We start from the raw sequence: 144,179 nt of genomic DNA, 5'->3' as shown, positions 1-144,179 counted from the left end.
GCAGAAGGGCAGCAGTCAAGTATAATATTCTTTCTATATTTGGAAGAAAGAATATTATGCGTGTACAAGCCTATTACCGTACCACTGATACCAGTCCTGAAAAGAACCTTTGTGGAACTAATAGTAACAGCAAGTCTTTAAAATTATCCTCACTGCCTGACACACTGCTTCCTGCCTGTCCCTATACAAATTGGCAAAAAAGAGTAGGCTGGAACGATTAGCTGGAACAGCTCTTTTGTGGACCTGATAGTAACAGCTAATGATGATGATGATGATGATGATGAAGAAAGACTAATCTGGCTGAGCTGTCCCTAAAATAGCAGCATACAGCGCTCTGTCCCTTTATCTAAACTGACAAAAGAAACTCAGGCTGCTGACCTAACACCTATACCAGTCCTGAAAAGAACTTTTGTGTACCAAATAGCTAGCGTTTTCTCTGTCCCTACTCCACACAGGATCCTTTCCCTACAGTGACAGAAGAAAGAATGTAAAATGGCCACCGGATCGGGTGTATTTATAGGTTAGGGGGAATGTCCAAGTGTCCATGAGCTGTCATGTCTCAATTGGTTGTCCTGTAACACATGATAAACGTGTCACGAAAGGTTAAAGTTCTTGTATACATTAAACACGTAAGTCCGCCGGGGCGAACGACGGAAAAAGGCGTTCGAACCCGCGGACGGCGAAAGTCGGAAATTCGCCGCGAAACGACCGCCGGGCGAACCGTTCGGCCATCACTAACCACTGACTGCAAGCTCTATTTAAAACGAGCAAGATAGCTAGCTATATAGATGGATATAGCGGTGTATACTGGGTTCAGAGCACGCAGACAGCACGCACAATCTCCTACCACTGACTGCAAGCTCTATTTAAAACGAGCAAGATAGTTAGCTATATAGGTGGATATAGCGGTGTATACTGGGTTCAGAGCACGCAGACAGCACGCACAATCTCCTACCACTGACTGCAAGCTCTATTTAAAACGAGCAAGATAGCTAGCTATATAGATGGATATAGCGGTGTATACTGGGTTCAGAGCACGCAGACAGCACGCACAATCTCCTACCACTGACTGCAAGCTCTATTTAAAACGAGCAAGATAGTTAGCTATATAGGTGGATATAGCGGTGTATACTGGGTTCAGAGCACGCAGACAGCACGCACAATCTCCTACCACTGACTGCAAGCTCTATTTAAAACGAGCAAGATAGCTAGCTATATAGATGGATATAGCGGTGTATACTGGGTTCAGAGCATGCAGACAGCAAGCACAATCTCCTACCACTGACTGCAAGCTCTATTTAAAACGAGCAAGATAGCTAGCTATATAGATGGATATAGCGGTGTATACTGGGTTCAGAGCATGCAGACAGCACGCACAATCTCCTACCACCGACTGCAAGCTCTATTTAAAACGAGCAAGATAGCTAGCTATATAGATGGATATAGCGGTGTATACTGGGTTCAGAGCACGCAGACAAAAACCACTACAGAAGAGCAAGAACGAAATATCGGCCGATAACGATCGGTGTATACTGTGTTGAAGGTACACAGAACACCTACTAACTCCTACAGATGCCAACACACTACACAAGGCCGCCGCGCTGGCAGCCTTTTATAGTGTGGGGCGTGTACTACACAGCCTGAGCTATGATTGGCCACAGGCATCCTGCCTGTGGCCAATCATGGCTCTCCTCGCTGCCGGCGCTGTGATTGGCCAAGCATGCGGGGTCACAGTGCATGCTTGGCCAGTCATGAGCCAGCAATGCACTGCGATGGCGCAGTGCATTGTGGGCCGTGAGTGCCACACGAATTTGGCGTGAACGGCCCATAATGTTCGGAATTCACCAAACGGGCGAACAGCTGATGTTCGAGTCGAACACAAAGCTCATCCCTAGTCCTTACTATGAAATTGCTAATTAGTTGTGCTTCCCCAGGCCAAAGTTTAATTCTTCCCCTGCTCTCAGCATGGTTGTCCCAGCTAGTGATGGACGAACTTCCGACGGGACGTTTCGCGAACGCGAAACGCGAACGGACACAAACGTTCGCGAAAACGACCGTTCGCCGCGGGCTCCATTGACTTCAATGGGAGGCGAATTTCGCAAACCTTTAGGTCGAATTTGCGGCCACGGGGTAATTATTAGGGGGTAGCACGTAGTCCCACCACCTGGACAATAGCATAATACATGTATGAGGTGAATTTGGGATCGATAACTACAAGCATTTTTTTTTTATTTGGGAAATTGTTCTGACAATTCAGGACTATGGAGCTAATGAAGGCAATGGAGGAGAGGGAAGGTCAGGGACCAGGGTAGGCAAACAAGAGGGTGCAGGAGATACAGAGCACTGACAGCAGCACCGTAATACAGAGCACTGACATCAGCACCGTGACATACAGCGCTGACAGCAGCTCCGTGACATACAGCGCTGACAGCAGCTCCGTGACATACAGCGCTGACAGCAGCTCCGTGACATACAGCGCTGACAGCAGCTCCGTGACATACAGCGCTGACAGCAGCTCCGTGACATACAGCGCTGACAGCAGCACCGTGACATACAGCGCTGACAGCAGCTCCGTGACATACAGCGCTGACAGCAGCTCCGTGACATACAGCGCTGACAGCAGCTCCGTGACATACAGCACTGACAGCAGCTCCGTGACATACAGCGCTGACAGCAGCTCCGTGACATACAGCGCTGACAGCAGCACCGTGACATACAGCGCTGACAGCAGCTCCGTGACATACAGCGCTGACAGCAGCTCCGTGACATACAGCGCTGACAGCAGCTCCGTGACATACAGCACTGACAGCAGCTCCGTGACATACAGCGCTGACAGCAGCTCCGTGACATACAGCGCTGACAGCAGCACCGTGACATACAGCGCTGACAGCAGCTCCGTGACATACAGCGCTGACAGCAGCTCCGTGACATACAGCGCTGACAGCAGCTCCGTGACATACAGCGCTGACAGCAGCTCCGTGACATACAGCGCTGACAGCAGCTCCGTGACATACAGCGCTGACAGCAGCTCCGTGACATACAGCGCTGACAGCAGCTCCGTGACATACAGCGCTGACAGCAGCTCCGTGACATACAGCGCTGACAGCAGCACCGTAAGCAGCCCCAGGAGGAAGTCAGCACAGCACAGGGATGGTGTGATCCCCTCATAATAAGAACCCCCAGGAGGAAGTCAGCACAGCACAGGGATGGTGGGAGCCCCTCATAATAAGAACCCCCAGGAGGAAGTCAGCACAGCACAGGGATGGTGGGAGCCCCTCATAATAAGAACACCCAGGAGGAAGTCAGCACAGCACAGGGATGGTGGGAACCCCTCATAATAAGCAGCCCCAGTAGAAATATGACACCGCTCAACCTCTTCAAAGAGGAGGGTAGGGGCATATAGTACGGTGTGCTTTTTTGGGTCAGGGAAGTGAGCCAAATGAATTAAGAAGGTCTGTGTGCTTGATTCCAAAAATTGTTTATAGACATATACATGGTCTACTGATCACATGTGTTGAATTCCTCCGAGATCCATGCCTCATTCATTTTTAGAAATGTGAGGTAGTTAACACTGTCGTGAGCTAGGCGAGTACGCTTATCGGTCACAATCCCCCCTGCTGCGCTGAACGTCCTTTCGGACAGGACACTGGATGAGGGGCAAGCCAACAGTTCGATTGCAAATTGGGCAAGCTCTGGCCAGAGGTCAAGCCTGCCCACCCAGTAGTCTAGGGGTTCATCACTCCTCAGAGCGTCCACATCGGCCGTTAACCCAATGTAGTCGGACACCTGACGGTCTAGGCGTTCCCTGATGCTGGATCCGGATGACACCTGTCGATGGGTCGGCTGAAAGAATGACCTCATATCCGAAGTCACCAACACATCTTCAAACCGGCCTCTTCTTGCAGGCGCTGTTGGATTGGTACCCGCAAATCCTTCTCTGGGAGTGGGAATTGCTCCTCTGCCAGCGCACGCAAAAGCAGAATGCAGCATTTCTCGAAGCAAGGCCTGGAAGTGCTGCATTCTGACAGCCCTCTGCGACGGCGGTAACATTTCCGCCATTTTGTGTTTGTACCGGGGATCTAAGTACGTTGCCACCCAGTACTGGTCCTTGACCCTCATGCTTTTTATACGGGGGTCCCTATTAAAACACTGGAGCATGAAGGCCCCCATTTGCACTCAAGCGGAAGGTATGTGGTGGTGGTGGTGTTGTTGGTGGTAGTGTCTTTGGGGGTGCACATAGCAGAGAGTGAAGAAGAGGGTGCAGATCGAGAGGATGAGGAGGGTGCAGAAGAATAAGGCTGAGTGAGCCACTCAACCAAGTCTGGTGCGTCCTTTAAAGTAATTGAACGCACCTTCTGCAACTTCCCACTTTGGCTCAAGGCTGTTGCTCCTGCCCTACCCCTACCACCCCTGCGGAAGGGCCTGCCTCTTCCTCTGCCTGTCATTTTTTAAATCACCCTGTGACAAAACTCTTAGTCCCTATACCGCTGAAGGACTGCTGCAGTATAGGGCAGCGGTCAGCAGTAGTGCACGTCAACCCTATGTATTGTGGACCGATAGCGGTCCTTACAGAACAGCAGACTGTAACGCACTCAGGCCTATGTACCGTAGCACCCTATACCAAGTTACCAGTCCTTATAAGAACTTTTGTGGACCAAGCAGGTTGTGTGTTAGTGTTTAGCAGACTGTGCGTCAGTCCCTATACCGCTGAAGGACTGCTGCAGTATAGGGCAGCGGTCAGCAGTAGTGCACGGCAACCCTATGTATTGTGGACCGATAGCGGTCCTTACAGAACAGCAGACTGTAACGCACTCAGGCCTATGTACCGTAGCACCCTATACCAAGTTACCAGTCCTTATAAGAACTTTTGTGGACCAAGCAGGTTGTGTGTTAGTGATTAGCAGACTGTACGTCAGTCCCTATACCAATGAAGGACTGCTGCAGTATAGGGCAGCGGTCAGCAGTAGTGCACGGCAACCCTATGTATTGTGGACCGATAGCGGTCCTTACAGAACAGCAGACTGTAACGCACTCAGGCCTATGTACCGTAGCACCCTATACCAAGTTACCAGTCCTTATAAGAACTTTTGTGGACCAAGCAGGTTGTGTGTTAGTGATTAGCAGACTGTACGTCAGTCCCTATACCAATGAAGGACTGCTGCAGTATAGGGCAGCGGTCAGCAGTAGTGCACGGCAACCCTATGTATTGTGGACCGATAGCGGTCCTTACAGAACAGCAGACTGTACTGCACTCAGGCCTATGTACCGTAGCACCCTATACCAAGTTACCAGTCCTTATAAGAACTTTTGTGGACCAAGCAGGTTGTGTATTAGTGTTTAGCAGACTGTGCGTCAGTCCCTATACCGCTGAAGGACTGCTGCAGTATAGGGCAGCGGTCAGCAGTAGTGCACGGCAACCCTATGTATTGTGGACCGATAGCGGTCCTTACAGAACAGCAGACTGTACTGCACTCAGGCCTATGTACCGTAGCACCCTATACCAAGTTACCAGTCCTTATAAGAACTTTTGTGGACCAAGCAGGTTGTGTGTTAGTGATTAGCAGACTGTACGTCAGTCCCTATACCAATGAAGGACTGCTGCAGTATAGGGCAGCGGTCAGCAGTAGTGCACGGCAACCCTATGTATTGTGGACCGATAGCGGTCCTTACAGAACAGCAGACTGTACTGCACTCAGGCCTATGTACCGTAGCACCCTATACCAAGTTACCAGTCCTTATAAGAACTTTTGTGGACCAAGCAGGTTGTGTGTTAGTGATTAGCAGACTGTACGTCAGTCCCTATACCAATGAAGGACTGCTGCAGTATAGGGCAGCGGTCAGCAGTAGTGCACGGCAACCCTATGTATTGTGGACCGATAGCGGTCCTTACAGAACAGCAGACTGTAACGCACTCAGGCCTATGTACCGTAGCACCCTATACCAAGTTACCAGTCCTTATAAGAACTTTTGTGGACCAAGCAGGTTGTGTGTTAGTGATTAGCAGACTGTACGTCAGTCCCTATACCAATGAAGGACTGCTGCAGTATAGGGCAGCGGTCAGCAGTAGTGCACGGCAACCCTATGTATTGTGGACCGATAGCGGTCCTTACAGAACAGCAGACTGTACTGCACTCAGGCCTATGTACCGTAGCACCCTATACCAAGTTACCAGTCCTTATAAGAACTTTTGTGGACCAAGCAGGTTGTGTGTTAGTGTTTAGCAGACTGTGCGTCAGTCCCTATACCGCTGAAGGACTGCTGCAGTATAGGGCAGCGGTCAGCAGTAGTGCACGGCAACCCTATGTATTGTGGACCGATAGCGGTCCTTACAGAACAGCAGACTGTAACGCACTCAGGCCTATGTACCGTAGCACCCTATACCAAGTTACCAGTCCTTATAAGAACTTTTGTGGACCAAGCAGGTTGTGTGTTAGTGATTAGCAGACTGTACGTCAGTCCCTATACCAATGAAGGACTGCTGCAGTATAGGGCAGCGGTCAGCAGTAGTGCACGGCAACCCTATGTATTGTGGACCGATAGCGGTCCTTACAGAACAGCAGACTGTAACGCACTCAGGCCTATGTACCGTAGCACCCTATACCAAGTTACCAGTCCTTATAAGAACTTTTGTGGACCAAGCAGGTTGTGTGTTAGTGATTAGCAGACTGTACGTCAGTCCCTATACCAATGAAGGACTGCTGCAGTATAGGGCAGCGGTCAGCAGTAGTGCACGGCAACCCTATGTATTGTGGACCGATAGCGGTCCTTACAGAACAGCAGACTGTAACGCACTCAGGCCTATGTACCGTAGCACCCTATACCAAGTTACCAGTCCTTATAAGAACTTTTGTGGACCAAGCAGGTTGTGTGTTAGTGATTAGCAGACTGTACGTCAGTCCCTATACCAATGAAGGACTGCTGCAGTATAGGGCAGCGGTCAGCAGTAGTGCACGGCAACCCTATGTATTGTGGACCGATAGCGGTCCTTACAGAACAGCAGACTGTACTGCACTCAGGCCTATGTACCGTAGCACCCTATACCAAGTTACCAGTCCTTATAAGAACTTTTGTGGACCAAGCAGGTTGTGTATTAGTGTTTAGCAGACTGTGCGTCAGTCCCTATACCGCTGAAGGACTGCTGCAGTATAGGGCAGCGGTCAGCAGTAGTGCACGGCAACCCTATGTATTGTGGACCGATAGCGGTCCTTACAGAACAGCAGACTGTAACGCACTCAGGCCTATGTACCGTAGCACCCTATACCAAGTTACCAGTCCTTATAAGAACTTTTGTGGACCAAGCAGGTTGTGTGTTAGTGATTAGCAGACTGTACGTCAGTCCCTATACCAATGAAGGACTGCTGCAGTATAGGGCAGCGGTCAGCAGTAGTGCACGGCAACCCTATGTATTGTGGACCGATAGCGGTCCTTACAGAACAGCAGACTGTAACGCACTCAGGCCTATGTACCGTAGCACCCTATACCAAGTTACCAGTCCTTATAAGAACTTTTGTGGACCAAGCAGGTTGTGTGTTAGTGATTAGCAGACTGTACGTCAGTCCCTATACCAATGAAGGACTGCTGCAGTATAGGGCAGCGGTCAGCAGTAGTGCACGGCAACCCTATGTATTGTGGACCGATAGCGGTCCTTACAGAACAGCAGACTGTAACGCACTCAGGCCTATGTACCGTAGCACCCTATACCAAGTTACCAGTCCTTATAAGAACTTTTGTGGACCAAGCAGGTTGTGTGTTAGTGATTAGCAGACTGTACGTCAGTCCCTATACCAATGAAGGACTGCTGCAGTATAGGGCAGCGGTCAGCAGTAGTGCACGGCAACCCTATGTATTGTGGACCGATAGCGGTCCTTACAGAACAGCAGACTGTACTGCACTCAGGCCTATGTACCGTAGCACCCTATACCAAGTTACCAGTCCTTATAAGAACTTTTGTGGACCAAGCAGGTTGTGTATTAGTGTTTAGCAGACTGTGCGTCAGTCCCTATACCGCTGAAGGACTGCTGCAGTATAGGGCAGCGGTCAGCAGTAGTGCACGGCAACCCTATGTATTGTGGACCGATAGCGGTCCTTACAGAACAGCAGACTGTACTGCACTCAGGCCTATGTACCGTAGCACCCTATACCAAGTTACCAGTCCTTATAAGAACTTTTGTGGACCAAGCAGGTTGTGTGTTAGTGATTAGCAGACTGTACGTCAGTCCCTATACCAATGAAGGACTGCTGCAGTATAGGGCAGCGGTCAGCAGTAGTGCACGGCAACCCTATGTATTGTGGACCGATAGCGGTCCTTACAGAACAGCAGACTGTACTGCACTCAGGCCTATGTACCGTAGCACCCTATACCAAGTTACCAGTCCTTATAAGAACTTTTGTGGACCAAGCAGGTTGTGTGTTAGTGATTAGCAGACTGTACGTCAGTCCCTATACCAATGAAGGACTGCTGCAGTATAGGGCAGCGGTCAGCAGTAGTGCACGGCAACCCTATGTATTGTGGACCGATAGCGGTCCTTACAGAACAGCAGACTGTAACGCACTCAGGCCTATGTACCGTAGCACCCTATACCAAGTTACCAGTCCTTATAAGAACTTTTGTGGACCAAGCAGGTTGTGTGTTAGTGATTAGCAGACTGTACGTCAGTCCCTATACCAATGAAGGACTGCTGCAGTATAGGGCAGCGGTCAGCAGTAGTGCACGGCAACCCTATGTATTGTGGACCGATAGCGGTCCTTACAGAACAGCAGACTGTACTGCACTCAGGCCTATGTACCGTAGCACCCTATACCAAGTTACCAGTCCTTATAAGAACTTTTGTGGACCAAGCAGGTTGTGTGTTAGTGTTTAGCAGACTGTGCGTCAGTCCCTATACCGCTGAAGGACTGCTGCAGTATAGGGCAGCGGTCAGCAGTAGTGCACGGCAACCCTATGTATTGTGGACCGATAGCGGTCCTTACAGAACAGCAGACTGTAACGCACTCAGGCCTATGTACCGTAGCACCCTATACCAAGTTACCAGTCCTTATAAGAACTTTTGTGGACCAAGCAGGTTGTGTGTTAGTGATTAGCAGACTGTACGTCAGTCCCTATACCAATGAAGGACTGCTGCAGTATAGGGCAGCGGTCAGCAGTAGTGCACGGCAACCCTATGTATTGTGGACCGATAGCGGTCCTTACAGAACAGCAGACTGTAACGCACTCAGGCCTATGTACCGTAGCACCCTATACCAAGTTACCAGTCCTTATAAGAACTTTTGTGGACCAAGCAGGTTGTGTGTTAGTGATTAGCAGACTGTACGTCAGTCCCTATACCAATGAAGGACTGCTGCAGTATAGGGCAGCGGTCAGCAGTAGTGCACGGCAACCCTATGTATTGTGGACCGATAGCGGTCCTTACAGAACAGCAGACTGTACTGCACTCAGGCCTATGTACCGTAGCACCCTATACCAAGTTACCAGTCCTTATAAGAACTTTTGTGGACCAAGCAGGTTGTGTATTAGTGTTTAGCAGACTGTGCGTCAGTCCCTATACCGCTGAAGGACTGCTGCAGTATAGGGCAGCGGTCAGCAGTAGTGCACGGCAACCCTATGTATTGTGGACCGATAGCGGTCCTTACAGAACAGCAGACTGTACTGCACTCAGGCCTATGTACCGTAGCACCCTATACCAAGTTACCAGTCCTTATAAGAACTTTTGTGGACCAAGCAGGTTGTGTGTTAGTGATTAGCAGACTGTACGTCAGTCCCTATACCAATGAAGGACTGCTGCAGTATAGGGCAGCGGTCAGCAGTAGTGCACGGCAACCCTATGTATTGTGGACCGATAGCGGTCCTTACAGAACAGCAGACTGTAACGCACTCAGGCCTATGTACCGTAGCACCCTATACCAAGTTACCAGTCCTTATAAGAACTTTTGTGGACCAAGCAGGTTGTGTATTAGTGTTTAGCAGACTGTGCGTCAGTCCCTATACCGCTGAAGGACTGCTGCAGTATAGGGCAGCGGTCAGCAGTAGTGCACGGCAACCCTATCTATTGTGGACCGATAGCGGTCCTTACAGAACAGCAGACTGTACCGCACCCAAGCCTATGTACCGTAGCACCCTAGACAGACCAAGTTACCAGTCCTGATAAAGAGCTTTGTGGAACAAGTGAGTTGTGAATGATTAGCAGACTGCAGCAGAAGGGCAGCAGTCAAGTATAATATTCTTTCTATATTTGGAAGAAAGAATATTATACGTGTACAAGCCTATTACCGTACCACTGATACCAGTCCTGAAAAGAACCTTTGTGGAACTAATAGTAACAGCAAGTCTTTAAAATTATCCTCACTGCCTGACACACTGCTTCCTGCCTGTCCCTATACAAATTGGCAAAAAAGAGTAGGCTGGAACGATTAGCTGGAACAGCTCTTTTGTGGACCTGATAGTAACAGCTAATGATGATGATGATGATGATGATGAAGAAAGACTAATCTGGCTGAGCTGTCCCTAAAATAGCAGCATACAGCGCTCTGTCCCTTTATCTAAACTGACAAAAGAAACTCAGGCTGCTGACCTAACACCTATACCAGTCCTGAAAAGAACTTTTGTGTACCAAATAGCTAGCGTTTTCTCTGTCCCTACTCCACACAGGATCCTTTCCCTACAGTGACAGAAGAAAGAATGTAAAATGGCCACCGGATCGGGTGTATTTATAGGTTAGGGGGAATGTCCAAGTGTCCATGAGCTGTCATGTCTCAATTGGTTGTCCTGTAACACATGATAAACGTGTCACGAAAGGTTAAAGTTCTTGTATACATTAAACACGTAAGTCCGCCGGGGCGAACGACGGAAAAAGGCGTTCGAACCCGCGGACGGCGAAAGTCGGAAATTCGCCGCGAAACGACCGCCGGGCGAACCGTTCGGCCATCACTAGTCCCAGCACCCTAAATACACTCATTAGATCATGGCATGCACCCTAATAACCTGAGTACACGATATATACAGCAAACTGCAGCATCTACCTGAAACAAACTCAGCATACTGCAGGCTAATCCCCAAATACAGAGTCTTAAAAAAGTATTTACATCCCTTGAAATTATCCACATGTTGTCATGTTACAACCAAAAACGTAAATGTATTTTAAAGTCCAGACCTAAATCCAATTGAGAATATGTGGCAAAGCTTGAAAATTTCTGTTCATAGAAGCTCTCCATTAGGGATGAGCCGAACACCCCCTCGGTTCGGTTCGCAGCAGAACCTGCGAACGGATCGAAAGTTTGCACGAACGTTAGAACCCCATTAATCACTTGACCACTGGGCACTCAAACACCCTTAATAACCAGACCAATTTTCAGCTGTTGGTGCTCGCACATTTTGAATGACAATTACTCAGTCATGCAACACTGTACCCATATGAATTTTTTTTTTCACACAAATAGAGCTTTCTTTTGGTGGTATTTAATCACCGCTGGGTTTTTTATTTTTTGTGGTATAAAAGAAAAAAGACCGAAAATTCTGTAAAAAAAAAGATTTTTTTTTTGTTTCTGTTATAAAATTTTGCAGATTAGTAATTTTTCTTCATAAATTTTGGTCAAAATTTATACTACTACACATCTTTGGTAAAATAAGTACAAATTGGTGGATATTATTTGGTTTTTGTGAAAGTTATAAAATCCACAAGCCATGGTGCCAATATCTGAAAATTGATCACACCCGAAGGACTGACGGCCTGATCTCATTTCTTGAGACCCTAACATGCCAGAAAAGTACAAATACCCCCCAAATTACCCCTTTTTGGAAAGAAGACATGTCAAGGTATTTAGTAAGAGGCATGGGGAGGTTTTTGAGGTTGTAATTTTTTCCTACAATTCTTGGCAAAATCAAGATTATTTTTATTTTATTTTTTTCACAAAATTTTCATATTATCAGGTTATTTCTCACACACAGCAGACTTTTACACAGCATGGCCACATACAGAGGCCAAAATGCAGGGAGCACCATCAGGCGTTCTGGAGCACCCAGGCCAATTCTGACATTTCTCTCCTACATGTAAAAATCATCATTTATTTGCTAGAAAATTACATAGAACCCCAAAACATTATATGTGTTTTTTTAGCAAAGACCCTAGAGAATACAATGGTGGTCGTTGCAACTTTTTATCACGCACTGTATTTGCGCAGCAATTTTTCGAACGTGTTTTTTTAAAAAAAAAACTGTTTTGTGCTTAAAAAAAAAAAAAAAACAGTAAAGTTAGCCCAATGTTTTTGCATAATGTGAAAAATGAAGTTATGCTGAGTAAATAGATATCTAACATGTCACCCTTTAAAATTGCACATGCTCGTGAAATGGCGCCAAACATCGCTACTTAAAAATCCCCATAGGCGACGGTTTAAATTTTTTTTTACTGGTTACATGTTTTGAATTACAGAGGAGGTCTAGGGCCAAAATGATTGCTCTCGCTCTAACGTTCACAGCAATACCTCACATGTGTGGTTTGAACATCGTTTTCATATGTGGGCGTTCGCTTCTGCATGCGAGCACATGGGGACAGGGGCACTTTAAAAAAAAAAATCTTTTTTATTGTTCATTTTACTTTATTTATTTTAGTTTGACATTTTTTCCCCAAAAATAAATTTTTTGATCACTTTTATTCCTATTACAAGGAATGTAAACATCCCTTGTAATAGGAATAGGCATGACATGTCCTCTTTACAGTGAAATATGGGGTCAATAAGACCCAATATCTCACCTCTAGGCTGGGAAGCCTGAAATAAAAAAAATAAAATAAATGGCAGGGTATTGCAGAGTATTGGCAGGGTATTGGATATTGCAGAGTATTGGCAGGGTATGGCAGAGTATTGGCAGGGTATTGCAGAGTATTGGAAGAGTATTGCAGAGTATTGGCAGGGTATGGCAGAGTATTGGCAGGGTATGGCAGAGTATTGATTACATTTCAGGTTAGAAATTTTCTAGAAGAGGTCTAGAGCACAAAGTAGGTTACATAGTTAGTTACATAGTTACATAGTTAGTCAGGTTGAAAAAAAGACACATGTCCATCAAGTTCAACCACAAAAAATAAAATAAAATAAATTTTTTTATAAATTAATAATAATATCATACAATCCCATATACCCAATCCTATACCTACAGTTGATCCAGAGGAAGGCAAAAAACCCCAGCAGAGCATGTTCCAATTTGCTAAAGCAGGGGAAAAAAATTCCTTCCTGATCCCCCGAGAGGCAATCGGATTTTCCCCGGATCAACTTTACCTATAAATGTTAGTACCCAGTTATATTATGTACACTTAGGAAATAATCTAGGCCCTTCTTAAAGCAATCCACTGAGCTTGCCAGAACCACCTCTGCAGGGAGTCTATTCCACATTTTCACAGCTCTTACTGTGAAGAAACCTTTCCGTATTTGGAGATGAAATCTCTTTTCCTCTAGACGTAAAGAGTGCCCCCTTGTCCTCTTTGTTGACTGTAAAGTGAATAACTCAACACCAAGTTCACTATATGGACCCCTTATATATTTGTACATGTTGATCATATCCCCCTTAATCTCCTCTTATCAAGAGAGAATGAATTCAGTTCCTCTAATCTTTCCTCATAGCTGAGTTCCTCCATGCCTCTTATTAGTTTGGTTGCCCTTCTCTGCACTATCTCTAGTTCCCCGATATCCTTTTTGAGAACTGGTGCCCAAAACTGAATGGCATATTCCAGATGAGGTCTTACTAATGATTTGAACAGGGGCAAAATGATATCTCTCTCTCTGGAGTCCATACCTCTCTTAATACAGGAAAGGACTTTGCTCGCTTTGGAAACCGCAGCTTGGCATTGCATGCTATTATTGAGCTTATGATCTACCAAAACCCCCAGATCCTTCTCCACTATGGATTCCCCCAGTTGTACTCCCCCTAGCATTTATGATGCATGCATATTCTTAGCCCCCAAGTGCATAACTTTACATTTATCAACATTAGACCTCATCTGCCACATAGTCGCCCAATTAGACAGAGCATTGAGGTTGGCTTGTAAATTGGAGACATCCTGTAAGGAGGTTATTCCTGTAAGGGGGTATACATCACTATCTCTCCAAGCATTCTGTCCAGATAATGTGCAGTTAATTTATGACCTTTCCGTTTAACCCTGTGTTACTCTATATACTGTACAAAATAAAATTCCCAATAAAGATGAGAACATGATGTTCACATTTGCATGGAAGCACAATTGAATGAATGCTGATTATTCACAGAATTACCGTATTTATGTTTATTGAGGATTGTTTTTTTGTTATGTACTAACAGTTAAGCTTCATACACACAATACGAAAAATTGGATGAAAAATAACACTTTTGAAGCGTTCGTGTATATGAGAAAAGGGTTATTCCTGCGCCTAATCAGGGAAGAATCCGATAATCGTACTGCTGCATACACTGAAATGGGGATGCTTGGGTCCCAGTAGCAGAGTAAAAAGGTAAAAAAGTAGTGATGCGCGGTACTATAATAGGGAGTTGGCCTAGGAGGCTTAATAAATTCTATAGGCACTAAGATTGTGCGTGATATATATATTCCCGTATACAGTAAGAAAAAGGTATATAAAAAGTTGTGCGTATTTTTATAAGGGGGTGGTGGACAACTCTCACCACTATATCATGATGGTATTCAAGATAGGAGACAAATGTAATGAATAAGAAAAAAAGAAAAAATTGCAATACTTGGAATAAGTAATCCCTAATGCGATTTTTTAACTGACAGAATCGCATAAAGTACCAGTGCTAGACAATAAATAGAATCATGAAAGTATCAACTACACCATAGATTAAATAAAACAATATATATAAAGCAGTCACAAAGAATAGTGAATCCCAGTGCGATTTGTTCAAGCTGACAAAATCGGATAAAGTGCCAGTGCTAAAGGTGAGAGGGTGTGTGGAATGTTCTGTTACACAATAAGGTAAATAGGATAATATGTATAAAACAATCACCAACTCAATAAAACGTATGTGCAAGAAATGGTGAGTTGTAGCTGCCAAAAGTCGCATAAAGTGCTAGTGTCACAGAAGTGGTAGAACACGGTCCGTGCGGGTGTTCTCTACCATACAATCATCAAAACAATATTCCTGCGACCGTGAACAGCTCAATAATTCAATTGTGCAAAAAATGACAGAAAATCAAAATAAACGCATAAGCAATATTGGTGTTAAGGGAGTAAAGAAAATCCCACAAACTAATCAAAAAACTGTGTACGATACCTACAAGAAATTATATAAAAAATAACAATAGCATATATCAGAGTGTGACCATTCTGCTTTGTGCGATAATCGGTGGCGATTATGTCAAAAGTCGCATATATCGACAAATCGCATATAACGTCCGTGTCTGTATATAAGTGCACAGAGCAATATAATCGGTGATGGTGGTGAAAGAGGTGAATATTTCCCACGTGGTCCTGTGTGGTTGGAGTATGGGTGTCCCCTTACCTTACAGCTGTAAGGTAACAGCATGTGATATGTATATCCTCAGAACTCCTGTACTTTATCCCTCGAGGTCTTGTCCCGATATTTACAGATCCTGGTATCCACGGATCCTGGCGTCTCCTGCCTATCACGCTGTGTTGGTCCCTTTAAGTATTTGCTCAGCAGCACTCAGCGTGGGGGGGGGGGTGTAGGTTTACCTCGGCAATTGGTGCATATGTAAGGGGTTAAAGAAATAAGGAGGAAGGGAGCCCCATAGTGTAGTAATTCTTAACACAAATGATTTATTACAGCAAAACAGTAATGTACTCACAAGCAGACAAGTTTCAAATGCAGTGTATAAACGAGCCTCGAGCTCGATTGCGTCACTTCTGGTAGCGTCCCGACGCGTGTTCGTCACGGTCACGTGACTTCATCAGGGGAACGTTCGTGTTCGTGTATATGAGCGTATCATTTTTTTGGTGGGGTAGTGGATCTTGGGTGGGAGTTCCCACACTTTTTTCCCCAGGAGTTGACCCCTGATTTTATATATACATTCACATCAGTCCCTGCCCTCATGGAGCTTACAATCTAAGGTCCCTAACTCGCATTCAAGCATGCAGACCTTTTCAGCATCAAGGGAGAGGAAAATCCTTGTTATGATTGTGTTGTAAGCCAATGATGGAGGTTAAGAGCTTTTGTCATGCTATCATAACATTCTTTACCAGGAGTAAATCCCACTTGATGTAGGTAGAAAAAAAACACTCAAAAAGAGTGTGTGTCCTCTATGGGACTTTCCATTGGGTTGCATGCACTCAATATTAGTACGAGAGTAAAGAACGAATTTCCTAAAAATATATATTTATTTATTGTTGAGAGCTATAAAATTACTAACTATGATATATACCAAAAACATCTAAAATGGATGCATATTGAGGATGTTGAAAATATATACGAGACATTAAAACAATTCTATCAGAAAATAATAATACACGATAGAAATAACCCAACGTTTTGAGGTGCTTTGGAAGTAAACCTCTTTTTCAGGGGTAGGGGGTTTAATCGCGTCAAAGTGTGTGTCTACAATAGAACAATAGAACAATAGAGCAAAAAAAAAAAAAAAAAAGAGAACAATATCTGTAAGTATGTACAGTGCAATAGGAAATCAAAATATTAACAGTGAACATGACCAACTTGATCAAATACACAATAACCATATTGAACAAAACATTACATATATAGGTACTGACCATGTATAGTATAGATAGACTCTCCAAGATATCTGTGGCATCCAGTGGGAGATGCCACAGCTCCACAGGGACCAGGAGATAACAGGGACAAAGAGAGGTGAAAATAAGGGGGGGGGGAGACCAAGAGGCAAAAGAAAGCCCCTGAGATCAACCCTAGGTCACCCAGATGGGCAGTGGGCCACAGCTGTCACAGCAGTTCCACAAAGGGCACCCCCAACAATGCACGTCCCACTCCATAAAGGGGGTAAACCAGGACCAAAAATAAAGGAAATGGTTCTCCTCCTCTTCTAAGTCACTAGAAGAAATATATAAAAAGGTTGCCATGTAACAAAATAAGCCTTCCGGGGACAAAAAAAAATTATATTCATGTGTCCAATAAAACTTGGTAAGTTAAATCAAAACATACCCTCAATCCTGACTCGCAGTGCATGTAACCACAGGTATAGAGCGACAAAAAGAGACCATGCTTGAGTGATTAGTCTGGGGGGTAGAATGAAGGTTATAATATAACCTCCTTCAGCTGTGTTAGGCCTCAGAAATCTGAAGAAATCAAACACAAAAGAGCAAAGTATTAGCTCTCCACATCAGTGCTGAGCTTATATAAAGATCATAATTCGGTCAAACAGTTTTATCAGCTAATGAACTTACCAAGCTGGATTCAGTGTCTCACACTACTCTGTGGTTTTCTGCAGGTAGGAGGAAGTGATTGCAAAGAACCTGTTTAAATACAAGTGTCATGCAGTAAAACGGTTCTGTGATAGGTCAGCTGTTATGTGAGGGAGATACGGCAAGAGACATGCTGGAATTGGCTGGATGCCCCTTGAGTGCAGTGGCACGCATGCAGTGAATCTCAGTACCTTCGTTGATGGGCACTTACACCCATATGTAATCAATCTCCCAAGTTATTTACGGGATACCCTGCATTTGTTGCAGGTTTTGGATGGCTTGTGTATTTCATTATATAGCTCCATACCTCATGATAAGGGCCTAACATGTATTAAACATGTTATCTCTCAGGATAATAGGTTTGACCAAAAAACTAGGGAATTCCTGCTGAGCTCCCTTGAATTTATTCTCCAACACAATCACTTTACTTTCAATGGTTCCCACTTCCTCCAGGTACAGGGTGTTTTGCGATGGGGACTTTGTGTGCCCCATCGTACGCCAATCAGTACCTGGGGGAGTGGGAATGAATGATTGGCCAATACGAGGTGATGGCTCCATTTTTGAGGAATATCAGTCTGTGGTATGGATTCAGGTCTGGTATGAATTTTAAGGGGAACCCCACGTCAAAATAAAAAAAATGGTGTGGGGGTCCCCCCAAAAATCCATACCAGACCCTTATCCGAGCATGCAACCTGGCAGGCCAAAGGAAAAGGGGGGGTGAGCGAGAGCCCCCCTCCTGAACTGTACCAGGCCACATGCCCTCAACATGGGGAGGTTGCTTTGGGATAGCCCCACAAAGCACTTGGCCCCAATGTTGATAGGGAGAAGGGCCCCATACCCACAACCCTTGCCCAGTGGTTGTGGGGGTCTGTGGGCATGGGGCTTATCGGAATCTGAAAGCTCCCTTTAACAAGGGGACCCCCAGATCCCACCCCTTATTTGAAATGGTAACGGTCATATTGCACCAATACCATTTCACAAAAAAGTGTAAAAAAAAAAGAAGAAAAACAAGACACACCCAGGGACAAGTCCTTTATTAAAATATAAAAAAATAAAAATGTCCCGCGAAGTCCATTCATCTTCTTCTATGGCTCTGCTGACAGACCGAAAATTAAAAAAAAATCTGCCACCGATCCGCCTCCATGGGAGGCTCCCACTGTCTGACGCTTCCTCGCAGGTGACAGTTCTTATATAATTGAGGGCGGGGCCACACATTGACATACCCAGGTGATGTCACTGTGTGGCCCCACCCTCAGTTATATAAGAACTGTCCCCTGCAAGGACACGTTAGATGGCAGGAGCCTCCCATGGAGGCAGATCGGTGGCATTTTTTTTTCTATTTTTCGGCCCGTCGACAGAGCCATAGAAGAATATGAATGGACTTCTTATGACATTTTTTGTTTAATTTAAAAAAAAAATGTCAATTGTTTTTTTATTGAAAAGATTTCCAAAGTACAAAACATAGTACAAAAGCATACAGATGAAGTAAAGAAGTATAAGAGTACACATTAAAGTCATAAATGTTAAAAAGGTATAACATTTGGGTTGCTAGGTTCATCATACATATTATACATCAATGGATGGTGAGGTGGTATTTCCACTCCCTCCAAAGTAGTTCAGTGCATTCTTATGAAAGAGTAAAAAATGGATTGGGAGGGGGGAATGGGGAAGGGGGGACAGGGTAGGGTGGTAGATGGATATAAACAAGTTTACATCATCATTACTTATGTAGATATACATATAACAAATCTGTAATCAAACTATTGCGTAACCCAAACTGAAATGTCCCAATGCCTATCAAGGAGAAGTCTTCTTCCATCTTTATTAACTATCATTGATTCAAAGGTAACTTTGTTCTGAAAAAGATTATAAAAGAGGGATATACCCTTGGGAGAAGTGGATGTCTCATTGTAAAATTACCACGCTGTATCTTGAATGGATATGTGATGGGTCTTTAGGGATTTCAGGAAGATGGTAAGTTGGATATATTTATAGTAGCCAGTTGGAGGTATTGCGTACTCTTTAGCTAATGTTTTGAATGTTTTAAGTGTATTGCTTGTATATAGGTCAGAGATATGAGAGATACCGTGATCTAGTCATTTTGAGTAATTTGAGTGTGGAATTACGTATTTTAAGATTTCTAATGGTAGATTTGGTGTGTATCTACCACAGGGTGGTCCTGGGGATACATCATAGAAAAACCCGTATGCCATGTCCTTTATGTAGTCTTTAAAAAAAAGGGGGAAAGGAGGGAGAGAAACACAAAAAAACCTCAACAAAAATTGTTGATTGTGTTGGACTTTTTAGGCATAAATATATATATATATATATATATATATATATATATATATATATATATATATATATATATATATATATAAAAAGGGGGGGGGGGGAAGAATTTTGAATAAAATTATTTAATTTTTTTAAAACAGAAAGAGAAAAAAAGATATATATATAAAACACACCAGGTCTTGATATTCCATATCCTGTCTAATCTGGTAAATTCTAACAATATCTATATGTGTTCCCATACATATCTAAACATATGAGCCTAAGAGAGACATTAACACTCAATATAAAGATTGATTAAAATAGACAGGATATTCATTGAAGAACCGGTCAAAGATATTCTGATGCTCTACATGTTTCGCGTTTAGTTATAACGCTTCCTCGGGAGCTTAACAATTTATTTCTTTGGGTAGCCCAAAGCAAAAAAAAAGAAGAAAACAAGGGAGAAGAAAAAGGTATCTCTATGCAGGTAGAGTAATTTATGGTATCAGCATCAGGCTGTTGCACGTAAAAGAACCCGCAGGTAGGCAAAGACCTCCAAGTGTTTATAATACATAACGACAGAGGAAGATGATATAGACCGTAATCTCCTCTTATTGCAATCAAAAAATCCCCAGATTTGCCTTTCCAGCGGGGTATGGTTGAAGTTATTCTGATGTTCTTGAGGTGAAAGGGAAACAGTGAGGCCCCTCAGTCACCTTCTTCCATCAAAGCATTGGGCCACTGTGATTTCTAATGGGATTGGTATGTTTGTGTTTGCGGAGGATGGTATGGTAAGTTTACAGAGGTCTCTTCATGCTAGCAGGGAAGTTTGTATAATAATGGAAAAGGGCGTAACGAGTATGGTTTCCAGACATCTAGTAGTAAAAGATGTCGTAGATTCAGGGTTGGGCTAACTGCCTGTTCTATGTCTCACCAAGGAATGTCTGACGGAGGTGAGAACCAATGTCTGAGTTGAGCAAGTAGAGCTGCCCGGTAGTAGTCTCTTATATCTATTAGTACCATTCCGCCTATTAATATGCTTAACTAGTAAGGTTTTGGAACACCTGGGTCTTTTGGTTCCCCAAATACAGTATATTGTTTAAGCAGGAGATTCAATGATTTGAGATGGGAGCTTTTAAGTGGGATGGGAAGAGTTCAAAATACATATAACATTTGGGGAAGAAGGAGTATTTTGAAGGATGCTAGGTGACCTGACCATGTTTGTTCTATTTTGCTTTGTTTCTTTAGTGAGCTTAGCAATTAAGGGGTTATAGTTGGCTTCTGCAAGTTTGTCAGGGTCAGCCGTGATTTGTAGACCTAAATAAGGAATACTAGTTGTACTCCAGGTGTACGGAAAGTCTTTCTGTAGTTGGACTTGAAGAGAAGTAGGGAGATTTAAGCCCAGTATTAGGGACCTTGTGAAGGTTACATTACGTTACTTTATAGTAGGATATTTGGCTAAATTTGAAGAGAATTTTGTGTGCTTGGTGTCTGGAAGTATGGGGTGAGGTAAGAAGGAGGATAATATCATCTGCAAAGAGGTTAATGTTGTGGGATTTACTTAATAAGGAGAAGCCTGGGGCTCCTGGGTGGGATATTTTTCAGCCAGTGGTTCTATAACAAGGTTAAATATTGAGGGGGAAAGGGGACATCCCTGCCTAGTGCCATTAGTGATGGAGAAGGGGCGGGATAGCATGTTGGAGGTGTAGACCTGTGCGCAGGGGGAAGAGTACAAAGCTAAGACAGCAGATAGGATGGGGCCAGAGAATCCAAATTTCCTTAGTGTATGAGTCATGTAACCCCAGTGGACCCTGTTGAATGCCTTCTCCGCATCCAAAAAAAGTAGCACAGAAGGCACCCGACAGGATCCAGCGTGTTGAATGATATTTATGACTCTTCTTGTGGCATCTGCTGCTTGCCTGCCCCTAGTAAAACCCACTTGGTCAGGCCCAATCAGGGTCAGCAATACTGATAGGAGTCTGTAGGATAAAATTTTTGCATACAATTTAACATCTGTATTTAATAGAGAGATAGGCCTAAAGTTAGCTGGAGTCTTACGATCTTTACCTGGTTTTGGTATAGTAACAACATACGCATTTAGCATTTCTGTGGGGAACGATGCAGAGGTCATCGCTTCAGACTATAATTCCTTCAATGGGGATAAAAGAGTTTCATGGAAGGTTTTGTAATATCCATTTGGCAAACCATCTGGGCCTGGGGACTTACCATTAGGAAGCATTAAAATTGCTCTTCCAGTCTCAGACTCAGTGATAGGTGAATTCAACATTTCAAGTTGTGTTTGGGGAATGGAGGGGAGTGAAAGGTCTGCTAGGTTGAGGAGTGCAAGGGTCGTCTTTTAGATTATAAAGAGAAGAATAGCAGTCAGCAAAAGTGTTGGCTATGTCTTTTGGGTTGTGTATTTTGCTGTTGTCTGAGGAACTGATTAAAAAAAAGGAATCTTTGAGTGCATTTTGCAGTCTTTTAGTCTTTGAGCTAGGAATTTACCAGCCTGATGAGTAATGATTTAGTTTGAGATGTAGAATATGCTTGTCATATTGTTCTAGGAGCAAAAGTCTAAGATCCGAACGCAACTCAGTTAATTTTTTTGCCATGAGGGGTTGTGCTAGATTTTTGTTTTGGGACTCTAAGAGTCGGATTTGTGATATTAGGGCATCTAATTTTTGTGTCCTCTGCCTCTTTAACCGCAAGCATAACTTTAAAAGAATGCCTCTAATATATGCCTTGTGGGCGCACCACATAGTCGAGGGTCTGGTTACTGAATGGGTATTGAGAGCAAAGTTTTCAGTTAGATGTTTATAACCATAACAGAAACTGGGGCGTGATCCGACCATGTTATATCGTGTTTGGCAGAGGAGGAGATTTTTTGTAGCAGATATCTATAAACCAAAATTAGATCTATACGAGAGTAAGAATTGTCTCTGGAAGAATGTAAGGTAAAGTCCAGGTTGTTGGAATGTTGACACCTCCAGACATCAAACAACTCTTCAGAGTGTAGCAGGTGTTGAATTGATGGTGGGGGGCGCTGTGCTTTGGAGGTGGTGTCCATTCTATAGTCCATTGTGAGATTGAAATCACTGCACATTATAACCACACCTTTTTTGAGTGAGCTAATCTTGCAGAGAAATTTTTCATGAAACTGAGCTTATGTTTGTTAGGTACGTAGAGATTTATTAACGTATAAAGATGATTGTTGAACTGTCGGACTATTATCAGGTAGTGACCCTCAGGGTCTGTGTGGGACTCCTGTAAGGAGAAGGCCACAGAGTCCCTGATGGCTATCACCACACCTTTTTGCTTTTTGGGAGATGAGGTATGAAATATGTGAGGGAATTTCTTATGATAGAAGGGAGGGGTAGCTGAGGATGACCAGTGTGATTCCTGCAGACACAAAACGTCTGAGTGAAGTTTGAGGGCTTCTTTCCATGTTGATGCCCTCTTGGCCAGATGATTTAGGCTGTGTACATTAAAGGAAGTTATTTTGATTGCCATTTAAGCTGTAAGACGTGAAGAGTACAGTACCTTAGGTGTCCAAGGAGTATCTCCAGAATTTCTAGTCGGCTGCTTGCGTTCGCTGGAAGAGAGTAGGTCAGCAGTTTGTGCTTGATCGTGCGATCCATCGAGGATGGGGAAGGGCGGGGTGTAACGGTGGGAAAAGTAAGAAGAAAATAGTCAACAAATAAACAGAAAAACTGGTTTGTTAAGAAAGTAGATTCCTTCTGGGATCTGGTGGCAGAAATACTGCACATAGTTTACAGAGGGGAGCTTTGTGGTTTGTGAGCTCCAAGCTATGCTAGGAAACTAGTAGTTTTAAATAGGTAGTTACATTCGAGGTGACTTGGTGTTGGATTTGTTAGCTTTCTTTTTGTGTGATACAACCTGCCATTCATCTTGTGTGTTCACCTTGGAAACGGTGGAGGTCTCATCAAGGGTGTGTTCAGGGTGGATGTCCCAAGCACGTAGAAAGGAGAGGCCTTCTTCTAGATTTGTAATCACCAATGATTTGCCCTCATAGGTGATTGTGAGTTTTGTTGGATAATCCCATCTGTATGCAATATTGTGATTACGCAGTGCCTTGGTCACAGTGATTAATGATTTGTGCTTTTGCATAGTGTAATGTGAGAGGTCTGAGAAAATCTGGATATTGGAGTAATTCTCAGGGGGTTGCAAATTTTTCCGGAAGGCTTACATAAATTGTTCTTTCACGTGAAAAAAGTGAACCCGCATCAGAACGTCTCTGGGGATGCTATCTGGGAATGTGGCTTGGTACAGTTCAGGAGGGGGACGCTCTCTCATCACCCTCTTTTCCTGGGGCTCACCAGGTTGCGTGCTCGGATAAGGGTCTGGTATGGATTTTTGGGGGGACCCCCACGCCATTTTTTTTTAAATTTTGGCGCGGGGTTCCCCTTAAATTCCATACCAGACCTGAAGGGTCTGGTAAGGATTTTGAGGGGGACCCTTATGCCCTTTATTAAAAAAAAATTGGCGCAGGGTTCCCCTTAATATCCATACCAGACCTGAAGGGCCTGGTATAGAATTTGGGGGGACCCCCACGCAATTTTTTAAAACTGTTTGGTTTGGGTTCCCCTTAATATTCATACCAGACCCTAAGGGTCTGCTAATGGACTGGGGGATCCCATGTCATTTTTTTCAATGACTTTTATCTGTATTGCCGGGACCGACAATTCATTATAGCTGCTAGTAGTTTAAAATTACTTTTTTTCCTTTAGAAATGTCATTATGTGCAGGGACTGTTCTAAACATGGGAAAATGTGCCACTTTACAGGCATACTATGGACACCCCCCAGGTACAAAATTTAAAGGAATATCTCACTTTTATTGTTTCACTTTAAGCATTATTAAAATCACTGCTCCAGAAAAAACTGCCATTTTTAAAACTTTCTTTTGCATTGATACATGTCCCCTGGGGCAGGACCAATGGTCCCAAACACGTTTTATGACAATGCCATGCATATAAGCCTTTAAAATTTGCACTTTTGATTTCTCCCATCGACTTTGTGTTCCATGGCTTTAGAATTTGCTGCGAATACCCCAAATTGTTTGCTATTCGGTGGACAGGCAAACCCCGATGTTCGAGTCAAACTTATGTTTGGCTCGAACATCAGTCTCATTCCTAATCTCAATATTTATTAGATAAATTGGCCTGTAATTTGTAACTTGGGATAACCGCTATGTGGGCTTCCAAAAGCTGGGAAGAGGGTTGCGGTACATTTTGGAAGGAGCAGAAGGTATACAGAAAACATGGTTTGAGGATGTCACTGAAAGTTTTACAGTATTGAAGAGGAATACCGCCAGGATCGGGAAACTTACCAAGGTTCATGTCTTTAAGGGTCTTATCAAATTTTGCCTCCAACAGGGGGGCTTCAATTTTGTGTGCTGTATCCCGTTTGAGAGAAGGAGGACCATGCTTCCTCAGAAAATCTTGAATAAGCAGGAGATATCCATTTAGTTCTTGTAGTTCATTAGAGACAGGGAATGTTGTAGGGAGTTATAATAAAGCTCAAATTGTTTAGCTAAGGCTTCATTAGAGGAATGTAATAGCCCCTGATGGTTTTTAATACAATTTTAAAACTGTAGCAAATATCTTTTTAGACTGTACTGTCTTTGCTAAACATTTACCAGATTAATTGCCATGTTCAAAGTATACTTTGTGATGAAGAATATATTGTTTTTTAGTTTTTTGTCAAGCTCGTCCAGAAGAAGAGTTCTCATATGGAGCAGTTCCTGATAGGTGGAGGTTGCTCTAGTAAATTTATGTGTTGTTTCAAGTGAACAAATGTGAGCAGTGAGGGAAGAGATCTTAGCTTGATGCATATTTTTTTAATTTAGATGCTGTCACTGAGAATTTTCCTCGAAGGACACATTCGTGAGCTTCCCACTGTGTGAGAGGTGAAATATCAGTTGTGTCGTTTAAAGAAAAATAATCTAGGATGGACTCAGTATAACGTTGTACTTCAGCTGGGTCTTTAAAAGGGATGTATTGAGTCTCCAGATTTTTGTCGTATTCATATTTTTCAGGGAATACTAGAGAAACAGTGATTGGATGGTCATCTGGAATTATCATGGGTTCGATTGTAGATTGTTGTAAAATAGAAAGATCAGCCTGAAATTAGAATATATAGTCAATTCTGGAGAATTTTTGATGGAGAGAAGAGAAATTTGTATAGTCTTTTTCTTGAGGTTTCAACGTATGCTAGGTATCATGTAGCATGAGACAGTGTAACTGCAGCCTAATTTGCCTGAGAGCCCTATATGAGGGAGATGAGGTTCCTGAAGAAGAGTCCAAGAGTGAATTCAGTGGGATATTAAAATTGCCGCATAAGATCAAGATGCCCACAGCAAAAGAAGATAATAATTCACCTGTCTGACAGAAGATGGAGACCTGTTTAGAGTTAGGGGCATAGATGATAGCAATTGTAATAGGACATGCACCAAGCCTACCCTTAAGGAAGATGTAACGCCCTTCCGGGTCAAGCAAAGTGTCAATTAATTAAAACAGGGTATTTTTAGAAATTAAGATGGAGACACCTTTTGTCTTGGAGTCTGCAGTCATAGCATGATAGGCATGCGGAAAATGCTGACTCTTGAATTTTGGAATGGTATGCAATTTAAAATGGGTTTCCTGGATAAAAACTATATTAGCTTTCAGTTTATGGAATTCTCTCAGGAATTGACAGTGTTTCTCTGCGGTGTTTAAATCTTTGCCATTGACTAAGGCTAGTTTTATAGTTGCTTTTGAACAGATGTGTTGTGAACCTGTGGTCAGGAGAATTAGATGAGGCAGAGGTTATATATACAGTTATAGTAAACTAGAGATGAAAAGAGGAAGCACAGAAAAGCAACTGGAGGCAAGAAAGGGGAGGAAGGGGAAGAAGAGGAGAGAAAAAAAAGGAGGAGAGGGGAAGAGAGAAGGAGGGAAAATATGACAGATCAGAGTGAAGGTAAAGGGAGGGGGATTCCTGGAGGTAGAGTTAGAACTGCTAGTCTACCTGTAAAAGAAAGAACAAAGGAGACTGGATATGTCAGCCGGGGTATAAAGTTCCACCGCTTTGTGGGTACGACGTCTGGCTGGGTCCAGGCAGGTAGCATCCTACACACAAGTGGGCAGAGCTTATAAAAAAAAAACATTGATTTTTGGGGGTTGGTTAAAGATATAGGGAAGAAAAGGGAGAAATCAGGGGAGGTGCATTTCTGCTATTATGAAATGTAATGCAGGGGAATAAAATAATTAACAAAACAATTGAGTGCCAAATGAGGAGTAACGTACAGATCTTACATCACAGACATGGATACAGCCTCCAGATCAAGTATAAGTTGACAGAGATATGAAGCGCACAGTATAAGGCCATAATACTTAGAACATTGTTTAACTGAGTCAGAAATGAATATTTACAGAATACCAATTAATAAATCCATAATTTTACAGCAATGGATGTTCTATCTATACAGAGAAGGTGGTATTTAAGTGAGGAAAGGGGGGGGGGAAGGGACAAAGAGGGGAAAATGAATGGGGGGGGTAAGGAGAAATCAGAAAGAAGGAGTTGGATGAAGAAGGGGAGGAGTTGGAGGGGATGTGGAGGAGTTTTATTTACTCCTATAATGACATTGAAGTCAAGCAAGCATGAGCAGCTCATGCTCAGTAAAACAATAATGCACTGAGGGAGGTCCATAGCCAAAAGGCTATAACTAGTTTCCTGTTTAACGGGAGATAGTGTTTTGTGTATTATTTTCCAAAGATATACAAAAAATGTATAGTACCTACTAATGAGTAATCAAAGGGTGATGCATAACAGGAGTAGGGAACCATTACAAAAATGCTAAACTATTATAACACAGGAGGAGAATTATACAACTTCAGTTCAGAGGAGATTACAGTATGAGCTACTGACCATTTTAGGGATTGTAACAAATCATTTACGTATAGCTCCTAAAAATCTGTCATGAAAAACAGAGCATTAACTTTTTATGTTTGATATTTTTTATTGGTTCAAAAGAAAAGGTGGTTTCACAAAACAGAGCCAATTGGGCATACCCTGGCGAAGTGCATATAATAAGTCCAGAGTACAAATAAACAATTTCGGTTAAACAGGTACGCAACGTTGGACCGATTACTACCAGAAAAGAGAGGCAGAGAACGGTCAACAAATGATCAAGTCTGTGGAACAGATAAGTAGGAGATGCGTCTACCCTACAGGCGAGCTTCTTGGGTCAGCAATCCACTGTTTCCAGAGCTCAATGAAGGAAGTTGTGGACTGGTTGGCTTTTGCAAACGAATGTTCCATTTGGAAGTGTTGGTTGAGTATCTGAATTACATCCTTTAAGAGAGGGGCCTGGGTTGACTTCCATTTTCTTGCAATTGCCAGGTGGGCATCAATTAAGATATGTGTCACCAGAGTTTGCTCTTGTTTGGGCCAGGAGGGGATGGACAAGCCCAGGAGTAGGTCCAAGGGGGATAATGGAAAAGACACAGCGGATAAACAGTGAATTAAACATTCAACTTTCCCCCAGAATTTCCTGATGGTAGGGCAGTCCCACCAAATATGGGTTAATGATCCAGTATCGTCACAAACGCTCCAACATTTGGGAGAGGAGGACGGGTAGATCCTTGTCAGTTCTTCTGGGGTGAGGTACCACCTATGAAACAGCTTCTGGAGCGATTCCCAGTGTGTTAAACAGCGAGAGAGTCGTAGGAGAAGGGAGAGAGCTTTCAGCCATAAAGATTCTGGGAGTGTTCGGTTTTCATGTGATGACCAATACTGGATAGCCGAAGTTAGAAGATCTGGAGGTGGTATAGTAATCATTTTGTAGACAAGGGAGATGCCTTTTACTTTAAGGCTTTTGTTGCTGTAGAACTTTAGTAGAGGAGTAGCTAGGGAGCTTGTGGCTGACCACTTTGATTTGGAGAGAAGGGATTTTATCTGGAGATAGAGTAAGAAAGTCTTAGCGGATATCCCGAATTGTTGCTGGAGGTGAGAGAAAGGGTGGAGGCCGGATGGAGAGATAAGCAATGCAAGGTTTGAGATCCCGGCCTCTTTCCATTGCTGAAGTGGTAGGTCAGGAGCTAGAAGAGCTAAGGATGCAATGGGGAGCGCTGGTAAGATGTTGGCAGATATGGAAGCTTTTTGTGATAGAGCAGACCATATTCTTAGTGAACAATTAATAGTGTCCAGAAAATGGTGCTTAGGCTTTGGGCTGAGCCAAGTTGCAGCAAGGACTAATTTAAGATCTGCCTGGAGTGCCTCTGTTTCTATTTGTTTCCATGTGGGCTGTGAGTGGTCTGACCACCATATTTTTAGCTGATCCAGGATTGTTGTGCGATAGTATGCGTGGATGTCTGGGGCACCCAGCCCTCCATGTTGAACCGGGGCGACGAGTGAGGCTTTCTTAATCCTTGGGCGCTGTTGTTGCCATATAAAATTGTTAATGATCCCTTGAAGTTTCTTTATTTGGTTTTGTAGCAAAGGTAAGGGAATTGTACGAAACAGGTGTAAAATGTGAGGCAACAAATACATTTTAGACTGGGCGATTCTTCCAGCCCGAGCATGGCCCAATTCTTTCGTTAATCATGTCAGCCTGCCCATGAGGTCTACCAGATTAGCTCTAAGTAAGATTTTCCTGGGGGACGTCAACTGAATTCCCAGATAGGGTAAGAAGGCATTTGGGGCCCAAGCAAAGGGGAAATTGGCAGCGATTAATTGTTTTGGCAAATAAAGAGAGGATAGAAACTGCTCAATATCTGTTTGGGCGGGGGGAGGGGCAGGTCCTACATTGGTAAGATTATAAAGATTGGCATAAAACCTGCTAAATTCGCTATGTCTAACGGGTTTGTTATGCATTTGCCCTGGGGATCAGTGAGGAAGGAGATTTTTTTTTGTTGGAGAGCTGTTTTCTAAATTGTTTAGCCATAAAGGCACCAGGTTTGTTGGCAGAGGTATAGGTGCGGAGCTTAAGTCTGTTAATATAATATTCAAAGTTCTTTCTAAGATGGTCACTAAGTTGGAGTCTAAGCCCTTGTACACACGGTCGGAGATTTCGACGGAATGTGTCCGATCGGATAGTTTTGTCGAATATTCCGACTGTGTGTGGTCTGCATCGGACTGTTTCCGTCAGAATATTTGTCGGACCAAACTTTCCAACTTGCCGGAAATATTTTCAGACAAAATGCTCCGATCGGACATACTCTGATCATGTGTAGAGAATTCCGATCGGACAAAGTGCCACGCAAGCTCAGATCAAATTCCTACATTAAAGCTATTGGCTACTAGCCTGAACGTAGTCCCATCGTAACGAAATTACGCCATCACGTTCTGAAAGATCAGATTTTTTGACAACTTTGTCCGACCGTGTGTATGCAACAGTTTCGGACAAGATCCGTCGGACAAAATCCGACGGATTTGGTTGTCGGAATCTCTGACCGTGTGTACAAGGGCTTAGTGTTTTTAATTCTGAGTATCGGGCTTCAGAAGGAGATGTTTTGTTAAGTGTTTCTAGGTTTCTTATTTGAGTTAGGACGGTCTCCGTGGTGAGGAAGTGAGCCTTTTTGGCTTGGGCACCCAATTTAATAAACAGACCACGTAGGCAGGCTTTGTGGGCGTTCCAGCCGGTGGCATGGTCAGCCACAGAACCCACATTGTGGTGAAAGTTGTTCCCAATCTCGGATTTAATTTGGGTCTCTAATTTAGAATTACTGCGAAGGGAGGTGTTTAATCTCCAGATCGTATGTCTGGGTATTTGCAAAAGGGGGGCCATTTTGATTGTGATCGGTGCATGGTCCGACCAGGAGATTGTTCCAATCGTGGCAGCAGTAATAGATTGTAAAATATATTTATCTGTGACAAAAAGATCTATCCGAGAAAAAGAAAGGTGGGGGGGGGGTGAGAAAAAGGTGTAGTCTCTTTCCATATCATGAAGGCACCTCCATGTATCATATAGATCTTCCCGTTTGAGCATGGCAGATAATGTAGAGGCCCTGTGGGATGTTGTTCTCAAGGTGTCTAGGTCTGGGTCAACAACATCATTAAAATTTCTGCAAATTATCAAGGGCGAGGATCTATAGGGTTCTAATTTGGCAAAAAGGGCCGTGTAGAACTTCTTACAGGCAGTATTGGGGGCATAGAGATTGACTATGATAAGAGGGTGGTTATCAATCGTGGTGGAAAGAATTAAGTATCTGCCGTCCGGGTCAATTTCGGTGTGATGTATTGAGAAATTTACTCTGTGGCTTACAGAAATCATGACTCCCCTTTTCTTAAGGGGGACACTGGCAAAGAAAGTATGAGGCTAGTGTCTGTGACTGCATAGGGGTTGCTTAAGACTCGAGAAGTGGGTCTCTTGTACACAGAGAACATCCGCTTGTTGGGCTAGGGCCTCTTTCCAAAGTAAGTTGCGCTTAAAGGGTGAGTTGAACCCTTTTACATTCATGGAGGTAAGAGTAAGTGTCATCTTGTAAAAAGAGGACGGGGTAGTGTATAGATATGGAAGGAGACTACTACCTCAGTATAAGAGCAATAGGTGTCAAAACAAATATTTGTAACAGCTGTCCAGGGTGACAGATATTGGTACAATGCGTACTATTCAAAATAATCAGGTACAACAGAGAAAATCACACAACTATGCAAATATAATAAGCGATGAGTAAAGTTTAAACAAAAAAAAAGCTGTAATAGCAGCAACAGAAATACAAGTACAAAACTAGTATGCTTAGCACACTTTAACCTGGGGGGGTAAAAAAGGGTGGTAGATACAGGCCTTATCCAGGCCAGGTTCAAGTAGCTGAGGGGAGTAAGAAGGGCCGTGATCAGCGCTTTCCATGAGTATTGGAAGGCGGCTGTGCTGAGCTAGGAGGAGCATGGGGGGAGTTGTGATGTCCCGTGTCTCCCGGCAGAATAGGGAGAAAGCCCCAATTGGTAAATTTTTTATATCCATCTTTTGGAGTAAGGATTGGCACCATTTGTTGCTGGTGCGAGACCAGCAACTTAGTAGGGAAGCCCCATCTGTAGAGAATTTTCTTCTGTTGGAGGATAGAGGTGATGGGACCAAAAGCTCTGTGCATTTCCATCGTAGCAGGATATAGATCAGTGAAGAGATTTAAATTAGCATATGGTGCTGGAAGAAATTTGAACGCTCTGGCGGCGATCAGGATTTGCTCCTTAACATGGAAGAAGTGAATCCGGGCCAGGACGTCTCTGGGGACATCATCTGGGAGGTGCGATGGCTTTGCGATTCTGGGAGCTCTGTCTATGAGCGTTTCACGTTCAATACGAGGGAGCAGAGAGGTGATACGTTTTTGTAGGTAGGGGGTTAAATCGTTGGGTTTGATTGATTCCGGAATACCCCTAAATTTGATGTTGTTTCGCCTAGAGCGATCTTCTAAATCTGCAAGCTTCAATTTGATGCTGTGGATGTCTGCAAAGTGGCAATCATGTGCGTCTAGGAGCTCATTGTGTGCCTTAGAGTAGTCTTGTAAATTTTCCTCTAGCACGTCTGTTCTTTCTTCCAGGCAATCAATTCTATCATGTATATGGGACATGGAATGCTGCAGTTCTCTGTGTAAATCTTGCTGGAGTGTCAGCAGCATTGATTTCAACATTGCTTCAGTGACTGTATTGTCAGAGGCAGGGATAGTTGCTAGAGAAGGGCCCTGCTGTGTACTCTGTGTACCTGCCACCATCGCTGACCAGAGCTGCTTTTTAGCTTGGGGCTGTTTGTCAGGGGAGTTAATAGGGGAGGTAGCCAACCTCTTACCTCTGTCTGAATGTTGTCCTGCGCTGGCATCCTCTGCTGTCCATGCTGTGTCTCCTGATTGAGTCTGACACGTCAGCGGTGTGTTGCGGCGGTGGAGAGGAGGCTTCCGACGTGGGTGTGGAGCCAGGGAGCCTTGTGCTGTCGAGGGCGGCGCCATCTTGAGGGGCCTGCATGGCCGCGGCTGGCGGATAAAAATCAGTTAGACAGCGCGGGACTGGCGGGTTGTATCACCGCCTCATCATGCCTTACAGTGTCCCCGAGTCTTCTCCGCTCTGTAAGTGTTGAGAGCGGGTCGGATAGTTGTGGCAGGGTTGCAGGAATCTGGCCGTGGATCCGGAGCTCAGGCTTTAGGCGTCCATCCCGGTCCGCTGCAGGCCACGCCCCCAGAGCATTAACTGTTTAGTAGTGTCTGTAAAGGACAATTAAAAAACATTGGTCATTTAAAATTGACACCTTAATCCTACTTCAGACATGAGAGTTACATCAACTGAGGTGATGTAGGAGAGTAAAGGGGTTTACAGGTGCAGGTATCAGTTCTATTGGATAAATAGAATCATCAATTATCCAGGAAAAATCTTGAGCAAATAATAAGCATGGCAACTTTATATGTATATAGGGAGAATCTCCAACAGTATCAATCCATATAGCTCCAAGGAGGTAGGCGGTAGGCTACTAGGCTGTATTGGGAAGAGGAGAGAGGGCTAACAGAACAACCTCACAAGTCAAACAAAGGGTATTATATATCAGAAGAGAACATAAAAATAATAAAGAGTACCCAATGCAGGATGATAGCCTATTATCACTAAAGCCTCATACACACAATTGGATTTTCTGAGAAATATGTGATGACAGGCTATTGGCGTAAATCCGACCAAACAATTGTCGGATTTTCCACGGACAAATGTCTGTTGTCGAATTTTCTGAGCGTGTGTGTACAAGTCTGTTGGACAAAATTCCAAAGTACAAACACGCATGCTTGGAAGCAAGGATGAGCCAGAAGCAGTCGGTCTTGTAAACTAGCATTTGTAATAGAGAATTAAAATTCGTAACCTGGCAAATTATGAAATTTTGAAATGCAGCACACATTCTCTTCTTCTTTAATGGGATAATAATGAAGCTGCTTTGCTGGTAATACTGATGGAGTTATTGCAAACACATTTTCAAAGGCTTTTTTTTCTAGTGATATCAAGAATAATATTATTTTTTTGGCAAGTTACCACAACACCATTATCCCGTAATTTTTAAGATCAAAGATATAACTATGTTGGTGGTGTCCCTTGTTAATTTTACATTGTATTTTTTTTAAATGTAACTGCCTACTCCCAAACTGCCATTTGAAGTAAAACACATTGCCAAGCATTATTCTCCACAATTTTTTAATTGCGCATTAAAAAAAGGAAAACAAATAAAATTAGACATGCTATCTGCCAATAGAACTTAACCAAAAAGTGCATTCTATGCATTCAAAAATATAGAAAATATACCAAATCAAATAATTATTCGACCAAAAAAATAATGTCAAAGCAATAACTCCAAGGTCAATAATAAATAACACGTTATCTCCTCCAATTCCGCAACATGTCTGGTCGACGAACGGCCATTCAGAAACAAACTCAAAAGCACAAAATGAAAAGCGCAAAATTAAAAGCGCAAAATTTAAAGCGCAAATCAACACTCACCAAAATTCTACCAACACGAAATTTGCAGAAAGAGCCCAAGTGGAAAAAAACATGTAGTATGTCACTACATTCATGATTGTTGGCCAACAATTGTGTCGTGTGTATGCAAGACAAGTTTGGGCCAACGCAAAAGTCCACAGTTTTGTTGGCCAGCAATGTGATCGTGTGTATGAGGCTTTAGAGGACCACTAGGAGCCTGTGAGATGTTCATACTTTTAAACCAAAACACTAATGAACATAATACTCATAAGTAGAAACATTATTTCAATAGTACACCAGTATTTTGCTTGTGGCATTATAAAGAGAAAAGAAGTTCAGGTAGTGTCCCAAACTGGGTCTTGGGATAACATAACTGGTAAAGTAACAGTGATAGGGAACCAGAATAACCCAACAGGGCACTTACAGCCCTATCAAATCAGAAAGGAGCAATGTTCTTAGTTGAGCACATTCAGGTCTCCATGTGGTCTGAGAGTCATGGTGGTGATAGGCCAGGGCTCCATGCAGCTTTGTCTCTTGGATTGTGGTGACTAGGTGGAGAAGAGAGTTGAGATCTACGATGATGCCCTTGCTGTCTTTGCGATCGCTGGGTGCAGTTGTTGTAGACCTTGTTCCAATCCTCTGAGAGGGAGAAGGAGCCCAGATAGCAAGCAATTGTGCTGCAAGTTTGAAAATGACTTGCTAAGCTATTGCAAGTGTACAAATTGCCAGTGAAAATGTGCAGCAAGTTAACAGACTTACAATTCAACACTGCAACAAATATATGGCAAGTTATCTTTGCTATCTGGGAGCTATACCAGTTGAGAACCCAGGTGAGGGGAAGATCCAAAGATTTACAAAAAGGCTGTAGGTCACCAGGTGTACAGAGGAGTGCTTTGTGTCCTCTCCATGTGGGTGGCAGAAAGAATGGGAATTTCGGTAGGAGATTCCTTTAGTTCCTGATTGATCCAAATTTGGCACGTCTGTGTTGGAGAGTAATATTCAATAAATCTCGGAACAGTTTAATTTCCACCTTATTAAAGAGCTCTCAATCTCATTCCCAGACAGCAGATCACATCTCTCTGTATGTCTGCACAGAGATCATTGATAGTGGCAGACAAGGTAGATTTGATGTCCGCTGCTACTTGCTGAAGATGAGAAAGACTTAGGTGCTGGGAGGGGGGATGAGATGTGCCATCTCCTGCACTTGGAGAAGTAGCTTCACTGCAGGATGAGCATGGCAGGTCGCTACCCAAAGCCGCGAGACTGTCTCCCTGTTGTGTATGGAACATCGCTGGTATGTTTCCATTGAGCTGAGTGTTCGATTTTCAAGGGAGGGAGGCAGAAGCACTTCTGTCACTCTTTCCCATTATTTGAAGTCACGCAACCATCTTAGACCAGAGCCAGACCACGCCCCCCCCCCGTCATAGTTTTGTAATATCAAACTTTCATTTATCTTAAAAATACATTTTGGTAAACTGCTCAAGCAACCTTGGAATGTTATACTTTGACCCAATCACTTGTAAAGGTGAAGTAAAACAAAACAATGAGCCAATAAAAAAATATTGACATTACACATACATACAAACCATAGACATCTATGAGAATAAAATAATCTTTGAGCTTGTAATTCTTTTATAATCAACATTAAATAAATGAGTAAAAATTATATCAAGTTGGTAAGTAGCTAAAAAGCCCATATCACCCATTCCTTTGTTGTCCTACGTGTATGCGTTAAGGGACCACTGGCCCTTTACATTACTAAACTGTGTTTTTATGGAAATTATCTGCAATGGTTCGTTAACACATAAATACAATTGATTTGAAAGGTCTGCTAAAATTCAATTGACATGTGACATAAAGTACTTAATCAAATTGCGATCAACAAAGGCCAGATTGATTTTGTTAGTGTGAACGTCCTATTTGCTACTTGTGTTTAGTTTTCTATTTCTTCAGCTACTCCTTAAAAATTGAATTTGCCATCTGGGAAAACATGTTAGCATCTGCCTATCTGGCACTGGTTAAGTGACACAGGTGACAACTGATGTATTAAAGGAAACATACATATTTGGCTAGATCTTTTTTTTAATCAGATTTAGACAAATAACTTGATCTGAAAAAATATATATTTTATTAATGTCCCCTTACATATAAGATAAGCTTCTTCCAGGCTGGCCCCTTTGTATGAATATGACAATGTATTATCCATGTTATCGCCTGGCAGGCCATGTACAAGGAAACAATCAATTAGACCTGCTTAAAAACTTTCTAAATTGTATTATTTTCCTGCAGCTAAGCCTCAATCAAAGCTGTCTTCCAGTGCCCTTCTTCTCATTTTCTTCCCTTTGTAGATGTTCAGCCATGTGAAGTGTTCAAATTTATGAAGCAGACTGTGACTGCAAAAGTTAGTCCTGTTCTATGTATATAGACACCTTTACAGGAAAACAGAAGTACAGAGATTATCTAGTAGGATGCTAAGTCTTTTTATTTTTATTGCAGCTATTTTAGACAGTTTTTTTTTTTCTGTTTAACACAAACGTACAATGCTGTACAAGGTAAAACACATATACTGTAGCTTATAAATATTCAAACAGCACAGGAACTGTCAAATTTTGTCAGTGAGACTAAGGATGCCTGAGGACTGGTAAATTTCTCATTAAAGAAAATGCATAATGTTTTGCATATCTTTTCTTTCTTTACTTATTATGCTGAGGCGTTAAAGGCATAGTTTACTCTTGCCAAAAAAAAAAATCTCTATGCAGGTGCTTGTAGATAAAAACAAACTGTGCAGCTTTGACCAGCGTTGAATAATTCCCTTGCTATAGGTATACAACATTTATGTACCTTCTGTAGCCTGGCTGAAAAACTCCCAGTGATTGCATCATCCCATCTTGCCTTGTTGCTAGGGCATCACTAAGAGACTCTTAGCTCTTTCTGTTCACTTCCCCCATCACAAGAGTGAGCAGTTTCTCTTATTCAAACACTCACATGTACTTTCCCTCCCCGAATGCAGTAGCTCTAAGCTCAATGTTTTTGAGCTGGTTCTTGTAATGGTGAACAGTAAAGGCTAGGAGTCTTTTAGCAATGTCCTAGCAACAAGGCAGGATGGGATGATGCATTCTCTGGAAGCTTTTCGGTCAGGCGACAGAAGGTACACTACTGGGCAAAAGGTTTAGTGCTGTAATTTTAAGAATGCTTTCAGAAATAGTGTCAATAGTGCATTTTTTTTATCAATTAAGAAAATGCAAAGTAAATGAACAGAAGAGAAATCCAAATCAATTCAATATCTGGTGTGTCCCCTAGCCTTCAAAACAACATTGATTATTCTTTGTACATTTGCACACCGATGTTGAAGGAACTCAGCAGGTAGGATGTTCCAAACATCTTGGAGAACTAACCACAAATCCCCTGTGGATATAGGGGGCCTCAAATCTTTATGTCTCTTTATGGAATCCAGAACAGACACAATGATGTTGAGATCAGAGCTCTGTGTGGGCCAAACCATCACTTCCAGGGCTCCTTGTTCTTCTTTACGCTGAAGATAGTTTTTAATGACTTTGGCTGTATTGTCCTGCTGCAGAATATGTTAGGGTCAAATCACAACCCTCCTTGGTGGTATTGTACAGAGCAGCCCAGATCCTCCTCATTTTGGGTCACCCGCCAGTGCTTCTGGCTCCTCCTCTTCAGCCAGTGCCCCCAGAGCAACTGGTGTATTCTCACTGCCGAAGTCCTGCTCAATGCGTCAATAAGACACACAGAGCTGCAGCTCAGCCCCACCCTCATTCTCTCCTCATTGGCTTACTGGCTGTGATTGACAGTAGCAGGAGCCAATGGCTCCCGCTGCTGTTTCAGTCAATGAGGAAAGAGAGACCTGGGAGAAGCTCAGCTCTCGTGCACATTGTTGGATCGAGATGGAGCTCAGGTGAGTATTGGGAAGGGGGCTGCAAGCAGAAGGTTTTTTTACCTTCATGCTTAGAATGCATGCAGGTAAAAAACCTTAAGCCTTTAAAACCACGTTAAGGGCACCATTGATCCTGATCAAACCTCAAAGTCCATTTACAGAATTGCAGCCCAAAACTTGCAAGGTGTCTCAACGATGCTTCACTGCTGCCTGCAGACACTCTTTACTGTACCTCTTTCCAGCCCTTTGGGAAACAAACTGCCTTCTGCTACAGCCAAATATTTCAAATTTTGACGTATTAGTCCAGAGCTCCTGCTGCCCTTTTTCTGCTCCCCAGTTCCTATGCTTTCGTGCATAGTTGAGCCAATTAGTCTTGTCTCCGTGTCAAAAGTATAGCTTTTTGGCCACAAATCTTCCATGAAGACCACTTCTGGCCAGACTTTTCTTGGACAGTAGATGAGAGTACCTGGGTTCCACTAGTTTCCTCCAGTTCTGTGGTGATGACACTCCTGGACATCTTCTGATGTCGAAAGGAAGTAAACATGATGTGTCTTTCCTCTGCTTCATTAAGTTTCCTTGGCTCAATACTGCATCTACTATCCTCAACATTACCCATTTATTTGTACTTCTTAAAAAGAACTTGAACAGCATATCTTGAAACCCCAATCTGCTTTGAAATCTTTGCCTGGAAGAGACCTTGCCGATGCAGTATAACTACCTTGTGTCTTGTTGTTATGCTTAGTCTTGCTATTGTGTATAATCTTTGGCAGGGCTTAAGTCCTGCGGGAACGCATGGGAACGGAGCTCCTGTACTTTTTCCACAACAGGAACTCAGTTCCCGTTAGCAGCCGTGTCCTGCAAGACTTTGAAGTATGCAAGTTGTGTGGCAGATGCTACACCAGCAGCCGCCGACACAGATCGCAATAGTAAGTGCCGCACACCTGACCATTCAGGCATTGCCAGTAAGGGGTCCCATGACAGCTTCCACTTCGATCTACCTGTCAATCACAGCTAGCTGACGGGTAGATCAGGTCTAGGTCTAGCTGATGGGTAGATCAGCTATTTTGCTCACAGGACGTACAGGGAGAGAGGTGAGCTGAGGGAGGAACATCAGTTTGGGGTGGTAAGCTGAGCAAAATACCTGGCAAAGTTTAATGCCAGGAGGGAATTTTATGTGGAAATATGTGAAGGGTTGGAATAGCAGCGAGTGTGTGTTGGAGCCCTGCAGAGTTTGCAGCCCCCCCAAGCTAACATACATCTCCTAAGCAGGAACACTTCACTATTTCCCCAAGCATTCTGTCCAGATAATGTGCAGTTCATTTATGACCTTTCAGTTTAACCCTGTGTTATCCAAACTCTGTTCAATGAAAAGTGTAAACTCACCACATAAACACTCTATATACAAAATAACATTCCCCAATAAAGATCAGAACATGATGTTCACATTTGCATGGAAGCACAATTGAATGAATGCTGATTATTCAGAGAATTACCGTATTTATGTTTATGGAGGATTTTTTTTTAAGTACTAAAAGTTAAGCTTCATACACACAATACGAAAATTGGATGAAAAATACCACTTTTGAAGCGTTCGTGCATATGAGCGTATCATTTTTTTTTTGGTGGGGGAGTGGATCCTGGGTGGGAGTTCCCACACTTTTTTCCCCAGGACTTGACCCCTGATCTTTGGCATGAAACTGTCTTCCACAATCTCACCTTAGTAGTGGAGTTTGGCTGTTCATCACTCACAATTGATGATCATTAGCAACTGGTTGGTATAATTGATTAAGCATATACCTGACTCTAATCCTACAAAATCCCTGACTTTCTGCAAGTGTAATAATTGTGCAATGCTAGTTTGAAGCCAAAGAGTAGTCACACCAAATATTGATTTGATTTATGTGGCTCTTCTGTTCACTCACTTTGTATATTGTAAATTGATAAAAAAACAAAAACAAATAAAATATATATTTTTGAAAGCATTCTTATTTTATAGAATTTCAGTGCTGTACATAAATCACCTACACCTATAGCAATGGCATTATTCAAACTCAGTTAAAGCTGCACAGTTTGCTTTTATCTACAGTTGCCCCCTACCCGAGTAAACAGTTTTTGGTAAAAGTGAACTATGCCTATAAGGACTAAAATGTTTTTAAAAGAAGCTTCTCACTTCTTTTTAGCCAGATAAATATAAACTATTGCGAAACAATATTTCTTATTTGCCACTAATGGCCACGGGTGGTTAGCTCAAGGGCACACATAGACTTAGGCCGCGTACACACGGGCGGACTGTATGGCCTACTTAGTCCGTCGAAACACATTTCAGCGGACAGTCCGCTCGTGTGTGGGCTTCAGCGGACTTTTTCAGCGTGCAGTCTGGCGTACTAAGTATTTCGGATTTTTCGAAATTCTGTCTGTCATACTTTGGTTTCAGCGGACAATCCGCTCGTGAGTAGGCTAGTTCGACGGACTAAGAATGGCGCATGCTCAGAAAGGATTTACACGGCGGAAGGGTGCATTGCTGTGTATTGGACTTCCTATTTCTAGTCCTGTCGTACGTGCTGTACACGTCATCGCGCAAGCTTTCGACGGACTGTTTGTGCATCCGTGTGTGGTCAAGTCCGTTCATTCGAAAGTATGACGGACTGTCCGTCGGATTGTATGACGGACTAAGTAGGCCATACAGTCCGCTCGTGTGTACGCGGCCTTACTTTACATGACCAGGTTAACTTAGGCCAGCCATAGATGGTTCAAGTCTCAGCCAGTTTAGCAGAACCAGCCAAGATTTGAACCATGTATGGGCAGGCTGAATGTACCAAGTTGATCAATCTATCAATCTATCCAGACTGCCAGATTTTACTGCTGCTATAGCTGCTAGCAATAATCACTGTCATCTCTCAGCGGGGCTGGCTTCCCCTGTCCCCTGCCAGGAGAGAACAATGGGGATTATTTATGAAAGGCAAATCTACTTTGTACTACAAGTGCAAACTACAAGTGTAAAGTGCGCTTGAAATTGCACTTTAATGCCTCACAATCTTAATCCGTAGGGTTCAATATTGAGTTGACCCATGCTTGGCAGCTTTAACAGCTTCAACCCTTCTGGGAAGACTGTCCACAAGGTTTAGGAGTGTGTCTATGGGAATGTTTGACCATTCTTCCAGAAGCACATTTGTGAGGTCAAGCACTGTTGTGGACAAGAAGGCCTGGCTTGCAGTCTCTGCTATAATTCCTCCCAAAGGTGTTTTATCAAGTTGCGGTCAGGACTCTGTACAGGCCAGTCAGGTACCTTCACCCCAAACTCACTCATCCATGTTTTTATGGACCTTGCTTTGTGCACTGGTGCGCAGTCATGTTGGAACAAGAAGGAGCCATCCCCAAACTGTTCCCACAAAGTTGGGAGAAATTGTCCAAAATGTCTTGATATGCTGATGCCTTAAGAGTTCCCGTCACTGGAACTAAGGGGCCAAGCCCAACCCCTGAAAAACAACCCCACACCATAATTCCCACTCCACCAAATTATTTGGATCAGTGCACAATGGAAAAGCGAGTTTGATTTGGAGGAACTTGATTGGCCTGTACAGAGTCCTGACCGCAATCCAATAAAACATCTTTGGGATGAATTAGAGCAGAGACTGCGAGCCAGGCCTTCTCATCCAACATCAGTGCCTGGCCTCACAAATGCGCTTCTGGGAGAATGGTCAAATATTCCCATAGACACACTCCTAAGCCTTGCGCACAGCCTTCACAGAAGAGTTGAATCTGTTATAGCTGCAAAGGGTGGGCCAACTTAACATTGAACCCTACAGACTAAGACTGGGATGCCATTAAAGTTCAGGTGGATGTAAAGGCAGAGCCCCAATACTTTTGGTAATATAATGTATCTAAACTCAATAACAAAAATGTAATATATTGCAACTTATGAAATGTAGGGTCTGCATTGACTTTTCTTTTGCAGGTTAAGTACATTTTCCGCAAGTACAAAAATATACAGTAAATTAAGATCCAGTCAGAAATCTCATGTACTTGTCTCTTTCTCAAAGCTAAACCAAAAGTCAAACAATGTTATCAGCTTTGTCACCTATCTTCTTTGAACTACAAAGAAATGTTCCCATGTGCAACTGAGTTGCAGAGACGGGGGTTTCATTGCCAGATTTTAAATTGCATACAAAGTTGAAGGACCAAGAGGAAAGGCAACCTCCATTCTTAGGATAGATTTAAAGTGATTGTAAACAATCACCTTGTAAAACAACCCATTCAGTTTAAAAATAGAAATGAAAGGCAAAACATTTTTGTATAGATATAAAAAAATAACATTATAAATATATTTTCCTTTTTTTAAAGTGAGTACAGTCCCTCTGTTCTCAGCTGCATAAAAGCTGAGGGGAGGAGAAACAGCAGCAGTACACTGAGCTTCCCAGTGAATGGCTGTGTAGCGTGGGAGTGTCAGGACAAGTCTGATCATTGGAAGGAAGTTCCCAACAAAGCTAGAGAACTGACAACGGTGTCCTCTCCTGCTTAGTGTGGTCAGTTTTTAAAAGGAAAGCAAGGTAACTGGCAGGAACACTGGGGATTTCACATAAAGGAAGCAATACAAAGAGAACAGGATACTTTCTCATACAAGTGCATGGTACAGCAAGCACACATCAGGAATATGAAGTGTTGTAACAAACGCTTTAACTTTCATTTTGCAAAAGCAGTATTTAAGTGCAAAGGTAGTCCTGGGCTTTCTTATTAAAATACCTACAATGTTCTGCAAACAAGTTATTATTGAGCACCCTGTATTAAATGCCAATTTATTTAAAGCATTAAAGCAAAAAACAAATATACCAATATGAGACCCACAGCAACTTTTCCTCTAGGACTAAAATGTTATATCAGTTGTATTGAAGATATGTTCAAAAAAATGGGGGAGAAATCGACTCCTAAACAAAAGCCCAACAAACAAAAGTACCAACATCCCTAATAGTTATAGGACAAGAGGCAATGGGACTTTATAGGTACATCATCTAGAAAGTGACTCAATGGGGGTCATTTACTAAAGGAAAATAAACTTTGCACTACAAGTGCACTTGAAAGTGCAATTAAAGTGCACTTGGAAGTAAAGTCGCTGTAGATCCAAAGGGGACATTCAAGGAAAATAAAAAACAGCATTTTAGCTTGCACATGATTGGATGATAAAATCAGCAAAGCTTCCACTCATTTAAGATCCACCTCTTAGATTTAGAACGAATGAACTTCCAAGTGCACTTGTACAGCAAAGTGGATTTGCCTTTCGTAAATAGTTTTAATATAAAAATATACACATGATTTATTTAGAAAAGCAAGATAAAAGTAGGAAGTGCAGTTACAATCATGGTCATGGGTATTGTGACAGTACAGTTCCCTGTCCTAGTAATTGTCGCCCAGGGTTCTCAAATAGGCAGGTTGAGGGGCTCCAGGGGTATTTAATGTGGAGGAATCTGTTTTATCAGTTTCTTCCAAAGTTTGTAAAATCCACTTGGGGACCTGGAGCCCGGAGATTCCATAGCGTTATGGGTGGGATGGAATCTCAAATCCTGGGACCGGGTTTTTGGAACAGCCAGGAGTCTGGCTGGTTGATTGAGCAGGTGGGTCCTGGGCTTAAAGCAGAGTCAGGATTAGGGTTCTGAGCTTCACCCAGAGAGACAGGAGGTCTCCAGAGAGTCCAGAGAGTCCAGAGAGTCCAGGTATGCACTAGTGAAAGCCAGAGACCCAAGTCTGAGGATCAGAGCAGTGAGGGGCTGCTTTCTAGAGACACTGTGTGTGTTAAAGCTGTTAGCATCTGAGAAAAATGAGAGCCTGAAGTGGAAGGCCTAAGCAGCAAGGAAGCTGAAAAGAGGTACAGTAGTTGTACGGGAACCCTGTTATAAGGCCAAGAGGGCTGAATTGTAAAGCCTAGGTGGCAGTGCTGATGAAGAGAGCCAGGTGGCTTGGCATTTTTCATGTATTTTTTTTTGGCAGAAGAACCCCTGTGTGGGCAACCAAGTGCATGTATGAACTTTATGTTGTTCCTTTTTAATAAAAGTGGGCTACCATGCCCTTAAACGAAAGTTCCTGTTCGCTGTGAACTTACTGAAAAGACATCTGCCACTGAGTTAAACATTCCCCAATGTTACAGTATAAACACATATCCTATTCTGACAGGTGAGAGCACTGCAATCACATACAAGATAGTCACACGTCCAAAAACGTCAACATGTTTTGCCGTGACGGCTTTATCAGGAAAAGGGCGAGGATATTCAGTTAATAAATGTTAAGTATGTAAAAGAAAAAACGAAAATTAGTACATCACGCTTCAAAAAATTGACAAATTAACAAATTAGCATAGTATAACATTGCACATGTGTGGCCCCACATTGTCCACAAAGCAGACGATACACCTCCACCCATAACCACCCCAAAGGAAAAAAAAAAATGACAAACACAAAAGGAGGCATTGGCATATCCTCAGTGCGCAAACCAGACACACCCATCTAAGAGAACTAAAAATATATATGAACACATGTCAAATACTATACAATGAAAGAGGATCTCAATTATATGCTAATAGTTTCAAGGGAAGCTTCTCACCTCAGTATATCTTACTACAATAAAGAAGACTGCTTCAAACTCCCCTAGACACCCAGACTGAAGGGATGTATAGGAATAAGGGAATAACGACAAATCGAAGAACCAATTACCCCAAAAGGTAAAGAGATGGCTGGAATCGATATATACAACAGAAAAAATATACAAGGCATCATTTAACTTCCATCAAGGTACAAGGCAAAGATACAGCCAATCTCACTATAAATCGAATAAATACCTGAAAACACCATCTGTGTGTCTCATGAGCTCCCAGGTTATGCCAAACACATATGCACCATGTGGAATTTAAATATCCCTCCCCGTGGTGACAAAAAACAGCGTATGACGTCACGCTGCAATGACACCCCACAGACGCAGGGAGGAGGTCCACAAACCACGGACTAACACCTGGAAACAGGAAGTGATGACAACTTCTGATGCACTGTTAAGCGCTGCTAATGCTAGCAGTGCAGACAGTGCCAGAGAGCAAAGTTGATCTCCAATCTGATAGGATGAAAACTATGCTAAATGTCACTGGGAAGGCGTGGATAATAGGGTACCTCAAAGCGTGCCGGCAGCGGGACAGCATCACCCCAAAGGGCAGATTGCTAGCCCTAATGCACACATTCGGGCGTCCGTACGGGGATCTATAGACAAGGAGTGGTGGCAGGTAAAGCAAGTATGTGGAAAATGGAAATGTGTGTATGTGCAATATAAAAAAACAAAAAAAACAAACCCCTCCCTAACTAGTATTTTAATGTCAAGTTTTTATTGATAGAAATTTTAAACATATATATATATATATATATATATATATATATATATATATATATATATATATATATATATATATATATATATATATATGTATCTCCCTTGGCATATCCCTGAAGAAAGGTTTCACCTGCAACATGTTGGGTACATCATGATTTCACATGTACAATTTCCCAGGATGCATGTAATCTGAGTCGTGGATTTCTATTTTGTATATACATGTTTTTTCCAACACTGGAAATTCTTAATGTGAATTATTAAAATGTATACTGTTTTAATACATTAGTAACGGTGTACTGGTTGCCTTTAAGGTCCCCCTTATCTATGGGGGATTCTGTTTTTTCCATACTAACCTGAAATGGCAGACATGTTTTTGAATACTCCAGAGATAAAATGATAATCCTGCTATTTTATAAAACTCTGGTTTGGCTGCATCTGGAGTATTTCGTTCAGTTTTGGTTATCAATCCTCAGAAAGGATGTGTTGGAAAGTCCAGAGAAGGGTAACTAAATTATTATGGGGACTGAATGACTTCAATTATGAGGAATTACTAAGCATTAAATTATTCTCCCTGGAGAAGAGACACTTGAGAGGATATATGATAGCAAAATACAAATATTTCAACGGGTATCCCAGCATAAGTATGAAACTTTTCAGCCCCAGGGGGTGTAACACACGGGGCCACACGATGAGACAACAAGAGAAGCAGTTTAACCTTAAGCTGCGTAGGGGGTTTTTCACTGTCAGGGCGGTAAGGATGTGGAACTCCCTTCCACAATCGGTGATGTTGGCAGAAAGTATGGTTAGTTTTTGAAGATGTGCATCTTAGTGAAAACAATATACAGGGATATGGAAAATGATTTTCTACACGCACACACACACCAATACAGGTTGAACTGGATGGACTGTTGTCTTTATTCAACATTACCAACTATGTAACTATGAATAGTGGAGATGATTTTCAGATTATCAGTGCAGCCCCAATGGTGCCAATCAGTGCCCATCAGTGCCACCTAATTGGTGGTGTTGGCAGAAAGTATGGTTAGTTTTTGAAGATGCGCATCTTAGTGAAAACAATATACAGGGATATGGTAAATTATTTTCTACACGCACACACACACCAGCACAGGTTGAACTGGATGAACTGTTGTCTATATTCAACATTACCAACTATGTAACTATGAATAGTGGAGACAATTTTCAGATTATCAGTGCAGCTCCAATGGTGCCAATCAGTGCCCATCAGTGACACATATCAGTGCTGCATATCATTGCCTCCTCATCAGTGCCAACTATTAGTGCCCATCAGTGCCAGTTATCAGTGCCCATCAGTGCCGCCTTCAGTGCTGCCTTAAAGTGCCCATCATTGCTGCCTACCAGTGTCATCAGTGCCACAAATCAGTTTCCATCAGTGCTGCATAGTGCAGCCTTAAAAGTGCCTCCTCATCAGTGCCCATCAGTGCAGCCTCATTAGAGCACATCATTAAAGAAGAAAAATAAATGTTTTGTATGTTTTGAAAAAAAAAAAAAAAGTTGTGATTACATATAACCAAAAGAAACTCTATTTGTGTGAAAAATATGATAATAATTTCATATGGGTACAGTGCTGTATGACCGCGCAATTGTCATTCAAAGTGCGACAATGCTGAAAGCTGAAAATTGGCCTGGGCAGGAAGGGGGTAAAAGTGGCCAATAGGCAAGTAGTTAAAGCCATGTTAAAGTCTTTTTTTGTTTATTTTTAAATAACAAATATGTCATACTTAACTGCTCTGTGCAGAGGTTTTACACAGAGCAGCCCCAATCCTCCTCTTCTCGGGTCCCCCCGGCACTACTGTCTCCTCCTTCCTGTTGAGAGCCCCCTTAGTAAGTAGCTTGCAATGGGGCACCCAATCATGCATGCTTCAAAGCCTCTACTCTGCTTGTCCATTCAGATACAGAGCTCAACCCTGCCTCCTCTCTCTCCTCATTGGCTGTCTGGCTGTGATTCATAGCAGCAGGAACAAATGTCTCCTGATGCTATCTCAGCCAATGAGGAGGAAGAGTCCTAGAGTGCTGATGCTCTTGTGCACATCACTGGATCGAGAGAGAGCTAAGGTAAGTATTAAGGGGCCTGGGGGAGACTGCTGCACACAGAAGGTTGTGCATGAAGGTAGAAAACCTTCAGCCTTTAGAATCACTTTAAGTGCTATTGTGCAGAAGATTACAGGAGGTAGACATCAAAACAGAGTTAGATATTTACAAGAACTGCATTTAAATACATTCAATGTTATTTAAAAAAATATATATCTGCATGCCTGAAGTTCACATTTATTTAAACTAAAAATATCCAAAATGATCTGATTATACAACTGGGTTCCACACCTTATTGTGAAGCAGCCTATATAAAGAGAGTGTTAATATGCATAGTAAAAAAGAGAGAGGAAGCAGCACATTTGGTAGTAGTCACAATTCAAAGAAAAGTCATGGTCTAAACACACAGAGAGAAATTATGCTTTTGTGTCTTTCAATTATTGTCACCCTCTCTAGAAAAATGCAATATTTTATTTAACTGCAAAATACACAATATTGATTAAATGTCTAAATCTTTTTGGCCTGCAGGTTAAATGTTGACCCTCAGTCTGAGCAGTTCAGAAACAAGGCAAAAATAAACAAGTCTATTTAATTAATATTTTCAGAGTTTTTTTTTATCCTTATTGACATGTTTATTTTAATTTTTTTAACAATTTTACAATTGTGGATACTAGCAATGGAGATAATTACTTTGATATGCATAGGAGTATAACAAAGAAGGGAATTATAGCTTACATTTTCACAAGCTTTTTTCCTGTTATGAAAAACCATAAACACATTGCCAGCTGCACATTTTAATATTATCAGTATACATTCACATTATGCATTTTTAATAATTAAATATCAGTTTTACTGCTTCTTTCCTATTTTAAACCTTTGATTCTGTTGGTTTCTCTTAAGTTCATCATAATTACAAGGTGGACCTTAAAGTAAACCTTCCTGAGATAGCATTTCCACTATTGAGTCAATTACCTGGAAAAAATATGCAGATCAACAGTTGGTTATGGTCAGTGACAGAATGTATTGGAGCAAAGGATCAGCACGGCAAAAAGGCAACTAACATTTTCAGGATTAAAATTTGAAATGTCAGTTTTCCCAAGAAAAGTTACCGTTAGCGTTTTCCTTTCCAAATAGTTCAATCCAAAAATTGCATACATATTCACAGGTTACTAGGTTTAATTGTGTAACCACAATACTCTGCTGCTGGTGGACATTAAGAACCTGCATGTGCCCCGTATGTGCTAGACACTCAATGATGACAGTTCCAATGACCCAACGGGTGAAATCAGGTGTAATATGGCTACAACATTGAAATCCTACAAAAGAAACATGATGTAGGATCTTAAAATGGTATCAGAAATTAGGCTTTAGAGCAGTAGCATAATGTGTGTGTATTACAAACAATGAAGACTGTCTGTCTGTTTAGGCCATGGTTTAAAGGGGTTGTAAACCCTCCCCTACAACTTTGTCCCATGTAAATCAGCATAAAAAACCCTAATGAACACTGCTTGCTTGCTTAGTATTGTTGTAATCCTTTTTGTTCTTTAGAATGAAGTCACTGAGCATGCCCAGATCTCCCCTGATTTAGGGCACACTCTCAATGTGCTTATCTATCTGTTATCAGGACTTCCTACGGCACACTACTGAACTCCCAGGAGGCTGCAGAATCATTCAGAGCTTCCTCCTACACACCATGTGACCATGTGACATGATATGCAGTGTAAACTTGGCCATTACTGCAGTCTTATTATCTGAAGCTGATACGACTGACAAAGGCAAACATTAGACAAGTAAATACTATGAAGTAAAACAAGTCAGCTATGAACAGGGAAGCAGGGTTGCCATAGAAACTCTGGATTGAGAAGGAGGCTTGGTTAACAGTACAGGAAGAGCTCAATGTAAGGGCGGAAATACACTCCACTGTGAACAATACTTAAGATGGTGCTGCCTAACCCCTGGAAACAAGTTTTTTAAAGTTTCTTTAAACAGTGAGTAATATGCGATTTGGGCTGGATTACAGTGGCTATAGTTTGATAATTACTTATTATAATGGACTAAATGAAAAGAACCATCAGAGTGGGAGAGTTTACTTCCTCTTTAATTGTCTGTCTGTTTAGGCCTTGGTTTAAATTGAGTCATGGTGTGTCCAATCACAGCTGATCACGTGTAAACAAAGAAATGACGGTTATTGTCACTCCTCGCCTCAGACTAACAGAGTGTGAGTAGAGGAGAGCCAATCAGCGGCATTTTCTCACAGGGGAGACCTGTACAGATAATCAGGGCACTGATCATTAGTGAACTGATTATCAGTTCAGCTCCAACAGTGATGCCAGTCAATGCCCATCAGTAATGCCAATCTGTACCCATTAGTGTTGCAAGTCAGTTCTGCCTTTCAGAGCCCATCAGTGCTGCAGATCAGTGCCCATCTGTGTCGCCCATTAGTGCCTGCCCATCTGTGCCACCCATCGGTGTCCCCCATCAGTGCTGATGAAAACCTACCCATGCCGTCTATCATTGCCCATAAGTGCCATCTATTAGTGCCCATCAGTGCCACCTATCAGTGCCCATCAGTGCTGCTTTTCAGTGCACAGCAGTGCTTCAGATCAGTGCTCATTCATGCTGTGTATTAGTGCCTTTTCATCTGTGCTCTTTAGTGCCGTCCCATCAGTGCCACCCCATCAGTGCCTATCAGTGTAGCCTCATCAGCGCACATCAGTGAGATGTGCGAAAGAAAGGAGAAAAATTACTTATTTACAATATTTTCTGACAGAAACTTTTTTTTTTCCAGATTTTTGGTCTTTTTTCATGTATATGAAAAAAATGATAAAAATGTAATTTGTGTACAAGCATGGCATGACCGTGCAACTGTCATTCAAAGTGTGACAATGCTGAAAGCTGAAAATTGGGCTGTGCAGAAAATGGGTAAAAGTGCCCAGTATTGAAGCCATTAAAGAGTATTATATATTTGTAGGAATCTTTGGTAGACTTTATAATATTGAGCTGTGCGTCTCCTTTATGCATACTCTGAAATAGATATCCCAAGCAAGATGCCAAAAATCACGTATGGCATATTGCAACATTGAGACACACTTACAAATGAAATGTGCAATTTTAAAAGAAGCCTATTGAAAATAGTTAGTTGCAAGTGTGTAAAATGGAATGTTTTCCAGCAAACTATTTGATAGGTTCAAGTTTGTTAGCTGATATGTCACTACAGGTTAGAAATTGACAACTGGAAACCGTTTAGAAATGTTGTTTACCAGAAACTTAGCATCGGCTGATGCGAACACAACAATCTCAGTGTATTTTCACTGCCGCCTCCAAGGATGCTATTTTGTGACAAGCAAGAAAGTAGAAAGCCTTTTGGAACGAGTCTCTGAGAACTAATAACTATGCATTTACTGCATTTCAAAAGTATCAGAGTAACAAACAAATCCAAGCATATTAATTCCAGAAAACGTTATATAAAAAAACCTCTATAGTGAAATTAAGGATGGGCTTTTTAACCTTTTTTTTTTTTTTTTGTGGAGAGGAACACTGCATAAGGCTACCTTTTATTTTCCCAGCATCTGTTCACTACCTATAAGGCCTGGTTCACACATTTGTAGGATGCAGTTTGTACATTCCATGTGCATTTTGCATTTTTCAATACATATTTTTGATCCATTAAAGTCTGTGGAACCAAAAACCAGAAAAAAGTCCCTGGCCCTTACCAAAAATTCACAGATATGAATGTGAACCATAGGACACCATATTAAATGGGCTGTAGTGTGTTTCTGCAAAACTGAAATTGCACTAAAAAATGCATAGGTGTGAACCAGGCCTTAATGCACATAGAAAAGAGTGAATACAGTACAGTGGGTATAGAAAATAATCAAGACGGATACAGTTTTTGTTTTATCCAGCTCTATATACTCATATAACATACAAGTGAAAGATATACCACCAACTTGTCAGAAAAAATAAATATGTAAAACAGGATCACTGAGATGGAAAAAGGATCACCCCCTTATGTAAGTATTTTGTTGAACCACCTTTTGCTTTAATTACAGCCTTTAGTCTGTTGGGTTATGTCTCTACTAACTTTGCACATCTAGACTTTGCAATAACTGCCCACTTTTCTTTGCAGAACTGCTCAAATTCAGTTAAATTTGATGGTGACCGTTTGAGGACTGCAGCCTTCAAGTTATTCCACAGATCTTAAGTCTGGGCTCTAACCAGACCATGCAAGGACTTTCACCCTTTTCTCCTTCAACCACTGTGTGGTCTTATTTGCTGTGTGCTTTCGGTCATTGTCATTTTGCAAGGTAAAGCATCCTCCCATTGACAACTTTCTGGCAGGGGGCAGCAGATTTTCCTGAAGAATTTGATGGTGTTTTGCTCCATACATTTTTCCTTCTAGTGCTCCAGTCCTTGCTGCAGAGAAACACTCCCATAGCAGGATATTACCACCTCCATGCTTTACTGTAGGAATGGTGTTATTTGGATGGTGAGCTGTTTTGGATTTCTGGCACACATATTGTTTGTGTGATGAGGTCAAATCATTAAGTTTTAGACTCATTTGAACATAACACCTTTTTCCATGATGCTCCAGAATCTACAAGTTGCTTTTTGGCAAAGCTCAGTCGTGACTGCATGTGGCCTTTCTTGAGGAGTGGCTTTTTTCTTGCAATCAACCCATACAAGCTCCAATTGTGGAGAATTTGTGATATTCTTGTCATGTTTACATTACCACTCTTCCACGCCTCCGAAGAAGTCTGTATGACGCGTAAGGCGGGGCTTCTCTTGGTACTCAATACGTCACTTCCGGCAGTTCTGAGCTTCCAGTTGCGAGGAAACCGGTTTTGGAACGCACGCAGCGCCGGCTGTTTTTTGATGCAAAACAAGCAGTTTTTTTATGTGGATTGAGAAGTCTCTTACGTCGAGGCTCAGGACTTATGGTCCTCGTCTGTGTTAATTATATCTTATTTGTACTTTTTAATAAAAATACAGTTTTTATGGATTCACGCTATGAGACCTATCCTTTCCTATATATGTGGACTGGCCGCTGCTGACATTTTAATGGGTGGAAGGATCATTTGCCGCTGACACTTCTTTGTTTGTGGAGAGAAATAACCCTTGGAGGTCCTATAAACAACTGACCCTATAGATATCCAGATCAGAGGGATACCGGCTACGGAATCAGGATTGTACACACCTGTTACCCCATTTGGTGTGAGGAGCTCTGGTGAGTGCATATGCAAAAGAGGAGAGTTGAAGAAGGAGGGGAACACTGAAAAGTCACCTTTTTTCCTTGCTGTCTTTGCACATTTTTTTCGCCTGTGGACTGAGATTTAAAGATTTTTATATACCTTTTTTTATATTTTTTCTTTTTATTATTAATATCTTGAGTTTCATATATTTTTTGGACACAATATGTATTTTTTGGACACTTTATCAATTTTGGACAGTTTTATTTAAATTTTTATATATATTTGCACTTTATAATCATATTTATGTATGGGAGTTTACAGTATTTTTCATGCACCTTATTTAAAATTTAAAATGTTTTTTTTGCACTGTAGGAAGATAGATACATATTTATTTATGGAGTATTTATTTATTTTATATTTTGTTATTTGCACACCATTGGTCTTTTATTGCATTCTTTTGCACTTGATCTGATTTAGATTTTTTTATATTATACACTAGCAATTTATTTATAAAGATATAATTTTTTTACACACACTTTCATTTATAGGTGTGGGTAGGCTACATTTCTTATTGGTATGAGGTGCATGGATTATATATATATTCTTTTGTGAACAGCGCCATTTTATCTTTGTTTGCATATTATACTTCTAGCTTCACTTTGGTGGGGCCTTAGAGGGAGGCTGCAGTTTGTTTTTCCTAAGCGCGAATATTTTTGATTTTTTAGTTCATTACCACTCTTTGTCATAAATTCCTGTAATTGCTTCAGAGCTGCTGTAGGCCACTTTGTAGCCTCTCTAATCAGTTTACTCATGGGGGATATATTCTTCTCCATTCACAAATAGATGATTCCAGCATAGCATACTTTAGAGATGTTAATGAAGCTAGTAGTTGGTGGTTTTAGACTCTGTAGATTTACTATGTAGCTGGATTATGGTTGACATTGGGGCCCCTTATTTTCTTTTGCTCTATGAGCAGACAATCGGTGTAGGACCTATTTTGTATATATTTTTATTATTTGTTTTTTAATAAAGGTCCTTTAAGTAATGCCTTTCTCTTCCATGGGTATATGTAGTCCATGCATGTAAGAAAGTTGTAATTTGGGAATCAGGGAGCCTGTTTGACAAACTGGAAAGCAATGAGTCTATTTTTGTGGTTGTAAGTATTATATTGTCAGAAATCATGGAATCAGACCGACACAGAAGTACAGTTAAATCACACTTGTTTCACCACTTGCCGCCCGCCATATAGCAAAATGAAGGTGGCAAAGTGGTTTTGATATCCTGACCAGACGTCATATGACGGGATCAGGATATTAAGTCGCTGCGCGCCCCCGGGGCGATCGTTGTTGCGGTGTGTCAGTCTGACACACCGCAACTACGATATCGGTAAAGAGTCTCTGCCGGAGACTCTTTACTATGTGATCAGCCGTGTCCAATCACGGCTGATCACAGTGTAAATAGGAAGAGCCGTGATCGGCTTTTCCTCACTCACGTCTGTCAGACGCCAGTAGAGGAGAGCCGATCGGCTGCTCTTCTGACAGGAAGAGTCTGTGCTGATTGATTATAAGTGCAGCCTCCCGAGGATGGCCACACTGGACCACCAGGGAGGCCACCAGACCATCAGGGATGCCCAGCACTAGGTATGCCCCCTAGACCACCAAGGATGCCAGTCAGTGCCCACAATGGATGCCAATCAGTGCCCACAATGGGCATCACTGATTGCCATGCATTATTGTTTGGCACTGATTGGCATCCATCCCTACAATACTGTACACTACAATGCCACCTATCAGTGCCCATCCGTGCCGCCTATCAGTGCCCATCCATGCTGTCTATCAGTGCCCATCCGTGCTGCCTATCAGTGCCCACCCATGCCACCTATCAGTGCCTATCCATGCCCATCTGTGCTGCCTATCCATGCCCATCCGTGCCACCTATCCATGCCACCCATCCATACCAATACATGCCACCTATCAATGCCAATCCGTGCCACCTATCAGTGACAATTTGTGCCACCTATCAGTGTCTATCTGTGTCGCATATCAGTGCCACCTATCAGTGCCGCCTATCAGTGCCACTTCATTGGTGCCACATCATCGGTGCCCATCAGTGCCGCCTTATCCGTGCCCGTCACTGCAGCCCCATCAGTGCCCATCAGTGAAAGAGAAAGCTTACTTATTTACAAAGATTTGTAACTGAAGCAAAAAAAAGCATGTTTTTTTCAAAATTTTTGTGTTTTTTTATTTGTTTAGCAGAAAATAAAAATCCCAGAGGAGATCAAATACCACCAAAAGAAAGCTCTTTTTGTGGTAACAAAATGATAAAAATTTAGTTTGGGAACAGTGTAGCATGACCGCTCAATTTTCATTCAAAGTGTGACAGCGCTGAAAAAGCTCAAAATTCGTCTGGGCAGGAAGGTGTATAAGTGCCCGGTATTGAAGTGGTTAATAATAAAAGTAAAAAGAACAAACATAGTCAAAACATAGCCACAGTTCATGGATAGTCAGCCAAGCCAGAAGTCAGGGATCAAAGTAGTGGAACAGCCAGCAGGATCTGGAGCCAGAGGGGATGTCAGAAAAGCCAGTCTTTAACCACTTGCCTACTGGGCACTTAAACACCCCTCCTGCCCAGACCGATTTTCAGCTTTCGGTGCTCTCACACTTTGAATGACAATTACTCAGTCATGCAGCACTGTAACCAAATTAATTTTTTGTCCTTTTTTTCCCACAAATAGAGCTTTCTTTTGGTGGTATTTGATCACCTCTGGGTTTTTTATTTTTTGTGCTATAAATGAAAAAAAGACTGAAAATTTTGAAAAAAAACGAATTTTTCTTTGTTTCTGTGATAAAATTATGCAAATTATTAATTTTTCTTCATAAATTTTGCCATAATTTATACTGCTACATATCTTTGGTAAAAATAACCCAAATTAGTGGATATTATTTGGTATATTATTTGGAAAGTTAGAGAGTCTACAAGCTGTGGTGCGAATCATACAAAATTGATCACATCTGATGTACTGATGGTCTATCTCATTTCTTGAGACCCGAACAAGCCAGGAAAGTACAAATATCCCACAAATGACCCCTTTTTGGAAAGTAGACATTCCATGGTATTTAGTAAGAGGCATAGTGAGGTTTTTGGTGTTGTAATTTTTTCCCACAATTCTTTTCAAAATTAAGATTTTTTCGTTTTTTATTTTTTCCCCACAAAATTGTCATTGTAATAGGTTATTTCTCTCACATGGCATGTGTATACCACAAATGACACCCCAAATTAAATTCTGCTACTCCTCCTGAGTATTACGATACCACATGTGTGGGGCTTTTTCACAGCCTGGCCACTTAGAGAGACCCAACATGCAGGGAGCGCCATCATGTGTTCTAGGAGCATAAATTACACATCTAACTTGTTGACTACCTATTACACTTTTGAAGGCCCTGGAGCACCAGGACAATGACACGTGACACTGACATGGCACAGATGGCAGATGGCACTGATACATGGCACTGATGGCATGTGACACTGATGTGACACTGACGACAGATGACACTAATACGTGGCACTGATGACACTTGACACAGATGACAGATGGAACTAATCTGTGGCACTGATGACACGTGACACTGATGTGGCACTGATGGCAGATGGCACTAATACGTAGCACTGATGACAGATGGCACTAATACATGGCACTGATGACAGATGGCACTAATACGTGGCACTGATGACACGTGACACTAGGGACGGACAGCACTGGGGACACGTGGCACTGGAGACAGGTGGCACGGATAGGTGGCACTGGGAAAAAGTGGTACTGGGAACAGATGACACAGTTAGGTGGCACTGGGAACAGGTGGCATTGAAAGGTGGCACTGGGGACACATGGCACTGATAGGTCGCATTGGGGACAGATGGCACTGATAGGTGGCACAGGGGACAGATGGCACAGATAGGTGGCACTGGGGACAGGTGGGCAGGTGTGTGTGTTTCACTGTGTGTGTGTTTTACTGTGTGTGTGTGTGTGTGTGTGTGTACTCACAGACGCTGCAGCTGCAGCACGGAAACTCTCCCTCCTCACACGCTGTCTCTGTGTGAGGAGGGGAGCCGGCGATGAGGGATGATCTCATATGTTTACATATGAGATTACCTCTCATTGGATAGCCCGATCGAGTGCTAAATGGCCGCTATGATTGGCCATTTAGCACGATCTGTGATTGTCTGTGTCCGAGGGACATGGCCAACACAGAACTTCCCTGATGCGTGCCCATGGCGGCGCCCATTAGGGGAGTAAACAGGAGGACATCCAGGGACGGCCTCCCAGCAGTTAGCATCCACTCTGTAGCTGTCTTTTGGCTATGGATCGAGCGCAAAGTGGTTAAACAGGAACACAGGAGATGTTTCTTGTGATGTTGACCAAGTTGAAGGCAGAAACCCTCTGGACTGGATGGCTTAAGTAGGCAGGACTGACCAGCAGGATATGAACAACAACTGAGTAACTGTGGAGAGAGATGGGAGCTGGCAATTAGCTTATAGCTGATCAGCCAGCTCAGAAAAGGAAGGGCTGAGCCCAGCCCTGACATATATGTAACTTAATATGTTGATGGAGGAACAATCTTTATTATAGATTAAATATTATTTGGGATTTTTTTGCCTTTGCAGGGTGGCACTTTATCATTAAGGAAATTAATCTAAAAAATGTAAAATACATTGGAAGCCCCATTCAATCAAGCAGGCTTCAATTAAGAACAACATGGCTGTTGAATAAGAAATGGTTTTAGGAGTACCACCCAGCATGCGTACAAAAATCTAAAATCACTGTTAAGCCTCCATGTGTTATTAAGTAAACTTTTCTTTTAACTTTTAGACAACATTGTTTTTGTTTCTGTTTGGTTGCCATCAGTGAACCGCATACTTTTAACAATAAAAACTTTGGGCTCCCAAGGATTTTTCATCTGGTGCTCTCTTTGATGCATTACACTTGGATTTCTTGATTCAGGTAAATGTCCTCCTTTGGAGGGTCCCCATCTTTGTGGTAAACTGCTGAATACAGGCAAATGGGACTCAAGTAAAAGCTTTTTTTCTGCATTTTAATGACTTGTGAAAATCCATGCCCAGTGCCCTTCTACAGTGACTTCTTGGCCCTGGTTGATGGCTACTCAATTAATAATGCTGCGCTGTGGAGAGACTGAGTGATAGGGTTAGGTGTTTTAACCAATACCTGCAATTACAATATTTTTTCCAGACAATGAAGATAATTAGAGAAATCTCTGGACAGCAGCTGTCACGTACCTTAAAGCAGAGCCCGGAGTGCAGGGAGTGGCCTCTCGTAGACCTCTGACTCGAGAGACCCTGGTAGTGGTGACAGGGGCTCAGGAGCACAGAGGGGCACAAGTGCCTGACTGGATAGCAGATGGTAAAGGCAGAAGACCGTTGAAGGAGGAGGTGTATTGTAGTCCGGTGTCTGAATGCAGGCAAAGGTGAGATAAGGTCCAGCAGACAGCAGAAGGGTTTCTGTAGTCCAGCAACGGCATACAAGTGATTGCAGGAGGTGACAAACAACGGAGGGGTATTGTAGTCCAACAACGGATGCAGGTGCAATGGATAAGCGGAAGCGGAAGAGTCCAGTAGTCTGTGGCCAAAGGTAGAAGGCTACAAACGCAGAAGGAGTACAGCCAAATATTGCGGAGGACTGGGAGGTGTCCTGTAGTACAACAGCAAGCAACTTACAGTTGACGGATGGTGTAACAGTCCAGGTCAGGCACAGGCGGGCAGATCAGATACAGAAACGGAATCCAGAAGAGTAGTCGGGTACAAGCCAAAGTCGGGAGGCAGGCAGCAAACAGCAGAATCGGAAACAAGCCGGGTTCGATACGGATCAGGGTACAGGTACAGGTACAGGTACAGGTTCAGGTTCAGATTCAGATACGGATCACCAGGACGCACAGGAACGCTGTTGATCAGGCAGCAAGGCAGTGAAGCATGGATCCAGTTTAAATAGCGCTATTGGCGCCAATCTGCGTCAAACGGCCGCGCGCGCACCCGCGTGCGCGCTCCCGTGCGCATGCGCGTGCGCACGTGCACGCGCACGCGCGCACCGCCGATCGCGGTAACGCTCCTTGAACTGGGCAAGAGATCTTCTGCGACTTTCGCCGCTCGGACGTCCGTGAGGAGGATCTTCCTGACAGCAGCACTCCAATAGAAAATTTCTTGTGCCTTTTAATGTGAAAACAGGATCACACTGTACAAAACACAGCAAAGCAGTACAAGCTAACGCGTTTCACACTACCAAGAGTGCTTACTCATAGCTAACAATCACTAGAGCGAATAACAAATATATACTATTTGTGATAAAACACATGATTGAATAATTGACCAAACAGCTGACCGGCTAGAACCCCAGCTCAATCAAATCAAGCTGATTGCATAAGGTCTCAACACATGTCACCGAACAATCAATTTCAAATTGACCCTGTGATTGTATAGTATATAAGCAAATAAAAATTATAAATTAATGTGCAAGAAGGAGAAAAAGGTATTATGATAATCTATATAAGTGTATTGACACGTGATCAACAAAAATATTTGTTATTCACTCTAGTGATTGTTAGCTATGAATAAGCACTCATGGTAGTGTGAAATGCGTTAGCTTGTACTGCTTTTCTGTGGTTTGTACAATGTGATCCTGTTTTCACATTAAAAGGCACAAGAACTTTTCTATTGGAGTGAGGCTTTCCAGAGATTTCTCTAATTATTTTCATTTGCTACATGCTTTTGCCAGCACCCGGGGCTCTCCATCTCTAGAGGAAAGGCTTTTTGTTCCCGTGGACCTGCTTGGAGCAGTGGTATCTCTTATTATTTTTTCCAGACAGTTTGAAATGCTGAGAAGGTAAATGATGACTGCTAATTTATACTTTTTTTTCTACTTGCACCTAACTTGTAATGCTCGGAATTCTGAAAACAGTATATTTGCCTCATTTGCATAAAACATATTTACAAACTGTTTCTCTGGACAAATAGCTATGCAAATTTGTTAATAAATACACCCCTAATTGAAAGAAAAAAACAATAATGCTAAAATAACCATGGCCCAAATAATTAAATCAATATGAAGTTGGGTTTTAGAGTTTCAACCACTACCAAATGGTAACTTTTAACTAAAAAAGACATTTTGTTTTGCAGATGTTGGTGGCACCAAAATATTTTATTGAAGGCTAAGTGACAAGAAAAACAAAGAAGCTGGTATGCTTAATTTGAGTTGAATTCATAAGTGCGTGTTGGCATTATGAAATTGTTTAGAATAATAACACTAATGCATCTGCTCAGTCTTTGTGCAACTACTGAGATTGGGTTGCTTGACATACAGTTCTGTAATAACCTCCATCTGCTGTGCACTGTCTGTCATTTCTGGATCTATAACATATTGTGACAGAGTCTTCATTTACCTCAACTTATCTTGGCAACTTGTACTTCATTAAATCAAACTCTGCAAGCATCAGTTAAAGCATTTTTATCTGGCCATGCATAGCTAAGCTTCATAAATCATTCTTCTACTTCTTTTTTCATCTTCTCTAAAGTTAGCATTTAGATGATGATGACATATAAATAATTCTGTTGTTTTATTGACAATACGCTGTGTTTTGTTACCTAGATGTTTAGAACGGCAAATTAAAAATGTTACTTTTGCAGATAAAACTTTCCAGCTTTTAGACATTTTTAAAAATTCTTAGTAAAAAATGCTTGTAAGCAAATGTGAGCAAAATGTTAAACTTTCAGTTGTTATTGATTAGGTGTGAAAATTTAAAGTTGCACATAATCTGTACATCAAATCCAAGATAACGTTTATAAAGGTGCTGCTAGAATGTAAAAAGGTAAGAGTAAATCTAAAACTCCCGGGATAGGTAAAGAAAAATTCTGGCAAGGAGATTTAGTTTGCGTTGTATAATAATCCACACACTAAGTCCTAATTTGGGGTAGGCTAACTTTTTAAAAACAATCAACAGTCAATGGAAAAGAGCCTATGAAAAGAGTGGTCTGCATGAACATTTCCCTAATTACAGTTTAAAAATGGATCTTGTTTTCTAAGAAGAAAACAAATTATTCCTCAATCAACTTTGAAGTCTAAATAAAGTTTCCGTTTTACACTCCGGGTACATCAGTACAAAAAGTGTTCAAAGACTGGGCTGTCCGATTAGCTCCACCTGTCAGTTTTTTAGGCAGACCTGATCAGACCCTCCATTTACCCCTATGGAGCAGCAAGTGTCAGCAGTGACATGTTATGATCTATTTGATCCTATCCTGTCTGCCATATCCAGATTGCTGGTGGTCCTATTTTCAACCTGTCTGGTGGATTGGATAGGATCGGATGAAAATGGTGGTCCATTTTCACCCGATCTCCCCATAGAGGAGGGCGGGACTGGGTCCGTCTTCCCTCTGCACACTGAGCAGAGATGGACCTGTCATCAGCCTGCTCAGTGAAGATCAGTGGAACAATCCCCTGCTGAGCAGTTGGAGTCCATCCAATGGAGGCGCCCATGTGAAAGGGGCCTAACATTTCCTTTTCTTTAGAAAACAGAGGTTAGCTTTGCAAATAGCAGATCTCACACCCTTTACCGAGGAGGGATCTAGCTCTGACTCAGCAGGGGGCATGTGGAATTGCAGGAAAATAGAAAGAAATGGCTGCACATCCAGAATTCCTGATTGCCATTTAGTTACATAGTTACATAGTTACATAGTTAGTCAGGCTGAAAAAAGACACAAGTCCATCCAGTTCAACCTTAAAAACAAATAAAGAAAACAAAAAACAATCGTACAATCCAGATACCCAACTCCACGCCCACAATTGACCCAGAGGAAGGCGAAAAAAAAACCCAGCAGAGCACGCTCCAACCTGCCACAGCAGGGGAAAAAAACTCCTTCCCGATCCCCCAATAGGCGATCGGATTTTCCCTGGATCAACTTTACCTATGTTAGTACCTAGTTATATTATGTACCATCAGGAAAGTATCCAAGCCTTTCTTAAAGCAAACTACTGAACTGGCCAGAACCACCTCTGGCGGGAGTCTATTCCACATTTTCACAGCTCTAACTGTGAAGAAACCTTTCCGTACTTGAAGATGAAATCTCTTTTCCTATAGACGTAAAGAGTGCCCCCGTGTCCTCTGGGTTGACCGTACAGAGAACAACTCAACACCAAGTTCACTATATGGACCCCTAATGTATTTGAACATGTTGATCATATCCCCCCTTAATCTCCTCTTCTCAAGAGTGAATAAATTTAGTTCCTCTAATCTCTCCTCATAGCTGAGTTCCTCCATGCCTCTTATCAGTTTGGTTGCCCTTCTCTGCACTTTCTCCAGTTCCCCGATATCCTTTTTGAGAACTGGTGCCCAAAACTGAACGGCATATTCCAGGTGAGGTCTTACTAATGATTTGAACAGGGGCAAAATTATATCTCTTTCTCTGGAGTCCATACCTCTCTTAATACAAGAAAGGACTTTGCTCGCTTTGCAAACAGCAGCTTGGCATTGCATGTTGTTATTGAGCTTATGGTCTACCAAAACCCCCAGATCCTTCTCCACTATGGATTCCCCCAGTTGTACTCCCCCTAGCATGTATGATGCATGCATATTCTTAGGCCCCAAGTGCATAACTTTACATTTATCAACATTAAACCTCATCTGCCACATAGTCGCCCAATTAGACAGTGTATTGAGGTCGGCTTGTAAATTGGAGACATCCTGTAAAGACGTTATTCCACTGCATATCTTGGTGTCATCTGCAAAGACAGAAATATTACTTTTGATCCCAGACCCAATATCATTTATAAAGATGTTAAAAAGTAAGGGTCCCAACACTGAACCTTGGGGTACACCACTGATAACCTTAGACCATTCAGAGTAAGAGTCATTAACCACTACTCTCTGAATTCTGTCTTCTAGCCAATTTTCTATCCATTTACAAACTGATATTTCCAAACCAGTAGACTTTACCTTACACATGAGCCGTGTGTGGGCAACTGTATCGAATGCTTTTGCAAAATCCAAGTATACCACGTCCACCGCCACCCCTCTGTCCAAGGTTTTACTTACCTCCTCATAAAAAGAAATCAGATTTGTCTGACAACTTCTGTCTTTCATGAATCCATGTTGTCTGTTGCTTAAAGTGTTTTTGTTCAGCAAGAACTCGTCTATGTGGTCTTTTATTAAACGCTCCAGTATCTTCCCAGCTATAGAAGTTAAGCTAACAGGTCTATAGTTACTTGGTGTAGTGTACACAAGAATAACACCAAATACACCAACAGATAGTCAAATAGACGCGTTTCACACATACATCTTGTGCTTAATCTTTACCACACAAGATGCATGTGTGAAACGCGTATACGTGACTGTCTGTTGGTGTATTTGGTATATCCTTGTGTACACTAAAAGGCAATTGGGAGTTGTGTAGCCATTCCTTTCTTCCTTCCACGTTTCCCCCTGAGGCGGGGCAGGCTGGCACTCTATGACACTCTCCCATTAGTCTCTCCTCACACACCTTGAGCAGCGGTTCTTTTTCTTGTAATGTGGAATCACAACAGAGAGACCACTGCTGCTACACAAAGAGTGAGGGTCCTTCTCTGCAAGCAGACAAGCTTGCACCTGGAATGTATTTAGCTGATTTAAATTAAAAGTTAAATTGGACTTCAAATATTCTGTTTTTTTTTTTTTTATAAATGTATTTTTATTGAGAAAAAGATTTCTTTCACAGAACAAAGTATATATGCTTCCGATACATACAATCAAAATTAATATTGCAACTGTAACAGCAAGTACCGCCGCAGGCGGGATATCAAATGTCGGTAACTTAAAATATCACATTAAAGGGGAAGGAACAGGATACACCACGGATTCGCATATAAAGATGCATAGTTAAACCAAATACCGTATTTTATAGAGGTAACGCAGGGGTAGGATCTCGGGAGTGAGCCATGGGAACAATTTCCTGGAAGCTCATGTCTATACATCGGGGTGTTGCCTCAGGATTCGATGTAGAGTTGTCCCATCTGTCCCATATTTTAGAAAATTTAGGTAGAGAGTCTTGTACCAAAGCAGTCATATGTTCCATTCTACGTATGTTTGCAATAGCGGAAATCAACTGAGAGTGGGTTGGGGGGGAGGAGGACAACCAAAGAGCAGGTATCACTCTCTTGGCAGCTAGGAGGACATATGCTGTCAGCTTCTTAGCGCTTTTTGAAAGCGTCGCAACAGGCAGGCCCAGCAAGTAATGCCTCGGGTCTAAAGGGATGGTGATCCCCAACACGGTATGGAGTAGGGATTGGACCATAGACCAAAAAGGTACAATTAAGGGGCAACTCCAAAAAATGTGATAATGAGTGCCCTCATGTCGTAGGCACCTCCAGCACATCTTAGATATAGAGGGGTCATATTTGTGTAGCATTTCAGGAGTTTTGTACCAAAACATCAGTACCTTGTAGGCTGTCTCTCTCTGCTCCACGCACCTAGAAACCTTGGAGGTGGACAACCAAACATCTTGCCATTGAGAGAGGGTTAAGGGAGTCTGTAAAATAGTGGCCCATTTCCTCATATAGAGGTGAGCCTCCGCGGTGGGAGCAGTAGAATTGTGAAGAATGCTGTATATGACGGATATGAGGCCCTTCTGGCAAGGACCCTGGGAACATAAAGTTTCAAAGGTGGTAGGATTGACCAGAGCCAGGTCAGGGGATCTGGAATGAAAATAGTGTTTAAATTGGAGGTATGAAAATAGGAGTTGGCTCGGGATATCATACTTATTCTGAAGTTCTAAAAAGGATAGAAATTTACGAGATATCGGGTTTACTAGGTGGCGAAGTTGGAAGATACCCGAACTGAACCAGGGGTACATATTCTTCAAGGAGAGACTATTAGGTATGTCTGGATTGAAAACGACATTTAACATAGGTGAGCATGGAGAAGAGAGAGAGTACCTCCCATAACATTTTTTCCATATGGATAGAGTAAATAACATCGGCCCAAGGAGTATGCGTCTAAGCTGAGCCATAAAGGAGGGCAGATCTGACCACAGCATGGAGCAAGGGTGAACAGGACCAATGACACTCATTTCAAGTTCCGACCATCTACTGGTAGCGAAATAGAACGACCAGGAGATAGCCGGCAGAAGGTGAGTCGCATAAAAGTACTTCACTATATCAGGAGCTCCCAACCCCCCATGAGACCGCGGAGCAAAGACCACGGTCTGGGCGATTCTGTGCATTTTATTTCCCCATATAAATTTAGTGAAGGCCCGTTGAATATTCCAAAGCTGAGGCATGGAAATAGCAATTGGTAACGTTTCAAAGAGATACAAAAATTTAGGGAGTATGGCCATTTTTAATACATTAATCCTACCCAGGAGGGACAGAGGGCAAGTTGACCAGCTTCTGAGCAGACTATGTGTTTCCGCTATCAGAGAGACAAAGTTAGCTTCGTATAAGGAATTATATGTAGCGGTCAAATTAATGCCAAGGTATTTAAGGGAGACCGGGCACCAATGGTAGGGGAAGTCATTCTTTAAAGAAGCCAGAAGTGGAGGAGGAATGTGAATGGGGAGCGCTTCAGTTTTAGTCGTGTTAACCCTATACCCCGAGAGTTTACTGAATGTATCCAGGAGTGTATGAAGTTTGGGGAGGGAAATTTGAGGTTTCGTCAAGGTGAGGAGGATGTCATCTGCAAAAAGGGACAACTTATATTCCTTCAGTTTGAGAGAAATCCCGCTTATATCTGAGTCTTCCCTTATAGCTGCGGCCAAGGGCTCAAGGCATAATATAAACAACAGGGGGGATAGGGGACATCCCTGTCTAGTGCCGTTACTATGCGTAAAGAGTGGGGATCTATAAGATGCCAATTGGACCTGGGACGTGGGAAGTGAGTACAAGGCCTGCAGGGCTGACAGGAAAGAACCAGAAAAACCAAAACGCTGGAGCGTGGCAAACATGTACGGCCATCCCAGCCTATCAAAGGCTTTTTGTGCGTCTAAACTCAAAATAATGGCAGGGCGGGATGTCTTGTCGAGCAGGTCTATGAGATCGATGGTGCGTCTAGTGTTATCACCGGCACGTCTACCCAGGACAAATCCCACCTGGTCATTATGGACCAGGGCGGGAATCATCGAGGAAAGTCTATTAGCTAAAATTTTGGTGAAGATCTTATAATCGGAGTTAAGTAAGGCTATGGGTCTGTAATTGTCCGGTAGGGTAGGGGATTTACCCGGCTTCGGGATAACCGTTATGTGCGCATGTAGGAATTGGGAATGAGGCACTCTACCCTTCTGTAAAGAGGAAAAAAGATTTAGCAAATGAGGGCTCAGAGTCGGAAGGAAAGATTTATAATAGATATAGGGAAGTCCGTCTGGGCCTGGGGATTTATGGGATGGGAGAGCTTTCACTACCGCAGCCAATTCCTCTGGCGTGACGGCAGCGTTCAGGGTATCCACCTGGGAAGAGGATAAGACTGGTAGTTTCAAAGAGGTGTAGAAGTCATTAAAGCTATCTTGGGAGAAAGCGTGGTTGGGATCGGAGGTTAGGCAGTTATATAGTTTCTTATAAAAAGCACCAAAAACTTTAGACATTGTTAAGGGGCAATAGGTTGGTGTGCCATCCGACTGAATAAGAAGATCGGGGTAGGAGTGGAATGGGCGGGGTTTGAGCTTATTCACCAACATCCTATGAGGCTTGTTAGCGAACTCATACAATTTCTGTTTTGCCCAGAGTAGGGCTTTGGAGCATCTATGCAAATCTAATGATTTTAACCGTTCGCGTAGGGAGGTCACTGCACGGAGACGAGACACCGAAGGGGAGGACAGGAGCAGAGCTTCAGCTTTTTGCAACTGAGAAAGAATATCTAGTCTCTGCGCTGCCGAGTCCCGCTTAAGGCGGGAGCCGGCTGAGATACATTCTCCTCTAAAGAAGGCCTTGTGCGCCTCCCAAAGGGTGGATACGTCCCGCACAGATCCCACATTAAATCGGAAAAAGTCAGTTAAACTTTGAGATAAATGAGCCTTAGTGACCGGATCCCGGAGAAGGAAGTCATTAAGTCTCCAATGACAGGTCCTGGGTGTAGAGGAGGAGAGGGTAAGGTCGAGCTGGACCGAGGCATGATCCGACCACGTCATGGGATTCAACTCTGAGGCTACTGCCGACGTCAGTAGAGGTGCCGTTACAAAAATATAATCCAATCTAGAGTACATTTTATGTGGGGGGGAATAAAAAGAAAATTGGCGGTGTGTGGGGTGTTTAATCCTCCAAATATCTAGCAGGTGATGGGATCTAATAAGCTTGCGAAACGCAGTGGATTGACGTTCAGTTTTGGAAGAGGGGTTACCTGGGAAAAGGGTTTGTCTGTCCCTCTTAGCGGACATGGTCATATTAAAGTCCCCGCCAATGATCATGAATGGCTGGGCATAGGAGCCCAGAGCATCCAAGACCCCAGAGAGGAACTGAACCTGGCCCGAATTTGGGGCGTAAATATTAACTATAGTAAGTGAGCGGGATAAGTAGTCGCAGTCCAGGAGAATGTATCTACCCTGAGGGTCAAGGAATGAGGACTTCACCCCCAACGGGCAGGTTTTTTTAATCAGTATCGCGACCCCTGCGTTACCAGAGGGATCGGAAGCCATAAAAGAAACCGGAAAATGTTTAGCAGCAAATTTAAGAGAGCCTCCTGGGCGGAAGTGAGTCTCCTGGACTAGGACCACGTCTGCGTTGGAGGACTTGAACTCCTTCAGAGCCAACCATCGCTTATGAATAGAGTTCAAGCCTTTAACATTGTATGTAAGTACCCTTAAAGCCATTGTGCACCAAGTAGTTGAAGCTTAAAGTACCCATAACCAACATACAATAAACAAATATACCTGAGTAAACCAAGGAAATACTGGGAGCCGTGGTGTATCCTAGGAATGAAAAGCGGGTAGAAACATATAATAACAACAATAATGCATCTAGAGATTGAAAAAGACAACAGCCAAAATGGGCAAGAAATGAAAAAAAGGCCAAAAAAAAGGCCTAAAAAGTAAAAAAGTAAACTATAAGTAATAGCAAAAAGGCCTGGGGGGTAAAAACCACCCAGGAGTCCGCAGCCGCAGCCGCGGAACAAAAGGAGGCACATCAGGGGTACCTGCTCATCTAGAGGGACCCTGCCACCTTCCAGAAAAAAGCTATAGGCAGCGTGAACAATATACCATAGTCCCAATCAACAAAAACAAAAAGAAAAGTCACAACCCGTAAATAGGGGTGCGAATACCCCCTGTCAAGAGGGGAAAAAAAAAAAAACACAAACATGGCGAAATAGGGGCCGAAGCCAAGATAAACCAAACACAGCACTTAAATGTTCTCTTCAAGGAGGTAGTCTGGGATGCAAGTTCCGCTGGGGAGTAGAGAAGGATTTCTGCGATCTCTGACGAGCTGGGGTCCAAATCCGTGTCGGGATGGCCGTGGGTCTGGGTGTCGTTGGAAGCGGGACAGGGTCTTCGTCAGGCAGTGGTGGCAAACCCAGACTGCGTATGAAAGCTTCACTTTCCTGAAGGTCCCTCATGGAGTATTGAATCCCATCTTTAGTAGCCGAAAGACGAAAGGGGAAACCCCAGCAATACGGAAACTGGTGATTCTGCAGATGGGCAGTTACAGGGCGGAAGCTGCGACGTTTAGCCAAGGTAATGGGGGATAGGTCACTGAAAATTTGTATCTTGGCCCCTTTAAATTCCAGACGAGACTTGTTACGGGTGGCCACAGTCAGAGCTTCTTTGCTGTCGTAGTAGTGGAAGCGTACAATGATGTCTCTAGGGTTGGCCCCGGCTGGGGGCTTTGGGGCTAAAGACCTGTGGGCCCTATCCAATCTCCAATCAATGTCCGGGATTTTAGGGGCGACAACATTGAAGAGGCTGAGAAGGTAAGGTTTAATCTCCCCCTCACTAACGGTCTCGGGGACTCCTCTGATGCGTAGGTTTTGGCGGCGTTCCCTGTTCTCCAAGTCCTCCTGTTGGGACTGGAGCTGTGAGACAGACTGCTTCAAACCGGCATTATCCTCCTCCAAGACGTGTACATATTGCAATAAATCGTCAAATTTGGTTTCCAGGACGTCAGTCCGTTCCCCAATCTGGGCCAGCTCCCCCCGCAGTTCATGGGCGAGTTTGCCCATTTCCTTCGAAACATTACTGGTCAAGTCTTGCAGGAGAACTCGCAGTTTATCGTCGAGTACTTCAACTGTAACAGGGGCGGACATCGTGTCAAAGTGGCCCTTTGACAAAGGGTTCGGATTATCTTGTACGGACAGTTGGGAAGCCACTTGTGCGTATGTGGAAGAACCCGGAGTTGGAACAGGGGAGGCCGGCCTGCTTAGGAAGCGATCTAAAGTCTGTGAGGGCCGCAGTTCAGGAGACAGAGATTGAGGGAGGTGTTTCGGACCGTATTTCACCATGAGGCGTTGGGACTAGGCATACATTCAGTTACACGTGGAGCTCCCCATGTAAAGGTAGCGACTGTGAGCTGTAGGGGAACATTAAAAGGCGGCTAGGGCTCGTAGAGAGTGATCACATGTCTGTCAAGTAAAGGGACCCGGGGTGTGACCCCAGAATAGGACGTTGCAGATTAGGGGGTAGTGGGGGGGTTGGAGCCCAGGTAACACTATATCACTGGAGTATGAGGAGAGTCTAGGCATAAACCAGGATGCGGCTGAGAGAGATGTAGGCCTCAGGAGGGTGGGTGGAGGGACTGGGTGCACCAAGATGGCCGCTGGTGGGGCCTAGGGCGTGTGTGCAGGACTCAGAGAGGCACCAGAACCAAGTGGACAGCGATCCAGTGGGGGACAGGCTGAACTGAGAGTGGGGGCAATGTTCTCCCTGCAGGAATCTGTGGAGCAGCTGCCAAAAGGGGTTTGCAGGAGGACTGCTTTAGGCCTCGGGTGTACCAAGATGGCCGCCGGGTCTCACCTCTCAGGGCGCAGCTCTGGATCCTCTCCGGGCCTCCGGCGGGCGCTCATCCGCCTCCTGTCTCAGGCGAGGGGGTCCGGTGGGTCCAGTAGGGAGATGCGCCGTGGGATCCGGCTCTGGATACGCCTCGAGAGCCGCCGTCCGGAGGTCTCGAGGCACGGAGTAGGCCGCAAGATGGCGGCGGAGACCGGCCTGTCTCGCCGCTCGCAGCCCCGGGGTCCGTTTCGGCGATGGATCGGCCGAAAATAGCAGCTCGGTCCGGAGCTCGGATGGTCCCTGGGATGGATGGATAGCCTGGAAGGGCGAAAAAACGCCCGGCGGGCACGGATGGCTATAGATGCTGAGAGGTCTCTGCGGAGCTCAGCCAAGGCACATCCGTCCGTCTCCACTTCCGGTCACGCCCCTCAAATATTCTGTTTTAATCTGATTAGTTCCTTTATGTTTCTGAATTTTCCAACTTTTTTTGTGATTTCGGCATTAGAGCCAAGTGAATTATCGCACCTTGTTGAGTTCAAAGCCCATCAAAAATGAAGTATGAAACTGAAAAAGCACAAAATCCAGAAACATTATGTACACATGTATTTATTTTACAGTGTTTGGTACTTAAACTTTGACACAGAGAAGAACATGTATTATGTATTACAATAAAAAAAGAAGTTTATTCTAAACCACTGATGGGACATTTTGACAGGGAGATTTTAAAAGTGCTACACCTTGGAGTGTCTTACAGTATTTTTTCATATGCATTATTGAGTTGTGTGCAACTTTTCATCTTATTTCATCTTGAAATATGATGTCTGAACACTGTTGATCATGTAGTGATCACAGGAGACAAATGCCACATGAAACAAATGTTGATGGGATTGAGAACAGTTGTCACTCTCACATGCTATTTATGTATATTTAATTTCAGCTGACAACACACTGTGATTATTTTTTTCTAGAATATGAAATAGGTGACTACAGATGAAAGCATTTTACGTTTATTTGTGTAAGGTACAATTGTAAGATTTCACTAACAGATCTCCCTTTTGATACAGCTAGCATCATACTTACATTGCTCATGCCTTTAGGAAAGGATACGTTATATAAATGGAATAACCTGGTTAATTTTTACTGTATATAGTGTTCACTACTGTTTAGTTATGTAGTTGTCTTAACTTTTGAGACCTCATAAAGTTTATCCCAATAGCTTATTCTTTTAGTTCTTAGTTATATTAATTATTACTTTGGTGGAACTGTCTATCCGGCAAGTTCATATTTAATATTATTTTGGTAGTACTGTCTATCAAGTGAACTTCAAAATGAATGCTTATATTATAAACAGAATTGCAAATTCAGAAAATAAACACAATTACCTTCCTTCTCCTTTCATCTCCTCTGTTTTTCTCCCTTTCCCTCACTTCTTATCTCATACACTTTACCCCTCTTCTCTTTCTCTCCTCTTCTCTTCTCTTTTCTCCTCCTATTTCTACCTAGTCTTCTGCTTCTCAACCATCTTTTTGTTCAATCCCTCTTCTCACTAGGTACTTGAATGAATGAAATATTTTTAAAATTGTATTGTTAATAAAGACATTTTTACAATGTTAGATTTTTTTTTTACTTTTCATTTGATACTATTTGGGCATGAGTAATAAGTAGAAATCCTAACCTTGCTAAAGTCAATGGGAGCCAGTCTGTAAAATGAATTATCCCCATTTTCAAGCCCAATACCAAAGGAATTTGTAAAAAAAAAAAAAAAAAGAGCATGGTGGCTGGGCACTGCCCTGTATGAGCTGTACCAATGCAAGAAAAAAACATTAAAAATACCATTTGACAAACTTGCCTGTGAAGTGACACATCTCTAGGATGTATAGAAAATACTACAACAAAAATGGCATTTACAAAAAGAACAAAATGTAATTTAAATTGCTAGTAATTTAAACTTCTTACCAAGTTTCCTTTATTTTATAAAAGTTGCATGGGGCCCCTTGGACCTGTTATGAATTTTAAAGTGGGAATCCCAAGCAAAGAAAAATGTTCCCTTCTAAATCAAGATGAGGACTTAATCTGAGCTGCCCCCCACCCCAAACCATATCAGGCCATTAGGACAGTGGGAGGAACTTATTATAGTCTGAAATCCCCATTTAAGATAAGCCCCCCCCCCCCCCCCCCCCAATGTGAATGAGTGAGCTGTATCCCTACATATTTAAATAATTAAGTAGCAAATAGATACACATAAACATTTGACAAGTCCTTTATTAACAATTAAAAAAAAAATCCAGCTGTATAAATTATTCATCAATTGCATCGTCCAGTGATGCAGATCCATGATTGACAAGTTGGTGAAAGAAACCCACTAATCCCTTCAACTAACTTACACTTGTCGTACTCCTGGTCCTTAATGACAGCAAACTGAACAGTCATGTGGAATGTCAACAAAGGGTTGGGGGTGGTAGTACATATCACTGATCAAATATGGCGGTCATATTTGGTCAATGATGTCAGCCACAATCCCCATCCTTTTTTTACATGGCAGAGGATTCCTGGCCAGCAAACGAATGGGCCAGAGGATGTCACTAGTTGCTAAGTATTCCTTCCTTAACAGTAAGGAAGTTATCATATATAGTAGCAGTAGAAATACCACTACTATGTATGACGTTCAGCATCTTCTGAATGGATAAAAGCACAAGTACACCATTTTATTAAATGTCATGTTCTTTAACCACTTGCTTACTGGGCACTTAAACACCCTTCCTGACCAGACCAATTTTCAGCTTTTGGTGCTCTCACACTTTGAATGACATTTACTCAGTCATGCAACACTGTACCCAAATGAATTTTGTGTCCTTTTTTTCCCACAAATAGAGCTTTCTTTTGGTGGTATTTGATCACCACTGAGGTTTTTATTTTTTACGCTATAAATGAAAAAAGACCGAAAATTTTGAAAAAAAAAACGCATATTTCTTTGTTTCTGTGATAAAATTTTGCAAATTATAATATTTTTTTCATAAATTTTGGCCACAATTTATACTGCTACATATCTTTGGTAAAAATAACCCAAATTTGTGGATATTATTTGGTCTTTGTGAAAGTTAGAGAGTCTACAAGCTGTGGTGCGAATCGCACAAAACTGATCACACCTGATTTACTGGTGGCCTATCTAATTTCTTGCGACCCGAACAAGTCAGGAAAGTACAAATACCCCCCAAATGACCCCTTTTTTGAAAGTAGACATTCCAAGGTATTTACTAAGATGCATGGTGAGGTTTTTGATGTTGTCATCTTTTTCCCATAATTCTTTGCAAAATGAAGATTTTTTTATTTTTATTTTTTTCTCACAAAATTTTCAATGTAATAGGTTATTTCTCTCACATGGCATGTGTATACCACAAATGACACCGCAAAATACGTTCTGCTACTCCTTCTGAGTATTACGATACCAAATGTGTGAGACTTTTACACAGCCTGGCCACATACAGAGGCCCAATATTGAAATAGCACCATCAGGCGTTCTAGGAGCATAAATTACACATTTCATTTCTCAACCACCTATTACATTTTTGAAGGCCCTGGAGCACCAGAACAATGGAAATGCCCACAAAGTGACCCCATTTTGGAAAGCTAACACCCCAACGTATAATCTATGAGGCATAATGAGTCGTTTGAATGGTTAATTTTTTTTCCAGAAGTTTTGGGAAAATGTGGAAAAAAAATGAAAACGCATTTTTTTTACGCAAAGTTGTCCATTTATAAGATATTTCCAACACATAGCATGTACATAGCAAAAATGACACCCCAAAATACGTTATACTACTCCTCCTGAGTATAACAATACCAAATGTGTGAGACTTTTACACAGCCTGACCACATACAGAGGCCCAATATTGAAATAGCACCATCAGGCGTTCTAGGAGCATAAATTACACATCTTATTTCTCAACCACCTATTACAGTTTTGAAGGCCCTGGAGCACCAGGACAATGGAAATGCACACAAAGTGACCTCACGTGGCACTGACAACACGTGGCACTGACGACACGTGGCACTGACAGATGGCACTGGAGGCAGATGGCACTGGAGGCAGATGGGGCTGACAGATGGGGCTGACAGATGGGGCTGACAGATGGGGCTGACAGATGTCGCTGGCAGATGTCGCTGGCAGATGTCACTGACAGATGGCACTGGGGCTGGCACTGGCAGATGGCACTGGCAGATGTGCTGGCTATTTGCTCTGGCTAATTGCTCTGGCAAATGGGGCTGGCAGATGGCACTGCGGCTGGCAGATGGCACTGGCGCTGGCAGGTGGCACTGGCGCTGGCAGGTGGCACTGGCACTGGCGGCACTGGGGCTGATGGCACTGGGGCTGGCAGGTGGCACTGGCGCTGGCAGGTGGCACTGGCGCTGGCAGGTGGCACTGGCACGTGGCACTGGCGGCACTGGGGCTGGCGGCACTGGGGCTGACGGCACTGGGGCTGACGGATGGCACTGGCGCTGGCAGGTGGCACTGGTGCTGGCAGGTGGCACTGGCAGGTGGCAGGTGGCACTGGCAGGTGGCACTGGCGGCACTGGCACTGGCGGCACTGGTGGCACTGGTGCTGGCAGGTGGCACTGGCAGGTGGCACTGGCGGCACTGGCACTGGCGGCACTGGCACTGGCGGCACTGGCGGCACTGGGGCTGACGGCACTGGGGCTGACGGCACTGGGGCTGACAGGTGGCACTGGCGCTGGCAGGTGGCACTGGCACTGGCGGCACTGACGGCACTGGGGCTGACGGCACTGGGGCTGACGGATGGCACTGGCGCTGGCAGGTGGCACTGGTGCTGGCAGGTGGCACTGGCACTGGCGGCACTGGCGGCACTGGCACTGGTGGCACTGGGGCTGACGGCACTGGCGGCACTGGGGCTGACGGCACTGGGGCTGACGGATGGCACTGGCGCTGGCAGGTGGCACTGGTGCTGAAAGGTGGCACTGGCACTGGCAGGTGGCACTGGCACTGGCGGCACTGGCGCTGGCGGCACTGGGGCTGACGGCACTGGGGCTGACGGCAGGCACTGGCGCTGGCAGGTGGCACTGGCGCTGGCACTGGCGCTGGCAGGTGGCACTGGCGGCACTGACACTACTGGCAGATGGCACTGGGCTGACAGATGGCACTGGGGCTGACAGATGGCACTGGGGCTGACAGATGGCACTGGCACTGGGGCTGACAGATGGCACTGGCACTGGGGCTGACAGATGGCACTGGGGCTGACTTACAGATCGCTCTCCCTCCTCACACGCTGTCTCTGTGTGAGGAGGGAGAGACACGGCAATGGGAGATGATCTCATATGTTTACATATGAGATCATCTCCCATTGGCAGCTGCGATCGCGCTGTGAACGGCCGCTTTGATTGGCCGTTCATGGCGATCTGTATTTGCCTGTCTCCGGGAGACACGGCGAATACAAAACTTCCACGATGCGCGCCCCCGGCGGCGAGTAGCGGAAGTAAACAGAAGGCCGTCCAGGGACGGCCAGGCGAAGGAACCCGCCTGCTCTAAGGCCGTCATTCGGCTATAGGGCGGGCAGGAGGTGGTTAAATTACTACATTGTACTGTTCTGTAAAAAACATGTACAGCTTTATGGCATCCCTGAGCCTGTTGTTTAAAGGATTTGTATATTTTCGATGTTGGCCTTTAACCACTTCTAGACCACCCCATGTACATTTACTGCAGTGGGGCAGCCTCTCTGCACAAAATCATGCACCTGTACATGATTTCACTCTTTCTGGTTTGGAGCCACCCTCCACCAGCTCCCGCTGTTATTGGACACAGTGGGAGCCAATCAGCGGGTCTGGCAGACCCCATGTCCACCAGGACCCGCCGATCACTCCTGAGGCATACAGAACAGTGGTCTGATTATGTAAACAAGGCAGATTGCCATTCTGTGACAGGAGAAGACAGAGATCTTGTGTTTATGCTAAGCAGGGATATTAATCTCTGTCTTCTTACAGTACAATCATACCCCCACAATTAGAAAGCACTCCCTGGAGACACATTTAACCCATTGATTTCCTTAGATGTTTTCTTCTTGAGGATGCACAGACATTGCTCGATTCTGATGTTGGTTCTGAGGTAGAGGAAGGAACTTACATGAGCCTACAGAGAGGCAAGAACACTGATAAACAACAAATTTGCAGTCATGTTTTCCCAGCTGCAGGGTATTGTCAAGTTGGCTCCAGTGATGATGAGGATGAAGGGGATGAAGGGGATGATGATGATGATGATGAGGTCACTGATGTAACTTGGGTGCCGGATAGAGCAAAGGAAGAAAGTGAGGGGGAGTGTCACATACCTTACAGCGGAGTCAGACTGTTGAGGGTGGCCTCTCGCATGGTTCCGGTCTCCACACCCCTGGAGGTGGTAACAGGGAGCGTGAAGACAACGAAAGGGTGCAGGTGCCTGCAGGTGGTAGTTGAAGACCTGGAGACGCTGGGTCCTCATGGAGGAAGAGGTGTAGATAGATCACGGAGGTAGGCAGCGGAAGCTCAGCAGGTATACAGGAAACACTGCACGTCTTGGAACAGGCAAGGTCGGCAACTGGCAGGCAATGCGGTACAGAAACGAGAGGAAGGTGCTTAATCAAGGACAAGCAAGGGTCTTGTAACGTTCTAGCAATGAGGTACAAAATCAGGAAGCAAGCCAAAGTCGAAAGTCCAAGCCGAGGTCAGTGGTAGTCCAGGAAGTCGTAACAAGGAGTATCCAAGGAATGGGTATCAGGAACAAGGTATCAGGAACAAGGTCACAGGAACAAGATCACAGGAACAGCGATCAGGTGTCTCAGGAGTAGCTGAAGACGATCCAGCACTGGTATCAAGTCAGGATCCTGTTTATATAGGGTGAGATGTACCCGGATTGGTGGACGTGGCCGTGCGTGCGTAGTTACGTACACACGTTCGGTTGGCGTGAGTGCGTCCACGTGTTCGTATTGGCGCGTGTCCGTTCGTACCGGAACTCGCACGCCTCCGACGGGGACACCACGCATGATCCTTGGGACGAAAGTGAACTGCTGCCACAAGGGGACGGATCTTCGCATGGTGAGTTCTCTGACAGTGCCCTCCCCTTAAGGGCAGCCTCCGGATGCCTCTTCGAACCACACTTTGAGAGTGATGAAAGGCCCGTATGAGCCTCTGGGCATGTAGGTTTGTTTCGGGTTCCCAGGAATTCTCCTCAGGACCAAAGCCTTTCCATTTAATTAAATATTGGTTTTGTCCTTGGCGTTTCCTGTAATCCAAAATGGTTTCGATTTCGAACTCCTCCTCCCCATCTACCAACACAGCTTCTGGAGGGCCTATTTCACGACCTGGAAAGGAATTGGGTACATCAGGTTTAAGTAAAGAAGCATGGAACACAGGATGGATTCCTAAATGAGTCAGGAAGTTCAAGTTCATATGCCACTGGATTGATTTTCTTTTTAATTGGAAAAGGTCCCAAATATCTGGGTCCCAATTTTCTAGAGGGACATGCCAGTTTTAGGTTCGCGGTTGAAAGCCATGCACGATCACCAACCTTTAAATCCAATTCTCCCCTTTTCTTTCAATCGAAGAATCTTTTATTGTCTTCTTGTGCTTTGGCAATGGTTTCCTTAAGTACCCGATTGTTGGCAACAAAGAAATTTAGCCTATCCTGGACAGCTGGTACAAGAGAATCCACTACAAATGTTGGCAGAAATAGAAGGATGAAAACCATAATTAGAAAAGAATGGTGACTGGTTTGTGGCAGAGTGAATAGAATTATTGAATGCAAATTCTGCCAAGGGTAATAATGAAGCCCAATCCTCTTGGGAAAAGGAAGTGAAACAACGTAAATACTGCTCCAACGTCTGATTAGTACGTTCCGTTTGTCCGTTGGTTTGGGGATGATAGGCTGAAGAAAAATTCAATTTGATGCCAAGTGCCTCACATAAGGACTTCCAGAATTTTGACGTGAACTGAACTCCACGGTCAGAGACAATATCACTGGGAATTCCATGGAGCCTAACAATTTCTTTAACCACTTGACCACTGGGCACTTAAACACCCTTAACCACTTGCCGACCGCCGCACGACGATGTACGTCGACAGAATGGCACGGGCAGGCATATGGGCGTACCTGTACGTCCCTGCCTTCCCGCGGGTGGGGGGCCCGATCGGTCGGTATTCGTTCTGGAGCGATCCGGGATGAGGGGGCGGCCATTCATTCATGGCCACCCCCTCGCGATCGCTCCCGATGAATGAAAATGCTCAGTGACATCACTTCCTCTCCTGTAATGTAAACACAGGAGAGGAAGTGATGTAATCTCTCCTCCGTGTCGGTATTTTTTGTTCCGACACCGAGGAGAGAGGATCGGTGAGTTGCACCAACACGACACTACACAGTAGAACATGCCAGGCACACTCACACCCCCCCGATCACCCCCCCAATTACCCCTGCCCCCCAGTCACAGTGACACCAATGTCATTTTTTTTTTTTTTTTGCATTGGTGTCATTTGTGACTGTAATAACTGTTAGGGCAGTTAGGGTTAGCCCCCTTTAGTTCTAATGTACCCCCCTAGCCCCCCCAATAAAGGTTTAACCCCGTGATCACCCCCCGTCGCCAGTGTCACTAAGGCTGGGTTCACATTGCAGCGGTTTATGAGAACGAATGTGATTCGCACCGCACTGCAGTGCAAATCACATCCGATCTCTGTGCGATTAGAGTTCAGCCATACAGATAGTATGGCTGAATTCGCGCCGCACCCGCCGCAAATTCGCACGGGACCCTTTTTTTGGTCCGCAGCAGAATCGGATCGCATGGGTGTTCACACCATGCGATCCGAGTTTGCAGATCGCACTGCGATATGCGAACTGATCTGGGGGTTTCATTAACATTTCACTGACACTCCCAGCAGTTCGCATAGGGCAGTGTGAACTGCCGCCGGGAGGCATGCGATGCGGGAACCCGCCGCGGATTCGTGGCGTTCCCGCATCGCTCCAGTGTGAACCCAGCCTAATAAGCGATCATTTTTCTGATCGCTGTATTAGTGTCACAGGTGACGCTAGTTAGGCAGGTAGGTATTTAGGTTCGCCGCAGCTTTTTATAGCGCCAGGGACCCCCATATACTACCGCATAAAGCCCCCTGATTGCCCCCTAGTTAACCCTTTCACCAGTGATCACCATATAACTGTTACAGGTGACGCTGGTTGGTTAGTTATTTTTTTATAGTTTCAGGGCACCCGCCATTTATTACCTAATAAAGGTTTAACCCCCTGATCACCCGGCGGGTGTCATTTGTGACTGTAATAACTGTTAGGGCAGTTAGGGTTAGCCCCCTTTAGTTCTAAGGTACCCCCTAACCCCCCCAATAAAGGTTTAACCCCGTGATCACCCCCCGTCGCCAGTGTCACTAAGGCTGGGTTCACATTGCAGCGGTTTATGAGAACGGATGTGATTCGCACCGCACTGCAGTGCAAATCACATCCGATCTCTGTGCGATTCAAGTTCAGCCATACAGATAGTATGGCTGAATTCGACCGCACCCGCCGCCCCCGCCGCACCCGCCGCACCCGCCGCAAATTCGCACGGGACGCTTTTTTTGGTCCGCAGCAGAATCGGATCGCATGGGTGTTCACACCATGCGATCCGAGTTTGCAGATCGCACTGCGATATGCAAACTGATCTGGGGGTGTCATTAACATTTCACTGACACTTCCAGCAGTTCGCATAGGGCAGTGTGAACTGCCGCCGGGAGGCATGCGATGCGGGAACCCGCCGCGGATTCGTGGCGTTCCCGCATCGCTCCAGTGTGAACCCAGCCTAATAAGCGATCGTTTTTCTGATCGCTGTATTAGTGTCACAGGTGACGCTAGTTAGGCAGGTAGGTATTTAGGTTCGCCGCAGCTTTTTATAGCGCCAGGGACCCCCATATACTACCGCATAAAGCCCCCTGATTGCCCCCTAGTTAACCCTTTCACCAGTGATCACCATATAACTGTTACAGGTGACGCTGGTTGGTTAGTTATTTTTTTATAGTTTCAGGGCACTCGCCATTTATTACCTAGTCTCACTAGTGTACCCCTAAATTTAGGGGTGTCTACTTTCCAAAATGGGGTCATTTGGGGGGGGATTTGTGCCATCTTGGCATTTTATGGCCTTCAAAACGGTAACGCCCTTAGAAAGCCTGAAGGCGGTGCTTGGTTTTCGGGGCCCCGTACGCGGCTAGGCTTAATTAAAGTTTGTAATTTTCCCGCAACTTGTGGCAAAATATAAAATATTCCATGGACTCAACATGCCTCTCAGCAAATAGCTTGGGGTGTCTACTTTCTAAAATGGGGTCATTTGTGGGGGTTTTGTGCCATCTTGGCATTTTATGGCCTTCAAAACTGTAATAGGTAGTGAGAAGTGAAATCAAAAATTTACGCCCTTAGAAAGCCTGAAGGCGGTGCTTGGTTTTCGGGGCCCCGTACGCGGCTAGGCTCCCAAAAAGTCCCACATATGTGGTATCCCCGTACTCAGGAGAAGCAGCAGAATTTATTTTGGGGTGTCATTTCACATATGCCCATAGCATGTGTGAGCAATATATCATTTAGTGACAACTTTGTGTAAAAAAAAAAAAATATTTTTTTTTTTGTCATTATTCAATCGCTTGAGGCAAAAAAATAAAATATTCAATGGGCTCAACATGCCACTTATCAATTTCCTTAGGGGGTCTACTTTCCAAAATGGGGTCATTTGGGGGGGTTTTGTACTGCCCTGCCATTTTAGCACCTCAAGAAATGAGATAGGCAGTCGTAAACTAAAAGCTGCGTAAATTCCAGAAAACGTACCTTAGTTTGTAGATGTGACAACTTTTGCGCAAACCAATAAATATACAGTTATTGACTTTTTTTTTACCAAAGACATGTGGCTGAATACATTTTGGCCTAAATGTATGACTAAAATTGAGTTTATTGGATTTTTCTAATAACAAAAAGTAGAAAATATCATTTTTTTTCAAAATTTGCGGTCTTTTTACGTTTATATCGCAAAAAATAAAAATCGCAGAGGCAATCAAATACCATCAAAAGAAAGCTCTATTTGTGGGAAGAAAAGGACGCAAATTTTGTTTGGGTACAACATTGCATGACCGCGCAATTACCAGTTAAAGCAGCGCAGTGCCAAATTGTAAAAAGACCTCTGGTCATTTACCAGCAAAATGGTCCGGTCTGAAAGTGGTTAATAACCAGACCAATTTTCAGCTTTCGGTGGTCTCACATTTTGAATGACAATTACTCAGTCATGCAACACTGGACCTATATGACATTTTTGTCCTTTTTTTTCACACAAATGGAGCTTTCTTTTGGTGGTATTTAATCATCGCTGGGTTTTTTATTTTTTGTGCTATAAAAGAAAAAATACAGAAAATTCTGTAAAAAAATTAATTTTTCTTAGTTTCTGTTATAAAATTTAGCAGATTAGTAATTTTTTCTTCATAAATTTTGGCCAAAATTTATACCACTACATATCTTTGGTAAAAATAAGTACAAATTGGTGGATATTATTTGGTCTTTGTGAAAGTTATAGAGTCCACAAGCTATGGTGCCAATATCTGAAAATTGATCACACCTGAAGTACTGACGGCCTATTTCAATTCTTGAGACCCTAACATGCCAGAAAAGTACAAATACCCCCCAAATGACCCCTTTTTGGAAAGAAGACATTCCAAGGTATTTAGTAAGAGGCATGATGAGTTTTTTGAAGTTGTCATTTTTTCCCACAATTCTTTGCAAAATCAAGATTTTTTTTACTTTTTTTTTTTCACAAAATTGTCATATTATCAGTTTATTTCTCACACAGCATATGCATACCACAAATTACACCCCAAAACACATTCTGCTATTACTCCTGAGTACGGTGATACCACATGTGTGAGACTTTTACACAGTGTGGCCACATACAGAGGCCCAACATGCATGGAGCGCCATCAGGCGTTCTGGAGCACCCAGGACAATTCTGACATTTCTCTCCTACATGTAAAAATCATCATTTATTTGCTAGAAAATTACATTGAATCCCAAAACATTATATATGTTTTTTTAGCAAACACCCTGGAGAATACAATGGTGGTCGTTGCAACTTTTTATCTCACACGGTATTTGCGCAACAATTTTTCGAATGCTTTTTTTGGGAAAAAAAAACTGTTTTGTGCTTAAAAAAAAAAACCACAGTAAAGTTAGCCCAATTTTTGCATAACGTGAAAGATGAAGTTACACCGAGTAAATCGATACCTAACATGTCACTCTTCAAAATTGTACAGGCTCGTGGAATGGCGCCAAACAACGCTACTTAAAAATCCCCATAGGTGACGATTTAATTTTTTTTTTACTGGTTATATGTTTTGAGTTACAGAGGAGGTCTAGGGCTAGAATTATTGCTCTTGCTCTAACGTTCACAGCGATACCTCACATGTGTAGTTTGAACACCGTTTTCATATGTGGGCGGGACTTACGTATGCGTTCGCTTCTGCATGCGAGCACATGGGGACAAGGGCGCTTTAAAAAAAAATAAAACATTTTATTGTTCATTTTACTTTATTTATTTTAGTTTGACATTTTTTTCCCCAAAAATAAATTTTTTGATCACTTTTATTCCTATTACAAGGAATGTAAACATCCCTTGTAATAGGAATATGGCATGACAGGTCCTCTTTACAGTGAGATATGGGGGCAATAAGACCCTGCATCTCATCTCTAAGCTGGGAAGCCTGAAAAAAAAAAGCACCGGAGGGCGGCGGGAGGGGGGGGGGGGTGTCTATGGCTGGGTATTGCAGGGTATCACTGACTATGGCTGGGTATGGCTGGGTATCTCAGAGTATGGCTGGGTATCTCAGAGTATGGCGTTGCAGAGTATTGCATTGCAGAGCATTGCAGGATATTGGAGGGTGTTGCAGAGCATTGCAGAGTGTGGCACGGTATTGGTGGGTGTTGCAGAGCATTGCAGAGTGTTGCAGAGCATTGCAGAGTGTTGCAGGGTATTGGCGGGTGTTGCAGAACGTTGCAGGGTATTGCAGAGTGTTGCAGAGTGTTGCAGAGTGTTGCAGAGTATTGCAGAGTAATGCAGAGTAATGCAGAGTATTGCAGGGTATTGCAGGGTATTGCAGAGTATTGCAGAGTAATGCAGAGTAATGCAGAGTATTGCAGGGTATTGCAGGGTATTGCAGAGTATTGCAGAGTAATGCAGAGTATTGCAGAGTAATGCAGTGTATTGCAGAGTATTGCAGAGTAATGCAGAGTATTGCAGAGTAATGCAGAGTAATGCAGAGTATTGCAGAGTATTGCAGAGTATTGCAGGGTATTGCAGAGTAATGCAGGGTATTGCAGAGTATTGCAGGGTATTGCAAAGTAATGCAGAGTAATGGCAGGGTATTGCAGAGTATTTGCAGGGAATTAAGGGGTTAATTTTCGGTGAGCAGCGATGTGGGCACTGCAGATGCAGCCCACATCGCTGCTGACACCGATCTCTTCCCCCTCCACTGTTCCGATCGTTACAGAGAGGGGGAGGGAGGAACCGGCGTCATAACGCCGGTTTGTTTACAAGTGATCACTCCGTCATTTGACGGAGCGATCACGTGGTAAATGGCCGCGTGATCCGTGATGCGCCAGGTCCTGTGGACCCGCCGGTCATGGATGCTCTCGAGTGCGCGCCCCAGGGGGCGCACGCGAGCGGAATTCTGGGAGGACCTCATATGACGGCCTCCCAGAGTTAAGAAACCGCCCTGTAGCCGTCATTCGGCTATAAGACGGTTATTAAGTGGTTAATGAATATTTTGGCTGTTTCAGTCGCAGATGGAGTTCCTCTCATGGGAATGAAGTGTGACATTTTAGAAAAACGATCCACCACCACAAAAATGGAAGAAAACCCTTCAGATGGAGGAAGTTCAACAATGAAATCCATTGCGATTTTATCCCATGGTCTTTCGGGAATGGGTAGTGGTCTCAACAGTCCCCACGCTTTATTCTTGCTATTCTTATTCCTGAGGCAAGTTGGGCATGAGTTGACATAGTCCCTACAGTCCTTTGCAAGATTTGGCCACCAGAAGTGTCTTTGAACTAGATTCATAGTCTTGTGACCCCCAAAGTGACCAGCCAGAGGATAGTCATGGCAAACCTGTAGAACAGAAGTGCGAAGATCTTGAGGGATGAAAAGTTTGTCTTTCTGCCAAAAGAGACCATCCTTCTCTTGGAGGTTTGTATCTGAAGGGATTAATGTTCTTTGGGAGGACTGACGAACCTGTGATAAGAAACTAGGTTGTGTTAATAAGAAATTTCCAGCTTGCAGGATAGTGTCCGGAGGAGATGAGACTTCAGTTTCTGTGAACATACGGGATAACGCATCAGGTTTACTGTTCTTGGATCCTGGTCTGTAAGTTATATGAAAATTAAAACGAGAAAAGAAAAGAGCCCATCTTGCCTGCCGGGGCCTGAGACGTTTGGCCGTTCTGAGGTACTCCAAATTTTTATGATCTGTGAAGATCAATATTGGGTGTGTTGCCCCTTCCAGGAGGTACCGCCATTCCTCTAAAGCTGATTTTATTGCCAAAAGTTCCCGATCCCCCACATCATAGTTCTTTTCCGATGCACCTAGTTTTTTGGAAAAGAAAGCTACAGGATGCATTAAGGACCGAGGCCGTTGGCGTTGGGACAAAATGGCTCCTACAGCATTTTCTGATGCATCCACTTCCAGGGTATAAGGCAGAGCAGGGTCAGGATGTTTTAATATTGGGGCAGATGTGAACAGTCCTTTTAATTTATCAAACGCAGCTTGAGCTGCAGCAGTCCATTGAAACCGACTTTGTTTTCTTTTGAGTTGTGTGATAGGTGCAATAATGCTGGAGAAGCTCTTGATAAATTTTCTATAGAAATTAGAAAACCCAATAAAACGTTGTACCCCTTTCTTATTGGTTGGAGGTGGCCAGGATAAGATGGCTGAAACCTTCTGAGGATCCATTTCCACACCCTCAGTCGATATCACCAGGCCGAGAAAGTGAATGGTCTGGCGCTCAAACTCACATTTCTCGGCTTTGGCATAGAGTCCGTTTTGCCTCAGTCTGAGAAGAACCTGTTTTACGTGGTTACGATGTGTTTCTAGGGAGTCTGAAAATATCAAAATATCGTCCAAATAAACCATCACAAACAAATCCGAAAAGTCCCTGAAAATATTGTTAACAAAATGCTGGAAAGTAGCTGGTGCGTTGCAGAGTCCGAATGGCATGACCAAATAATCAAAGTGGTCAAAGCGTGTCCGGAAAGCCGTTTTCCACTCATCCCCTTCACGGATTCTGATCAAATTATAGGCCCCTCGCAAATCTAGTTTTGTAAATATTCTTGCCGACCGAAGTCTCTGGAATAATTCCGGGATCAATGGAAGGGGATAGCGATTTTTAATCGTTACTTTGTTCAAGTCCCTGTAGTCCACGCATGGGCGGAGGGAATGATCTTTCTTCTCCACAAAGAATATTCCAGCCCCAGCTGGAGAAGAGGAATGCCGGATGAACCCCTTCTTGAGGTTCTCATCAATATATTCTTTGAGGACCAGAAGTTCAGGTTCCGATAAAGGAAATATCCTTCCCAAGGGAATTTCAGCTCCTGGCAATAATTCAATTGGGCAATCGTAAACCCGATGTGGAGGAAGAGTGTCAGCTCTTTGTTTGTCAAAAACGTCTAGGAAACTGTGATAAGTAGCCGGGACCAGTCTTTGAGCCTCAGATGTGGGCTCTGAGCATGCAAGAACTGGCACCAAGTGATGGGAGATCTTGAGGCAGTTCTGAAGGCAGTAGGCGGATTGAAAAACCACTTCACCAGTCACCCAGTTTATTTGAGGATTATGGGCTTGTAGCCAGGGCATTCCCAGAAAGATCGGAAATAGAGGTGAAGAAATAACGTCCAGGCGAAGTAGTTCCTGATGGTTGGGTAGTATGTTGGCGGATAGTGGTTGAGTCTCATGGGTGATGGGGCCAGATTTAATGTTTGATCCATCCGCTAACCGTATGGAGAGTTGATGTTGCTTGGGTATCAGAGGTATATTATGTTGAAGGACAAGAGCATGATCAATGAAGCAGCTGCAGGCGCCAGAATCAATTATAGCTTGGACCTGAAGTGTTCCTTCTGGAAGCTGTAAGGAAATGGGAACAGCGATGTGAATGGATCTTGTTAAAGGCAATGCATTGGGTTCAAGAAATGAAGGATGGAACTTACGGGTCTTGTTTGGACACGTATTTGCATAATGGCCAGCTTCTCCACAATAGAGACAGAGATTTTTGTCTGACGACGGCACTGTTTTTCTTCCGCAGATAACTGTGAATGAAGCAAGCCTATTTGCATTGGTTCTGGAGTTTCAGAAGTGGTAACAGGTGTATGAGATGAAGGAATGGGAGGATGATTCGGGATTTTAGGCAACATCCATGTGGGATGAATTTGGCTGATTCTCTCAGATCTCCTTTCCCTGAGACGACGATCAATTTGAATTGACACTTGTATTAGCTCCTCCAAAGAACTGGGTACTCCAATACGGGCCAACTCGTCTTTTAGAGCCTCGGACAGTCCAATGCAGAACTGATAACGGAGGGCGGCGTCGTTCCATTGAGTATCAGAACTCCACCTCCTGAAGTCCGTCACGTAGTCCTCTACAGGTCTGCGACCCTGCTGAAGGGCATGGAGACTGGCCTCTGCAGTTGTGGCACGCTGAGGGTCATCATATAACTTAGCCATCTCATTTAAAAAAAGAGTCCATGGTATCAAGCAGAGGGCTAGCCTTTTCCAATAAGCGGTGGGCCCATGTTTGGGGTTCGCCCTGAAGTAAGGAAACAATGAATCCCACCTTTGTGCTTTCCAGGGAAAAAGTACGAGGCTGCAGCAAAAAATATAACTGGCAGGCGTTCTTGAAGGCGCGAAATTTGCTGCAATCTCCGGAAAACCTCTCTGGGGTAGGAACTCGAGGTTCTGGGGGTGGCGCCACTACTGCATGTGCAGATGTTGATGTTGTCGGAACGGAGGATCGGGATGCTGTGGCCCCTTGGAGAGCAGCAGTGCTTGGTGTTAATGACTCCACTCTCTGCTCAAGTTGGTGATAACCATCTTGCAGGCCCTGGACTGCTTGGGTAAGGGTGGAAATTTGTTGGCACAAGGCTTCCAAGGCTGAGGCCCCCCTGTCGGACTCCATTCTTGGCTGGATCGTACTGTCATGTACCTTACAGCGGAGTCAGACTGTTGAGGGTGGCCTCTCGCACGGTTCCGGTCTCCACACCCCTGGAGGTGGTAACAGGGAGAGTGAAGACAACGAAAGGGTGCAGGTGCCTGCAGGTGGTAGTTGAAGACCTGGAGACGCTGGGTCCTCACGGAGGAAGAGGTGTAGATAGATCACGGAGGTAGGCAGCGGAAGCTCAGCAGGTATACAGGAAACACTGCACGTCTTGGAACAGGCAAGGTCGGCAACTGGCAGGCAATGCGGTACAGAAACGAGAGGCAGGTGCGTAATCAAGGACGAGCAAGGGTCTGGTAACGTGCTAGCAATGAGGTACAAAATCAGGAAGCAAGCCAAAGTCGAAAGTCCAAGCCGAGGTCAGTGGTAGTCCAGGAAGTCGTAACAAGGAGCATCCAAGGAATGGGTATCAGGAACAAGGTATCAGGAACAAGGTCACAGAAACAAGATCACAGGAACAGCGATCAGGTGTCTCAGGAGTAGCTGAAGACGATCCAGCACTGGTATCAAGTCAGGATCCTGTTTATATAGGGTGAGATGTACCCGGATTGGTGGACGTGGCCGTGCGTGCGTAATTACGTACACACATTCGGTTGGTGTGAGTGCGTCCACGTGTTCGTATTGGCGTGCGTCCGTTCGTACCGGAACTCGCACGCCTCCGACGGGGACACCACGCATGATCCTTGGGACGAAAGTGAGCTGCTGCCACAAGGAGACGGATCTTCGCATGGTGAGTTCTCTGACAGGGAGGCACAACCCCAATGAGGTGTGATGTCCTCCAGAGGCAGCCACCATCGAAGAGTAAAGAGCAGCTACCCTTTTCCATCAGATTATGTAGATGTTATCCCCAGCCCACTTCCCAAAGCTCAACTGTAGTGATGGCCGAACGGTTCGCCCGGCGGTCGTTTCGCGGCGAATTTCCGACTTTCGCCGTCCGCGGGTTCGAACGCCTTTTTCCGTCGTTCGCCCCGGCGGACTTACGTGTTTAATGTATACAAGAACTTTAACCTTTCGTGACACGTTTATCATGTGTTACAGGACAACCAATTGAGACATGACAGCTCATGGACACTTGGACATTCCCCCTAACCTATAAATACACCCGATCCGGTGGCCATTTTACATTCTTTCTTCTGTCACTGTAGGGAAAGGATCCTGTGTGGAGTAGGGACAGAGAAAACGCTAGCTATTTGGTACACAAAAGTTCTTTTCAGGACTGGTATAGGTGTTAGGTCAGCAGCCTGAGTTTCTTTTGTCAGTTTAGATAAAGGGACAGAGCGCTGTATGCTGCTATTTTAGGGACAGCTCAGCCAGATTAGTCTTTCTTCATCATCATCATCATCATCATCATTAGCTGTTACTATCAGGTCCACAAAAGAGCTGTTCCAGCTAATCGTTCCAGCCTACTCTTTTTTGCCAATTTGTATAGGGACAGGCAGGAAGCAGTGTGTCAGGCAGTGAGGATAATTTTAAAGACTTGCTGTTACTATTAGTTCCACAAAGGTTCTTTTCAGGACTGGTATCAGTGGTACGGTAATAGGCTTGTACACGTATAATATTCTTTCTTCCAAATATAGAAAGAATATTATACTTGACTGCTGCCCTTCTGCTGCAGTCTGCTAATCATTCACAACTCACTTGTTCCACAAAGCTCTTTATCAGGACTGGTAACTTGGTCTGTCTAGGGTGCTACGGTACATAGGCTTGGGTGCGGTACAGTCTGCTGTTCTGTAAGGACCGCTATCGGTCCACAATACATAGGGTTGCCGTGCACTACTGCTGACCGCTGCCCTATACTGCAGCAGTCCTTCAGCGGTATAGGGACTGACGCACAGTCTGCTAAACACTAATACACAACCTGCTTGGTCCACAAAAGTTCTTATAAGGACTGGTAACTTGGTATAGGGTGCTACGGTACATAGGCCTGAGTGCAGTACAGTCTGCTGTTCTGTAAGGACCGCTATCGGTCCACAATACATAGGGTTGCCGTGCACTACTGCTGACCGCTGCCCTATACTGCAGCAGTCCTTCATTGGTATAGGGACTGACGTACAGTCTGCTAATCACTAACACACAACCTGCTTGGTCCACAAAAGTTCTTATAAGGACTGGTAACTTGGTATAGGGTGCTACGGTACATAGGCCTGAGTGCAGTACAGTCTGCTGTTCTGTAAGGACCGCTATCGGTCCACAATACATAGGGTTGCCGTGCACTACTGCTGACCGCTGCCCTATACTGCAGCAGTCCTTCATTGGTATAGGGACTGACGTACAGTCTGCTAATCACTAACACACAACCTGCTTGGTCCACAAAAGTTCTTATAAGGACTGGTAACTTGGTATAGGGTGCTACGGTACATAGGCCTGAGTGCGTTACAGTCTGCTGTTCTGTAAGGACCGCTATCGGTCCACAATACATAGGGTTGCCGTGCACTACTGCTGACCGCTGCCCTATACTGCAGCAGTCCTTCAGCGGTATAGGGACTGACGCACAGTCTGCTAAACACTAACACACAACCTGCTTGGTCCACAAAAGTTTTTATAAGGACTGGTAACTTGGTATAGGGTGCTACGGTACATAGGCCTGAGTGCAGTACAGTCTGCTGTTCTGTAAGGACCGCTATCGGTCCACAATACATAGGGTTGCCGTGCACTACTGCTGACCGCTGCCCTATACTGCAGCAGTCCTTCATTGGTATAGGGACTGACGTACAGTCTGCTAATCACTAACACACAACCTGCTTGGTCCACAAAAGTTCTTATAAGGACTGGTAACTTGGTATAGGGTGCTACGGTACATAGGCCTGAGTGCGTTACAGTCTGCTGTTCTGTAAGGACCGCTATCGGTCCACAATACATAGGGTTGCCGTGCACTACTGCTGACCGCTGCCCTATACTGCAGCAGTCCTTCATTGGTATAGGGACTGACGTACAGTCTGCTAATCACTAACACACAACCTGCTTGGTCCACAAAAGTTCTTATAAGGACTGGTAACTTGGTATAGGGTGCTACGGTACATAGGCCTGAGTGCGTTACAGTCTGCTGTTCTGTAAGGACCGCTATCGGTCCACAATACATAGGGTTGCCGTGCACTACTGCTGACCGCTGCCCTATACTGCAGCAGTCCTTCATTGGTATAGGGACTGACGTACAGTCTGCTAATCACTAACACACAACCTGCTTGGTCCACAAAAGTTCTTATAAGGACTGGTAACTTGGTATAGGGTGCTACGGTACATAGGCCTGAGTGCGTTACAGTCTGCTGTTCTGTAAGGACCGCTATCGGTCCACAATACATAGGGTTGCCGTGCACTACTGCTGACCGCTGCCCTATACTGCAGCAGTCCTTCAGCGGTATAGGGACTGACGCACAGTCTGCTAAACACTAACACACAACCTGCTTGGTCCACAAAAGTTTTTATAAGGACTGGTAACTTGGTATAGGGTGCTACGGTACATAGGCCTGAGTGCGTTACAGTCTGCTGTTCTGTAAGGACCGCTATCGGTCCACAATACATAGGGTTGCCGTGCACTACTGCTGACCGCTGCCCTATACTGCAGCAGTCCTTCATTGGTATAGGGACTGACGTACAGTCTGCTAATCACTAACACACAACCTGCTTGGTCCACAAAAGTTCTTATAAGGACTGGTAACTTGGTATAGGGTGCTACGGTACATAGGCCTGAGTGCGTTACAGTCTGCTGTTCTGTAAGGACCGCTATCGGTCCACAATACATAGGGTTGCCGTGCACTACTGCTGACCGCTGCCCTATACTGCAGCAGTCCTTCATTGGTATAGGGACTGACGTACAGTCTGCTAATCACTAACACACAACCTGCTTGTTCCACAAAAGTTCTTATAAGGACTGGTAACTTGGTATAGGGTGCTACGGTACATAGGCTTGAGTGCGGTACAGTCTGCTGTTCTGTAAGGACCGCTATCGGTCCACAATAGATAGGGTTGACGTGCACCACTGCTGACCGCTGCCCTATACTGCAGCAGTCCTTCAGCGGTATAGGGACTGACGTACAGTCTGCTAAACACTAATACACAACCTGCTTGGTCCACAAAAGTTCTTATAAGGACTGGTAACTTGGTATAGGGTGCTACGGTACATAGGCTTGAGTGCGGTACAGTCTGCTGTTCTGTAAGGACCGCTATCGGTCCACAATAGATAGGGTTGACGTGCACCACTGCTGACCGCTGCCCTATACTGCAGCAGTCCTTCAGCGGTATAGGGACTGACGTACAGTCTGCTAAACACTAATACACAACCTGCTTGGTCCACAAAAGTTCTTATAAGGACTGGTAACTTGGTATAGGGTGCTACGGTACATAGGCTTGAGTGCGGTACAGTCTGCTGTTCTGTAAGGACCGCTATCGGTCCACAATAGATAGGGTTGACGTGCACCACTGCTGACCGCTGCCCTATACTGCAGCAGTCCTTCAGCGGTATAGGGACTGACGTACAGTCTGCTAAACACTAATACACAACCTGCTTGGTCCACAAAAGTTCTTATAAGGACTGGTAACTTGGTATAGGGTGCTACGGTACATAGGCTTGAGTGCGGTACAGTCTGCTGTTCTGTAAGGACCGCTATCGGTCCACAATAGATAGGGTTGACGTGCACCACTGCTGACCGCTCACCTATACTGCAGCAGTCCTTCAGCGGTATAGGGACTGACGTACAGTCTGCTAATCACTAACACACAACCTGCTTGTTCCACAAAAGTTCTTATAAGGACTGGTAACTTGGTATAGGGTGCTACGGTACATAGGCTTGAGTGCGGTACAGTCTGCTGTTCTGTAAGGACCGCTATCGGTCCACAATAGATAGGGTTGACGTGCACCACTGCTGACCGCTGCCCTATACTGCAGCAGTCCTTCAGCGGTATAGGGACTGACGTACAGTCTGCTAAACACTAATACACAACCTGCTTGGTCCACAAAAGTTCTTATAAGGACTGGTAACTTGGTATAGGGTGCTACGGTACATAGGCTTGAGTGCGGTACAGTCTGCTGTTCTGTAAGGACCGCTATCGGTCCACAATAGATAGGGTTGACGTGCACCACTGCTGACCGCTGCCCTATACTGCAGCAGTCCTTCAGCGGTATAGGGACTGACGTACAGTCTGCTAAACACTAATACACAACCTGCTTGGTCCACAAAAGTTCTTATAAGGACTGGTAACTTGGTATAGGGTGCTACGGTACATAGGCTTGAGTGCGGTACAGTCTGCTGTTCTGTAAGGACCGCTATCGGTCCACAATAGATAGGGTTGACGTGCACCACTGCTGACCGCTCACCTATACTGCAGCAGTCCTTCAGCGGTATAGGGACTAAGAGTTTTGTCACAGGGTCATTTAAAAAATGACATGCAGAGGAAGAGGCAGGCCCTTCCGCAGGGGTGGTAGGGGTAGGGCAGGAGCAACAGGCTTGAGCCAAAGTGGGAAGTTGCAGAAGGTGCGTTCAATTACTTTAAAGGATGCACCAGACTTGGTTGAGTGGCTCGCTCAGCCTTACTCTTCTGCACCCTCCTCATCCTCTCGATCTGCACCCTCTTCTTCACTCTCTGCTATGTGCACCCCCAAAGACACTACCACCAACAACACGACCACCACCACCACCACCACATACCTTCCGCTTGAGTCACTGGAATTATTTTCCGATCCATATCAAGAGGACATTTCTGATGCGCAGCCACTCTTGGTATTGGATCAGGAAGAGGAGGTAGCAACAAGCGCTACTCAGCAGTCTGACGCCAGTACCCAGATCAGCCCAAGGAGGAGGTTGGTCCCCGGTGTTGCTGCCTACTCTACTTATAGCGGTGGGGAAGGTGACGTTGATGATGACGTGTCTAGTGATGTCACGTGGGTGCCCACAAGAGAGGAAGAGGAGGGGAGTTCAGAGGGAGATATGGACCAGCAGATAGGGAGGAGAAGCAGCAATGACTTACATTGCACAGCAGGGACAAAGCAGACTGCAAATGTATCAGGAGCGAGTCATCGACCATGTACGGTCACATCTGGCGCTCCCAGGACACCGGCACATGGCTCCGCAGTGTGGGCTTTTTTTAACGTGTCCGCTGCTGACAATAGCGTTGCCATCTGCAATCTTTGCAGTCAACGCGTTAGTCGCGGTAAGCCCAATACTCACCTAGGGACGACCGCCTTAAGAAGGCACATGAGCAGCCATCACCGAGCCCAGTGGGAGCAACGGAACACACAAAGCCACACTGCAGGCTCTCACCGTCCAGCCTCGTCTTCTACTTCTCCTTCTCCTCTCTCCTCACAATTGTCCTCCACTCCACCTTCCATCACGCCAAGCTCACATTTTTCTGCAAAAAGGCAGGCTTCCGTGGGCCTAATGTTTGAGCGTAAAAAAATGATGACGCCGGATAACCCTCTTGCCCAACGGTTGGCGGCTGGCTTGTCAGAACTCATAGCCCGCCAACTACTGCCATATAAACTGGTGGACTCGGAGGCCTTTCGCAAATTTGTGGCCATTGGAACACCACAATGGAAGGTCCCAGGAAGGAAGTATTTCTCAGAGAAGGGCATCCCAGAGCTATATGGCCATGTTCAGCGGCAAGTGAATGTATCTCTGGCACACAGTGTCGGTGCCAAGATACATCTGACCACAGACACGTGGTCTAGCAAACACGGGCAGGGAAGGTATATCAGTTTTACTGCCCACTGGGTGAACCTTCTGACGGCCGTCAAGCATGTAACCCGTGGCACCCGTGTAGATTTGGTTTTACCGCCACGGATTGCATGCAGGCCTGACTCTTCTTCTCCTCCTCCTACTCCATCCTCCTCCCTCTCCTCCTCAGCTGCCTCCTCCTTTTCCGCTGCTAGCGTCTCTTCCACTGCACCGCCCAAGCTCCCCAGAACCTATTCCACATGCCAGGTGAGACGTTGCCATGCCGTGCTGCGTCTGTTGTGCCTGGAAGCAAAGAGCCACACTGGCCCGGCACTCCTTTCAGCTTTGCGTTCACAGGCAGATGAGTGGCTAACACCGCTCAATTTGACAGTTGGTAAAGTGGTGTGTGACAACGGTGCCAATCTGCTTAGCGCATTGAAACAGGGCAAAATCACGCACGTGCCGTGCATGGCACACGTCTTAAACTTGGTCGTGCAGCGATTCCTTGTCAAATACCCTGGGGTCCAGGACATCTTGCGGCAGGCAAGGAAAATCTCGGCCCATTTCAGAAGATCTTACACGGCCATGGCTCGCCTTGCTGACATTCAGCGGCGACACCATCTGCCGGTCAGACGTCTTATTTGCGATTGCCCGACGCGATGGAACTCAACCTTCTATATGCTTGATAGGCTGCTCCAGCAGAAACGTGCAGTTAACGTCTACCTGTATGAACTCTGCGAAAGAAACGGTTCTGGGGAGCTGGGTTTTTTTTCACCGCGCCAGTGGCTGCTCATGCGCGACACATGCAGACTTCTGCGGCCATTTGAGGAGATCACCAAACTGGTCAGTCGCAGCCATGGCGCCATCAGTGACATGGTACCTTATGCCTTCTTTCTGGAGCGTGCATTGCGTCGTGTCATTGATCAGGCTGTGGAGGAGCAGGAGCGGGAAGATGAGGAAGTCGCAATGCTGGATGAATTCCCAGGGGGGGCTACTCTATCTGAGACAAGTCAACAACAGGAGTCTGATGAGGAGTCAGAGGAGGATGGTGCCGGGGCGGATGAGCAGGAGCAAGAAGAGCATGCTTTAAACCTTTCTGGGATCCCTGTTGTGCGAGGATGGGGAGAGGAGAATGAAGAGGACGACATTATCCTGGATGATGAGCAGGAGCCAGGCCACCACACCGCTTCCACTTTAGTGCAAATGGGGGCCTTCATGCTCCAGTGTTTTAATAGGGACCCCCGTATAAAAAGCATGAGGGTCAAGGACCAGTACTGGGTGGCAACGTACTTAGACCCCCGGTACAAACACAAAATGGCGGAAATGTTACCGCCGTCGCAGAGGGCTGTCAGAATGCAGCACTTCCAGGCCTTGCTTCGAGAAATGCTGCATTCTGCTTTTGCGTGCGCTGGCAGAGGAGCAATTCCCACTCCCAGAGAAGGATTTGCGGGTACCAATCCAACAGCGCCTGCAAGAAGAGGCCGGTTTGAAGATGTGTTGGTGACTTCGGATATGAGGTCATTCTTTCAGCCGACCCATCGACAGGTGTCATCCGGATCCAGCATCAGGGAACGCCTAGACCGTCAGGTGTCCGACTACATTGGGTTAACGGCCGATGTGGACGCTCTGAGGAGTGATGAACCCCTAGACTACTGGGTGGGCAGGCTTGACCTCTGGCCAGAGCTTGCCCAATTTGCAATCGAACTGTTGGCTTGCCCCTCATCCAGTGTCCTGTCCGAAAGGACGTTCAGCGCAGCAGGGGGGATTGTGACCGATAAGCGTACTCGCCTAGCTCACCACAGTGTTAACTACCTCACATTTCTAAAAATGAATGAGGCATGGATCTCGGAGGAATTCAACACATGTGATCAGTAGACCATGTATATGTCTATAAACAATTTTTGGAATCAAGCACACAGACCTTCTTAATTCATTTGGCTCACTTCCCTGACCCAAAAAAGCACACCGTACTATATGCCCCTACCCTCCTCTTTGAAGAGGTTGAGCGGTGTCATATTTCTACTGGGGCTGCTTATTATGAGGGGTTCCCACCATCCCTGTGCTGTGCTGACTTCCTCCTGGGTGTTCTTATTATGAGGGGCTCCCACCATCCCTGTGCTGTGCTGACTTCCTCCTGGGGGTTCTTATTATGAGGGGATCACACCATCCCTGTGCTGTGCTGACTTCCTCCTGGGGCTGCTTACGGTGCTGCTGTCAGCGCTGTATGTCACGGAGCTGCTGTCAGCGCTGTATGTCACGGAGCTGCTGTCAGCGCTGTATGTCACGGAGCTGCTGTCAGCGCTGTATGTCACGGAGCTGCTGTCAGCGCTGTATGTCACGGAGCTGCTGTCAGCGCTGTATGTCACGGAGCTGCTGTCAGCGCTGTATGTCACGGAGCTGCTGTCAGCGCTGTATGTCACGGAGCTGCTGTCAGCGCTGTATGTCACGGAGCTGCTGTCAGCGCTGTATGTCACGGAGCTGCTGTCAGCGCTGTATGTCACGGTGCTGCTGTCAGCGCTGTATGTCACGGAGCTGCTGTCAGCGCTGTATGTCACGGAGCTGCTGTCAGTGCTGTATGTCACGGAGCTGCTGTCAGCGCTGTATGTCACGGAGCTGCTGTCAGCGCTGTATGTCACGGAGCTGCTGTCAGCGCTGTATGTCACGGTGCTGCTGTCAGCGCTGTATGTCACGGAGCTGCTGTCAGCGCTGTATGTCACGGAGCTGCTGTCAGCGCTGTATGTCACGGAGCTGCTGTCAGCGCTGTATGTCACGGAGCTGCTGTCAGCGCTGTATGTCACGGAGCTGCTGTCAGCGCTGTATGTCACGGTGCTGATGTCAGTGCTCTGTATTACGGTGCTGCTGTCAGTGCTCTGTATCTCCTGCACCCTCTTGTTTGCCTACCCTGGTCCCTGACCTTCCCTCTCCTCCATTGCCTTCATTAGCTCCATAGTCCTGAATTGTCAGAACAATTTCCCAAATAAAAAAAAAATGCTTGTAGTTATCGATCCCAAATTCACCTCATACATGTATTATGCTATTGTCCAGGTGGTGGGACTACGTGCTACCCCCTAATAATTACCCCGTGGCCGCAAATTCGACCTAAAGGTTTGCGAAATTCGCCTCCCATTGAAGTCAATGGAGCCCGCGGCGAACGGTCGTTTTCGCGAACGTTTGTGTCCGTTCGCGTTTCGCGTTCGCGAAACGTCCCGTCGGAAGTTCGTCCATCACTACTCAACTGTGTGGGCCTTTTTTAGCACGTGTGCAATCGATTGCACTGTTGCAACTTGCAATCTGCCACAAGCAGATCAAGCATGGGAACAACACCAGCCATTTGGGTGCCACCTGCTTGACAAGGTATTTGAACTCCCACCACTCAGCCTATTGGCAGGAGCACCTGAAAGCTACACAGAAGGGACACAAGCCTTCTCTTTCTCACTTCTCACCTTTCATGCCTAAACCCACTATATCTCATGACCTCTCAGCAGCCTCCACTGACAGGAATGAAGGTATAGCAAAGGGTATCACAGGTTCTTGCAACACATCTGCCAGCAGCATACCACCAGCTGTAGAGTATAGCAGGCAAATTTCTCTTCCCCAGCTTCTACATTACAAAAAATAGACTCCCTGCCACTAACATGCCCAGTGTATAAATTCCAGCTTGTCCAAATTGCTGGCTTTACAACTTCTGCCTTTCCATCTGGTGGATTCCACCCCTCTTCTGTAAATTTGCAGAATGTGCTGTACCACAATGGCAGGTTCCCAGTCACTATTTCTTTGCACCTAGGGCCATTCCAGCTCTGTACCATCAGGTGGAAAGCAATGTTTTGGCCTCGTTGGACAAAGCAGTCAGCAGCAAGGCCCACATTATTGCTGACACGTGATCCAGCAAGCATGTCAGGGAAAATATATTTTGTTTACAGCACACTGGATAACTAGGAAGGATGCAGGACAGGGCTTAGTGATGGAGCTTTTTTTTGCCACCTCGTCTCTTGTGGTAATTATGAGAGATCTGTCAGCTCCACCCCCTCCTCCTCCATGCCCTCCTCTGCTGAATTATCCTATAAACCACCAGGACACCCTAAGCGTTCAATGGGCCATTCAATGAGTCAATCTAAAAGATGCCATACAGTGCTTCAGCTGGTCTGTCTGGGGGGCAGGAGTCCCACAGGAGCAGAGATTCTTTCTGCTCTTCAGGGGCAGGCCCAGAGGTGGTTCATGCCACAAGAGCTTTTTTTTGAGCCAGGAATAGTGGTGTGCGATAATGGCACTAACCTTCTGTCTGCTCTTCCCTGCTCGACAGGGAAAGTTGACACATGTGCCATACCTGACACATGTCCTCAATTTGGTGGTGCAAAATTTCTTAAACAGGTACCCAGGTTTGCAAGATCTTCTAAGGCAGGCCAGAAGAGTCTGTAGCCATTTCATACACAGCTAGTGTTCGGTTGACTGAAATTCAGTGGGAATTCCACCTGCCCATAAACCGCTTGATTTGTGACATGCCCACCAGGTATAACTCAACTTTGGTAATGCTGCGGCAGGTGTACATGCAGCAGAGGGCAATCAATGAGTACCTATGTGAGTATGGCACAAAGACTGCTTTTTTTCCCCATTTCCCATTTTTTTATAGCCCTTGGCAGCACTTCAACATCCCATTGGCAGAGTCTGTATCATATGGTGGAAGATTATCTAGGGGTGAAAAGAGACATGGAGAGCTTTTCAGTAGACGATCCACTGAATTTCTGGGTTATGAGAATAGACCACTGGCTAGAACTTGCCCACTATGCAATTGAGTTGCTGGGCTGCCCTGCATCCAGCATACTTTCCAAACGGGCATTCAGTGCTGCCTGAGTTTATGTGACAGATATACTTGCGTGTCTGTCCATAGACTCCGTTGGCCAGCTGACATTTGTCAAAATGAATCAGTCCTGGATTAGAAGCAACTATCAAGCTCCTGATGCCGATGTTGCTAAGTAAGTGTTTTTAGGATCTCAAATCTTTGCAAGACTGTCTAGCTTGCATAGCTTTATGGGCACAATTAGCACCCAAAGACCAATTTTTTTCAAATTTCAGTTTTTTACAGTCCAATTCTTTTTTTTATCAAGAGTACCTCTAGAAGGTTACAGAGTAAAGGCACCACCAATACCTAAAGACCAATTTTTCCTCAACTGTGTGACAAGTGCGTCAAATTTCAATTACTTACAGCATGGCCAATTCTTGCTTTCATCAAGTGCACCTCTAGAAGGTTATGGGGTGAAGGAACCACCAACACCCAAAGACCAGTTTTCCAGCAACTGTGTGACAGGTAGAGTTGGTTGAATAGTTTGGGCTGAGCAAACATTCATCCTGAACATTGTCTGTTCTCCCATTCGGCGAACACCCTAATTTGCTGGGAGCTCAGTGGTATGTTCACCTGCTGAGCACCCCACAATGCACTGGCTGTTGCACAGTGCAGTCTAATCCCTTATTGGGCAAAGCTTTGCTCAATCAGGGAACATTGAATAGCTGTTGTTAGGGAGTGGGGCCAGGATGCCGGCCGCTGCTTCCTTAACAATGGATGAGTCATCAGCTGTCAATGGGCTTCCCCGCTGACAGTTGAATGAAAAAAATACATTGCCAGCAATAGAAAAAAGTAATAAAAAATGGTGTGGGGATCTCCCAAATCAATGCCAAGCCTTTTGGGTCTGGTATGGATTTTTACCAGACACTTATCCAAGCATGTAGCCCAGAAGACCAGGAAAAGGGGGATGAGCAAGTGCTCCCCCTCCTGAACCATACCGAGCCACATACCCTAAACATAGGGGGTTATTTGGGGTGGGGGAGCTCTGCCCATGTTGAACTTTATCAAGTTTGCATCCCATAGACTTTAATGGGGTTTGGAGTTCGGGTCTGAACTTTTGCTATGTTCAGGAGTTCTGGTGTGAACCGAACCAGGGGGTGTTTGGCCCATCTCTAGTGGCAGGGGTGTCAAATTAATTTTTTTTACAGCAAGGCCAATTCTTGTTTTTATCAAAAGTACCTCTAGCAGGTAATGGGGTAAAGGCTTCGCCAACGCTCAAAGATCAAGTTTTCTGAAAGTGTTTGACAGGGGCATTTAGTTTTAATTTTTGACAGCAAAGCCAATTCTTGCTTTTATCAAGAGTACCGCTATAGGGTTACAGTGTGAAGGCACCACCAACACCCAAATCCAATTTTTTCCACACCTGTTACTTCTATCTAAAGTCTGTGAAAAAGACCAGAGTTTATCAGATTTTTTTTTTATCTTGGCCTTAGTGTGCTATAATTTGGCTTCTTCACATAAGGCTTGCTCACTGTAGTAAAACATTTTGTTATTTCCATCCAAAGTCTGCGACAGAGCTATGGAGACACACGAGCCAAGCCACAGCTTTCTGTGTCTATTCAGACACAGAACCACAGCCCGGCCCCACCCTCTTTCTAGCCTCAATGTTAATCATTTAGATTAACAGCAGGGGGAGCAAATGGCACCAAGTTGCTGTCTCAGCCAATGAGTTGGGAAGTCCAGGGAAGCTGAGACACTCCTGCACTGCTGGATCTAGAGGAGGCTTAGGTAAGTATTAGGTGGGCTGAGGGGGGCTGCTGCACATAGAAGGCTTTTTATCTTAATGCATAGAAAGACTTTAAAACCACTTTAAATATATTTTTTAAATTTATAAATGTTGGTTTTGCTGCAGCAGGTTCTATACATGGTACAGATGCTCCACTTTACAGGCAGACTAAGGGGACCCCCCCCCCCCAGACACTATATTTAAAGTAATTTTTCATTTTTATTGTTTCACTTTAACCACTTCAGCCCCAGAAGGTTCACACACCTTTCCGGCACAGGCAATTTTTTACAATACGGCACTACGTTACTTTAACAGACAATTGCATGATCGTGCAATGCTGTACCCAAAAAAAGTATGTATTTTTTCCCCCACAAATAAAGCCTTTGTTTGGTGGTATTTGATCACCTCTGTGGTTTTTAATTTTTTTCGTTATGAACAAAAAGACTAGCCATTTTGGAAAAATAAATATTTTTTACTTTCTTTTATGAAACATACCCAATAAAAAAATTTAAAAAAATTAATTTCTTCATCAATTTAAGTCAATATGTAATCTGCTACATATTTTCAGTTAAAAAAAATCCCAATAAGCGCATATTGATTGGTTTGCACAAACATTATAGCGTCTACAAACTATGGGATATTTTAATGGATTTTTTGTTTATTTATTTTTTACAAAAAATTGTAATTAGCCATTTTTTGCATAACTAGTTAACATCAGGGGTGATCAAAGGGTTAATCACAGACGGTGGTGCATGTGCATGCCTCGAACCGTGTGCATGAAGAGGGCCGCAGTATATCTGCGTGGGACAGTCTTAGCCCTTGTACACACGGTCGGACATTCTGCCAACCAAATCCGTTGGATTTTGCCCGACGGATTTTGTCCGAAACTGTGGCATACACACGTTCGGACCAAGTTGTTGGATTTTGCAGTTGCCAAGAACGCGGTGACGTAAGCCGTGTACAGCGGGACTAGAAAAGGGAAGTTCAGCACCACGTTCGGCACCCTTTGGGCTCCTTCTGCTGATTTCGTGTTAGTAGAAGTTTGGGGAGAGACGATTCGCGCTTTTCACATTAGTAATTCAGATCGCTACTGCTCTTCGGTTTCTGCTTGTCTTTGCGTATCTGATAATCAGTGCGTGCAGTCATTAAGTATTTGTTGATCATTGTGGACTATATCTTGGTATAGTACGCTTTGAAAGGCATTTTTTATTGTCTGCTTGCTTCTGCTATTCAGGTCGTTCTTTCAGGCCTTGCTGTTTATCGGTGCTTTCTGGTGTCTGTTCTGACGAGCCGACCGTTTTCAAACCATGTTTCGTCTACGTACTCGTCGTAGAGTTTGTGCTGCACAGGGGCTTCGTGTTGGGGTTCTTACTTTGACACAAGCCCGGTCCATGAACAGGGAGGGGTGGCATTTGTGGACCAAGAATTGGTTGCGCCAGCGTGACCAGTTCTCGCACATGCCTTTGCTCCGTGAGATCCGCGAGAATAATCCTGAACATTTCAGGAATTATCTCCGGATGACGGACCCCATTTTTCACTGTCTGCTGGCTTTCCTGACCCCTTATATCACCAGGCAGGATACCTGCATGCGGCAAGCCATCACTCCGGAGCAGAGGCTCATCGCCACGTTGCGCTACTTGGCGACAGGGAGAAGCCTTCAGGACCTCAAGTTCTCTACAGGCATCTCCCCCCAGGCTCTGGGGATCATTATTCCAGAGACCTGTTCTGCCATCATTCAGGTCCTGCAGAAGAAATATATGAAGCTAAGTTTTATCCTTAAACATCACATTCTATGTATTTCATGATTGCTAATGTCTTGCATTTCTTTCCTCATTCCCTAATTACCGTCATTGCAATATGCTCTAATTCATATGCTCTGACCCTTTGTCCTCATGCACATTTGCCTCACTAACTTCCCCACCATACTCTTCTTGGCCCATAAAACTATAGTCTAGTCACTTACCAATGTCTTTTGTCAGCTCCATAGTATTGCTTTCCCCTAAGCACCCCCTAAAATGTCTACAAATGTAATGTGTGTGCTTCAATTCATGCAGAGTGACATTCTTCAAATTTTTGGGGTTGTGCCAAATTCATTAGTAACCCCCTCCCACCAACTGCTAGATCAGCTGATAGCAATCCTCTATCTGATGACTTGACCAAACCCAATACACACTATACCTACCTTTTTCATGATCACATTTATGGACGAGTTCACCTAAGCATGTAGTGCAAGGGCCTGCCTCAATACTTTCAAATGCTTTTTTTTTTTTAAATAGATTAATTTTCCTGATATGTAATAGCAGAATGTCAAAATGTGCTTCCGTTTTGTTTTCATTTTGTTTTATGACACTTCTTACCTGTCCCGTGGGCTGCCAATAGTGTAAGTAAGGAGGGGCTTCACAAAGTAGCACACATTATTTAGGCATTCAGCTCTCAATCAAGTGGAGAGGGTTACCTGTCCTAAACATCCCCCCTCATTTTTTAGCAAGGGCCCATCAGATGGGGGGGGATGGGGGGGTGATGACTCTCATAAGGGGACCTTATACTTTAGGCTTTAAATACTCAGTTCCCAAAATGTTATACTAATTTTGACCAAAAATGTGGGTGTCTAATCTGCTTGCAATGTTGATATGTCAAATTACAAATTTTTGTTCTTGTTTCACTACACAGTGTCCTTCAATGCCACAGGAATGGCAGACTGTGGCCTCCCACTTTGCAAGTTTTTTTGAAGTTGTGCCTTTTTCACCAACAGTGCAAACCCAAGTTCAGAGCGAGATGAGGGGTCTCTTCTTCAGATAATGTTATTATGTTGTGGGTCTGCTACATACACACCTTGTTTTTGTAACTAATGTATGTAGTGCATTACTGACCAAAATCGTGCTAATTTTCAGCACCATGGCAGGAAAATGGCATGATTGTCCAAATTTACACCTCACTGTGGGTGCTTTTTACTAAAGGCACATCCACTATGCACTACAAGTGCACTGCAAAAGTACACCCGAAACTGCACTTGGAGTGCAAAGGGGAGTTTCCTTTAGTAAATCACACTCCTTCTCAGCACAAACTAAAATTTGACTACAAATACATTTTTGGCGCAATAAAAAGGGAAGCCACACGTTGTTGATAATTAAACTTTTTAATACAAGCACATTCACATGTGCGTTTCGAAAAGGTTTTTACAACAAACCAAGAAATTGTGTGTATCCAAAACAGAGTTTAATCAGAATGTACTTGCTGTTTTTGTGTAAACAGGCATGTATCAAACCGTAAAATACAGAACACAGGAACTTACAAAAGTTCAACTTTGAAAAGTGAAGACAATATCAGACATGAGTATGTACAAACTGGGCTGATATTGCCTTCATCACATGGGGTGTCACCCCTGAAAAAAACAAATTTGGAAGATGCACACAGTGTGTCAACATGTGCTATCTCCCATCATGGGGGATCAATGTACATGCTTTGGGGCTTCACCTTCATCTCAGACACTTTACACAAAACACGTACATTGATCCCCCATGAAGGGAGATAGCGCATGTTTACACACTCTGCATATTCCAAATTTGTAATTTCGATAAATACAACATTTTGTTTTTAAAATAGCAAAAATAAAACCCTATCTAGTTTTTGGTGTTTCACACTCTCCCCAAAACATCAATGATGTTCTTCATTTTATTTTTAACATCATTGATGTTTTGCTGGATATTTTCCAAATCCCTATTGCACCCCATTATCTCCCCGATCAGGATCTGGGCACTTTCACTGGTAAAACGGGAATCTTCTGCCACATCATCTACAAAACAAAGCAAAAAAACACACCATGTAATAAAAATATGGTGACATACATTGCTGAGCTTACCGGAAGCTGTGTTCTCCGACACTCACCTGTTGTGGTGACAATTTGCCCAACCTCCACAATCTCTCCTTCCTCCTCCTCCTCCTCCTGCTCCTGCTGCTCTGTTTCTGCTTTTGGAAGTTGCCCTTCTTTGGGAGGGGTGTGGTCCCTGGTGTCCTCAAACTTGCCGAGTCTTCTCTCCCCTATGAGAATGTAAACAAAGAATAATTAGCACACAGAGGGCAGAAATAGGAATCTGAAACATTGCTTGGAAGTGTTGTACAATTGTGCTTTTTGGCTGAATTCCAAGGTGAGAACATTATTGGGGACACTTTGTTAAGCTGGAATACTTACCTGCAGAACGATGTTTCTTACGAACGAATCAAACCATGAACTTGAACGTGGCCATTTTAAAATGCACAACATGAAATCAAAGCACATGGAGCAGTATGCAAGCAAGAATAATCATATGAACACACGACAACTACTTACTTTTTTTAAGAACACGCTTGATCCTTAGGTACTGCTCGTGCTCCCTCAGTTTCAGGTCTGACCAGCGTTTTCTCAGTTGATTCTTGGATCGGCATACCCCAAAATTCTTATGAAGACTCTTCACAACTTTAGACATGATCTTGGCCTTTCTGATATTTGGGTTTGGGTAAGGTCCATACTTCCCATCATGGTCGGTCCTGTTCAATATGTCGACCATCTCCAACATCTCTCCAAAATACATATTTGAGGCCTTAAATCTTCTCTTCCTGGATCAGGACGTTTCAGGCTCCAGGCTTTCCTCACCCTCCTCCTCGTTAGTGGAACTATTATTAGTGCGCACCTGCGTTCTCTCCGCCATGTGCTCTCCCCACTGCGCCGGAAGCGAAGGGGCGGGGAATAGTCTAGAAAGAACGTCAGGGGCGGCCGCAGTTTCATGCATGTGCACTGTATATAAAACGCAACACGTGTGTATCGTCCGTACGATCTGGGAAGAGAGTGAGGCGCGGACTAGGCAGATGTTGGGACAAGATTAGGAGGGTTTTTAGTGGCATTATTAGTATTTGAGGGTTTTTCTTGTGTTGTGTCTTGCAGACAATATGGATCCATTCCAAAATCAAAATTTTATGGGGCTATTCCTAGAACTCTACATGGAGATGCCCTGCCTGTGGCAGTTCCACAACGAGTTTTATGCCGACATAACAAAGAGGAACGCAGCGCTGGAGAAACTGCTTTCTTTGGTGCGGATCATGGTCCCCACGGCAGACATGGCCTATCTGAATAGGAAATTTGGGGCCTGTGGCAGTTCCACAACGAGTTTTATGCCGACATAACAAAGAGGAACGCAGCGCTGGAGAAACTGCTTTCTTTGGTGCGGATCATGGTCCCCACGGCAGACATGGCCTATCTGAATAGGAAATTTGGGGCGATGAGGATTACATATTTCAGGGAGAGAAAGAAGCACCTGGAGTCCTTGAAAGCAGGAGATACAGATGCCGTTTATTACCCCAGGATGGTTCACTTTGACAGGCTACATTTTCTGGTAGACCAGGGGGTACCCAGACCACCACTCAGGCCACCACTCTCCAGTCTTCCTTCAAGGCTTCCTTCAACCCCAGCTGAGGCTTCCAACGTCCAACCTGGGCCTTCCAGGCAGCAACATGTGGTGGGGCCCAGCTTGAGACAGGTATTGCATTGTTGAACATATTTCTTGTGTTACATTTAATGATGTTAACTAGATGTTCTTATTGATCAGTAAGTTGTGATTTATCAAAGTGGTTTACATCTCAAGAGACAGTAGTGACCAAAAATGATTGGGACGGGAAAGAAAAATGCTGGGCTCAGAATGATAGTCTGTTCTATTTGGTAACATTCAATTATCAAAAACCAGGAGCACAAAATGGTGTGATTGATGATCAAAAAACTATAACTATGTCCCCTTTTCATACACAGGAAGACCTCAGTTGGGGGGAGACGGTGGCAAGTGGCAGCCAGGAGGTCGACCAACGCCTTCCTCCTCCTGCCCCAACTACAGGAGCCCAGCCACAGCCTCGGAGGATTCCTGGTGGAAGTGCCCAAGGAAGATGAGTGAGTGATGGCCTGGGTTCAGCCTGGTCTGCCAGAAGATGCAGCCTCTTGAAGAACCACATCCCGGGGACATAAATGGCATCTGAATTTCCTGTTGTCTACGACTTCGGGACCAGACTTCTCTCCCTGAGATATGTACTCCTCAGGCCACCAATTTTTTATATTCTAATTTGTTCATGTCTGCCCTGGGGGCCAAAGGCTGCACCAAAGTAACAAGTTTCTCCAACGCTGCGTTCCTCTTTTTAGTTTATTGAGACCAAAATAACGTTTTTTTTTCATTGATGAAATACTTGTGTGTGTGTTTTCCTTCCAAAAGGCCAGTTTATTTGTGAGCAGGCAGGTACATTTCCAAAAAAATAAGTGAAATGAGTAACAAGGGGTACCAACAATAAACAACCTCCTGTAGATTAAAAAGTAAAAACCAAGGGGGCGCATGCGCGAGACTCTGCATGGAGGACGTGTTCCACTAGAGCTCCGCACTCCCCGCCACAACACCGGACTATTATTGCGGGTTTGAGCCACCCTGCAACCCCGCTTTTTCGGCATATTACCTCCGGAAAGCTCACTGACCGCCACGGTATGGTCCTGACAGGTCAGCGAGGCAAGAACAAGCCTAAGCCGATCAAAGAAGCCTTAGCCCGCGCTTCGTCCAAGATGGCGGCGAAGGCCCTAGCTCTGCAGCGTGCTGCTTCCCCTGACGGTACAGGCCACACAGATAGCGATGAGGAGGATGACCACGCTGAAGGCCCCCCCGCTATTCCACCCTCTGGATTATCTCAGGCGGACTTCTTATCCCTGATGGAGACCATGCTCCACAAGGCACTCAAATCCACCTCGGACCAGATCACCAATAAACTGACCAGAGAGATTAGAGAACTAGGCCAACGTACGTCGGATCTGGAAACCAGAGTTGATGATATTGAGCTCACACTACAAGAACAGGTCCGGGAGCAAACGGCCCTGCGAGAAGAAAATACCACCCTTCTCTCTCGCCTGGAAGACGCGGAGAATAGATCCCGTCGATCAAACCTTCGCTTGCGAGGTATACCAGAAACTGTTGATGATGTCCAATCTTTTGTTACTGCTCTCTTTCAAGAACTGTCACCTTCTATACCGATCGAACGATTGGAATTCGATCATATACATAGGGCCCTCACCCGGAGACAGCCTGATGGCCCTCCGCGGGACATCATCATTAAACTCCACTTCTTTCGTACGAAGGAACAATTACTGGCTGCTGCACGTACGAAGGACAACCTTATCTTTCAAGAACATACTTATCAACTCTTCTCCGATCTGGCCCCTCAAACGATCGCAAAACGCCGCGCGATGAAACCGCAGCTACAGATTCTGCAACAGCATCAGGTGAAATATACGTGGCGATTCCCCTTCGCTTTGCAGTTCTCGTTTCAAGGGCAGCAACACAACTGTACCTCACCTGAAGCCCTCCAGAGTCTCCTGGAATCCCTTCGTTTGGTTGCTCCACCCCAACCTTCTGAGGTGGCCTTACCTCGAACCCCAGCCCGGTTCTCCAATCACCCCTACGCTGCTACTCCGAGAAGACCTCCACCAGTTCCCTCCTCTGTACGAAAAGGGACCCCAGCTCGACCGCCTCGTGAGACTGCCTCTGACCGTCCGTTATACTCACCACGCTGAATCCAGTCGTTTATTCTTGTACTGAGTGCTACCGGAGGTATCCTGGTGTGAGGACCGAACACGTTCGTATCTTTTTTCTTTTTCTGCCTAACTCCTCCACCAGGGCTTAAGGAGACTGTTCCGTGTTGGTCTTTCCCCCCTTTTCTTTAAATGTTTTGGGGGGGGCCCACGCAGTCTCCTATCACCCTCTAGGGTTGCACAGGCTCGAATCCTGTTATTCCTGAACTTCTTTTTTTTTTTTTTTTTTTTTTTATTATTACTGTTTTTTTTTATATATATAGACTTTTTTTTTGAGTGCTATGGTTAGCCACATTTTGTGCTGTTCCTGTTACACGAACACTGTTATGAGATCTAAATAACTTGCTCCTTTGCTTTGTATGCGATTACTTTTGCACTCACAGTAAATCTGTCTGTAGGAGTGCTTAACTAGTCACGCTATGGTTCATAGTTTACTACTAATGGCTGACCTAATGTGATACTCCATTGCTATATAAAGACCTCTTGGATCTGTTTTCAATAGATTCCGGTTGTGGCGGGGAACTGTCATTGCTTCCCCCTAGTAAGGTATGCAGACCCTCCAGTTGGCTGGCTGGCTGGAGAGTTTGCACACTATTTGGTCGGGCAACATATTTCTGTTTTCCCTACCACGAGTTTTCCGTGTCTTTGCCTTACAAATTTCGTTTCTCTATCTCTATTTCTCCATTATTTTCCCCTCCTTCCCTTCCTTCCCCTTTGGTCGTGTGTCGGTGGGACGGCGGGGTCCTGGGGACGCCCTTTAATATCTTTTAAATACCCTCCCGATGACCCCCATAAACATTGTTTCGTTAAATATTAAGGGATTAAACTCCCCTAACAAGCGGGTCAAGGCCTTCAAGACGTTTGTGTCCCTGAAGGCAGGCATAGTAGCCCTTCAGGAAACCCATTTTTCCTCTAACGCAACCCCCAAATACTTTAATTCCCGATATCCCCAGGTTTTTACCGCATCTGCAGCCACGAAACAACGTGGTGTACTGATAGCTATTCACCATACCCTCCCCTTCTCGGTACTCACAGAAATTAAAGACCCTGAGGGACGATATATTATTATAGTAGGCCTACTTCAGGATGTAGAAACTACATTGGTTTCCTATTATGCCCCCAATAACAACCCCATCCCCTTTTTTTCACATCTGCTCCAGGTCTTACGGACCCACTGTAAGGGCACTCTGCTTTTATGTGGGGATTCCAATCTAGTTCTGCAACCCCATCTGGATAAATCCCCATATGCCCCTGAACAGTACGCTCTGTCCCTACGGTTTCGGAAACTACTACAACAAGCCTCCCTACTTGATTCTTGGTGTGAATGTCACCCGTCCAAGAAAAACTACACTTTTTATTCCTATCCTCATAACTCCTTTTCCAGAATTGACCATATCTTCCTGTCAGTTGCTACATCCCCAATTCTGATTGATTCCTCTATTCACCCTATATCGTGGTCGGACTACTGCGCAGTAATAACTTCTATATCTTCTCTGGTTCCGCAATCCCGAGATCGCTCATGGTGCATTAACGAAGCTCACCTTACCAACCAGTCTTTCCTTCTAGACATACAAGTTGCCCTTAAAGATTATATAAAAAATAATTCTACCCCTGAAATTTCTCCTACTCTACTCTGGGAAGCACATAAGCCAGTAATTAGAGGCACCTGTATTTCGGGATCCACACATCTTAAGAAAATTAAAACACTCCGTCTGGCTGGGTTAGAGCAGAAATTTAATCAAGCCTTTCTACAGTTCCAGTCCTCCCCAACGGATCATAACCGAGTGGTGATGGAAAAATCCAGAGTTGAGTTGGATCTGCTGTTGGCTGAGTCGGCTGACAAGGCTATCCGTAGATCCAATCATACACTCTATATGAAGGCTAATAAGCCGGATACACTATTGGCTATGCGCCTTAGACGCCCTGATAGAGCCCAAGCCCCCATTAGACTTAAACTAGGTAAGAACATATACACGAGCAACCCCGTTAAAGTACTCCGGGAATTCCGTGGTCGCCTTGAAACCCTATATAAAGCCAAATCTACTTTTTCTCAACGGACGGCTGACCAACTATTTCAAGATCTCTCCTTGCCATCTATGACTGACACTGATAGGGAGTCTCTGGAAGCGCCCATTACAACAGAAGAAATACTTGCAGCTATCAAGACCCTTAACCGCATAAGAGACCTGGCCCAGATGGGCTGTCTGCCACATATTATAAGAAATGTGCCCCCATCCTGACCCCTCTCCTTTGTAGATCCTTTAATGCCCTTCTACTGAATCGGACGTTTGGTCGTGACACCCTAACAGCCTTAATAGCCATGATTCCCAAACCTAACACTGATAACTCCTTATGGTCTAACTACCGTCCTATTTCCTTGCTGAACTTGGACATTAAACTTCTAGCCAAAATCTTAGCCCTTCGCCTTAACCCGATAATTGGTAAATTGGTCAATAAAGACCAGGTAGGCTTTATGCCTCGACGCCAGGCCAGTGATAATGTTAGACGGGTAATTTTACTCCAACACCTAGCTAGGTCTCGTAAAATTCCGATGCACCTATTATCTCTTGATATAAGAAAAGCATTTGACACGGTGTCCTGGCCCTACCTAGATTATATTCTCAAACGCTGGGGGTTCGGCCCTCATTTTCTTCAATGGGTGAATGCCCTTTATAATCAACCACAAGCCTATATTAAATATTCGGGTTTCCGTTCAGATGCTTTTCCCATAGAAAGAGGAACAAGACAGGGCTGCCCCCTTTCCCCCCTTATTTTTGCTTTGACTATTGAACCTCTCGCTGCCCTAATCAGAAGCTCCCCTGATATAAAAGGACTTGAAGTAGCATCCACCTCTCACAAAATATGTTTATTTGCCGATGACGCCCTCCTTTTCGTGACCTCCTCCCGTACAACCCTCCCGAACCTTATTTCTATTCTAGATAAATTTGCAATCATCTCGGGCCTTGAAGTAAATCAACAGAAATCTAAAGCGCTAAATGTGTCCCTCTCTCCCTCAGAATTGGCACATGTACAAAGTAACTTCCCCTTTCCTTGGTCTGCTTCTACACTCACATACTTGGGAATTAAATTGACCGGAGATCCCTCCACACTTTTTCGTGCTAATTATATTCCCATGCTATCGCACCTTACCTCTTTGTTAGAAACCTGGAAACCCCTCTGTGTCTCCTGGATAGGTAGAATTGCGGCCGTTAAGATGACCCTACTGCCTAAACTCCTCTACCTTTACAGGGTTCTCCCCATCCCAGTCCCGTCCTACTTCCACCGTGTTATACAGTCTCGGGTGTTCAGGTACATTTGGGGCTCAACTAAACCCAGGGTTCCGAGATCTATTCTTCTCCGGGATAGAAGTAGGGGAGGCCTTGGTATACCTAACTTTGCTTGTTATTATCAAGCTGCCCAGTTGGCTCAGGTGACCCTGTTTCATGCTACTACGGAAATACCCCTATGGGTCAGTTTGGAAGCGATAGAGGTATTTCCTTTACTGATGCACAACCTATTATGGCTCCCACCTTCGACACGTAGCTCTATAACTAATCCTGTCACAAAGCACTCTCTAAAGATTTGGGACAGATTGCGTGGCCCCTTTGGACTGGCCTCTCGGCATACCCCCTTACTCTCTTTCTTCGGCCACCCCCGTTTTCACCCAGCTATGGCGGAGCCTGGGTCATTTACTCTATGGTCCCAAGCTGGTCTCTGTCGAATACTTGATGTTGTTACTGATACCTCCCTTAGATCTTTCTCAGCCCTTCAGACCCAACACGGCTTACCTCCATCTGAATTCTACCGTTACCTCCAAATAGCCCACTTTGTTAAATCAATAATTGGATCCGCCACATCTCTCACCAATATGTCTTTTTTCGAGAAAACTTGCTCCTCAGACCCTCATGCCCCGGGTACTATCTCAGCTATCTATGCCCACCTAAACAACTCCTCTACTACCCTTCCCTACTATGCTGCGCAGTGGTCCAAGGACCTACACCTGACCCTTGATACGGAAAGCTGGTCCCATGTGTGGGCTATGACTAAATTGTCGACTCAAAACATAGTAGCCCTAGAAGCTAACTATAAAGTACTCATGAGGTGGTATCTAGTCCCAGCTGGGATCTCGAAATTCCTACCGAATTACTCTCCAGTATGTTTCCGAGGCTGTGGGGAAGGGGGTACACATGTTCATATTTGGTGGACATGCCCGATAGTACAGCGCTTCTGGCTGGCAATTTTCCAAATTGCTTCAACACTGTTACATGATACCTTAGCCCCCGACCCGGCCATAGCGCTCCTAAATCATATCCCGGAAGACTATAACAAATCGCAATGCCGTCTCCTCCTCCAATTGACTACGGCCGCAAAACAGACTATTGCTAAAGCTTGGAAGACCCCGAATCTTCATATTACTGAAACTAAGCATAGAGTGACTCGTGCCATGATCCATAGCAAGATCGAAGCGACGTTGCTGGACCGTGTCCCTCGCCACTTGCGAATTTGGGCCCCATGGGTGGATAACTTTCTCCCCCAAGATTTTGACCAAACCCTTCTTGTACCATGAAATGAGTTCACACTCTGACTGTTTGATCTGATGGCTGCCTGGGGCCCCGGGCGCTCCTACCGACGCCGACCACTCCCCTCCCCCCCCCACCTCCACTTCCATTCGGTCCCCCCTTTACTTGCTATCTTTTTCTCCCCACTCTGTCCCCCCCTTCCCTTTTTTCTATTCTCTTTTTCTTTTTCCTTTTCTTCTCCTTTTTCTTAGTCCATGGCTTCATACAATATATTTGAGTTCTTTTTGTGCCATGAACAAGGTCTGTGTGCTGACGAATTTACTGTTCTTATGTTTTCTTATATCCCGACATAGTAGTTTTGTTGGTTATGTTGTAATTTGGTGGGGGGTTCTTCCCCCTATACCAGTTCCTACTCAATGATATTCATTATTCTCCTTGTTCTAACTTGAAGAGAGCTAGCGTAATACTCTTTGCTATGTATGCTCTGTGTCTAATAAGTTATGCTTTCTTTGTTTATGTTCTTGACTTATATCCCTGTTAAACTAATGTCATGCGCTGTATCTTCAGTCTTGAATGTGTCTGGCTGTAACCTTTATTCTTATGTTTCTATTCAATAAAAAATTTGAACAGAAAAAGTAAAAACCAAATCTCAAAAATACAATAATGTTGTGGTAAGTTTACACACACAAAACACCCAAAAAAAGGAGAAATTAGCAAACTGTCTTTAAGGGAGATTTTTAGGGAATCCAAAAAAAAAAGCATCCAAAAAAGAATAAACAAAATATAAAATTGTGTAGATGTGACGCAAACTAAAATTGTATTGCTGAAATGGTTAAAAAAAGAGTAATGAAATACATTCGAGAGAAGTGTGTGTGAGACTATGAGCATCAAAAGAAGTTTGTTCTTGCAGCATTGTAAAGAACAAGAGAATGCGCTTCATGAAAGAATTTTTAACATTGCAGCGTGACAAATGTGCTATATCGCTTACGAGCAGTAGTTTTACCTGAACGAGCTTCTGTGTCAGAATTTGAATGTGAGCATGCGTGTCACCTTGTCCGTCAGAGTAGGCTACACATGATCAGAGTATGTCTGATCGGACCAGTTTGTCTGAAAATATTTCCAGCAAGTTGGAAAACTTGGTCCGACGGATATTCTGACGGAATCAGTCTGATGCATACCACACACAATCGGATTATCCGACAACACGGTCTGATAGGACACATTCCGACGGATTCCCTGACCGTGTGTACAAGGGCTTAGAGTGTTTTTTTTGCATCTGTACATGTTCCCCAGGGCAGTACTCAGGCCCCCATACCCTTTTTTATGGCTGATAATTTGCATATAAGCCTTCAAAATTGGGACTTTTGATTTTTCAAGTTCGGGTCCCATAGACTTCAATCTTGTTCAGAACTTTTTCTGTGTTAGGGAGTTCTGGTGCAAAGTGAATGGGGGGAAGGGGGTGTTAGGCCAATTTCTAGTGACAGGGGTGTCAAATAAATTTTTTTATAGCAGGGCATTTTTTTTGCTTTCATCAAGAGTACCTGTAGAAGATTATGAGGTGAAGGCACCACCAACACCCAAAAGATACATTTCTCTGCAACTGTTTGACCAGGGCATTAAACTTCATTTTTTTACAGCTAGGTCAATTCTTGCTTTAATCAAGAGTACCTCTAGAAGGTTATGCAGTGTAGGAACCACCAACACCCAAAGCCCAATTTTCCCACACCTGTTACTTCTATCTAAAGTCTGCAAAAGAGACACCAAGGTTTATCTAAAAATAAATTCATAAGTTAATCTTGGCCTGAATGTACTATAAATTGGCTTCTTCGCATAAGGCTTACTCACCGTGGTGCAAAATTTTGTTATTTCCATTCAAAGTCTGCCAAAGAGACACCAAAATTTAATCCAAAAATCTCTAATCTTGTTCCAAGGGCTCTAAAATGTGGCCTCATCATACAGACTGGTTCCCTAAGCTGTTGTTTACTAAATGAAGAAAGCTTGCAGGGAAAATCAATTTAAATGTCATTTTTTATTTACCTATAAATGTAAATTTTGCTGTAGCAGGTTCTATACCTGGTAAAGATATGCCACTTCAGAAGAGAATCCTCCGGCACAAAATTTAAAGGAGTTTTTCATTTTTATTGTTTCACTTTAAGCATCATTAAAATCACTGCTCCTTTAACCACTTACCCCCGGACCATTTTGCAGGCCAAAGACCACAGCACTTTTTGCGATTCAGCACTGTCGAATTAACTGACAATTGCACGGTTATACGACATGGCTCCCAAACAAAATTGACGTCCTTTTTTCCCCACAAATAGAGCTTTCTTTTGGTGGTATTTGATCACCCCTGTGGTTTTTATTTTTTGCGCTATAAACAAAAAAATAGTGACAATTTCGAAAAAAACACATTATTATTTACATTTTGCTATAATAAAATATCCCCCAAAAATATCTAAAAAAAATAATTTCCTCAGTAGTGATGGACGAACGTTTCGCCCGGCGGTCGTTTCGCGGCGAATTTCCGACATTCGCGGTCCGCACGTTCGAACGCCTTTTTCCGTCGTTCGCCGCGGCGGACTTACGTGTTTAATGTATACAAGAACTTTAACCTTTGGTGACACGTTTATCATGTGATACAGGACAGCCAATTGAGACATGACAGCACATGGACACTTGTACATTCCCCCTAACCTATAAATACACCCGATCCGGTGGCCATTTTACATTCTTTCTTCTGTTACGATAGGGACAGGTTCCTGTGTGGAGTAGGGAGAGATAAACCACTAGCTATTTGGTACACAAAAGTTCTTTTCAGGACTGGTATAGGTGTTAGGTGTTGATAGGTTTGCTGTGCTGCTGATTCTTGCAGCAGCCTGAGTGTCTTTTGTTAGTTTAGAGAAAGGGAAAGGACGGTGTATGCTACAGGGACAGCCAGATTAGTCTTTCATCATCATCATCATCATCATCATCATTAGCTGTTACTATCAAGGTCCACAAAAGAGCTGTTCCAGTAACCACTAATCGTTCTCTTTTTTTGCCAATTTGTATAGGGACAGGAAGGAAGCAGTGTTGTCAGGCAGTGAGGGTAATTTTAAAGACTTGCTGTTATTATTAGTTCCACAAAGGTTCTTTTCAGGACTGGTATCAGTGGTACAGTAATAGGCTTGTACATGTATAATATTCTTTCTTCCAAATATAGAAAGGATATTATACTTGACTGCTGCCCTTCTGCTGCAGTCTGCTAAACATTCACAACTCACTTGTTCCACAAAAGTTCTTATAAGGACTGGTAACTTGGTATAGGGTGCTACGGTACATAGGCTTGAGTGCGGTACAGTCTGCTGTTCTGTAAGGACCGCTATCGGTCCACAATAGATAGGGTTGACGTGCACCACTGCTGACCGCTGCCCTATACTGCAGCAGTCCTTCAGCGGTATAGGGACTGACGTACAGTCTGCTAATCACTAACACACAACCTGCTTGTTCCACAAAAGTTCTTATAAGGACTGGTAACTTGGTATAGGGTGCTACGGTACATAGGCTTGAGTGCGGTACAGTCTGCTGTTCTGTAAGGACCGCTATCGGTCCACAATAGATAGGGTTGACGTGCACCACTGCTGACCGCTGCCCTATACTGCAGCAGTCCTTCAGCGGTATAGGGACTGACGTACAGTCTGCTAATCACTAACACACAACCTGCTTGTTCCACAAAAGTTCTTATAAGGACTGGTAACTTGGTATAGGGTGCTACGGTACATAGGCTTGAGTGCGGTACAGTCTGCTGTTCTGTAAGGACCGCTATCGGTCCACAATAGATAGGGTTGACGTGCACCACTGCTGACCGCTGCCCTATACTGCAGCAGTCCTTCAGCGGTATAGGGACTGACGTACAGTCTGCTAAACACTAATACACAACCTGCTTGGTCCACAAAAGTTCTTATAAGGACTGGTAACTTGGTATAGGGTGCTACGGTACATAGGCTTGAGTGCGGTACAGTCTGCTGTTCTGTAAGGACCGCTATCGGTCCACAATAGATAGGGTTGACGTGCACCACTGCTGACCGCTGCCCTATACTGCAGCAGTCCTTCAGCGGTATAGGGACTGACGTACAGTCTGCTAAACACTAATACACAACCTGCTTGGTCCACAAAAGTTCTTATAAGGACTGGTAACTTGGTATAGGGTGCTACGGTACATAGGCTTGAGTGCGGTACAGTCTGCTGTTCTGTAAGGACCGCTATCGGTCCACAATAGATAGGGTTGACGTGCACCACTGCTGACCGCTGCCCTATACTGCAGCAGTCCTTCAGCGGTATAGGGACTGACGTACAGTCTGCTAAACACTAATACACAACCTGCTTGGTCCACAAAAGTTCTTATAAGGACTGGTAACTTGGTATAGGGTGCTACGGTACATAGGCTTGAGTGCGGTACAGTCTGCTGTTCTGTAAGGACCGCTATCGGCCCACAATAGATAGGGTTGACGTGCACCACTGCTGACCGCTGCCCTATACTGCAGCAGTCCTTCAGCGGTATAGGGACTGACGTACAGTCTGCTAAACACTAATACACAACCTGCTTGGTCCACAAAAGTTCTTATAAGGACTGGTAACTTGGTATAGGGTGCTACGGTACATAGGCTTGAGTGCGGTACAGTCTGCTGTTCTGTAAGGACCGCTATCGGTCCACAATAGATAGGGTTGACGTGCACCACTGCTGACCGCTGCCCTATACTGCAGCAGTCCTTCAGCGGTATAGGGACTGACGTACAGTCTGCTAAACACTAATACACAACCTGCTTGGTCCACAAAAGTTCTTATAAGGACTGGTAACTTGGTATAGGGTGCTACGGTACATAGGCTTGAGTGCGGTACAGTCTGCTGTTCTGTAAGGACCGCTATCGGTCCACAATAGATAGGGTTGACGTGCACCACTGCTGACCGCTGCCCTATACTGCAGCAGTCCTTCAGCGGTATAGGGACTGACGTACAGTCTGCTAAACACTAATACACAACCTGCTTGGTCCACAAAAGTTCTTATAAGGACTGGTAACTTGGTATAGGGTGCTACGGTACATAGGCTTGAGTGCGGTACAGTCTGCTGTTCTGTAAGGACCGCTATCGGTCCACAATAGATAGGGTTGACGTGCACCACTGCTGACCGCTGCCCTATACTGCAGCAGTCCTTCAGCGGTATAGGGACTGACGTACAGTCTGCTAATCACTAACACACAACCTGCTTGTTCCACAAAAGTTCTTATAAGGACTGGTAACTTGGTATAGGGTGCTACGGTACATAGGCTTGAGTGCGGTACAGTCTGCTGTTCTGTAAGGACCGCTATCGGTCCACAATAGATAGGGTTGACGTGCACCACTGCTGACCGCTGCCCTATACTGCAGCAGTCCTTCAGCGGTATAGGGACTGACGTACAGTCTGCTAATCACTAACACACAACCTGCTTGTTCCACAAAAGTTCTTATAAGGACTGGTAACTTGGTATAGGGTGCTACGGTACATAGGCTTGAGTGCGGTACAGTCTGCTGTTCTGTAAGGACCGCTATCGGTCCACAATAGATAGGGTTGACGTGCACCACTGCTGACCGCTGCCCTATACTGCAGCAGTCCTTCAGCGGTATAGGGACTGACGTACAGTCTGCTAAACACTAATACACAACCTGCTTGGTCCACAAAAGTTCTTATAAGGACTGGTAACTTGGTATAGGGTGCTACGGTACATAGGCTTGAGTGCGGTACAGTCTGCTGTTCTGTAAGGACCGCTATCGGTCCACAATAGATAGGGTTGACGTGCACCACTGCTGACCGCTGCCCTATACTGCAGCAGTCCTTCAGCGGTATAGGGACTGACGTACAGTCTGCTAAACACTAATACACAACCTGCTTGGTCCACAAAAGTTCTTATAAGGACTGGTAACTTGGTATAGGGTGCTACGGTACATAGGCTTGAGTGCGGTACAGTCTGCTGTTCTGTAAGGACCGCTATCGGTCCACAATAGATAGGGTTGACGTGCACCACTGCTGACCGCTGCCCTATACTGCAGCAGTCCTTCAGCGGTATAGGGACTGACGTACAGTCTGCTAAACACTAATACACAACCTGCTTGGTCCACAAAAGTTCTTATAAGGACTGGTAACTTGGTATAGGGTGCTACGGTACATAGGCTTGAGTGCGGTACAGTCTGCTGTTCTGTAAGGACCGCTATCGGTCCACAATAGATAGGGTTGACGTGCACCACTGCTGACCGCTGCCCTATACTGCAGCAGTCCTTCAGCGGTATAGGGACTGACGTACAGTCTGCTAAACACTAATACACAACCTGCTTGGTCCACAAAAGTTCTTATAAGGACTGGTAACTTGGTATAGGGTGCTACGGTACATAGGCTTGAGTGCGGTACAGTCTGCTGTTCTGTAAGGACCGCTATCGGTCCACAATAGATAGGGTTGACGTGCACCACTGCTGACCGCTGCCCTATACTGCAGCAGTCCTTCAGCGGTATAGGGACTGACGTACAGTCTGCTAAACACTAATACACAACCTGCTTGGTCCACAAAAGTTCTTATAAGGACTGGTAACTTGGTATAGGGTGCTACGGTACATAGGCTTGAGTGCGGTACAGTCTGCTGTTCTGTAAGGACCGCTATCGGTCCACAATAGATAGGGTTGACGTGCACCACTGCTGACCGCTGCCCTATACTGCAGCAGTCCTTCAGCGGTATAGGGACTGACGTACAGTCTGCTAAACACTAATACACAACCTGCTTGGTCCACAAAAGTTCTTATAAGGACTGGTAACTTGGTATAGGGTGCTACGGTACATAGGCTTGAGTGCGGTACAGTCTGCTGTTCTGTAAGGACCGCTATCGGTCCACAATAGATAGGGTTGACGTGCACCACTGCTGACCGCTGCCCTATACTGCAGCAGTCCTTCAGCGGTATAGGGACTGACGTACAGTCTGCTAATCACTAACACACAACCTGCTTGTTCCACAAAAGTTCTTATAAGGACTGGTAACTTGGTATAGGGTGCTACGGTACATAGGCTTGAGTGCGGTACAGTCTGCTGTTCTGTAAGGACCGCTATCGGTCCACAATAGATAGGGTTGACGTGCACCACTGCTGACCGCTGCCCTATACTGCAGCAGTCCTTCAGCGGTATAGGGACTGACGTACAGTCTGCTAATCACTAACACACAACCTGCTTGTTCCACAAAAGTTCTTATAAGGACTGGTAACTTGGTATAGGGTGCTACGGTACATAGGCTTGAGTGCGGCACAGTCTGCTGTTCTGTAAGGACCGCTATCGGTCCACAATAGATAGGGTTGACGTGCACCACTGCTGACCGCTGCCCTATACTGCAGCAGTCCTTCATCGGTATAGGGACTAAGAGTTTTGTCACAGGGTCATTTAAAAAATGACAGGCAGAGGAAGAGGCAGGCCCTTCCGCAGGGGTGGTAGGGGTAGGGCAGGAGCAACAGGCTTGAGCCAAAGTGGGAAGTTGCAGAAGGTGCGTTCAATTACTTTAAAGGATGCACCAGACTTGGTTGAGTGGCTCGCTCAGCCTTACTCTTCTGCACCCTCCTCATCCTCTCGATCTGCACCCTCTTCTTCACTCTCTGCTATGTGCACCCCCAAAGACACTACCACCAACAACACGACCACCACCACCACCACCACATACCTTCCGCTTGAGTCACTGGAATTATTTTCCGATCCATATCAAGAGGACATTTCTGATGCGCAGCCACTCTTGGTATTGGATCAGGAAGAGGAGGTAGCAACAAGCGCTACTCAGCAGTCTGACGCCAGTACCCAGATCAGCCCAAGGAGGAGGTTGGTCCCCGGTGTTGCTGCCTACTCCGAGATCTCTACTTATAGCGGTGGGGAAGGTGACGTTGATGATGACGTGTCTAGTGATGTCACGTGGGTGCCCACAAGAGAGGAAGAGGAGGGGAGTTCAGAGGGAGATATGGACCAGCAGATAGGGAGGAGAAGCAGCAATGACTTACATTGCACAGCAGGGACAAAGCAGACTGCAAATGTATCAGGAGCGAGTCATCGACCATGTACGGTCACATCTGGCGCTCCCAGGACACCGGCACATGGCTCCGCAGTGTGGGCTTTTTTTAACGTGTCCGCTGCTGACAATAGCGTTGCCATCTGCAATCTTTGCAGTCAACGCGTTAGTCGCGGTAAGCCCAATACTCACCTAGGGACGACCGCCTTAAGAAGGCACATGAGCAGCCATCACCGAGCCCAGTGGGAGCAACGGAACACACAAAGCCACACTGCAGGCTCTCACCGTCCAGCCTCGTCTTCTACTTCTCCTTCTCCTCTCTCCTCACAATTGTCCTCCACTCCACCTTCCATCACGCCAAGCTCACATTTTTCTGCAAAAAGGCAGGCTTCCGTGGGCCTAATGTTTGAGCGTAAAAAAATGATGACGCCGGATAACCCTCTTGCCCAACGGTTGGCGGCTGGCTTGTCAGAACTCATAGCCCGCCAACTACTGCCATATAAACTGGTGGACTCGGAGGCCTTTCGCAAATTTGTGGCCATTGGAACACCACAATGGAAGGTCCCAGGAAGGAAGTATTTCTCAGAGAAGGGCATCCCAGAGCTATATGGCCATGTTCAGCGGCAAGTGAATGTATCTCTGGCACACAGTGTCGGTGCCAAGATACATCTGACCACAGACACGTGGTCTAGCAAACACGGGCAGGGAAGGTATATCAGTTTTACTGCCCACTGGGTGAACCTTCTGACGGCCGTCAAGCATGTAACCCGTGGCACCCGTGTAGATTTGGTTTTACCGCCACGGATTGCATGCAGGCCTGACTCTTCTTCTCCTCCTCCTACTCCATCCTCCTCCCTCTCCTCCTCAGCTGCCTCCTCCTTTTCCGCTGCTAGCGTCTCTTCCACTGCACCGCCCAAGCTCCCCAGAACCTATTCCACATGCCAGGTGAGACGTTGCCATGCCGTGCTGCGTCTGTTGTGCCTGGAAGCAAAGAGCCACACTGGCCCGGCACTCCTTTCAGCTTTGCGTTCACAGGCAGATGAGTGGCTAACACCGCTCAATTTGACAGTTGGTAAAGTGGTGTGTGACAACGGTGCCAATCTGCTTAGCGCATTGAAACAGGGCAAAATCACGCACGTGCCGTGCATGGCACACGTCTTAAACTTGGTCGTGCAGCGATTCCTTGTCAAATACCCTGGGGTCCAGGACATCTTGCGGCAGGCAAGGAAAATCTCGGCCCATTTCAGAAGATCTTACACGGCCATGGCTCGCCTTGCTGACATTCAGCGGCGACACCATCTGCCGGTCAGACGTCTTATTTGCGATTGCCCGACGCGATGGAACTCAACCTTCTATATGCTTGATAGGCTGCTCCAGCAGAAACGTGCAGTTAACGTCTACCTGTATGAACTCTGCGAAAGAAACGGTTCTGGGGAGCTGGGTTTTTTTTCACCGCGCCAGTGGCTGCTCATGCGCGACACATGCAGACTTCTGCGGCCATTTGAGGAGATCACCAAACTGGTCAGTCGCAGCCATGGCGCCATCAGTGACATGGTACCTTATGCCTTCTTTCTGGAGCGTGCATTGCGTCGTGTCATTGATCAGGCTGTGGAGGAGCAGGAGCGGGAAGATGAGGAAGTCGCAATGCTGGATGAATTCCCAGGGGGGGCTACTCTATCTGAGACAAGTCAACAACAGGAGTCTGATGAGGAGTCAGAGGAGGATGGTGCCGGGGCGGATGAGCAGGAGCAAGAAGAGCATGCTTTAAACCTTTCTGGGATCCCTGTTGTGCGAGGATGGGGAGAGGAGAATGAAGAGGACGACATTATCCTGGATGATGAGCAGGAGCCAGGCCACCACACCGCTTCCACTTTAGTGCAAATGGGGGCCTTCATGCTCCAGTGTTTTAATAGGGACCCCCGTATAAAAAGCATGAGGGTCAAGGACCAGTACTGGGTGGCAACGTACTTAGACCCCCGGTACAAACACAAAATGGCGGAAATGTTACCGCCGTCGCAGAGGGCTGTCAGAATGCAGCACTTCCAGGCCTTGCTTCGAGAAATGCTGCATTCTGCTTTTGCGTGCGCTGGCAGAGGAGCAATTCCCACTCCCAGAGAAGGATTTGCGGGTACCAATCCAACAGCGCCTGCAAGAAGAGGCCGGTTTGAAGATGTGTTGGTGACTTCGGATATGAGGTCATTCTTTCAGCCGACCCATCGACAGGTGTCATCCGGATCCAGCATCAGGGAACGCCTAGACCGTCAGGTGTCCGACTACATTGGGTTAACGGCCGATGTGGACGCTCTGAGGAGTGATGAACCCCTAGACTACTGGGTGGGCAGGCTTGACCTCTGGCCAGAGCTTGCCCAATTTGCAATCGAACTGTTGGCTTGCCCCTCATCCAGTGTCCTGTCCGAAAGGACGTTCAGCGCAGCAGGGGGGATTGTGACCGATAAGCGTACTCGCCTAGCTCACCACAGTGTTAACTACCTCACATTTCTAAAAATGAATGAGGCATGGATCTCGGAGGAATTCAACACATGTGACCAGTAGACCATGTATATGTCTATAAACTATTTTTTTAATCAAGCACACAGACCTTCTTAATTCATTTGGCTCACTTCCTTGACCCAAAAAAGCACACCGTACTATATGCCCCTACCCTCCTCTTTGAAGAGGTTGAGCGGTGTCATATTTCTACTGGGGCTGCTTATGATATCCCTGTGCTGTGCTGACTTCCTCCTGGGGGTTCTTATTATGAAGGGATCACACTATCCCTGTGCTGTGCTGACTTCCTCCTGGGGGTTCTTATTATGAGGGGATCACACCATCCCTGTGCTGTGCTGACTTCCTCCTGGGGCTGCTTACGGTGCTGCTGTCAGTGCTGTATGTCACGGTGCTGCTGTCAGCGCTGTATGTCACGGTGCTGCTGTCAGCGCTGTATGTCACGGTGCTGCTGTCAGCGCTGTATGTCACGGTGCTGCTGTCAGCGCTGTATGTCACGGTGCTGCTGTCAGCGCTGTATGTCACGGTGCTGCTGTCAGCGCTGTATGTCACGGTGCTGCTGTCAGCGCTGTATGTCACGGTGCTGCTGTCAGCGCTGTATGTCACGGTGCTGCTGTCAGCGCTGTATGTCACGGTGCTGCTGTCAGCGCTGTATGTCACGGTGCTGCTGTCAGCGCTCTGTATTACGGTGCTGCTGTCAGATGCCTCTATCACGGTGCATGTGTCATTCCGGTATGTCACGCTGCTGGTGATCATCTCCTGCACCCTCTTCTTTGCCTACCCTGGTCCCTGACCTTCCCTCTCCTCCATTGCCTTCATTAGCTCCATAGTCCTGAATTGTTAGAACAATTTCCCAAATAAAATAAAAATGCTTGTAGTTATCGATCCCAAATTCACCTCATACATGTATTATGTCATTGTCCAGATGGTGGGACTACGTTTTACCCCCTAATAATTACCACGTGGCCGCAAATTCGACATGAAGGTTTGCAAAGTTCGCCTCCCATTGAAGTCAATGGGGCCCGCGGCGAACGTTCGGTTTCGCGAACGTTTGGGTCCGTTCGCATTTCGCTTTCGCGAAACGTCCCGTCGGAAGTTCGTCCATCACTATTCCTCAGTTTAGGCCGATACATATTTTGAAAAAATGTTTGCAATAAGCGATTATTGATTGGTTTGCGCAAAAATTATAGCGTTTACAAAATAGGGGATATTTTTGTGGCATTTTTGTTAATATTTTTTTTTTACTAGTAATGGCGGCAATCAGCGATTTTTATCATGACTGCCACATTATGACGGACACATTTTTGGGACCATTGTCATTTATACAGCAATCAATGCTATATAAATGCACTGATTCCTGTGTAAATGACACTGGCAGTGAAGGGGTTAACCATTAGGTGGCAGTGTAGGGGTGAGCCCTGGAGTGTTTCTAACTATGGGGGAGCATGGCTGTGTATGACATATCACTGATCTCTGCTCCGATCACAGGGAGCAGAGATCAGTGAGTGACACTGTCACTAGGCAGAATGGGGAGATGCTTGCTTACATTAGCATCTCCCCGTTCTTCCTCCCCGTTCAATGATCTGAGTATCCCCGCTTTTGCGATGTTCGGGAGTTCTGGCGGGAACCGAACTGGGGGGTGTTTAGCCTATTTCTACGGATGTCCCTAGGCTCTGCCCTGATGCATTTCATCACACTCAAGTGGATTTTTCAAAGGGTTGTTTATTTGCTATTTTCACATTATTACTGGTAGTTTAACACTAATGTCGCGTACACATGACCAGACTTTCCGGCAGACTAGGTCCAACGGAATCAGTCCATCGGACTGACCAATCCAATCATGTGCGGGCTAATCCGATAGTTTTTCACATAAAAAAATCCGATGGACATGGAAATAGAACATGTATCAAATCTGTCCGACAGACTCAATTCCTATCAGGAAAACTGTTCGTCTGTATGCTGGTCCGACAGATCAAATACGACGCAAGGGAAGCTATTGGCTACTGGCTATTGAACTTCCTTTTTTAGTCCTGTCTTACATCATCACGTTAAAAACGAACAGACTTTCGAACGTACTTAGTCCGTTCATGTGTGGGCAAGTCCATTCGTTCGGAAGGTCCATCGGAAGGTCTGTTGAAATTAGTCTGTGTGTATGTGGCATAACAGAAGATACCCTTTTACCCTTTGACTATTTTTTCCATTGTTTAATTAAGCTTTGACAAAAAAAAAAAAAAACTGGAAGCTAATTGGTTTCTTTTCACAGCTGCATCAGATTTTGCACTCTCCAGCTTTAGTAAATGAACCCAAAAGAGTCTCTACCCCCACCTCTCTAAGCCCTTTATTCAGCTGAGAACAGAGGTTTCAGGGGTGTAAATATGCACAAACATTTTGCCTTGCATTTCTTTTTTTAAACTGAATGTTGTTTTTTTTTTTTTTTTTAAGAAGTAAAAGGTTTCACATATACTTTAAGCCAGGGGTGCCCAACCGGTGGCCCATGGCACCCTCCGATGTGGCCCGCCCTGTCTTGCTCTGAGATGGCAGGTCAGCAAGCCCAGATCGCAGGTTCCCGACCCGCCATCTCCGAGCATCAGCGCGAACAACGGAACCGCCGCTAAAGGAAGCAGAGGTGGTACCAAATTACTCCACCTGTGAGAGACAGCATCGGCTCTGCTCTCTACTGCAGCTGCATGCTGTGTATATACTAAGTGGCCTTCACCTTGGAAGCAACACAGATCGACCCCGATGGGCGATATTTAATCCTGACAGGTGAACTCAACAATAAACCCTAAATGACTGTAGAATTGGCAAAAACCGGAAAGGCTCCTTGGTCGCCTGTGGAGACTATAATTCAACAGCTGACTATCTAATGCACACACCCTCTAGATCCAAGAAGCCTTTGGTCAAACTATAACCCTTTCTAAATTCCAAAGATCTATATGATGTCTGGAGGTGCCAGCATGCTAATGAGAGGGACTTTATGTTCCACTCGTCTAAGCATAATTTGTATTCCAGAATTGATTTTATTTTAGTGGATAAAGTGCTACTGCAGGCAGTGTCCTCCTCCACCAGCCATGACATCTCATGGTTAGATCATGCGCCCATCTCTATAACAGTGATGGAGGGGCACACTCCAAGTCTGGCATACTTGTGGTGTGCTAACCCTCGTATATTTCAAACGCCCTTGAATGCTGCCACCAGCTCTGTGGCAAGTTATACTACTCTGTGGTGTGCTCATAAGGCCTTCATTAGAGGGATTACTCTACAATTATGTTAATGGGAAAAGAGGCAGAGGGCGCAGAAACTGGACCGTATCCTTGGGGAAATTCAGTCCTTAGGGTCTTTAAACAAAAACACTGCAGACCCAAACATTGCTAATAAACTATCTCAACTTCGTTTTGATCTCAGGCATCTGCTTATTGAACAGTACGACAAACATGTCCATTCACTCAAACTAACCCATTACTCGTCTGGCAATTGGGCAGGTAAATTTCTTGCTCAAAGGTTAAAAATCTCTAGAACTAAAACTAAAATCCCCTACATATTTCATCCCTTAGACAATAAAAAAAGATTCAACCCAAAAGAAATAGCTGACTCATTTGCTGAATACTATTCTTCGCTGGATAATCTTGAATCTGACCCTAACACACCCCAACCTACAGATAATAATATCCAATCCTCTCTCTCAAGCATTAACCTTCCCTCCCTTTCGCAGGAACAATTATCTTCGCTCAATGCCTCTATTACAGAACCTGAGATCACGAAGGTTATAAAACCCTCCCTCTGGGCAAATCACCAGGGCCAGATGGACTAACAAATGGCTACTATAAAGCTTTTCCAAATATACTCTCTCCAATGCTGCGGTTGGTCTATGCTGAAGCAATGTCATCTGCCTCCTTTCCCTCAGAGATGCTTAGAGCCTATGTGGTTACTATCCCTAAACCTGGTAAAGAACCTACCACTCCTTCAAATTTAAGGCCAATTTCCCTACTCAATACAAATGTTAAGTTGTGCACCAAAATATTGGCACACATGTTGCTTCCTCTTCTACCCACCCTCATTCAGCCTGACCAAGCTGGCTTTACTCCAGGTAGGCAAGCTTCTGATGCTACGAGACGAGTGATTAATATCATTTATTATGCTAAAGCCTGTCAGACACCTTCTCTGCTCCTCTCTTTGGATGCGGAGAAGGTGTTCGACAGGACTCACTGGGGTTACATGACTCACACATTACAAAGATGTGGCTTTACCGGGCTGATCCTCTCCTCCATCCTCGCTCTCTATTCAGCCCCTTCCGCACAAGTTTATATGTCAAAAATATTGTCATTCCCCCTTCACCATATCCAGTGGTACGAGACAGGGCTGCCCCCTCTCCCCATCGATCTTTAACCACCTCATTGAGCCGTTGGTGAAGAGTATTAGGACTCACCCCCAAATAACAGGCTTTTCCCTGCAGGACAGACCCCATGACATTAATTTATTTGCGGATGATATCATCTTGTTTCTCACTTTCCCTGCTACCTCACTGTCCTATGCGCACAATGTGCTTAATGAGTTTAGCCAAGTCTCTTTTTATAAAGTGAATTTCACAAAGTCACTCATATTGGATTTAGGTATACCGCACACTCTTCGCACCCAACTGCAAACAAATTTTCCCTATACGTGGAGTAAATCGACCATATCATATCTGGGACTCCAACTGCAGATATCCATAAGCTGGCAGATGCTAACTACCTACCGTTAGATGACAGAATGACTAAAGAAGCAAACTTGAGCTCTCCTGGTCGTGTCATCTGGCCTCATTTAAAACGTTGATGCTGCCCCAGATATTATATATATTTTGAACACTGCCCATCTCTCCACACAGTAAGCATCTCAAATAACTAAACACCCTAATGTCATAATTCATTTGGTGCTCCAAAAGGCCCAGATGCTCCAAAGCTCTTTTAGTCAAACACAGATTGACGGGTGGAATACCACTGGTAGATATTCAGGACTACTACCGAGCATCCATACTTACCCAACTGAAACACTGGTTCATTCCCTCTCCCAATATTTTGTGGAGCAGCATTGAACAAGCCCTAAGCCCAACCAAAAATTTAAGACTCTTCTTCTTTTAGACACACTCAATCCTCTCCCTATACATCCACTTCCAGGTACTATTCAAGCCTCCCTGTAAGCTTGGAGAGACCTCCATAAACTAACACCTCAGACTTCAAATATGATAGAGATTCCTATCTCCCTTAACATTTTGGACCATATGATTCCCAATTTTACAACCACAGAGGGGCTTAACAGAGGCATAAAAATGGCTGGCTGACCTATTCCAAGACAAATCCCTGACTCATTTTCCAACACTTCAGAGACGTTTCAACTTAGTACCCACTGATATATACAAATATCATTACATTTCTCATCTTCTGAGAGTGAACAAATGCCATTGAATATTCCTAGCGGAATAACTTTGGCAATTTTTCAATGCAGCCCATACTCCGCCTAAGGGTATTTCCCTATTTTCCAATTTCCTCCAGCAAACAGTCACCTTTATCAAATGTCACCAGTACCTGAAATGGGAATCCAACTTAGGAATTCCCATTGCCGTCTCACAATGGCAACACACACTCAAAGCTAATTACAAAGCCTCTAAATACATTGGTCATTGGGAAATAGTATGAAAAATTGCTCTGAGATGGTACCTCACACCATATAGCAACTCCAAGTTTGGCCAATCCAACTCCCCGCTTTGCTAGAGAAATTGTGGGGCGGTGGGTAATGTTCACATGTTTTGGACCTGTATGCATCTAACTAGCTTTTGGAATAGCATATTCCGCTCTATCTCTAACATCACAGGCATTCTTATCTCTCCCAATCCAGGCCTGACTGTCCTCAACATTGGTATTGAAACCTTCCCCCCAATTTCAGGGTTGTAATCTCTCATATCCTCCTAGTTGCTAGGACATTAATAGCAAAATACTAGAAAAGGGATGAGGCACCAATGCTTCGGAGGTTATATTAACTACCCATTAACATTATGTTTACAAACTACTATTAGCTAGTAGGAATCGATCCAGGAAACAGTTTGATATGCATTGGCAAATATGTAAAAATTGGTTTTATACGAATCAATAATTTGAGTTTTCTTTCACCCTTTCCTTGTTCCTTGATGATGGGGTTTATTATACTCACCCTATTAAAGACGAAAGACAGACCAAATGTTAATGTTTATGTTTATGGTTTCATATTTTCACTATAGCTTGCACTATAGCTAATGTTTGTTCTCCCTATATGGAACAAACTGAAATATACACAGCTACTATGGTTCAGCAGCTAACTGCTTGATTGTTAACATAACATTTTGTTAGATCAGTAATTCCCTAGTGTGGCTGGAGGTAACATATGTATAAATCTACCGACAATACGGAGTATAAGGTTTGTTGAATGCTGACTTGGTTGCACTGCAGGGAATACTCCGACTTCTGGAACTCGTTGAATGTATATGTCTTGTACATTCCGCATGTGTGCTAATCTATCTTGTGTTGCATTTTGAAAATTTCTCAATAAAAATGATTAAAAAAAAAAAACAGCAAAGAGGAATGCCCGGAGCAAGGCAGTTCTTGATCCAGGAGGAGATATAAGGCCTCAAATATGTCCTTTGAAGAGATGGTGGACATCTTAAAGAGGACAGACTATGATTTGAATCATGGACCATACAGAAACCCAAATTCCAGAAAGACCAAGATCATGGCTAAAGTTGTCAGAAGTCTGCACCTGAATTTTGGGGTGCAATGATACAAGGATCAATTGAGGAAATGCTGGTAAGATCTGAAACTGAGGGAGCAAGATCAGTATAGAAAGATAAGGAAAATGCTGCAAAAATGTATTGTAAGTATTTGTCGTGTGTTCCTATTATTATTATTATTACTTTCATGCTGGTCCATGTTCTTTTCTTTACTGTTGTACAGTTTAAAATGACAAGTTTTATGTTCGTGAACACAGGAATCGTTCGTGAGACATTAAACATTGTTTGTTCAAACACTATTACATTGTTTTTGGGAGGTGCAGGTTAACTATATTTGTTCTGGCCTATTTTTCTTAAAATAAGTTCATTATACTGTTGTCTAGATGTGTTTGAAACTATAATGAAATGTCAACTGTATTCAGTGTCAGGAGAGGACACTCAGTAGCTGTTTATGCATCTGTGCGCAGGAGCACCAGTGTGGGACACCATAACACCCTTGTTATGGTGTGCCACACAGGTGCTCCAGTGGATACTAGGGGTTTCTCCATGTGTATAACTTGCACTAAACAGGTAAGTATTCCAGCTTTTGAAAGGGAAAAAAATCATGTATTCAGCTTGGAACTCTGCCAAAACAGACAATTGAAAGACACTTCCAAGCAATGTTTCATATTACTATTTCTAGTCTAACATACCTGTCTGCTAAGTATAGTTACATAGTTACATAGTAGGTGAGGTTGAAAAAAGACACAAGTCCATCAAGTCAGACCTATGTGTGTGATTATATGTCAGTATTACATTGCATATCACTGTATGTTGCGGTTGTTCAGGTGCTTATCTTGAAACTATCAATGCCCCCCCGCTGAGACCACCGACTGTGGAAGGGAATTCCACATCCTTGCCGCTCTTACAGTAAAGAACCCTCTATTTAGTTTAAGGTTAAACCTCTTTTCTTCTAATTTTAGAATGCCCAGTCTTGTTAACCTCCCTTCTGCGAAAAAGTTTTATCCCTATTGTGGGATCACCAGTATTTGTATATTGAAATCATATCCCCTCTCAAGCGTCTCTTCTACAGAGAGAATAAGTTCAGTGCTTGCAACCTTTCCTCATAACTATTATCATCCAGACCATGTAATAGCTTTGTTGCCCTTCTTTGTACTCGCTCCATTTCCAGTACATCCCTCCTGAGGACTGGTGCCCAGAACTGGACAGCATACTCTAGGTGCGGCCCGAACCAGAGTCTTGTAGGGTGGGAGAATTATCATTTTATCTCTGCATCACGGCGATCGTTGTTGCTGGGTGTCAGTCTGACACCCCGCAACTACGATCTTGGTAAAGAGTCTCCGACGGAGACTCTTTACCATGTGATCAGCCGTGTCCAATCACGGCTGATCACAGTGTAAATAGGAAAAGCCGGTGATTAGCTTTTCCTCACTTGCGTCTGTCAGACGCGAGTAGAGGAGAGCCGATCGGCTGCTCCTCTGACAGGGGGGTCTGTGCTGATCGATTATCAGCGCAGCCCCCCCGAGAATGCCCACACTGGACCGCCAGGGATGCCACCAGACCACCAAGGATGCCCAGCTCAAGGTAATCCTCCCTAGACCACCAGGGATGCCAGTCAGTGCCCACAATGGATGCCAATCAGTGCCCATAATGGATGCCAATCAGTGCCCACAATGGGCATCACTGATTGGCATGCATTATTGTTTGGCACTGATTGGCATCCATTAGTACAGTATAATATAATACAATGCCGCCTATCAGTGCCCATCTATGCTGCCTATCAGTGCCCATCTGTGCCACCCATCAGTGCCCATTCATGCCCATCTGTGCCACCTATCCATGCCCATCTGTGCTGCCTATCCATGCCCATCTGTACCGCCTATCCATGCCGCCCATCCATGCCAATCCGTGCCAGCTATCAGTGCCAATTTGTGCCACTTATCAGCGCCCATCTGTGTCGCCCATCAGTGCCGCCTATCAGTACCCATAAGTGCCGCCTATCAGTGCCACATATCAGTGTCCATCAATGCCACCTCATCAGTGCCACTTCATTGGTGCCACCTCATTGGTGACCACCAGTGCCGCCTTATCAGTGCCCATCAGTGTAGCCCCATCAGTGCCCATCAGTGAAGGAGAAAACGTACTTATTTACAAAGTTTTGAAACGGAAACAAAACAAAACATTTTTTTTCAAAATTTTCAGTATTTTTTTATTTGTTTAGCAAAAAATAAAAACCATAGAGGTGATCAAATACCACCAAAAGAAAGCTCTATTTGTGGGAAAAAAATGATAAGAATTTCATTTGGGTACAGTGTAGCATGACCGCGCAATTGTCATTCAAAGTGCGACAGCAAATGAAAGCTCAAAATTGGTCTGGGCAGGAAGGTGTTTAAGTGCCTGGTATTGAAGTGGTTAATTCACTCCAATATTCTGTTTGCTTCATTAGAAGAAGCTTGGCATTGCATTCCATTGCTGAGCCTATCATCTACTATTGCACCCAGGTCCTTTTCCATTCTAGATTCCCCCAGAGGTTCTCCTCCTAGTGTATAGATTGTGTTCATATTTTTGCCACCCAAATGCATTATTTTACATTTTTCTACATTGAACCTCATTTTTCATGTAGTTGCCCACCCCATTAATTTGTTCAGATCTTTTTGCAAGGTTTCCACATCCTGCAGATAAATTATTGCCCTGCTTAACTTAGTATCATCCGCAAATACAGGGATTGAACTGTTTACCCCATCCTCCGGGTCATTTATGAACAAATTAAACAGGGTTGGTCCCAGCACAGAACCCTGGGGGACCCCACTATCCACCCCTGACCATTCCAAGTACTCCCCATTTATCACCACCCTCTGAACTCGCCCTTGTAGCCAGTTTTCAATCCATGTACTCACCCTATGGTCCATGCCAACAAAACTTATTTTCTTGAAACTATCGATGCTCCCCGTTGAGACCACCGCCTGTGGAAAGGAATTCCACATCCTTGCTGTTCTTACAGTAAAGAACCCTCTACATAGTTTAAGGTTAAATCTCTTTTCTTCTAATTTTAATGAGTAGCCATGACTCTTGTTAAACTACCTTCAGCGAAAAAGTTTTATCCCTATTGTGGGGTCACCAGTACGGCATTTGTAAATTGAAATCATATCCCCTCTCAAGTGTCTCTTCTACAGAGAGAATAAATTCAGTGCTCGCAACCTTTCCTCATAACTAATATCCTCCAGACCCTTTATTAGCTTTGTTGTCCTTCTTTGTACTAGGTCCATTTCCAGTACATCCTTCCTGAGAACTGGTTCCCATAACTAAACAGCATACTTTAGGTGAGGCTGTACCAGTGTCTTGTAGAGCAGAAGAATTATTGTTTTAGCTCTGGAATTAATCCCCTTTTTAATGCATGCCAATATTCTGTTTGCTTCGTTAGCAGCAGCTTGGCATTGCATGCCATTGCTGAGCCTATCATCTACTAGGACCCCCAAGTTATTTTCCATCCTAGATTCCCCCAGAGGTTCTCCCCCCAGTGTATAGATTGCATTCATAGTTTTGCCACACAAATTCATTATTTTACATTCTTCTACATTGAACCTCATTTGCCATGTAGTTGCCCACCCCATTCATTTGTTCAGATCTTTTTGCAAGGTTTACACATCCTGCAGAGAAATGATTGGCCTGCTTAGCTTAGTATCAAAGGCAAATACAGAGGTTGAACTGTTTACCCCATCCTCCAGGTCATTTATGAACAAATTAAACATGATTGGTCCCAGCACAAAACCCTGGAGGACCCCTCTACCCACCACTTCCCATTTTTCACCACCCTCTGAAATAGCCCTTGTAACCAGTTTTCAATCCATATACTCACCCTATGGTCCATGCCAACGGGCCTTATTTTGTACAGTAAACGTTTATGGGGAACTGTGTCAAATGCTTTTGCAAAATCCAGATACACCATGTCTACGGGCCTTCCTTTATCTAGATGGCAACTCACCTCCTCATAGAAGGTTAATAGATTGGTTTGGCAAGAATGATTCTTCATGAATCTATACTGATTACTGCTAATGGTACCGTTGTCATTACTTAAATCTTGTATATAGTCCCTTATCATATTCCTCCAAGAGTTTACATACTATTGATGTTGGGCTAATTGGTCTATAATTCCCCAGGATGTATGTTGGGCCCGTTTTAAATATTGGTGCTACATTGGCTTTTCTCCAATCACCTGGTACCATTCCAGTCAGTAGACTGTTAGTAAAAATTAGGAACAATGGTCTGGCAATTATTTGACTGAGTTCCCTAAGTACTCTCGGGTGCAAGCCATCTTGTCTCGGTGGTTTATTAATGTTAAGTTTCCCAAGCCTAATTTTAATTCTGTCCTCTGTTAACCATGGAGGTGCTTCCTGTGATGTGTCATGAGGATAAACACTGCAGTTTTGGTTACTGAATCCCCCGATTCCCTCGTGAAGACTGAGGTGAAGAAGAAATTCAATACCGTTGCCATCTCCCCATCCTTTGTAACCAGATGTCCTTCCTCATTCTTTATGGGGCCAATATGGTCTGTCCTCCCTTTTTCACTGTTTACATACTTAAAGAGATTTTTGGGATTCATTTTGCTCTCCTCTGCTATGTGTCTTTCATGTTCTATCTTACCCTCCCTTATTGCACCCTTATATTTCTTGTTGCATTCTTTATAAAGTCTGAATGCTGATGATGGTCCCTCAACCTATTTTTTTGAAGACCTTCTCCTTTGCTTTTTTATGCATTTGACTTTTGTTCACTCTTTAACCACTTAAGCCCCGGACAAATTTGCAGCCAAAGGACCAGGCCCATTTTCGTGATTTGGCACTGACAATTGCGTGGTCGTGCAGCGTGGCTCCCAAACAAAATTGGCATCCTTTTTTCCCACAAATAGAGCTTTCTTTTGGTGGTATTTGATCACCTCTGTGAGGTTTTTTTTGCACTATAAACAAAAATAAAGCATCAATTTTGAAAAATATTCAATATTTTTTACTTTTTCCAATAATAAATATCCCCATAAAATATGTAAAAAACATTTTTTTCCTCAGTTTAGGCCGATAAGTATTCTTCTACACATTTTTGGTAAAAAAAATAACAATTAGCGATTAGTGATTGGTTTGCGCAAAAGTTATAGCGTTTACAAAATACGGGATCGTTTTATAGCATTTTTTTTTTTTTTTACTAGTAATGGCGGCAATCAGCGATTTTTATTTTCAATATTTTTATTGATTTTATGCAAAACAAAACAGTAGAATAACAAGACAAGTCAGGCATACAACATCAAGCTGTGATACATTAGACTAGTGATAGTAAAGTAAGACTGTCTAACAAAAGGCATATGGTGTCGGAAAATATCAACCCTTTATAATTTGAATCATATACGAAAAACAGATGGGTTAACAAGACCGTACATGTATTGAACAGTGGTCAGGAACTGGGTAGGTATATCAGTAGATCAATTTGGGGTAACAACAGAAAAAGGGTAACAACTTCAAGGATAACGACCATGTATGGATTCCAGCCATCCAGATAGGTTGGACCGTTAGAGATCACTTGGATAGCCAATTGTCATTGCTCAGTATTGTTATTGGGGGTGCATCTCACACCTGCACCCTATTGCAAACGGACCTGGGCAAAGTGTCCGAAGGCCCCCCACCACCCCGAAAAGGGCTCTTGCTGTGGCAGGGAACCCCCCCACCCAACCCAGACCTGGATAGTCCGTTAGAGTTTAGACAAAATACATAAAATTTGAGGGTCCAACCTATTAGCCAAAAATAGCAACGGAGACTGAGTCCCCTAGATGAACCCAGGAAACCCAGGCTGCGTCGTGCTCGTTATGAACTTAGTAACTAAAACCAATCTAGAGTATAGTTACCGTTACCCCCTGTTCCGACCATAGAACTCAAAAGGCCGAGAAAACCATACGGTGGGTATGAAAAATCAAAAGATGTTCATAAAACATGAAGAATACAGGAATAGTCAACTCAAGTCAGAACCAAAAACGGTCTAAAAAAGAGGTGTTAAAGAGGGGGAAGGGGAGGAAGGTGAAGGGAAAACAGGGAGGGGTGGGGGGGGGGGGGTCTACCAGGGTATCAGAGAAAAAAACAAAAAACAAAAAAAAAGAAAACCAAATCACGTTTATAGTCCCGGAAGAAGTGGGATTTTGTGGAATGCGGCCCAGGGTTCCCAGACTTTCTCAAAGAAAGAGGCTTTGTCTAGTATACGACTAACCAGCTTCTCCTGAGCCATAATCCATGAGATCTTTTGTTTGACAGCCCTGAATGGGACTGTACGCTGTTTCCAGTGAGCGGCTATGGTGATTTGGTAGCTTTTTCCACTTTGAGGTTAAGGAGAGCCACTTCAGGACTTTGGGGAATCGGGACTGATACCAGTTTGCGAAGGAGTGCAAATACCCTATTCCAAAGGCCCCTAATATATGGGCAACTCCACCATGTGTGGAGTAGTGAACCTACGTGACCGCAACCACGGAAACACAGAGGGGACGCCTCCGGAAAGATCTGGGCAAGTCGAGCGGGAACCCTGTACCATCTAGTAATAATTTTGATGCTAGCTTCAATCAGGGACACATTGAGGATCCCAGTAAAGGATCTCCGGAAACAGGAGAACCAGAGGTCACTATCCCATGACATATTGAGGTCATTTTCCCAGGCTATCGCATAGGAAGGTTTGGACCTTGCAGAGGCTAGAGACGTATATATCGTAGATATCCCTCCTCTTTGACTCGTAATGTCTCAAGACTCATATGCCGTGACAGAAGGGGGTTCTGGTCTATTGGGCCATCTGGAGTGAAGGAAATGTGCTAGTTGGGAATATCTAAAATGTTCGGTGCGGGGCATCTCAAGTTTCTTCAAACAGTATGAAAGAGAAAATGGGCCAGAAGCGTTGAAAAAGTTGCCAATCCTCAGAAGACCTTTGTTGAGCCACCAACTAAATGCCAATATATTCATGCCTGGCGGAAAGTCAGGGTTATGGAAAACATGTGTTAACGGGCGTAGTTCCGAGATTAATGCAGTATTTTTGTGCAGCCGATCACATAGGGCAAGCGAATGAGAGAGGGTGGGAGACATGATAGGGGGTCTGTTTCTGGGAGGAGCCCAGATGAGGTAGTCGATGGTGTGATGTGGAACAGCCTGTCTTTCAATAGTGACCCAATCAGGTTTGGGACCCCTGGAATAAACCACAGAAATCTGCGTCAATTGTGCCGCTTGGTAATACCACCAAATGTTGGGTAGTGCTAAACCACCCTGTCTTTTGAGTCTATATAATAGTTGTCTTGATCCTCTACAACCCTTGGATCCCCAGATGAATTGGAGGATTTTTGATTGAAGTGGCTGAATTTGGGCTTTCTTAACGGGTATTGGAAGAGATCTGAACAGGTACAAGATGCGGGGCAGTAGCGTCATCTTGATCGCAAAAATGCGACCTAGCCATGAGAGACCAAGATGGGACCAGTTTAGTAAATCTGCATAAAATTTTGTAAAGGCTGAGGGATAATTAGCCGAATAGAGAGTATTAACAGTAGGCGTTAGGTAAATGCCCAGATAAGGCAACGAGGTGGGGCACCATGTAAAAGGAAAGTGAGTTTGAAGTGTATTAACCATAGTCAGGGGTACCGAGACATTTAAAGCTAAGGACTTCGAAGCATTCATTTTTAAGCCCGAGGCCAATCCGAACGCGTTTAGAAGTGCAAATATATTAGGGGTGGAGATCAGAGGGGAGGTAATAAAGAGGAGGAGATCATCCGCGAATAGGGCACATCTATGTTCCTGTTGACCACAACGCACTCCTCTAATGTCAGGGTGAGCTCTAATGGCAATGGCAAGGGTCTCTATTGCTATAGCGAACAGCAGGGGTGAGAGCGGACACCCCTGTCTGGTGCCCTTTTCGATATTAAAAGTCTCCGAATAACAACCTTGTAAACGAACTTGAGCGCTCGGTGTAGAATACAAAGCTCGGAGGGTCCCCAGAAAGAGTGGACCAAAGCCCCATCTTTCCAGGACTTGAAATAGAAAAGGCCATGTCAGCGTATCAAAAGCCTTTTGTAGGTCAATAGACAACAAAAAGCCTTCCTGAGAGGGACCGCCATCCCAATGAGAGTTAAGGATAGAAATGATGTCCACTGCTCGCCTAATTTGGTCCGGTCCTTGTCTCCCCGGGATAAAGCCCACCTGGTCCTTGTGAATGTATCGGGAAATAAATGTTGAGATTCTATTAGAAAGCACCTTAGTTAAGATTTTGAGATCGTTATTGATAAGTGAAATCGGGCGATAATTTTGTACCAGGGATGCGTCTTTGCCAGGTTTAGGGATGACAGAAACATAGGCTAAATTCAGGGCTTTATCCAGGGGAGAGCCAGACCGGGTGGAGTTGAAGAAAGCAACCATAGAGGGGGCAAGGATCGGGGCGAATTTTTTATAGTATCCCACCGAGAACCCATCAGGCCCCGGGGCAGAATTGCTTTTGAGTCGTTTGATCACCTCTAGGACTTCAGGCACCGAAATTGGTTCTTCTAATAGGGTAGAATGATCTGGGGACAGCTTTGGAAGGGAGACAGAGTCCAAAAATTGAGCCACTGGAGTCCGCTGAATATCTTTATCGTCCTTATATAAGGAGGTGTAAAATTTGTGGAAGGAGGACATAATGCGGAGGGGATTCTGTGTTAGGGTCCCATCTTGGTCTCTGATTTTCGGGAACGCAAAAGAACGTAGCCTCGGGGATAATTTGGCTGCGAGTTTAGCCCCTATCTTGTCCTTCTGATAGTAAAACCGTGCCCCCGACCATCGCAAGTGCTTCTCCGCTTCAGTAGTCAGAGCCAGATTGAGGGCAGTCCTAGCTGTGTGCATGGCTTCCATGGATTCTCTAGTGGGATTACGCTTATGCGCTTTACTTAGCAAGCGGAATTCCTTGGTCAGAGAGTCTATATGAGCCTTCCGCCCTTTCTTTAATTGAGAGGCGAGTTGAATGATTTTCCCCCTGATGACAGCTTTATGAGCAGCCCAGACAATGTCCGGTGCAGTATGGGGTTCCTTGTTAAGGGAGAAGTATTCTTTGATGGCGTTTAAAAATTTCTGCACTATGCGCAGGATCACTAAGGAGACCTTCATTAAGTCGCCAAGTGAATCTAGTGCAGGAGTTGTGCGAGGACTGAAGTCGAAGGAGCACAAGCGAGTGGTCAGATAGTGCAGTGTCCCTTATTTCTGCTGTTATGGCTAATGGAATAGTGTGTGATTGTACAAAAATGTGATCAATTCTGGCATGTACCTGATGGGGGGCTGAGTAATGCGTATAGTCTTTACCAGTGGGGTTTTTTTCCCTCCAGATGTCCACTAAACCTCTCGCGTTTAGAGTAGTCGCAATCTTAGTGCTCTGTTTAGGAGGTTTTCGGTTGTGTGCTGATCTATTACTTGCTTTATCCAGGGTGCGGTCAAATGGGAGGTTGGTATCTCCCCCCATTATTATCTTACCCTCTAATAGGGGGTCTAAGGTGGACATCATGGAGTGAAAGAAAGCCGATTGTCCCTTGTTGGGGGCATAATATGACACAAAAGAGTAGAGAGTTCCTTCCAGGGATCCCTTAACCATAATTAACCTACCTTCTTTGTCTCTGAATATTTCCGAAGAGGTAAATCTAAGGTTCTTAGAAATACAAATTGCTACTCCCTTTGTTTTGTTTTTGGCATTAGACAGAAAGAATTGAGGAAAACGACTATGTAGAAAGGAGGGATTGTAGGTGGATTTAAAGTGAGTTTCCTGCATGAAAATCACATCTATCTTTTGGGCTTGGTAAAATTGAAATAATTTCCTCCGTTTGATGGGAGAGTTCATCCCCTGTACGTTATGTGTAGCTATACAAAAAGAGGGGGGATGTCTGTGGTCAGGCATTACGAGTCAAAGAGATTAACAAAAACGTTATAGAGGGTTTTCTTACCATGCCCCTATGGCGATAGGGATCATCCCAGGCTGGGAAAGCTACCGGCCTAGGCAGAGAGGTTGTCAGCGTAGTGATGCCCTGGTAGACCCGGAGAAGGAGGGGAAGGGAAGAAGGGATAGGGAGGAGATGACTAATCCTGCGGAGATAAAACAAAAGCGATATAAAAAACCACCTGTGAACGTTGGTGAACTGTGAGTGAACATAAACTATGATAACACGTATAATACAAAGAACTAAATGCAGGGGAGGTGGACACATGTCAGTCCCCTGCATGTAGGGCCCGAGAGTCTAAGTCTCGGGAGAAATTCCCAGCGAAGGGGAAAATGTGGGAGTCTCCGGGTGAGAGGAATGAACAGTCCGTCACTCGGAGACTGGAGGGGGCGCAGTGCAAACCACCCCGACCGGATCCCACCCGAGGCCCAATACCCGATCAAAATAAATGGGGAGCTTCTACAGCCCCCTAAATGAGAAAAGAAAAAAGAATCAAAAAACCAGCACAAAACATGAAACAATAATATTAAACCAAACAAAAATTGGGAGAGCCTTAAGCTTGCGATAGTTGACAATTGCCATGTGGAGAAGAGCTGCCGCTCATAGTGGCATAGCCCAGCTAGGGCTGTAGTGTAGAAAGGGAAAAAACCGAAAACAAAAACGTATAAAATAAAAAGAGTCAAAAGTCATGTAGGAAGTTCGTGGGAGTGCGGATCGCACCCGTCTGAGGAGATATCCTCTCGCATCCCGAAAAAAGGGGGGGAAACAATTGAAAATGCGCAAATTAAGCGCCTTTACCAAAGTGTGAAAAAGCAAAAGGTAGTGTCAATGGAGTTTCACATAGAAGACTCATCCAGGATTGATCCCGCTCAGGTAGGACGACCATCTTTAGACCGCTTAGCCTTCTGCTTCTGCCAGAGGGGCTTGTCTGGGCTCGCTGGGGGTGGTCTCTTCGCGGAACTTGAGGACTTGGGGTCTGCAGGGTCTGTAGGAGAATGAGAGATAATGCCCAGTTGAAGGAGTATGCGTTCGCCATCAGAGAAGTTAGAAAAACCATACGACTTGTTTGCATGTGTAAAATGTAGCCTGAATGGGAATGCCCAACGATAAGTTATAGAATTCTGCGTTAGGACTTGTAGAAGTGGTTTTAAGGATCTCCGCAATTGGATCGTGTACGGGGATAGATCCGAAAAGATTTGGACTGGATGACCTTGAAAGGAAAGATTTTCAGTCTCTCTGGCCTTTCGCATGACTTCTTCCTTAGTTTTAAAGAAGTGGGGTTTGACCACGATGTCCCTAGGTAACCCATCTTGGCGAGGAGGCTGAAGAGCTCGGTGTGCGCGGTCTAGCTCTAGACGATGATCCGGCAGATCTGGTAAGAGAGACGATATGAAGGCGCGTACCACCGTATCTGTATCTTTAAAAGATTCAGGTAGGCCTCTGAGCCTAAAGTTGTAACGTCGATTCCTGTTTTCAAGGTCATCTAATTTAGAATAAGCAGTGTCCAACTGCTCTTGTAGTTCAGAGATCCTGTCAGTATTCTGTATGGTCCTGGCTACAGTCTGATCAGTTTTCATTTCAATTGCTTCAATCCTGGACCCAAGGAGCTGTAGGTCAGCTTGAATAATTGAGGTAATATGGGAAGCATTCTGAGCAAGGCCTCTCGATAGCATTTGGGAGAATGTTTCAAGCAGAGCAGGCATATCAGTGGGATTAGTGTGGGCAGATGGGGAAGCCCCACGTGCTGCAGGAGAGGAGAGATAATCTTCCATAGGAGTGAGAGGAGATCCCCCATGGAATCTCCCCAGCAATGATTCTGTAGATGCTGGGGAAGATAAAGACATCTGCGGGTAACTCATAAGAAGAAGATCCTTGGGTTGTGGATCAGACGAGATCCGATCTGCGATGGATGGCATCGGATTAAGATTCCGGCCTTGTGCTTGTGAGGCAATGTCCGCCATCATGGCGGCGGATGCGGCCTGGATCTCCGGATCTAACTGCCGGGTTAGACTGCGTCTCGCCGTGGTAACCGGTCACCGGGTAAGTGACACCTATCCGCTGGAGTGTGAGGGCGATGTGGCGGTGAGGAGCTCTTCTCCGTATGGCTCAGCGGCGGGAATTCACGATCGGAGTGTACGGAGCTCTCAGGACCTGCGACCGTCCATCGAGCTGCCGCGCATGCGCCTCCGCAATCAGCGATTTTTATTGTGACTGCTACATTATGGCAGACACATCGGACATATTTCACACATTTTTGGGACCATTGTCATTTATACAGCAAGCAGTGCTATTTAAATGCACTGATTCCTGTGTAAATGACACTGGTACTGAAGGAGTTAACCACTAAGAGGCGGGGAGGGGTTAAGTGTGACGTGTGTGTTTTTTTTACTGTTGGGGGCGTGGCTTGGCATGTGACATCACTGATCATCTTTCCCTATAACAGGGAACAGGCAATCGCTGACAGCCACACTAGGAAGCACGGGGAGAGGTTTGTTTACACATACCGCGCCTCGTTCTTCAGCTCTGTGGCCCAATCGCAGGACACCAGCGGCGATCGGGTCCGCGGGTCCCGCGGCCACAGTCATGGAGCTCAGGACCAGGTCATGAGCACGCGGCCGGTTGTGCGCGCGTGACCCACGGCTGGGCACTTAAAGAGCAACATACAGGTACGTGATTGTGCCCAGCCGTGACATTCTGCGGACGTAAATGTGCAGGAGATGGTCCTTAAGCGGTTAAAATGTTTTACCCAATGGGATGCATTGGCTAATGCTCTTATTTAATATGCTCTAAAAGAAAATCCATCTCTCCTCTGTGCTCTTTGTTCCAAAGATTTTATCAAAATGTATGCGCTCTAGCAAGGTGCTTCGTTTAGGGAAGTTGGCTCTTTTGAAATTCAGTGTCTTTGTATTCCCCTTATGTTTCCTATTTGTGTTATTTATACTGAAGCCAATTAACCTGTGATCGCTGTTACCTAAATTGCCCCTTTATTTCCAAATCCGTGATCAGGTCGGAATTGTTGGTAATCAGCAGATCCAATAATGCCTTATTCCTAGTTGGTGCTTCTACCATCTGACCCATGAAATTGTCCTGCAAGACATTTAGGAACTGACAAGGCTTAGATTATTGCGTGGTTCCCTTTGTCCAGCCTATGTCTGGATAATTAACCACTTGCTTACTGGGCACTTAAACCCCCCTCAGTCCCAGACCAATTTTCAGCTTTCAGCGCTGATGCACTTTGAATGACAATTGCGCGGTCATACAACACTGTACCCAAATGAAATTTTTATCATTTTTTTCCCACAAATAGAGCTTTCTTTTGGTGGTATTTAGTTACAGCTCGGAGTTTTATTTTTTGCTAAACAAACAAAAAAAGATGCAAAAAAAAAAAAAAAAATCATGTTTTAATAGTTTGTTATAAAATTTTGCAAACGGGTCATTTTTCTCCTTCATTGAAGTGCGCTGATTAGGCGGCACTGATAGGCTGCATTGGTGGGCACTGATGGGCTGCATTGGTGGGCACTGATGGGCTGCATTGGTGGGCACTGATAGGCTGCACTGGTGGGCACTGATAGGCATAGTTAAGGCGGCACTAATAGGCACAGATAAGGCGGCACCGATGGGCACAGATAAGGCGGCACTGATGGGCAAAGATGGGCACAGATAAGATGGCACGGATGGGTGGCACGGATAAGTGGCACGGATGGGTGGCACGGATGGGCACTGATAGGTACCACAGATAGATGGGACTGATGGGCACTGATAGGTGGCACTGATAGGTGGCTCTGATAGGTGGCACTGCTGGGCACTGATGGGCGGCACTGCTGGGCACTGATGGGCGGCACTGCTGGGCACTGATGGGCGGCACTGGGGTGCAGCACCTTTGAGGCAGATTTTGGGTGGCACTGTGGGTGGCACTGCTGGGTGGCACTGTGGGTGGCACTGTGGGCACTGCTGGGTGGCACTGTGTGCACTGCTGGGTGGCACTGTGGGCACTATGGGCACTGCTGGGTGGCACTGACAGGGGGGCACTTACTTTATTTCAGGATGGCACTGCGGGTGGCAGGTGGGCACTGGCAGGGGGCAGGTGTCCGCTTAAATTGCTGGCCGTGATCGGGACTGATGTCCCGAACACGGCCGCCGGCGATCGGCTTTTTTTTTTTCTCCTCGCGCTGTCAGCGCGAGGAGGAATACTAGCCGATTACCGGCTCCGTTTTATCACATGATCAGCTGTCATTGGCTGACAGCTGATCACGTGATAAGGGGTCGGGATCGACCCCTTACACGGATCGGTGATCAGGCGAGTCTCACGGACTCGCCGATCACAGAGCGCGCCGCGCGCGCCCCTCAGGGGGCACGCAGGCCGCTCGTATCCGGGACGACGTCAATAGACGTAGTCCCGGAAATGTGGGTCCGCGCTGTTGCCGTCATTTTGCAATAGCGCGGTACCCAAGTGGTTAAAATCCCCCATTATGATAACACTTCCCATCCTTTCTGCTAATCCAATTTGTGATAGGAGATCTGTCTCCCCTTCCTCCCTCAAGTTAGGAGGCCTATAGCATACTCCCAGTATTATTTTCCCCTTAGCTTCATCCCTTTGGAGCTCTGCCCATAAGGATTCCACCTCCTCCCTAGCTCCCTTAGTGATGTCATCTCTCGCATTCACTTGTACATTATTCTTGATCTATAACCATACGCCTCCCCCTTTGTTACCCTCTCTATCTTTGCGATAAAGGGTAAACCCTTGAATGTTTGACAGCCAATCATGAGAGCTGTTGAACCAGGTCTGTGAATTTCCCCAAAAATCCAAATCCTTCTCTTACAGCAGTATCTCTAGTCCACCCATCTTGTCTGCCAGGCTCCTAGCA

Source organism: Lithobates pipiens, unplaced genomic scaffold (genome assembly GCF_037356315.1).
Source record: "Lithobates pipiens isolate NorthernLeopardFrog02 unplaced genomic scaffold, aLitPip1_a1.2 Scaffold_13, whole genome shotgun sequence".
Classification (NCBI taxonomy): domain Eukaryota; kingdom Metazoa; phylum Chordata; class Amphibia; order Anura; family Ranidae; genus Lithobates; species Lithobates pipiens.
The sequence above is the reverse complement of the archived record's forward strand: the minus strand, read 5'-3'. Positions refer to the sequence as shown.